A 144,179-nucleotide genomic window follows, 5' to 3' on the forward strand; every position below is an offset into this window, starting at 1 on the left:
AGGCATGGGAATAAGGCTTGTTGTGCGACGAAAATAATATAAAACACATCTTGCGAATTTTAACTCATTCATTTACCACACACACACACACACTAGCAATTAGACACTACGACATCAAACCAGCCCATCAGAACAAAAAAGTAGTCGTTCATACAAGAAAATAAAAAAAGGACGAAATTGTTCCTATGTCTCTCAAAGATAAAAAGTTTACCAGATATTTCTCTGGTGTGTCTCTGGAACAATTTTTCAGCACCTCTGCGATTAAATCACAATATTTTCAGTTCCTTTACAGCCTCCAGATGTACTTCTCATACTACTACAGGTCTCCTGGCATCGATCAAAGCGCTGATAGTTTGAGACATTTCTCCAATGGAGAAAAGTCCACATGGTGCCTGTTGAATTCAATCCCGATGCAATTTTTGTGTTTCATCAGAATTCTGAAGATCCAAAGATTACAGAATGACTCCAGATGTGCTTCGGATACTACTACTGGTCTTTCAGGAATCGATCAAACGTAGAGAGTTTGAGACATTACTGCCATGGAGAAAAGTCTGCATGGTGCGTGTTGTATTCAATCCCGATGCAATTTCTGTATTTCATCAACACTCTGAAGGTCCACAGGTTACAGAATGCCTCAAGATGTGTTCGGATACTACTACTGGTCTTTCAGGAATCGATCAAAGTGTAGACAGTTTGAGACATTACTCCCATGAAGAAAAGTAGGCATGGTGCCTGTTGTATTTAACCCCGATGCAATTTCTGTGTTTCATCAGCAGTCTGAAGGTCCACAGATTACAGAATGCCTCCAGATGTTCTTCGGATACTCCTACTGGTCTCCCAGGAATCGATCAAAGCGTACACAGTTTGAGACATTACTCCCATGGAGAAAGGCGGCATGGTGCGTGTTGTATTCAATCCCGATGCAGTTTCTGTATTTCATCAACACTCTGAAGGTCCACAGTTTACAGAATGCCTCCAGATGTGCTTCGGATACTACTACAGGTCTTCCGGCTTCGATCAAAGAGCAGATAGTTTGAGACATTTCTCCCATGGAGAAAAGTCCGCATGGTGCCTGTCGTATTCAATCCCGATGCAATTTTTGTGTTTCATCAACATTATGAAGGTCCAAAGATTACAGAATGCCTCCTAATGTGATTCGAATACTATTACTGGTCTTTCAGGGATCTATCAAAGCGTAGACAGTTTGAGACATTACTCCCATGGAGGAAAGTCGTCATGGTGCGTCTTGTATTCAATCCCGATGCAATTTCTGTATTTCATCAACACTCTGAAGTTCCACATATTACAGAACACCTCCAGATGTGGTTCAGATACTACTACTGGTCTTTCAGGAATCGATCAAAGCGTAGACAGTTTGAGACATTACTCCCATGAAGAAAAGTCGGCATGGTGCCTGATGTATTCAATCCCGATGCAATTTCTGTATTTCATCAACACTCTGAAGTTCCACAGATTATAGAATGCCTCCAGATGTGCTACGGATACTACTACTGGTCTTTCAGGAATCGATCAAAGCGTAGACAGTTTGAGACATTACTCCCATGGAGAAAAGTCGGCATGGTGAGTGTTGTATTCAATGCCGATGCAATTTCTGTATTTCATCAACACTCTGAGGGTCCACAGATTACAGAATGCCTCCAGATATGCTTCGGATACTACTACTGGTATTTCAGGAATCGATCAAAGCGTTGACAGTTTGAGACATTACTCCCATGGAGAAAAGTCTACATGGTGCGTGTTGTATTGAATCCCGATGCAATTTCTGTATTTCATCAACACTTTGAAGGTCCACAGATTACAGAATGAAGCCAGATGTGCTTCGGATACTACTACAGGCCATCCGGCATCGATCAAAGCGCAGATAGTGTGACACATTTCTCCCATGGAGCAAAGTCCGCATTGTTCCTGCTGTATTCAATCCCGACGCAATTTTTGTGTTTCATCAACATTCTGAAGGTCCAAAGATTACAGAATGTCTCCAGATGTGCTTCGGATACTACTACTGGTCTTTCAGGATTCGCTCAAAGCGTAGACTGTTTGATACATTACTCGCATGGAGAAAAGTCTGCATGATGCGTGTTGTATTCAATCCCGATGCAGTTTCTGTATTTCATCAACACTCTGAAGTTGCACAGATTACAGAACGCCTCCAGATGCGCTTCGGATACTACTACTGGTCTTTCAGGAATCGATCAGAGCGTAGACACTTTGAGACAATACTCCCATTGAGAAAAGTCGGCATGGTGCGTGTTGTATTCAATCCCGATGCAATTTCTGTATTTCATCAACACTATGAAGGTCCACAGATTACAGAATGCCGCCAGATGTGCTTCGGATACTACTACAGGCCTTACGGCATCGAACAAAGCGCAAATAGTGTGACACATTTCTCCCATGGAGAAAAGTCCTCATGGTTCCTGTTGTATTCAATCCCGATGCAATTTTTGTGTTTCATCTACATTCTGAAGGTCCAAAGATTACAGAATGCCTCCAGATGTGCTTCGGATACTACTACTGGTCCTTCAGGGATCGATCAAAGCGTAGTCAGTTTGAGACATTACTCCCATGGAGAAAAGTCGTCATGGTGCATGTTGTATTAAATCCCGATGCAATTTCTGTATTTTATCAACACTCTGATGGTCCACAGATTACAGAATGCCGCCAGATGTGCTTCGGATACTACTACTGGTCTTTCAGTAATCGATCAAAGCGTAGACAGTTTGAGACATTACGCCCATGGAGAAAAGTCGGCTTGGTGCGTGTTGTATTCAATCCCGATGGAATTCCTGTATTTCATCAACACTCTAAAGGTCCACAGATTACAGAATGGCTCCAGATGTGCTTCGGATACTACTACAGGTCTTCCGGCATCGATCAAAGGGTAGATAGTTTGAGACATTTCTCCCATGGGAAAAGTCCGCATTGTGCCTGTTATATTCAATCCCGATGCAATTCTTGTGTTTCATCAATATTCTGAAGGTGCAAAGATTACAAAATGCCTCCAGATGTGCATTGGAAAGTACTACTGGTCTTTCAGGAATCGATCAAAGCGTAGACAGTTTGAGACATTACGCCCATGGAGAAAAGTCGGCTTGGTGCGTGTTGTATTCAATCCCGATGCAATTTTTGTATTTCATCAACACTCTAAAGGTCCACAGATTACAGAATGGCTCCAGATGTGCTTCGGATACTACAACAGGTCTTCCGGCATCGATCAAAGGGCAGATAGTTTCAGACATTTCTCCCATGGCAAAAGTTCGCATGGTGCCTGTTGTATTCAATCCCGATGCAATTTTTGTGTTTCATCAACATTCTGAAGGTCCAAAGGTTACAGAATGCCTCCAGATGTGCTTCGGATACTACTACTGGTCCTTCGGGAATCGATCAAAGCGTAGACAGTTTGAGACATTACTCCCATGGAGAAAAGTTGTCATGGTGCGCGTTGTATTCAATCCCGATGCAATTTCTGTATTTCATCAACACTCTAAAGGTCCACAGATTACAGAATGCCTCCAGATGTGGTTCAGATACTACTACTGGACTCTCAGTAATCGATCAAAGCGTACACAGTTTGAGACATTACTCCCATTGAGAAAAGTCGGCATGGTTCGTGTTGTATTCAATTCCGATGCAATTTCTGTATTTCATCAGCACTCTGAAGGTCCACAGATTACACAATGCCTCCAGATGAGCTTTTGGATACTACTACTGGTCTTTCAGGAATCGATCAAAGCTTGGACAGTTTGAGACAGTACTCCCATGAAGAAAAGTCGGCATGGTGCCTGTTGTATTTAATCCCGATGAAATTTCTGTGTTTCATCAACACTCTGGAGGTCCACAGATTACAGAATGCCTCCCGATGTGCTTCGGATACTACTACTGGTCTCTCAGAAATCGATCAAAACGTACGGAAATTGAGACATTACTCCCGTGGAGAAAAGTCGGCATGGTGCGAGTTGTATTCAATCCCGATGCAATTTCTGTATTTCATCAACAATCTGAAAGCCCACAGATTACAGAATCCCTCCAGATGTGCTTCGGATACTACTACAGGTCTTCCGGCATCGATCAAAGCGCAGATAGTTTGAGACATTTCTCACATGGGTAAAAGTCCGAATGGTGCCTGTTGTATTCACTCCCGATGCAATTCTTGTGTTTCATCAAAATTCTGAAGTTCCAAAGATTACAGAATGCATTCAGATGTGTTTCGGATACTACTACTGGTCTTTCATTAATCGATCAAAGTGTAGACAGTTTGAGACATTACTCCCATGAAGAGAAGTCGGCATGGTGCCTGTTGTATTTATTCCCGACGCAATTTCTGTGTTTCATCAGCAGTCTGAAGGTCCGCAGATTACCGAATGCCTCCAGATGTTCTTCGGATACTCCTACTGGTCTCCCAGGAATCGATCAAAGCGTACACAGTTTGAGACATTACTCCCATGGAGATAGGTGGCATGGTGCGTGTTGTATTCAACCCTGATGCAGTTTCTGTATTTCATCAACACTCTGAAGGTCCACAGTTTACAGAATGCCTCCAGATGTGCTTCGGATACTACTACAGGTCTTCCGGCTTCGATCAAAGAGCAGATAGTTTGAGACATTTCTCCCATGGAGAAAAGTCCGCATGGTGCCTGTTGTATTCAATACCGATGCAATTTTTGTGTTTCATCAACATTATGAAGGTCCAAAGGTTACAGAATGGCTCCTAATGTGCTTCGAATACTATTACTGGTCTATCAGGGATCTATCAAAGCGTAGACAGTTCGAGACATTACTCCCATGTAGGAAAGTCGTCATGGTGCGTCTTGTATTCAATCCCGATGCAATTTCTGTATTTCATCAACACTCTGAAGTTCCACAAATTACAGAATACTTCCAGATGTGGTTCAGATACTACTACTGGTCTTTCAGGAATCGTTCAAACCGTAGACAGTTTCAGACATTACTCCCATGAAGAAAAGTCGGCATGGTGCCTGATGTATTCAATCCCGATGCAATTTCTGTATTTCATCAACCCTCTGAAGTTCCACAGATTATAGAATGCCTGCAGATGTGCTTCGGATACTCCTACTGGTCTTTCAGGAATCGATCAATGCGTAGACAGTTTGAGACATTACTCCCATGGAGAAAAGTCGGCATGGTAAGTGTTGTATTCAATCCCGATGCAATTTCTGTATTTCATCAACACTATGAAGGTCCACAGATTACAGAATGCCTCCAGATGTGCTTCGGTACTACTACAGGCCTTCCGGGATCGATCAAAGCGCAGATAGTGTGACACATTTCTCCCATGGAGAAAAGTCCGCATGGTTCCTGTTGTATTCAATCCCGATGCAATTTTTGTGTTTCATCAACAATCTGAAGGTCCAAAGATTACAGAACGTCTCCAGATGTGCTTCGGATACTACTACTGGTCTTTCAGGATTCGCCCAAAGCGTAGACAGTTTGAGACATTACTCGCAGGGAGAAAAGTCGTCATGGTGCGTCTTGTATTCAATCCCGATGCAATTTCTGTATTTCATCAACACTCTGAAGTTCCACAGATTACAGAATACGTCCAGAAGTGGTTCAGATACTACTACTGCTCTATCAGGAATCGATCAAAGTGTAGACAGTTTGAGACATTACTCCCATGAAGAAAACTCGGCATGGTGCCTGATGTATTCAATCCCGATGCAATTTCTTTATTTCATCAACACTGTGAAGTTGATCAAAGCGTAGACAGTTTGAGACATTACTCCCATGAAGAAAAGTCGGCATGGTGCCTGATATATTCAATTCCGATGCAATTTCTGTATTTCATCAACACTCTGAAGTTCCACAGATTATAGATTGCCTCCAGATGTGCTTCGGATACTACTACTGGTCTTTCAGGAATCGATCAAAGCGTAGATAGTTTGAGACATTACTCCCATGGAGAGAAGTCGGCATGGTGAGTGTTGTATTCAATGCCGATGCAATTTCTGTATTTCATCAACACTCTGAAGGTCCACAGATTACAGAATGCCGCCAGATGTGTTCGGATACTACTACAGGCATTCCGGCATCGAACAAAGCGCAAATAGTGTGACACATTTCTCCCATGGAGAAAAGTCCTCATGGTTCCTGTTGTATTCAATCCCGATGCAATTTTTGTGTTTCATCAACATTCTGAAGGTCCAAAGGTTACAGAATGCCTCCAGATGTGCTTCGGATACTACTACTGGTCCTTCAGGCATCGATCAAAGCGTAGACAGTTTGAGACATTACTCCCATGGAGAAAAGTTGTCATGGTGCGCGTTGTATTCAATCCCGATGCAATTTCTGTATTTCATCAACACTCTAAAGGTCCACAGATTACAGAATACCTCCAGATGTGTTTCAGATACTACTACTAGTCTTTCAGGAATCGATCAAAGCGTACACAGTTTGAGACATTACTCCCATTGAGAAAAGTCGGCATGGTTCGTGTTGTATTCATTTCCAATGCAATTTCTCTATTTCATCAGCACTCTGAAGGTCCACAGATTACACAATGCCTCCAGATGTGCTTTGGATACTACTACTGGTCTTTCAGGTATCGATCAAAGCGTAGGTAGTTTGAGACATTACTCCCATGAAGAAAAGTCGGCATGGTGAACGTTGTATTTCATCCCGATGAAATTTCTGTGTTTCATCAACTATCTGAAGGTCCACAGACTACAGAATGCCTCCCGATGTGCTTCGGATACTACTACTGGTCTTTCAGAAATCGATCTAAGCGTACAGAATTTGAGACATTACTCCCACGGAGAAAACTCGGCATTGTGCGTGTTGTATTCAATCGCGATGCAATTTCTGTATTTCATCAACACTCTGAAGGTCCACAGGTTACAGAATGTCTCCAGATGTGCTTCGGATACTACTACAGGTCTTCCGGCATCGATCAAAGGGCAGATAGTTTGAGACATTTCTCAAATGGAGAAAAGTCCACATGGTGCCTGTTGTTTTCAATCCCGATGCAATTTTTGTGTGTTCATCAACATTCTGAAGCTCCAAAGATTACAGAATGCCTCCAGATGTGCTTCGGATACTACTACTGATCCTTGAGGGATCGATCAAAGCGTAGTCAGTTTGAGACATTACGCCCATGGAGAAAAGTCGGCTTGGTGCGTTTTGTATTCAATACCGATGCAATTTCTGTATTTCATCAACACTCTGAAGGTCCACAGATAACAGAATAACTCAAGATGTGCTTCGGATACTACTACAGGTCATCCGGCATCGATCAAAGAGCAGATTGTTTGAGACATTTCTCCCATGGGAAAAATCTGCATGGTGCATGTTGTATTCAATCCCGATGCAATTTTTGTGTTTTATCAACATTCTGAAGGCCCAAAGATTACACAATGCTTCCAGATGTGCTTCGGATACTGCTACTAGTCCTTCAGGGATCGATCAAAGCGTAGTCAGTTTGAGACATCACTCCCATTGAGAAAAGTCGTCATGGTGCGTGTTGTATTAAATCCCGATGCAATTTCTGTGTTTTATCAACACTCGGAAATCCACAGATACAGAATGCCTCCCGATGTGCTTCGGATACTACTACTGGTCTCTCAGGAATCGATCAAAGCGTACAGAATTTGAGACATTACTCCAATGGAGGAAAGTCGGCATGGTGCGTGTTGTATTCAATCCCGATGCAATTTCTGTATTTCATCAACACACTGAAGATCCACAGATTACAGAATACCGCCAGATTTGCATCGGATACTACTACAGGTCTTCCGGCATCGATCAAAGCGAAGATAATTTGAGACATTTCTCCCATGGAGATAAGTCCGTATGGTGCCTGTTGTATTCAATCCCGATGCAATTTTTGTGTTGCATCAACATTCTGAAGGTCCAAAGATTACAGAATGCCTCCAGATGTGCTTCGGATACTTCTACTGGTCTTTCAGGAGTCGATCAAATCGTAGACCGTTTGACACATTACTTCCATGGAGAAAAGTCGGCATGGTGCGTGTTCTATTCAATCCAAATGCAATTTCTGTATTTCATCAACACTCTAGAGGTCCACAGATTACAGAATGTCTCCAGATGTGTTTCGGATACTACAACTGGTCTTTCAGGAATCGATCAAAGCGTACACAGTTTGAGACATTACTCCCATGGAGAAAGGTCGGCACTGTGCGTGTTGTATTCAATCCCGTTGCAATTTTTGTGTTTCATCAACATTCTGAAGGTGCAAAGATTACAGAATGCCGACAGATGTGCTTCGGATACTACTACAGGTCTTCCGGCATCGATCAAAGGGCAAATAGTTTGAGACAATTCTCCCATGGGAAAAGTCCGCATGGTGCCTTTTGTATTCAATCCCGATGCAATTTTTGTGTTTCATCAACATTCTGAAGGTCCAAAGATTACAGAATGGCACCAGATGTGCTTCGGATACTACCACTAGTCTTTCAGGAATCGATCAAAGCGTACACAGTTTGAGACATAACTCCAATGGAGAAAAGTGGGCATGGTGCGTGTTGTATTCAATCCCGATGCGATTTCTGTATTTCATCAACACTATGAAGGTCCACAGATTACAGAATGCCTCCAGATGTGCTTCGAAAACTACTACAGGTCTTCGGGCAAGGATCAAAGAGCAGATAGTTTGAGACATTTCTCCCATGGAGAAAAGTCCGAATCGTGCCTGTTGTATTCAATCCCGATGCAATTTTTGTGTTTCATCATCATTCTGAAGATCCAAAGATTGCAGAATGCCTCCAGATGTGCTTCGGGTACTACTGCTGGTCCTTCAGGGATCGATCAAAGCGTAGACAGTTTGAGACATTACCCCCATGAAGAAAAGTCGTCATGGTGCGTGTTGTATTCAATCCAGATGCAATTTCTGTATTTCATCAACCCTCTGAAGTTCCACAGATTACATAATGCCTCCAGATGTGCTTCGCATACTACTACTGGTCTTTCAGGAATCGATCAAAGCGTAGAGAGTTTGAGACATTACATCCATTGAGAAAAGTTGGCATGGTGCTTGTTGTATTCAATCTAGTTGCAATTTTTGTGTCTCATCAACACTCTGAAGGTCCAAAGATTACAGAATGCCTCCAATGGTTTCGGGTACTAATACTGGTCTTTCAGGAATCGATCAAAGCGTAGACAGTTTGAGACATTTCTCCCATGGAGAAAAGTCCGCATGGTGCCTGTTGTATTCAATCCCGATGCAATTTTTGTGTTGCATCAACATTCTGAAGTTCCAAAGATTACAGAATGCCTCCAGATGTGCTTCGGATACTACTACTGGTCTTTCAGGAATCGATCAAAGCATAGACAGTTTGACACATTACTTCCATGGAGAGAAGTCGGCATGGTGCGTGTTCTATTCAATCACGATGCAATTTCTGTATTTCATCAACACTCTGAAGGTCCACAGATTACAGAATGCCTCCAGATGTGCTTCGGAAACTACTACTGGTCTTTCAGGATCGATCAAAGCGTAGACAGTTTGAGACATTACTCCCATGAAGGAAAGTCGGCATGGTGCGTGTTGTATTCAATCCCGATGCAATTTCTGTGTTTCATCAACACTCTTAAGGTCCACAGATTACAGAATGCCGCCAGATGTGCTTCGGATACTACTACAGGTCTTCCGGCATCGATCAAAGCGAAGATAGTTTGAGACATTTCTCCAATGGAGAAAAGTCCGCATGGTGCCTGTTGTATTCAATCCCGATGCAATTTTTGTGTTTCATCAACGTTCTGAAGGTCCAAACATTACAGAATGCCTCCAGATGTGATTCGGATACTACTACTGCTCTTTTAGGATTCGATCAAAGTGTAGACAGTTTGAGACATTACTTCCAAGGAGAAAAGTTGGTATGGTGCGTGTTGCATGCAATTCCGATGCAATTTCTGTGTTTCATCAACACTCTGAAGGTCAACAGATTACACAATGCCTCCAGATGTGCTTTGGATACTACAACTGGTCTTTCAGGAATCGATCAAAGCGCAGACAGTTTGAGACATTACTCCCATGAAGAAAAGTCGGCATGGTGGCTGTTGTATTTAATCCCGATGAAATTTCTGGGTTTCATCATCACTCTGAAAGTCCACAGATTGCAGAATGCCTCCCAATGTGCTTCGGATACTACTACTGGTCTCTCAGGATTCGATCAAAGCGTAGACTGTTTGAGACATTACTCCCATGGAGAAAAGTCGGCATTTTGCGTGTTGTATTCAATCCCGATGCAATTTCTGTATTTCATCAACACTCTGAAGGTCCACAGATTACAGAATGCCTCCAGATGTGCTTCGGATACTACTACAGGTCTTTAGGGAAACGATCAAAGCCTAGACAGTTAGATACATTACTCACATGGAGAAAAGTCGGCATGGTGCGTGTTGTATTCTATCGCGATGCAATTCCTGTATTTCAATAACACTCTGAAGGTCCACAGATTACAGAATACCGCCAGATTTGCTTCGGATACTACTACAGGACTTCCGGCATCGATCAAAGCGCAGATAGTTTGAGACATTTCTCCCATGGAGATAAGTCCGCATGGTGCCTGTTGTATTCAATCCCGATGCAATTTTTGTGTTGCATCAACATTCTGAAGGTCCAAAGATTACAGAATGCCTCCAGATGTGCTTCGGATACTACTACTGGTCTTTCAGGAATCGATCAAATCGTAGACAGTTTGACACATTACTTCCATGGAGAAAAGTCGGCATGGTGGCTGTTGTATTTAATCCCGATGCAATTTCTGTGTTTCATCAACACTCTAGAGGTCCACAGATTACAGAATGCCTCCAGATGTGTTTCGGATACTACAACTGGTCTTTCAGGAATCGATCAAAGCGTACACAGTTTGAGACATTACTCCCATGGAGAAAAGTTGGCACTGTGCGTGTTGGGTTCAATCCCGTTGCAATTTTTGTGTTTCATCAACATTCTGAAGGTCCAAAGATTACAGAATGCCGACAGATGTGCTTCGGATACTACTACAGGTCTTCCGGCATCGATCAAAGGGCAAATAGTTTGAGACAATTCTCCCATGGGAAAAGTCGGCATGGTGCCTGTTGTATTCAATCCCGATGCAATTTTTGTGTTTCATCAACATTCTGAAGGTCCAAAGATTACAGAATGCCTCCAGATGTGCTTCGGATACTACTACTGGTCTTTCAGGAATCGATCAAATCGTAGACAGTTTGACACATTACTTCCATGGAGAAAAGTCGGCATGGTGCGTGTTCTATTCAATCCCGATGCAATTTCTGTATTTCATCAACACTCTAGAGGTCCACAGATTACAGAATGTCTCCAGATGTGTTTCGGATACTACAACTGGTCTTTCAGGAATCGATCAAAGCGTACACAGTTTGAGACATTACTCCCATGGAGAAAGGTCGGCACTGTGCGTGTTGTATTCAACCCCGTTGCAATTTTTGTGTTTCATCAACATTCTGAAGGTCCAAAGATTACAGAATGCCGACAGATGTGCTTCGGATACTACTACAGGTCTTCCGGCATCGATCAAAGGGCAAATAGTTTGAGACAATTCTCCCATGGGAAAAGTCGGCATGGTGCCTGTTGTATTCAATCCCGATGCAATTTTTGTGTTTCATCAACATTCGGAAGGTCCAAAGATTACAGAATGCCTCCAGATGTGCTTCGGATACTACTACTAGTCTTTCAGAAATCGATCAAAGCGTACACAGTTTGAGACATTACTCCAATGGAGAAAAGTGGGCATGGTGCGTGTTGTATTCAATCCCGTTGCGATTTCTGTATTTCATCAACCCTCTGAAGTTCCACAGATTACATAATGCCTCCATATGTGCTTCGGATACTACTACTGGTCTTTCAAGCATCGATCAGACCGTGGACAGTTTGAGACATTACTCCCTTGGAGAAAAGTCGGCATGGTGCGTGTTGTATTCAATACCGATGTAATTTCTGTATTTCATCAACACTCTGAATGTCCACAGATTACAGAATGACTCCAGATGGTTTCGGGTACTAATACTGGTCTTTCATGAATCGAGCAAAGCGTAGACAGTTTGAGACATTACTCCCATGAAGAAAAGTCGGCATGGTGCCTGTTCTATTTAATCCCGATGAAATTTCTGGGTTTCATCATCACTCTGAAAGTCCCCAGATTGCAGAATGCCTCCCAATGTGCTTCGGATACTACTACTGGTCTCCTAGGATTCGATCAAAGCGTAGACTGTTTGAGACATTACTCCCATGGAGAAAAGTCGGCATTTTGCGTGTTGTATTCAATCCCGATGCAATTTCTGTATTTCATCAACACTCTCATGATCCACAGATTACAGAATGGCTCCAGATGTGCTTCGGATACTACTACAGGTCTTTAGGGAAACGATCAAAGCCTAGACAGTTTGAGACATTACTCACATGGAGAAAAGTCGGCATGGTGCGTGTTGTATTCTATCGCGATTCAATTTCTGTATTTCATCAACACTCTGAAGGTCCACAGATTACAGAATACCGCCAGATTTGCTTCGGATACTACTACAGGTCTATCGGCATCGATCAAAGCGCAGATAGTTTGAGACATTTCTCCCATGGAGATAAGTCCGCATGGTGCCTGTTGTATTCAATCCCGATGTAATTTTTGTGTTGCATCAACATTCTGAAGGTCCAAAGATTACAGAATGCCTCCAGATGTGCTTCGGATACTACTACTGGTCTTTCAGGAATCGATCAAATCGTAGACAGTTTGACACATTACTTCCATGGAGAAAAGTCGGCATGGTGCGTGTTCTATTCAATCCCGATGCAATTTCTGTATTTCATCAACACTCTAGAGGTCCACAGATTACAGAATGTCTCCAGATGTGTTTCGGATACTACAACTGGTCTTTCAGGAGTCGATCAAAGCGTACACAGTTTGAGACATTACTCCCATGGAGAAAGGTCGACACTGTGCGTGTTGTATTCAATCCCGTTGCAATTTTTGTGTTTCATCAACATTCTGAAGGTCCAAAGATTACAGAATGCCGACAGATGTGCTTCGGATACTACCACAGGTCTTCCGGCATCGATCAATGGGCAAATAGTTTGAGACAATTCTCCCATGGGAAAAGTCCGCATGGTGCCTGTTGTATTCAATCCCGATGCAATTTTTGTGTTTCATCAACATTCTGAAGGTCCAAAGATTACAGAATGCCTCCAGATGTGCTTCGGATACTACTACTAGTCTTTCAGGAATCGATCAAAGCGTACACAGTTTGAGACATTACTCAAATTGAGAAAAGTGGGCATGGTGCGTGTTGTATTCAATCCCGATTCAATTTCTGTATTTCATCAACACTCTAAAGGTCCACAGATTACAGAATGCCACCAGATTTGCTTCGGATACTACTACTTGTCTTCCTGGAATCGATCAAAGCGTACACAGTTTGAGACATTACTCCCATGGAGAAAAGTCGGCATGGGGCGTGTTGTATTCAATCCCGATGCGATTTCTGTATTTCATCAACACTATGAAATTCCACAGATTACAGAATGCCTCCAGATGTGCTTCGAAAACTACTACAGGTCTTCGGGCAAGGATCAAAGAGCAGATAGTTTGAGACATTTCTCCCATGGAGAAAAGTCCGAATCGTGCCTGTTGTATTCAATCCCGATTCAATTTTTGTGTTTCATCATCATTCTGAAGATCCAAAGATTGCAGAATGCCTCCAGATGTGCTTCGGGTACTACTGCTGGTCCTTCAGGGATCGATCAAAGCGTAGGCAGTTTGAGACATTACCCCCATGAAGAAAAGTCGTCATGGTGCGTGTTGTATTCAATCCAGATGCAATTTTTGTATTTCATGAACCCTCTGAAGTTCCACAGATTACATAATGCCTCCATATGTGCTTCGGATACTACTACTGGTCTTTCAAGCATCGATCAGACCGTGGACAGTTTGAGACATTACTCCCATGATGAAAAGTCGGCATGGTGCGTTTTGTATTCAATACCGATGTAATTTCTGTATTTCATCAACACTCTGAACGTCCACAGATTACAGAATGACTCCAGATGAGCTTCGGGTAGTACAACTGGTCTTTCAGGAATCGATCAAAGCGTACACAGTTTTAGACATTACTCCCATGGAGAAAAGTCGGCATTGTGCGTGTTGTATTCAATCCCGATGTAATTTTAGTGCTTCATCAACATTCTGAAGGTCCAAAGATTACAGAATGCCTCCAGATGTGCTTCGCATACTACTACTGGTCTTTCAGGAATCGATCAAAGCGTAGAGAGTTAGAGACATTACATCCATTGAGAAAAGTTGGCATGGTGCTTGTTGTATTCAATCCAGTTGCAATTTTTGTGTTTCATCAACACTCTGAAGGTCCAAAGATTACAGAATGCCTCCAGATGGTTTCGGGTACTAATACTGGTCTTTCAGGTATCGATCAAAGCGTAGACAGTTTGAGACATTACTCCCATGGAGAAAAGTCTGCATGGTGCGTGTTGTATTCAATCCCGATGCAATTTCTGTATTTCATCAACATTCTGAAGGTCCACAGATTACAGAATGCCTCCAGATGTGGTTCGGATACTACTACTGGTCTTTCAGGAATCGATCAAAGCGTACACAGTTTGAGACATTACTCCCATGGAGAGAAGTCGGCATGGTGCGTGTTGTATTCAGTTCCGATGCAATTTCTGTATTTCATCAACACTCTGAAAGTCCACAGATTACACAATGCCTCCAGATGTGCTTTGGATACTAATACTGGTCTTTCAGGAATCGATCAAAGCGTAGACAGTTTGAGACATTTCTCCCATGGAGAAAAGTCCGCATGGTGCCTGTTGTATTCAATCCCGATGCAATTTTTGTGTTGCATCAACATTCTGAAGTTCCAAAGACTACAGAATGCCTCCAGATGTGCTTCGGATACTACTACTGGTCTTTCAGGAATCGATCAAAGCATAGACAGTTTGACACATTACTTCCATGGAGAAAAGTCGGCATGGTGCGTGTTCTATTCAATCCCGATGCAATTTCTGTATTTCATCAACACTCTAGAGGTCCACAGATTACAGAAAGCCTCCAGATGTGTTTCGGATGCTACAACTGGTCTTTCAGGAATCGATCAAAGCGTACACAGTTTTAGACATTACTCCCATGGAGAAAAGTCGGCATTTTGCGTGTTGTATTCAATCCCGATGCAATTTCTGTATTTCATCAACACTCTTAAGGTCCACAGATTACAGAATGCCTCCAGATGTGCTTCAGAAACTACTACTGGTCTTTCAGGAATCGATCAAAGCGTAGACAGTTTGAGACATTACTCCCATGAAGGAAAGTCGGCATGGTGCGTGTTGTATTCAATCCCGATGCAATTTCTGTGTTTCATCAACACTTTTAAGGTCCACAGATTACAGAATGCCGCCAGATGTGCTTCGGATACTACTACAGGTCTTCCGGCATCGATCAAAGCGAAGATAGTTTGAGACATTTCTCCAATGGAGAAAAGTCCGCATGGTGCCTGTTGTATTCAATCCCGATGCAATTTTTGTGTTTCATCATCATTCTGAAGATCCAAAGATTGCAGAATGCCTCCAGATGTGCTTCGGGTACTACTGCTGGTCCTTCAGGGATCGATCAAAGCGTAGACAGTTTGAGACATTACCCCCATGAAGAAAAGTCGTCATGGTGCGTGTTGTATTCAATCCAGATGCAATTTCTGTATTTCATCAACCCTCTGAAGTTCCACAGATTACATAATGCCTCCATATGTGCTTCGGATACTACTACTGGTCTTTCAAGCATCGATCAGACCGTGGACAGTTTGAGACATTACTCCCATGGAGAAAAGTCGGCATGGTGCGATTTGTATTCAATACCGATGTAATTTCTGAATTTATCAACACTCTGAATGTCCACAGATTACAGAATGACTCCAGATGAGCTTCGGGTAGTACAACTGGTCTTTCAGGAATCGATCAAAGCGTACACAGTTTTAGACAACACTCCCATGGAGAAAAGTCGGCATTGTGCGTGTTGTATTCAATCCCGATGTAATTTTAGTGTTTCATCAACATTCTGAAGGTCCAAAGATTACAGAATGCCTCCAGATGTGGTTCGCATACTACTACAGGTCTTTCAGGAATCGATCAAAGCGTAGAGAGTTTGAGACATTACATCCATTGAGAAAAGTTGGCATGGTGCTTGTTGTATTCAATCCAGTTGCAATTTTTGTGTTTCATCATCACTCTGAAGGTCCAAAGATTACAGAATGCCTCCAGATGGTTTCGGGTACTAATACTGGTCTTTCAGGTATCGATCAAAGCGTAGACAGTTTGAGACACTACTCCCATGGAGAAAAGTCTTCATGGTGCGTGTTGTATTCAATCCCGATGCAATTTCTGTATTTCATCAACATTCTGAAGGTCCACAGATTACAGAATGCCTCCAGATGTGGTTCGGATACTACTACTGGTCTTTCAGGAATCGATCAAAGCGTACACAGTTTGAGACATTACTCCCATGGAGAGAAGTCGGCATGGTGCGTGTTGTATTCAATTCCGATGCAATTTCTGTATTTCATCAACACTCTGAAAGTCCACAGATTACACAATGCCTCCAGATGTGCTTTGGATCCTAATACTGCTCTTTCAGGAATCGATCGAAGCGTAGACAGTTTGAGACATTTCTCCCATGGAGAAAAGTGCGCATGGTGCCTGTTGTATTCAATCCCGATGCAATTTTTGTGTTGCATCAACATTCTGAAGTTCCAAAGATTACAGAATGCCTCCAGATGTGCTTCGGATACTACTACTGGTCTTTCAGGAATCGATCAAAGCATAGACAGTTTGACACATTACTTCCATGGAGAAAAGTCGGCATGGTGCGTGTTCTATTCAATCCCGATGCAATTTCTGTATTTCATCAACACTCTGAAGGTCCACAGATTACAGAATGCCTCCAGATGTGCTTCGGAAACTACTACTGGTCTTTCAGGAATCGATCAAAGCGTAGACAGTTTGAGACATTACTCCCATGAAGGAAAGTCGGCATGGTGCGTGTTGTATTCAATCCCGATGCAATTTCTGTGTTTCATCAACACTCTTAAGGTCCACAGATTACAGAATGCCGCCAGATGTGCTTCGGATACTACTAAAGGTCTTCCGGCATCGATTAAAGCGAAGATAGTTGGAGACATTTCTCCAATGGAGAAAAGTCCGCATGGTGCCTGTTGTATTCAATCCCGATGCAATTTTTGTGTTTCATCAACGTTCTGTAGGTCCAAACATTACAGAATGCCTCCAGATGTGATTCGGATACTACTACTGTTCTTTTAGGATTCGATCAAAGTGTTGACAGTTTGAGACATTACTTCCAAGGAGAAAAGTTGGTATGGTGCGTGTTGCATGCAATTCCGATGCAATTTCTGTGTTTCATCAACACTCTGAAGGTCAACAGAATACACAATGCCTCCAGATGTGCTTTGGATACTACTACTGGTCTTTCAGGAATCGATCAAAGCGTAGACAGTTTGAGACATTACTCCCATGAAGAAAAGTCGGCATGGTGGCTGTTGTATTTAATCCCGATGAAATTTCTGGGTTTCATCATCACTCTGAAAGACCACAGATTGCAGAATGCCTCCCAATGTGCTTCGGATACTACTACTGGTCTCTCAGGATTCGATCAAAGCGTAGACTGTTTGAGACATTACTCCCAGGGAGAAAAGTTGGCATTTTGCGTGTTGTATTCAATCCCAATGATATTTCTGTATTTCATCAACACTCTGAAGGTCCACAGATTACAGAATGGCTCCAGATGTGTTTCCGATACTACTACAGGTCTTTAGGGAAACGATCAAAGCCTAGACAGTTTGATACATTACTCACATGGAGAAAAGTCGGCATGGTGCGTGTTGCATTCTATCGCGATGCAATTTCTGTATTTCATCAACACTCTGAAGGTCCACAGATTACAGAATGCCTCCAGATGTGCTTCGAAAACTACTACAGGCCTTCGGGCAAGGATCAAAGAGCAGATAGTTCGAGACATTTCTCCCATGGAGTAAAGTCCTTATCGTGCCTGTTGTATTCAATCCCGATGCAATTTTTGTGTTTCATCATCATTCTGAAGATCCAAAGATTGCAGAATGCCTCCAGATGTGCTTCGGGTACTACTGCTGGTCCTTCAGGGATCGATCAAAGCGTGGACAGTTTGAGACATTACCCCCATGAAGAAAAGTCGTCATGGTGCGTGTTGTATTCAATCCAGATGCAATTTCTGTATTTCATCAACACTCTGAAGTTCCACAGATTACATAATGCCTCCATATGTGCATCGGATACTACTACTGGTCTTTCAAGCATCGATCAAACAGTGGCCAGTTTGAGACATTACTCCCATGGAGAAAAGTCGGCATGGTGCGTTTTGTATTCAATACCGATGTAATTTCTGTATTTCATCAACACTCTGAATGTCCACAGATTACAGAATGACTCCAGATGAGCTTCGGGTAGTACAACTGGTCTTTCAGGATTCGATCAGAGCGTACACAGTTTTAGACATTACTCCCATGGAGAAAAGTCGGCATTGTGCGTGTTGTATTCAATCCCGATGTAATTTTAGTGTTTCATCAACATTCTGAAGGTCCAAAGATTACAGAATGCCTCCAGATGTGCTTCGCATACTACTACTGGTCTTTCAGGAATCGATCAAAGCGTAGAGAGTTTGAGACATTACATCCATTGAGAAAAGTTGGCATGGTGCTTGTTGTATTCAATCCAGTTGCAATTTTTGTGTTTCATCAACACTCTGAAGGTCCAAAGATTACAGAATGCCTCCAGATGGTTTCGGGTACTAATACTGGTCTTTCTGGTATCGATCAAAGCGTAGACAGTTTGAGACATTGCTCCCATGGAGAAAAGTCTGCATGGTGCGTGTTGTATTCAATCCCGATGCAATTTCTATATTTCATCAACATTCTGAAGGTCCACAGATTACAGAATGCCTCCAGATGTGGTTCGGATACTACTACTGGTCTTTCAGGAATCGATCAAAGCGTACACAGTTTGAGACATTACTCCCATGGAGAGAAGTCGGCATGAAGCGTGTTGTATTCAATTCCGATGCAATTCCTGTATTTCTTCAACACTCTGAAAGTCCGCAGAATACACAATGCCTCCAGATGTGCTTTGGATTCTAATACTGGTCTTTCAGGAATCGATCAAAGCGTAGACAGTTTGAGACATTTCTCCCATGGAGAAAAGTCCGAATGGTGCCTGTTCTATTCAATCCCGATGCAATTTTTGTGTTGCATCAACATTCTGAAGTTCCAAAGATTACAGAATGCCTCCAGATGTGCTTCGGATACTACTACTGGTCTTTCAGGAATCGATCAAAGCATAGACACTTTGACACATTACTTCCATGGAGAAAAGTCGGCATGGTGCGTGTTGTATTCAATCCCGATGCAATTTCTGTATTTCATCAACACTCTAGAGGTCCACAGATTACAGAATGCCTCCAGATGTGTTTCGGATACTACAACAGGTCTTTCAGGAATCGATCAAAGCGTACACAGTTTTAGACATTACTCCCATGGAGAAAAGTCGGCATTTTGCGTGTTGTATTCAATCCCGATGCAATTTCTGTATTTCATCAACACTCTGAAGGTCCACAGATTACAGAATGCCTCCAGATGTGCTTCGGAAACTACTACTGGTCTTTCACGAATCGATCAAAGCGTAGACAGTTTGAGACATTATTCCCATGAAGGAAAGTCGGCATGGTGCGTGTTGTATTCAATCCCGATGCAATTTCTGTGTTTCATCAACACTCTTATGGTCCACAGATTACAGAATGCCGCCAGATGTGCTTCGGATACTACTACAGGTCTTCCGGCATCGATCAAAGCGAAGATAGTTTGAGACATTTCTCCAATGGAGAAAAGTCCGCATGGTGCCTGTTGTATTCAATCCCGATGCAATTTTTGTGTTTCATCAACGTTCTGAAGGTCCAAACATTACAGAATGCCTCCAGATGTGATTCTGATACTACTACTGCTCTTTTAGGATTCGATCAAAGTGTAGACAGTTTGAGACATTACTTCCAAGGAGAAAAGTTGGTATGGTGCGTGTTGCATGCAATTCCGATGCAATTTCTGTGTTTCATCAACACTCTGAAGGTCAACAGATTACACAATGCCTCCAGATGTGCTTTGGATACTACTACTGGTCTTTCAGGAATCGATCAAAGCGTAGACAGTTTGAGACATTACTCCCATGAAGAAAAGTCGGCATGGTGCCTGTTGTATTTAATCCCGATGAAATTTCTGGGTTTCATCATCACTCTGAAAGTCCACAGATTGCAGAATGCCTCCCAATGTGCTTCGGATACTACTACTGGTCTCTCAGGATTCGATCAAAGCGTAGACTGCTTGAGACATTACTCCCATGGAGAAAAGTTGGCATTTTGCGTGTTGTATTTAATCCCGATGCAATTTCTGTATTTCATCAACATCCTGAAGGTCCACAGATAACAGAATGCCTCCAGATGTGTTTCGGATACTACTACTGGTCTTTCAGGAATCGATCAAAGCGTACACAGTTTGAGACATTACTCCCATGGAGAGAAGTCGGCATGGTGCGTGTTGTATTCAATTCCGATGCAATTTCTGTATTTCATCAACCCTCTGAAGTTCCACAGATTACATAATGCCTCCATATGTGCTTCGGATACTACTACTGGTCTTTCAAGCATCGATCAGACCGTGGACAGTTTGAGACATTACTCCCTTGGAGAAAAGTCGGCATGGTGCGTGTTGTATTCAATACCGATGTAATTTCTGTATTTCATCAACACTCTGAATGTCCACAGATTACAGAATGACTCCAGATGGTTTCGGGTACTAATACTGGTCTTTCATGAATCGAGCAAAGCGTAGACAGTTTGAGACATTACTCCCATGAAGAAAAGTCGGCATGGTGCCTGTTCTATTTAATCCCGATGAAATTTCGGGGTTTCATCATCACTCTGAAAGTCCCCAGATTGCAGAATGCCTCCCAATGTGCTTCGGATACTACTACTCGTCTCTCAGGATTCGATCAAAGCGTAGACTGTTTGAGACATTACTCCCATGGAGAAAAGTCGGCATTTTGCGTGTTGTATTCAATCCCGATGCAATTTCTGTATTTCATCAACACTCTCATGATCCACAGATTACAGAATGGCTCCAGATGTGCTTCGGATACTACTACAGGTCTTTAGGGAAACGATCAAAGCCTAGACAGTTTGAGACATTACTCACATGGAGAAAAGTCGGCATGGTGCGTGTTGTATTCTATCGCGATTCAATTTCTGTATTTCATCAACACTCTGAAGGTCCACAGATTACAGAATACCGCCAGATTTGCTTCGGATACTACTACAGGTCTATCGGCATCGATCAAAGCGCAGATAGTTTGAGACATTTCTCCCATGGAGATAAGTCCGCATGGTGCCTGTTGTATTCAATCCCGATGTAATTTTTGTGTTGCATCAAAATTCTGAAGGTCCAAAGATTACAGAATGCCTCCAGATGTGCTTCGGATACTACTACTGGTCTTTCAGGAATCGATCAAATCGTAGACAGTTTGACACATTACTTCCATGGAGAAAAGTCGGCATGGTGCGTGTTCTATTCAATCCCGATGCAATTTCTGTATTTCATCAACACTCTAGAGGTCCACAGATTACAGAATGTCTCCAGATGTGTTTCGGATACTACAACTGGTCTTTCAGGAGTCGATCAAAGCGTACACAGTTTGAGACATTACTCCCATGGAGAAAGGTCGACACTGTGCGTGTTGTATTCAATCCCGTTGCAATTTTTGTGTTTCATCAACATTCTGAAGGTCCAAAGATTACAGAATGCCGACAGATGTGCTTCGGATACTACCACAGGTCTTCCGGCATCGATCAATGGGCAAATAGTTTGAGACAATTCTCCCATGGGAAAAGTCCGCATGGTGCCTGTTGTATTCAATCCCGATGCAATTTTTGTGTTTCATCAACATTCTGAAGGTCCAAAGATTACAGAATGCCTCCAGATGTGCTTCGGATACTACTACTAGTCTTTCAGGAATCGATCAAAGCGTACACAGTTTGAGACATTACTCAAATTGAGAAAAGTGGGCATGGTGCGTGTTGTATTCAATCCCGATTCAATTTCTGTATTTCATCAACACTCTAAAGGTCCACAGATTACAGAATGCCACCAGATTTGCTTCGGATACTACTACTTGTCTTCCTGGAATCGATCAAAGCGTACACAGTTTGAGACATTACTCCCATGGAGAAAAGTCGGCATGGGGCGTGTTGTATTCAATCCCGATGCGATTTCTGTATTTCATCAACACTATGAAATTCCACAGATTACAGAATGCCTCCAGATGTGCTTCGAAAACTACTACAGGTCTTCGGGCAAGGATCAAAGAGCAGATAGTTTGAGACATTTCTCCCATGGAGAAAAGTCCGCATGGTGCCTGTTGTATTCAATCCCGATGCAATTTTTGTGTTTCATCATCATTCTGAAGATCCAAAGATTGCAGAATGCCTCCAGATGTGCTTCGGGTACTACTGCTGGTCCTTCAGGGATCGATCAAAGCGTAGGCAGTTTGAGACATTACCCCCATGAAGAAAAGTCGTCATGGTGCGTGTTGTATTCAATCCAGATGCAATTTTTGTATTTCATGAACCCTCTGAAGTTCCACAGATTACATAATGCCTCCATATGTGCTTCGGATACTACTACTGGTCTTTCAAGCATCGATCAGACCGTGGACAGTTTGAGACATTACTCCCATGAAGAAAAGTCGGCATGGTGCGTTTTGTATTCAATACCGATGTAATTTCTGTATTTCATCAACACTCTGAACGTCCACAGATTACAGAATGACTCCAGATGAGCTTCGGGTAGTACAACTGGTCTTTCAGGAATCGATCAAAGCGTACACAGTTTTAGACATTACTCCCATGGAGAAAAGTCGGCATTGTGCGTGTTGTATTCAATCCCGATGTAATTTTAGTGCTTCATCAACATTCTGAAGGTCCAAAGATTACAGAATGCCTCCAGATGTGCTTCGCATACTACTACTGGTCTTTCAGGAATCGATCAAAGCGTAGGGAGTTAGAGACATTACATCCATTGAGAAAAGTTGGCATGGTGCTTGTTGTATTCAATCCAGTTGCAATTTTTGTGTTTCATCAACACTCTGAAGGTCCAAAGATTACAGAATGCCTCCAGATGGTTTCGGGTACTAATACTGGTCTTTCAGGTATCGATCAAAGCGTAGACAGTTTGAGACATTACTCCCATGGAGAAAAGTCTGCATGGTGCGTGTTGTATTCAATCCCGATGCAATTTCTGTATTTCATCAACATTCTGAAGGTCCACAGATTACAGAATGCCTCCAGATGTGGTTCGGATACTACTACTGGTCTTTCAGGAATCGATCAAAGCGTACACAGTTTGAGACATTACTCCCATGGAGAGAAGTCGGCATGGTGCGTGTTGTATTCAGTTCCGATGCAATTTCTGTATTTCATCAACACTCTGAAAGTCCACAGATTACACAATGCCTCCAGATGTGCTTTGGATACTAATACTGGTCTTTCAGGAATCGATCAAAGCGTAGACAGTTTGAGACATTTCTCCCATGGAGAAAAGTCCGCATGGTGCCTGTTGTATTCAATCCAGATGCAATTTTTGTGTTGCATCAACATTCTGAAGTTCCAAAGACTACAGAATGCCTCCAGATGTGCTTCGGATACTACTACTGGTCTTTCAGGAATCGATCAAAGCATAGACAGTTTGACACATTACTTCCATGGAGAAAAGTCGGCATGGTGCGTGTTCTATTCAATCCCGATGCAATTTCTGTAATTCATCAACACTCTAGAGGTCCACAGATTACAGAAAGCCTCCAGATGTGTTTCGGATACTACAACTGGTCTTTCAGGAATCGATCAAAGCGTACACAGTTTTAGACATTACTCCCATGGAGAAAAGTCGGCATTTTGCGTGTTGTATTCAATCCCGATGCAATTTCTGTATTTCATCAACACTCTTAAGGTCCACAGATTACAGAATGCCTCCAGATGTGCTTCAGAAACTACTACTGGTCTTTCAGTAATCGATCAAAGCGTAGACAGTTTGAGACATTACTCCCATGAAGGAAAGTCGGCATGGTGCGTGTTGTATTCAATCCCGATGCAATTTCTGTGTTTCATCAACACTTTTAAGGTCCACAGATTACAGAATGCCGCCAGATGTGCTTCGGATACTACTACAGGTCTTCCGGCATCGATCAAAGCGAAGATAGTTTGAGACATTTCTCCAATGGAGAAAAGTCCGCATGGTGCCTGTTGTATTCAATCCCGATGCAATTTTTGTGTTTCATCATCATTCTGAAGATCCAAAGATTGCAGAATGCCTCCAGATGTGCTTCGGGTACTACTGCTGGTCCTTCAGGGATCGATCAAAGCGTAGACAGTTTGAGACATTACCCCCATGAAGAAAAGTCGTCATGGTGCGTGTTGTATTCAATCCAGATGCAATTTCTGTATTTCATCAACCCTCTGAAGTTCCACAGATTACATAATGCCTCCATATGTGCTTCGGATACTACTACTGGTCTTTCAAGCATCGATCAGACCGTGGACAGTTTGAGACATTACTCCCATGGAGAAAAGTCGGCATGGTGCGATTTGTATTCAATACCGATGTAATTTCTGTATTTCATCAACACTCTGAATGTCCACAGATTACAGAATGACTCCAGATGAGCTTCGGGTAGTACAACTGGTCTTTCAGGAATCGATCAAAGCGTACACAGTTTTAGACAACACTCCCATGGAGAAAAGTCGGCATTGTGCGTGTTGTATTCAATCCCGATGTAATTTTAGTGTTTCATCAACATTCTGAAGGTCCAAAGATTACAGAATGCCTCCAGATGTGGTTCGCATACTACTACTGGTCTTTCAGGAATCGATCAAAGCGTAGAGAGTTTGAGACATTACATCCATTGAGAAAAGTTGGCATGGTGCTTGTTGTATTCAATCCAGTTGCAATTTTTGTGTTTCATCATCACTCTGAAGGTCCAAAGATTACAGAATGCCTCCAGATGGTTTCGGGTACTAATACTGGTCTTTCAGGTATCGATCAAAGCGTAGACAGTTTGAGACACTACTCCCATGGAGAAAAGTCTTCATGGTGCGTGTTGTATTCAATCCCGATGCAATTTCTGTATTTCATCAACATTCTGAAGGTCCACAGATTACAGAATGCCTCCAGATGTGGTTCGGATACTACTACTGGTCTTTCAGGAATCGATCAAAGCGTACACAGTTTGAGACATTACTCCCATGGAGAGAAGTCGGCATGGTGCGTGTTGTATTCAATTCCGATGCAATTTCTGTATTTCATCAACACTCTGAAAGTCCACAGATTACACAATGCCTCCAGATGTGCTTTGGATCCTAATACTGCTCTTTCAGGAATCGATCAAAGCGTAGACAGTTTGAGACATTTCTCCCATGGAGAAAAGTCCGCATGGTGCCTGTTGTATTCAATCCAGATGCAATTTTTGTGTTGCATCAACATTCTGAAGTTCCAAAGATTACAGAATGCCTCCAGATGTGCTTCGGATACTACTACTGGTCTTTCAGGAATCGATCAAAGCATAGACAGTTTGACACATTACTTCCATGGAGAAAAGTCGGCATGGTGCGTGTTCTATTCAATCCCGATGCAATTTCTGTATTTCATCAACACTCTGAAGGTCCACAGATTACAGAATGCCTCCAGATGTGCTTCGGAAACTACTACTGGTCTTTCAGGAATCGATCAAAGCGTAGACAGTTTGAGACATTACTCCCATGAAGGAAAGTCGGCATGGTGCGTGTTGTATTCAATCCCGATGCAATTTCTGTGTTTCATCAACACTCTTAAGGTCCACAGATTACAGAATGCCGCCAGATGTGCTTCGGATACTACTAAAGGTCTTCCGGCATCGATTAAAGCGAAGATAGTTGGAGACATTTTTCCAATGGAGAAAAGTCCGCATGGTGCCTGTTGTATTCAATCCCGATGCAATTTTTGTGTTTCATCAACGTTCTGTAGGTCCAAACATTACAGAATGCCTCCAGATGTGATTCGGATACTACTACTGTTCTTTTAGGATTCGATCAAAGTGTTGACAGTTTGAGACATTACTTCCAAGGAGAAAAGTTGGTATGGTGCGTGTTGCATGCAATTCCGATGCAATTTCTGTGTTTCATCAACACTCTGAAGGTCAACAGAATACACAATGCCTCCAGATGTGCTTTGGATACTACTACTGGTCTTTCAGGAATCGATCAAAGCGTAGACAGTTTGAGACATTACTCCCATGAAGAAAAGTCGGCATGGTGGCTGTTGTATTTAATCCCGATGAAATTTCTGGGTTTCATCATCACTCTGAAAGTCCACAGATTGCAGAATGCCTCCCAATGTGCTTCGGATACTACTACTGGTCTCTCAGGATTCGATCAAAGCGTAGACTGTTTGAGACATTACTCCCAGGGAGAAAAGTTGGCATTTTGCGTGTTGTATTCAATCCCAATGATATTTCTGTATTTCATCAACACTCTGAAGGTCCACAGATTACAGAATGGCTCCAGATGTGCTTCCGATACTACTACAGGTCTTTAGGGAAACGATCAAAGCCTAGACACTTTGATACATTACTCACATGGAGAAAAGTCGGCATGGTGCGTGTTGCATTCTATCGCGATGCAATTTCTGTATTTCATCAACACTCTGAAGGTCCACAGATTACAGAATGCCTCCAGATGTGCTTCGAAAACTACTACAGGCCTTCGGGCAAGGATCAAAGAGCAGATAGTTTGAGACATTTCTCCCATGGAGTAAAGTCCTTATCGTGCCTGTTGTATTCAATCCCGATGCAATTTTTGTGTTTCATCATCATTCTGAAGATCCAAAGATTGCAGAATGCCTCCAGATGTGCTTCGGGTACTACTGCTGGTCCTTCAGGGATCGATCAAAGCGTGGACAGTTTGAGACATTACCCCCATGAAGAAAAGTCGTCATGGTGCGTGTTGTATTCAATCCAGATGCAATTTCTGTATTTCATCAACACTCTGAAGTTCCACAGATTACATAATGCCTCCATATGTGCATCGGATACTACTACTGGTCTTTCAAGCATCGACCAAACAGTGGCCAGTTTGAGACATTACTCCCATGGAGAAAAGTCGGCATGGTGCGTTTTGTATTCAATACCGATGTAATTTCTGTATTTCATCAACACTCTGAATGTCCACAGATTACAGAATGACTCCAGATGAGCTTCGGGTAGTACAACTGGTCTTTCAGGAATCGATCAAAGCGTACACAGTTTTAGACATTACTCCCATGCAGAAAAGTCGGCATTGTGCGTGTTGTATTCAATTCCGATGCAATTTCTGTATTTCATCAACACTCTAGAGGTCCACAGATTACAGAATGCCTCCAGATGTGTTTCGGATACTACAACTGGTCTTTCAGGAATCGATCAAAGCGTACACAGTTTGAGACATTACTCCCATGGAGAAAAGTCGGCACTGTGCGTGTTGTATTCAATCCCGTTGCAATTTTTGTGTTTCATCAACATTCTGAAGGTCCAAAGATTACAGAATGCCTCCAGATGTGCTTCGGATACTATTACTAGTCTTTCAGGAATCGATCAAAGCGTACACAGTTTGAGACATTACGCAAATGGAGAAAAGTCGGCATGGTGCGTGTTGTATTCAATCCCGATGCAATTTCTGTATTTCATCAACACTCTAAAGGTCCACAGATTACAGAATGCCACCAGATTTGCTTCGGATACTACTACTTGTCTTTCAGCAATCTATCAAAGCGTACACAGTTTGAGACATTACTCCCATGGAGAAAAGTCGGCATGGGGCGTGTTGTATTCAATCCCGATGCGATTTCTGTATTTCATCAACACTATGAAGGTCCACAGATTACAGAATGCCTCCAGATGTGCTTCGAAAACTACTACAGGTCTTCGGGCAAGGATCAAAGAGCAGATAGTATGAGACATTTCTCCCATGGAGTAAAGTCCGAATCGTGCCTGTTGTATTCAATCCCGATGCAATTTTTGTGTTTCATCATCATTCTGAAGATCCAAAGATTGCAGAATGCCTCCAGATGTGCTTCGGGTACTACTGCTGGTCCTTCAGGGATCGATCAAAGCGTAGACAGTTTGAGACATTACCCCCATGAAGAGAAGTCGTCATGGTGCGTGTTGTATTCAATCCAGATGCAATTTCTGTATTTCATCAACACTCTGAAGTTCCACAGATTACATAATGCCTCCATATGTGCATACGATACTACTACTGGTCTTTCAAGCATCGATCAAACAGTGGCCAGTTTGAGACATTACTCCCATGGAGAAAAGTCGGCATGGTGCGTTTTGTATTCAATACCGATGTAATTTCTGTATTTCATCAACACTCTGAATGTCCACAGATTACAGAATGACTCCAGATGAGCTTCGGGTAGTACAACTGGTCTTTCAGGAATCGATCAAAGCGTACACAGTTTTAGACATTACTCCCATGCAGAAAAGTCGGCATTGTGCGTGTTGTATTCAATTCCGATGCAATTTCTGTATTTCATCAACACTCTAGAGGTCCACAGATTACAGAATGCCTCCAGATGTGTTTCGGATACTACAACTGGTCTTTCAGGAATCGATCAAAGCGTACACAGTTTGAGACATTACTCCCATGGAGAAAAGTCGGCACTGTGCGTGTTGTATTCAATCCCGTTGCAATTTTTGTGTTTCATCAACATTCTGAAGGTCCAAAGATTACAGAATGCCTCCAGATGTGCTTCGGATACTATTACTAGTCTTTCAGGAATCGATCAAAGCGTACACAGTTTGAGACATTACGCAAATGGAGAAAAGTCGGCATGGTGCGTGTTGTATTCAATCCCGATGCAATTTCTGTATTTCATCAACACTCTAAAGGTCCACAGATTACAGAATGCCACCAGATTTGCTTCGGATACTACTACTTGTCTTTCAGCAATCTATCAAAGCGTACACAGTTTGAGACATTACTCCCATGGAGAAAAGTCGGCATGGGGCGTGTTGTATTCAATCCCGATGCGATTTCTGTATTTCATCAACACTATGAAGGTCCACAGATTACAGAATGCCTCCAGATGTGCTTCGAAAACTACTACAGGTCTTCGGGCAAGGATCAAAGCGCAGATAGTTTGAGACATTTCTCCCATGGAGTAAAGTCCGAATCGTGCCTGTTGTATTCAATCCCGATGCAATTTTTGTGTTTCATCATCATTCTGAAGATCCAAAGATTGCAGAATGCCTCCATATGTGCATCGGATACTACTACTGGTCTTTCAAGCATCGACCAAACAGTGGCCAGTTTGAGACATTACTCCCATGGAGAAAAGTCGGCATGGTGCGTTTTGTATTCAATACCGATGTAATTTCTGTATTTCATCAACACTCTGAATGTCCACAGATTACAGAATGACTCCAGATGAGCTTCGGGTAGTACAACTGGTCTTTCAGGAATCGATCAAAGCGTACACAGTTTTAGACATTACTCCCATGCAGAAAAGTCGGCATTGTGCGTGTTGTATTCAATTCCGATGCAATTTCTGTATTTCATCAACACTCTAGAGGTCCACAGATTACAGAATGCCTCCAGATGTGTTTCGGATACTACAACTGGTCTTTCAGGAATCGATCAAAGCGTACACAGTTTGAGACATTACTCCCATGGAGAAAAGTCGGCACTGTGCGTGTTGTATTCAATCCCGTTGCAATTTTTGTGTTTCATCAACATTCTGAAGGTCCAAAGATTACAGAATGCCTCCAGATGTGCTTCGGATACTATTACTAGTCTTTCAGGAATCGATCAAAGCGTACACAGTTTGAGACATTACGCAAATGGAGAAAAGTCGGCATGGTGCGTGTTGTATTCAATCCCGATGCAATTTCTGTATTTCATCAACACTCTAAAGGTCCACAGATTACAGAATGCCACCAGATTTGCTTCGGATACTACTACTTGTCTTTCAGCAATCTATCAAAGCGTACACAGTTTGAGACATTACTCCCATGGAGAAAAGTCGGCATGGGGCGTGTTGTATTCAATCCCGATGCGATTTCTGTATTTCATCAACACTATGAAGGTCCACAGATTACAGAATGCCTCCAGATGTGCTTCGAAAACTACTACAGGTCTTCGGGCAAGGATCAAAGAGCAGATAGTTTGAGACATTTCTCCCATGGAGTAAAGTCCGAATCGTGCCTGTTGTATTCAATCCCGATGCAATTTTTGTGTTTCATCATCATTCTGAAGATCCAAAGATTGCAGAATGCCTCCAGATGTGCTTCGGGTACTACTGCTGGTCCTTCAGGGATCGATCAAAGCGTAGACAGTTTGAGACATTACCCCCATGAAGAGAAGTCGTCATGGTGCGTGTTGTATTCAATCCAGATGCAATTTCTGTATTTCATCAACACTCTGAAGTTCCACAGATTACATAATGCCTCCATATGTGCATACGATACTACTACTGGTCTTTCAAGCATCGATCAAACAGTGGCCAGTTTGAGACATTACTCCCATGGAGAAAAGTCGGCATGGTGCGTTTTGTATTCAATACCGATGTAATTTCTGTATTTCATCAACACTCTGAATGTCCACAGATTACAGAATGACTCCAGATGAGCTTCGGGTAGTACAACTGGTCTTTCAGGATTCGATCAGAGCGTACACAGTTTTAGACATTACTCCCATGGAGAAAAGTCGGCATTGTGCGTGTTGTATTCAATCCCGATGTAATTTTAGTGTTTCATCAACATTCTGAAGGTCCAAAGATTACAGAATGCCTCCAGATGTGCTTCGCATACTACTACTGGTCTTTCAGGAATCGATCAAAGCGTAGAGAGTTTGAGACATTACATCCATTGAGAAAAGTTGGCATGGTGCTTGTTGTATTCAATCCAGTCGCAATTTTTGTGTTTCATCAACACTCTGAAGGTCCAAAGATTACAGAATGCCTCCAGATGGTTTCGGGTACTAATACTGGTCTTTCTGGTATCGATCAAAGCGTAGACAGTTTGAGACATTGCTCCCATGGAGAAAAGTCTTCATGGTGCGTGTTGTATTCAATCCCGATGCAATTTCTATATTTCATCAACATTCTGAAGGTCCACAGATTACAGAATGCCTCCAGATGTGGTTCGGATACTACTACTGGTCTTTCAGGAATCGATCAAAGCGTACACAGTTTGAGACATTACTCCCATGGAGAGAAGTCGGCATGAAGCGTGTTGTATTCAATTCCGATGCAATTCCTGTATTTCTTCAACACTCTGAAAGTCCACAGAATACACAATGCCTCCAGATGTGCTTTGGATTCTAATACTGGTCTTTCAGGAATCGATCAAAGCGTAGACAGTTTGAGACATTTCTCCCATGGAGAAAAGTCCGCATGGTGCCTGTTCTATTCAATCCCGATGCAATTTTTGTGTTGCATCAACATTCTGAAGTTCCAAAGATTACAGAATGCCTCCAGATGTGCTTCGGATACTACTACTGGTCTTTCAGGAATCGATCAAAGCATAAACAGTTTGACACATTACTTCCATGGAGAAAAGTCGGCATGGTGCGTGTTGTATTCAATCCCGATGCAATTTCTGTATTTCATCAACACTCTAGAGGTCCACAGATTACAGAATGCCTCCAGATGTGTTTCGGATACTACAACTGGTCTTTCAGGAATCGATCAAAGCGTACACAGTTTTAGACATTACTCCCATGGAGAAAAGTCGGCATTTTGCGTGTTGTATTCAATCCCGATGCAATTTCTGTATTTCATCAACACTCTGAAGGTCCACAGATTACAGAATGCCTCCAGATGTGCTTCGGAAACTACTACTGGTCTTTCACGAATCGATCAAAGCGTAGACAGTTTGAGACATTACTCCCATGAAGGAAAGTCGGCATGGTGCGTGTTGTATTCAATCCCGATGCAATTTCTGTGTTTCATCAACACTCTTATGGTCCACAGATTACAGAATGCCGCCAGATGTGCTTCGGATACTACTACAGGTCTTCCGGCATCGATCAAAGCGAAGATAGTTTGAGACATTTCTCCAATGGAGAAAAGTCCGCATGGTGCCTGTTGTATTCAATCCCGATGCAATTTTTGTGTTTCATCAACGTTCTGAAGGTCCAAACATTACAGAATGCCTCCAGATGTGATTCGGATACTACTACTGCTCTTTAAGGATTCGATCAAAGTGTAGACAGTTTGAGACATTACTTCCAAGGAGAAAAGTTGGTATGGTGCGTGTTGCATGCAATTCCGATGCAATTTCTGTGTTTCATCAACACTCTGAAGGTCAACAGATTACACAATGCCTCCAGATGTGCTTTGGATACTACTACTGGTCTTTCAGGAATCGATCAAAGCGTAGACAGTTTGAGACATTACTCCCATGAAGAAAAGTCGGCATGGTGCCTGTTGTATTTAATCCCGATGAAATTTCTGGGTTTCATCATCACTCTGAAAGTCCACAGATTGCAGAATGCCTCCCAATGTGCTTCGGATACTACTACTGGTCTCTCAGGATTCGATCAAAGCGTAGACTGCTTGAGACATTACTCCCATGGAGAAAAGTTGGCATTTTGCGTGTTGTATTTAATCCCGATGCAATTTCTGTATTTCATCAACATTCTGAAGGTCCACAGATAACAGAATGCCTCCAGATGTGTTTCGGATACTACTACTGGTCTTTCAGGAATCGATCAAAGCGTACACAGTTTGAGACATTACTCCCATGGAGAGAAGTCGGCATGGTGCGTGTTGTATTCAATTCCGATGCAATTTCTGTATTTCATCAACACTCTGAAAGTCCACAGATTACACAATGCCTCCAGATGTGCTTTGGATACTAATACTGGTCTTTCAGAAATCGATCAAAGCGTAGATAGTTTGAGACATTTCTCCCATGGAGAAAAGTCCGCATGGTTCCTGTTGTATTCAATCCCGATGCAATTTTTGTGTTGCATCAACATTCTGAAGTTCCAAAGATTACAGAATGCCTCCAGATGTGCTTCGGATACTACTACTGGTCTTTCAGGAATCGATCAAAGCATAGACAGTTTGAAACATTACTTCCATGGAGAAAAGTCGGCATGGTGCGTGTTCTATTCAATCCCGATGCAATTTCTGTATTTCATCAACACTCTAGAGGTCCACAGACTACAGAATGCCTCCAGATGTGTTTCGGATACTACAACTGGTCTTTCAGGAATCGATCAAAGCGTACACAGTTTGAGACATTACTCCCATGGAGAAAAGTTGGCACTGTGCGTGTTGTATTCAATCCCGTTGCAATTTTTGTGTTTCATCAACATTCTGAAGGACCAAAGATTACAGAATGCCGACAGATGTGCTTCGGATACTACCACAGGTCTTCCGGCATCGATCAAAGTGCAAATAGTTTGAGACAATCCTCCCATGGGAAAAGTCGGCATGGTGCCTGTTGTATTCAATCCCGATGCAATTTTTGTGTTTCATCAACATTCTGAAGGTCCAAAGATTACAGAATGCCTCCAGATGTGCTTCGGATACTACTACTAGTCTTTCAGGAATCGATCAAAGCGTACACAGTTTGAGACATTACTCCAATGGAGAAAAGTCGGCATGGTGCGTGTTGTATTCAATCCCGATGCAATTTCTGTATTTCATCAACACTCAAAAGGTCCACAGATTACAGAATGCAACCAGATTTGCTTCGGATACTACTACTTGTCTTTCAGCAATCGATCAAAGCGTATACAGTTTGAGACATTACTCCCATGGAGAAAAGTCGGCATGGGGCGTGTTGTATTCAATCCCGATGCGATTTCTGTATTTCATCAACACTATGAAGGTCCACAGATTACAGAATGCCTCCAGATGTGCTTCGAAAACTACTACAGGTCTTCGGGCAAGGATCAAAGAGCAGATAGTTTGAGACATTTCTCCCATGGAGTAAAGTCCGAATCGTGCCTGTTGTATTCAATCCCGATGCAATTTTTGTGTTTCATCATCATTCTGAAGATCCAAAGATTGCAGAATGCCTCCAGATGTGCTTCGGGTACTACTGCTGGTCCTTCAGGGATCGATCAAAGCGTAGACAGTTTGAGACATTACCCCCATGAAGAAAAGTCGTCATGGTGCGTGTTGTATTCAATCCAGATGCAATTTCTGTATTTCATCAACACTCTGAAGTTCCACAGATTACATAATGCCTCCATATGTGCTTCGGATACTACTACTGGTCTTTCAAGCATCGATCAAACAGTGGCCAGTTTGAGACATTACTCCCATGGAGAAAAGTCGGCATGGTGCGTTTTGTATTCAATACCGATGTAATTTCTGTATTTCATCAACACTCTGAATGTCCACAGATTACAGAATGCCTCCAGATGAGCTTCCGGTACTACAACTGGTCTTTCAGGAATCGATCAAAGCGTACACAGTTTTAGACATTACTCCCATGGAGAAAAGTCGGCATTGTTCGTGTTGTATTCAATCCCGATGTAATTTTAGTGTTTCATCAACATTCTGAAGGTCCAAAGATTACAGAATGCCTCCAGATGTGCTTCGCATACTACTACTGGTCTTTCAGGAATCGATCAAAGCGTAGAGAGTTTGAGACATCACATCCATTGAGAAAAGTTGGCATGGTGCTTGTTGTATTCAATCCAGATGCAATTTTTGTGTTTCATCAACACTCTGAAGGTCCAAAGATTACAGAATGCCTCCAGATGTTTTCGGGTACTAATACTGGTCTTTCAGGAATCGATCAAAGCGTAGAGAGTTTGAGACATTACATCCATTGAGAAAAGTTGGCATGGTGCTTGTTGTATTCAATCCAGATGCAATTTTTGTGTTTCATCAACACTCTGAAGGTCCAAAGATTACAGAATGCCTCCAGATGGTTTCGGGTACTAATACTGGTCTTTCAGGAATCGATCAAAGCGTAGACAGTTTGAGACATTACTCCCATGGAGAAAAGTCTGCATGGTGCGTGTTGTATTCAATCCCGACGCAATTTCTGTCTTTCATCAACACTCTTAAGGTCCACAGATTACAGAATGCCGCCAGATGTGCTTCGGATACTACTACAGGTCTTCCGGCATCGATCAAAGCGTACACAGTTTGAGACATTACTCCCATGGAGAAAAGTCTGCATGGTGCGTGTTGTATTCAATCCCGATGCGATTTCTGTATTTCATCAACACTATGAAGGTCCACAGATTACAGAATGCCTCCAGATGTGCTTCGGATACTACTACTGGTCTTTCAGGAATCGATCAAATCGTAGACAGTTTGACACATTACTTCCATGAAGAAAAGTCGGCATGGTGCATGTTCTATTCAATCCCGATGCAATTTCTGTATTTCATCAACACTCTAGAGGTCCACAGATTACAGAATGCCTCCAGATGTGTTTCGGATACTACAACTGGTCTTTCAGGAATCGATCAAAGCGTACACAGTTTTTGACATTACTCCCATGGAGAAAAGTCTGCATGGTGCGTGTTGTATTCAATCCCGATGCAATTTCTGTATTTCATCAACATTCTGAAGGTCCACAGATTACAGAATGCCTCCAGATGTGGTTCGGATACTACTACTGGTCTTTCAGGAATCGATCAAAGCGTACACAGTTTGAGACATTACTCCAATGGAGAAAAGTCGGCATGGTGCGTGTTGTATTCAATCCCAATGCAATTTCTGTATTTCATCAACACTCTAAAGGTCCACAGATTACAGAATGCAACCAGATTTGCTTCGGATACTACTACTTGTCTTTCAGCAATCGATCAAAGCGTACACAGTTTGAGACATTACTCCCATGGAGAAAAGTCGGCATGGGGCGTGTTGTATTCAATCCCGATGCGATTTCTGTATTTCATCAACACTATGAAGGTCCACAGATTACAGAATGCCTCCAGATGTGCTTCGAAAATTACTACAGGTCTTCGGGCAAGGATCAAAGAGCAGATAGTTTGAGACATTTCTCCCATGGAGTAAAGTCCGAATCGTGCCTGTTGTATTCAATCCCGATGCAATTTTTGTGTTTCATCATCATTCTGAAGATCAAAAGATTGCAGAATGCCTCCAGATGTGCTTCGGGTACTACTGCTGGTCCTTCAGGGATCGATCAAAGCGTAGACAGTTTGAGACATTACCCCCATGAAGAAAAGTCGTCATGGTGCGTGTTGTATTCAATCCAGATGCAATTTCTGTATTTCATCAACACTCTGAAGTTCCACAGATTACATAATGCCTCCATATGTGCTTCGGATACTACTACTGGTCTTTCAAGCATCGATCAAACAGTGGCCACTTTGAGACATTACTCCCATGGAGAAAAGTCGGCATGGTGCGTTTTGTATTCAATACCGATGTAATTTCTGTATTTCATCAACACTCTGAATGTCCACAGATTACAGAATGCCTCCAGATGAGCTTCGGGTACTACAACTGGTCTTTCAGGAATCGATCAAAGCGTACACAGTTTTAGACATTACTCCCATGGAGAAAAGTCGGCATTGTTCGTGTTGTATTCAATCCCGATGTAATTTTAGTGTTTCATCAACATTCTGAAGGTCCAAAGATTACAGAATGCCTCCAGATGTGCTTCGCATACTACTACTGGTCTTTCAGGAATCGATCAAAGCGTAGAGAGTTTGAGACATCACATCCATTGAGAAAAGTTGGCATGGTGCTTGTTGTATTCAATCCAGATGCAATTTTTGTGTTTCATCAACACTCTGAAGGTCCAAAGATTACAGAATGCCTCCACATGGTTTCGGGTACTAATACTGGTCTTTCAGGAATCGATCAAAGCGTAGAGAGTTTGAGACATTACATCCATTGAGAAAAGTTGGCATGGTGCTTGTTGTATTCAATCCAGATGCAATTTTTGTGTTTCATCAACACTCTGAAGGTCCAAAGATTACAGAATGCCTCCAGATGGTTTCGGGTACTAATACTGGTCTTTCAGGAATCGATCAAAGCGTACACAGTTTGAGACATTACTCCCATGGAGAAAAGTCTGCATGGTGCGTGTTGTATTCAATCCCGATGCAATTTCTGTCTTTCATCAACACTCTTAAGGTCCACAGATTACAGAATGCCGCCAGATGTGCTTCGGATACTACTACAGGTCTTCCGGCATCGATCAAAGCGTACACAGTTTGAGACATTACTCCCATGGAGAAAAGTCTGCATGGTGCGTGTTGTATTCAATCCCGATGCGATTTCTGTATTTCATCAACACTATGAAGGTCCACAGATTACAGAATGCCTCCAGATGTGCTTCGGATACTACTACTGGTCTTTCAGGAATCGATCAAATCGTAGACAGTTTGACACATTACTTCCATGAAGAAAAGTCGGCATGGTGCATGTTCTATTCAATCCCGATGCAATTTCTGTATTTCATCAACACTCCACAGATTACAGAATGCCTCCAGATGTGTTTCGGATACCACAACTGGTCTTTCAGGAATCGATCAAAGCGTACACAGTTTGAGACATTACTCCAATGGAGAAAAGTCGGCATGGTGCGTGTTGTATTCAATCCCGATGCAATTTCTGTATTTCATCAACACTCTAAAGGTCCACAGATTACAGAATGCAACCAGATTTGCTTCGGATACTACTACTTGTCTTTCAGCAATCGATCAAAGCGTACACAGTTTGAGACATTACTCCCATGGAGAAAAGTCGGCATGGGGCGTGTTGTATTCAATCCCGATGCGATTTCTGTATTTCATCAACACTATGAAGGTCCACAGATTACAGAATGCCTCCAGATGTGCTTCGAAAACTACTACAGGTCTTCGGGCAAGGATCAAAGAGCAGATAGTTTGAGACATTTCTCCCATGGAGTAAAGTCCGAATCGTGCCTGTTGTATTCAATCCCGATGCAATTTTTGTGTTTCATCATCATTCTGAAGATCAAAAGATTGCAGAATGCCTCCAGATGTGCTTCGGGTACTACTGCTGGTCCTTCAGGGATCGATCAAAGCGTAGACAGTTTGAGACATTACCCCCATGAAGAAAAGTCGTCATGGTGCGTGTTGTATTCAATCCAGATGCAATTTCTGTATTTCATCAACACTCTGAAGTTCCACAGATTACATAATGCCTCCATATGTGCTTCGGATACTACTACTGGTCTTTCAAGCATCGATCAAACAGTGGCCACTTTGAGACATTACTCCCATGGAGAAAAGTCGGCATGGTGCGTTTTGTATTCAATACCGATGTAATTTCTGTATTTCATCAACACTCTGAATGTCCACAGATTACAGAATGCCTCCAGATGAGCTTCGGGTACTACAACTGGTCTTTCAGGAATCGATCAAAGCGTACACAGTTTTAGACATTACTCCCATGGAGAAAAGTCGGCATTGTTCGTGTTGTATTCAATCCCGATGTAATTTTAGTGTTTCATCAACATTCTGAAGGTCCAAAGATTACAGAATGCCTCCAGATGTGCTTCGCATACTACTACTGGTCTTTCAGGAATCGATCAAAGCGTAGAGAGTTTGAGACATCACATCCATTGAGAAAAGTTGGCATGGTGCTTGTTGTATTCAATCCAGATGCAATTTTTGTGTTTCATCAACACTCTGAAGGTCCAAAGATTACAGAATGCCTCCACATGGTTTCGGGTACTAATACTGGTCTTTCAGGAATCGATCAAAGCGTAGAGAGTTTGAGACATTACATCCATTGAGAAAAGTTGGCATGGTGCTTGTTGTATTCAATCCAGATGCAATTTTTGTGTTTCATCAACACTCTGAAGGTCCAAAGATTACAGAATGCCTCCAGATGGTTTCGGGTACTAATACTGGTCTTTCAGGAATCGATCAAAGCGTACACAGTTTGAGACATTACTCCCATGGAGAAAAGTCTGCATGGTGCGTGTTGTATTCAATCCCGATGCAATTTCTGTCTTTCATCAACACTCTTAAGGTCCACAGATTACAGAATGCCGCCAGATGTGCTTCGGATACTACTACAGGTCTTCCGGCATCGATCAAAGCGTACACAGTTTGAGACATTACTCCCATGGAGAAAAGTCTGCATGGTGCGTGTTGTATTCAATCCCGATGCGATTTCTGTATTTCATCAACACTATGAAGGTCCACAGATTACAGAATGCCTCCAGATGTGCTTCGGATACTACTACTGGTCTTTCAGGAATCGATCAAATCGTAGACAGTTTGACACATTACTTCCATGAAGAAAAGTCGGCATGGTGCATGTTCTATTCAATCCCGATGCAATTTCTGTATTTCATCAACACTCTAGAGGTCCACAGATTACAGAATGCCTCCAGATGTGTTTCGGATACTACAACTGGTCTTTCAGGAATCGATCAAAGCGTACACAGTTTTTGACATTACTCCCATGGAGAAAAGTCTGCATGGTGCGTGTTGTATTCAATCCCGATGCAATTTCTGTATTTCATCAACATTCTGAAGGTCCACAGATTACAGAATGCCTCCAGATGTGGTTCGGATACTACTACTGGTCTTTCAGGAATCGATCAAAGCGTACACAGTTTGAGACATTACTCCCATGGAGAGAAGTCGGCATGGTGCGTGTTGTATTCAATTCCGATGCAATTTCTGTATTTCATCAACACTCTGAAAGTCCACAGATTACACAATGCCTCCAGATGTGCTTTGGATACTAATACTGGTCTTTCAGGAATCGATCAAAGCGTAGATAGTTTGAGACATTTCTCCCATGGAGAAAAGTCCGCATGGTTCCTGTTGTATTCAATCCCGATGCAATTTTTGTGTTGCATCAACATTCTGAAGTTCCAAAGATTACAGAATGCCTCCAGATGTGCTTCGGATACTACTACTGGTCTTTCAGGAATCGATCAAAGCATAGACAATTTGACACATTACTTCCATGGAGAAAAGTCGGCATGGTGCGTGTTCTGTTCAATCCCGATGCAATTTCTGTATTTCATCAACACTCTAGAGGTCCACAGATTACAGAATGCCTCCAGATGTGTTTCAGATACTACAACTGGTCTTTAAGGAATCGATCAAAGCGTACACAGTTTTAGACATTACTCCCATGGAGAAAAGTCGGCATTTTGCATGTTGTATTCAATCCCGATGCAATTTCTGTATTTCATCAACACTCTGAATGTCCACAGATTACAGAATGCCTCCAGATGTGCTTCGGAAACTACTACTGGTCTTTCAGTAATCGATCAAAGCGTAGACAGTTTGAGACATTACTCCCATGAAGGAAAGTCGGCATGGTGCGTGTTGTATTCAATCCCGATGCAATTTCTGTGTTTCATCAACACTCTTAAGGTCCACAGATTACAGAATGCCGCCAGATGTGCTTCGGATACTACTACAGGTCTTCCGGCATCGATCAAAGCGAAGATAGTTTGAGACATTTCTCCAATGGAGAAAAGTCCGCATGGTGCCTGTTGTATTCAATCCCAATGCAATTTTTGTGTTTCATCAACGTTCTGAAGGTCCAAACATTACAGAATGCCTCCAGATGTGATTCGGATACTACTACTGCTCTTTTAGGATTCGATCAAAGTGTAGACAGTATGAGACATTACTTCCAAGGAGAAAAGTTGGTATGGTGCGTGTTGCATGCAATTCCGATGCAATTTCTGTGTTTCATCAACACTCTGAAGGTCAACAGATTAAACAATGCCTCCAGATGTGCTTTGGATACTACTACTGGTCTCTCAGGATTCGATCAAAGCGTAGACTGTTTGACCCATTACTCACATGGAGAAAAGTCGGCATGGTGCGTGTTGTATTCAATCCCGTTGCAATTTTTGTGTTTCATCAACATTTTGAAGGTCCAACGATTACAGAATGCCGACAGATGTGCTTCGGATACTACTACAGGTCTTCCGGCATCGATCAAAGGTCAAATAGTTTGAGACAATTCTCCCATGGGAAAAGTCGGCATGGTGCCTGTTGTATTCAATCCCGATGCAATTTTTGTGTTTCATCAACATTCTGAAGGTCCAAAGATTACAGAATGCCTCCAGATGTGCTTCGGATACTACTACTAGTCTTTCAGGAATCGATCAAAGCGTACACAGTTTGAGACATTACTCCAATGGAGAAAAGTCGGCATGGTGCGTGTTGTATTCAATCCCGATGCAATTTCTTTATTTCATCAACACTCTAAAGGTCCACAGATTACAGAATGCCACCAGATTTGCTTCGGATACTACTACTTGTCTTTCAGCAATCGATCAAAGCGTACACAGTTTGAGACATTACTCCCATGGAGAAAAGTCGGCATGGGGCGTGTTGTATTCAATCCCGGTGCGATTTCTGTATTTCATCAACACTATGAAGGTCCACACATTACAGAATGCCTCCAGATGTGCTTCGAAAACTACTACAGGTCTTCGGGCAAGGATCAAAGAGAAGATAGTTTGAGACATTTCTCCCATGGAGTAAAGTCCGAATCGTGCCTGTTGTATTCAATCCCGACGCAATTTTTGTGTTTCATCATCATTCTGAAGATCCAAAGATTGCAGAATGCCTCCAGATGTGCTTCGGGTACTACTGCTGGTCCTTCAGGGATCGATCAAAGCGTAGACAGTTTGAGACATTACCCCCATGAAGAAAAGTCGTCATGGTGCGTGTTGTATTCAATCCAGATGCAATTTCTGTATTTCATCAACACTCTGAATGTCCACAGATTACAGAATGCCTCCAGATGAGCTTCGGGTACTACGACTGGTCTTTCAGGAATCGATCAAAGCGTACACAGTTTTAGACATTACTCCCATGGAGAAAAGACGGCATTGTGCGTGTTGTATTCAATCCCGATGTAATTTTAGTGTTTCATCAACATTCTGAAAGTCCAAAGATTACAGAATGCCTCCAGATGTGCTTCGCATACTACTACTGGTCTTTCAGGAATCGATCAAAGCGTAGAGAGTTTGAGACATCACATCCATTGAGAAAAGTTGGCATGGTGTTTGTTGTATTCAATCCAGATGCAATTTTTGTGTTTCATCAACACTCTGAAGGTCCAAAGATTACAGAATGCCTCCAGATGGTTCGGGTACTAATACTGGTCTTTCAGGAATCGATCAAAGCGTAGACAGTTTGAGACATTACATCCATTGAGAAAAGTTGGCATGGTGCTTGTTGTATTCAATCCAGATGCAATTTTTGTCTTTCATCAACACTCTGAAGGTCCAAAGATTACAGAATGCCTCCAGATGTTTTCGGGTACTAATACTGGTCTTTAAGAAATCGATCAAAGCGTAGACAGTTTGAGACATTACTCCCATGGAGAAAAGTCTGCATGGTGCGTGCTGTATGCAATCCCGATGCAATTTCTGTGTTTCATCAACACTCTTAAGGTCCACAGGTTACAGAATGCCGCCAGATGTGCTTCGGATACTACTACAGGTCTTCCAGCATCGATCAAAGCGTACACAGTTTGAGACATTACTCTAATGGAGAAAAGTCTGCATGGTGCGTGTTGTATTCAATCCCGATGCAATTTCTGTATTTCATCAACACTCTAAAGGTCCACAGATTACAGAATGCCACCAGATTTGCTTCGGATACTACTACTTGTCATTCAGGAATGGATCAAAGCGTACACTGTTTGAGACATTACTCCCATGGAGAAAAGTCGGCATGGGACGTGTTGTATTCAATCCCGATGCGATTTCTGTATTTCATCAACACTATGAAGGTCCACAGATTACAGAATCCTCCATATGTGCTTCGGATACTACTACTGGTCTTTCAAGCATCGATCAGACCGTGGCCAGTTTGAGACATTACTCCCATGGAGAAAAGTCGGCATGGTGCGTGTTGTATTCAATACCGATGTAATTTGTGTATTTCATCAACACTCTGAATGTCCACAGATTACAGAATGACTCCAGATGAGCTTCGGGTACTACAACTGGTCTTTCAGGAATCGATCAAAGCGTACACAGTTTTAGACATTACTCCCATGGAGAGAAGTCGGCATTGTGCGTGTTGCATTCAATCCCGATGTAATTTTAGTGTTTCATCAACATTCTGAAGGTCCAAAGATTACAGAATGGTTCCAGATGTGCTTTGCATACTACTACTGGTCTTTTAGGAATCGATCAAAGCGTAGAGAGTTTGAGACATTACATCCATTGAGAAAAGTTGGCATGGTGCTTGTTGTATTCAATCCAGATGCACTTTTTGTGTTTCATCAACACTCTAAAGGTCCAAAGATTACAGAATGCCTCCAGATGGTTTCGGGTACTAATACTGGTCTTTCAGGAATCGATCAAAGCGTAGACAGTTTGAGACATTACATCCATTGAGAAAAGTTGGCATGGTGCTTGTTGTATTCAATCCAGATGCAATTTTTATGTTTCATCAACACTCTGAAGGTCCAAAGATTACAGAATGCCTCCAGATGGTTTCGGGTACTAATACTGGTCTTTCAGGAATCGATCAAAGCGTAGACAGTTTGAGACAATACTCCCATGGAGAAAAGTCTGCATGGTGCGTGTTGTATTCAATCCCGATGCAATTTCTGTGTTTCATCAACACTCTTAAGGTCCACAGATTACAGAATGCCGCCAGATGTGCTTCGGATACTACTACAGGTCTTCCGACATCGATCAAAGCGTACACAGTTTGAGACATTACTCTAATGGAGAAAAGTCGGCATGGTGCGAGTTCTATTCAATCCCGATGCAATTTCTGTATTTCATCAACACTCTAGAGGTCCACAGATTACAGAATGCCTCCAGATGTGTTTCGGATACTACAACTGGTCTTTCAGAAATCAATCAAAGCGTACACAGTTTTAGACATTACTCCCATGGAGAAAAGTCGGCATTGTGCGTGTTGTATTCAATCCCGATGCAATTTTTGTGTTTCATCAACATTCTGAAGGTCCAAAGATTACAGAATGCCTCCAGATGTGCTTCGCATACTACTACTGGTCTTTCAGGAATCGATCAAAGCGTAGACAGTTTGAGACATTACTCCCATGGAGAAAAGTCTGCATGGTGCGTGTTGTATTCAATCCCGATGCAATTTCTGTATTTCATCAACACTCTGAAGGTCCAAAGATTACAGAATGCCTCCAGATGGTTTCGGGTACTAATACTGGTCTTTCAGGAATCGATCAAAGCGTAGACAGTTTGTGACATTACTCCCATGGAGAAAAGTCTGCATGGTGCGTGTTGTATTCAATCCCGATGCAATTTCTGTATTTCATCAACACTCTGAAGGTCCACAGATTACACAATGCCTCCAGATGTGCTTTGGATACTACTACTGGTCTTTCAGGAATCGATCAAAGCGTAGACAGTTTGAGACATTTCTCCCATGGAGAAAAGTCCGCATGGTGCCTGTTGTATTCAATCCCGATGCAATTTTTGTGTTTCATCCACATTCTGAAGGTCCAAAGATTACAGAATGCCTCCAGATGTGCTTCGGATACTACTACTGGTCTTTCAGGAATCGATCAAATCGTAGACACTTTGACACATTACTTCCATGATGAAAAGTCGGCATGGTGCATGTTCTATTCAATCCCGATGCAATTTCTGTATTTCATCAACACTCTAGAGGTCCACAGATTACAGAATGCCTCCAGATGTGTTTCGGATACTACAACTGGCCTTTCAGGAATCGATCAAAGCGTACACAGTTTTAGACATTACTCCCACGGAGAGAAGTCGGCATGGTGCGAGTTGTATTCAATTCTGATGCAATTTCTGTATTTCATCAACACTCTGAAGGTCCACAGATTACACAATGCCTCCAGATGTGCTTTCTATACTACTACTGGTCTTTCAGGAATCGATCAAAGCGTACACAGTTTGAGACATTACTCCCATGGAGAAAAGTCTGCATGGGGCGAGTTGAATTCAATCCCGATGCGATTTCTGTATTTCATCAACACTCTGAAGGTCCACAGATTACAGAATACCTCCAGATGTGGTTCGGATACTACTACAGGATATCCGGCATCGATCAAAGCGCAGATAGTGTGAGACATTTCTCCCATGGAGAAAATTCGGGATGGTGCGTGTTGTATTCTATCCCGATGCAATTTCTGTATTTCATCAACACTCTGAAGTTCCACAGATTACAGAACGCCTCCAGATGTGCTTCGGATACTACTACTGGTCTTTCAGGAATCGATACGAGCGTAGACACTTTGAGACATTACTCCCATGGAGAAAAGTCGGCATGGTGCGTTTTGTATTCAATCCCGATGCAATTTTTGTATTTCATCAACACTATGAAGGTCCACAGATTACAGAATGCCGCCAGATGTGCTTCGGATACTACTACAGGCCTTCCGGCATCGAACAAAGCGCAGATAGTGTGTTATATTTCGCCAATGGAGAAAAGTCCTCATGGTTCCTGTTGTATTCAATCCCGATGCAATTTTTGTGTTTCATCAACATTCTGAAGATCCAAAGATTACAGAATGCCTCCAGTTGTGCTTCGGATACTACTACTGGTCTTTCAGGAATCGATCAAATCGTAGACAGTTTGACACATTACTTCCATGAAGAAAAGTCGGCATGGTGCGTGTCGTATTCAATCCCGCTGCAATTTTTGTGTTTCATCACCATTCTGAAGGTCCAAAGATTACAGAATGCCAGCAGATGTGCTTCGGGTACTACTGCTGGTCCTTTAGGGATCGATCAAAGCGTAGACAGTTTGAGACATTACTTCCATGGAGAAAAGTTGGCATTTTGCGTGTTGTATTCAATCCCGATGCAATTTTTGTATTTCATCAACACTCTGAAGTTCCACACATTACATAATGCCTCCATATGTGCTTCGGATACTACTACTGGTCTTTCAAGAATCTATCAGACCGTGGCCAGTTTGAGACATTACTCCCATGGAGAAAAGTCGGCATGGTGCGTGTAGTATTCAATAACGATGCAATTTCTGTATTTCATCAACACTCTGAATGTCCACAGATTACAGAGTGCCGCCAGATGTGTTCGGATACTACTACAGGTCTCTCAGGAATCGATCAAAGCGTAGAGAGTTTGAGACATTACTTCCATTGAGAAAAGTCGGCATGGTGCGTGGTGTATTCAATCCCGAAGCAATTTTTGTCGTTTCATCAACATTCTGAAGGTCCAGTGATTACAGAATGCCTCCAGATTAGCTTCGGGTACTACTACTGGTCTTTCAGGAATCAATCAAAGAGTAGACAGTTTGAGACACTACTCCCATGGAGAGAGTTCTGCATGATACGTGTTGTATTCCATCCCGATGAGATTTCTGTATTTCATCAACACTCTGAAGGTCCACAGATTTCAGAATGGCTCCAGATGTGCTTTATATACTACTACTAGTATTTCAGGAATCGATCAAAGCGTAGACAGTTTGAGACATTACTCCCATGAAGAAAAGTCGGCATGGTGCCTATTGTATTTAATCCCCATGAAATTTCTGTGTTTCATCAACACTCTGAAGGTCCACAGATTACAGAATGCCTCCCGATGTGCTTCGGATACTACTACTGGTCTCTCAGGAACCGATCAAAGCGTAAACAGTTTGAGACATTACCCCCATGAAGAAAAGTCGTCATGGTGCGTGTTGTATTCAATCCAGTTGCAATTTCTGTATTTCATCAACACTCTGAAGTTCCACAGATTACATAATGCCTCCAGATGAGCTTCGGGTACTACAACTGGTCTTCCAGGAATCGATCAAAGCGTACACAGTTTTAGACATTACTCCCATGGAGAAATGTGGCATTGTGCGTGTTGTATTCAATCCCGATGCAATTTTAGTGTTTCATCAACATTCTGAAGGTCCAAAGATTACAGAATGATTCCAGATGTGCTTCGCATACTACTACTGGTCTTTCAGGAATGGATCAAAGCGTAAAGAGTTTGAGACATTACATCCATTGAGAAAAGTCGGCATGGTGCGTGTTCTATTCAATCGCGATGCAATTTCTGTATTTCATCAACACTCTAAAGGTCCACAGATTGCAGAATGCCTCCAGATGTGTTTCGGATACTACAACTGTTCTTTCAGGATCGATCAAAGCGTACACAGTTTGAGACATTACTCCCATGGAGAAAAGTCGGCATGGTGCGTGTTGTATTCAATCCCGCTGCAATTTTTGTGTTTCATCACAATTCTGAAGGTCCAAAGATTACAGAATGCCAGCAGATGTGCTTCGGGTACTACTGCTGGTCCTTCAGGGATCGATCAAAGCGTAGACAGTTTGAGACATTACCCCAATGGAGAAAAGATGTCATGGTGCGTGTTGTATTCTATCCCGATGCAATTTCTGTATTTCGTCAACATTCTGAAGGTCCACAGATTACAGAATGCCTCCAGATGTGGTTCGGATACTACTACTGGTCTTTCAGGAATCTATCAAAGCGTACACAGTTTGAGACATTACTCCCATGGAGAGAAGTCGGCATGGTGCGTGTTGTATTCAATTCCGATGCAATTTCTGCATTTCATCAACACTCTGAAGGTCCACAGATTACACAATGCCTCCAGATGTCCTTTGGATACTACTACTGGTCGTTCAGGAATCGATCAAAGCGTAGACAGTTTGACACATTACTTCCATGGAGAAAAGTCAGCATGGTGCGTGTTCTATTCAATCGCGATACAATTTCTGTGTTTCATCAACACTCTAAAGGTCCACAAATTGCAGAATGCCTCCAGATGTGTTTCGGATACTACAACTGGTCTTTCAGGATCGATCAAAGCGTACACAGTTTGAGACATTACTCCCATGGAGAAAAGTCGGCATGGTGCGTGTTGTATTCAATCCCGCTGCAATTTTTGTGTTTCATCACCATTCTGAAGGTCCAAAGATTACAGAATGCCAGCAGATGTGCTTCGGATACTACTACAGGTCTTTCAGGAATCGATCAAAGCGTAGAGAATTTGAGACATTACTACCATTGAGAAAAGTCGGCATGGTGCGTGGTGTATTCGATCGCGAAGCAATTTTTGTCGTTTCATCAACATTCTGAAGGTCCAAAGATTACAGAATGCCTCCAGATGAGCTTCGGGTACTACTACTGGACTTTCATTAATCGATCAAAGAGTAGACAGTTTGAGACATTACTCCCATGGAGAGAATTCTGCATGATACGTGTTGTATTCAATCCCGACTAGATTTCTGTATTTCATCAACCCTCTGAAGGTCCACAGATTTCAGAATGCCTCCAGATGTGGTTCGGATACTACTACTGGTCTTTCAGGAATCGTTCAAAGCGTAGACAGTTTGAGACATTACTCCCATGGAGAAAAGTCGGCATGGTGCGTGTTGTATTCAATTCTGATGCAATTTCTGTATTTCATCAACACTCTGAAGGTCCACAGATTACAGAAAGCCTCCAGATGTGTTTCGGATGCTACTACTGGTCTTTCAGGAATCGATCAAAGCGTACACAGTTTGAGACATAACTCCCATGGAGAAAAGTCGGCATGGTGCGTGTTGTATTCAATCCCGATGCAATTTCTGTATTTCATCAATACTCTAAAGGTCCACAGATTACATAATGCCTCCAGATGTGGTTCAGATACTACTACTGGTTTTTCAGGTATCGATCAAAGCGTACACAGTTTGAGACATTACTCCCATGATGAAAAGTCGGCATTTTGCGTGTTGTATTCAATCCCGATGCAATTACTGTATTTCATCAACACTCTGAAGGTCCACAGATTACAGAATGCCTCCAGATGTGATTCTGGTACTACTACTGGTCTTTCAGGAATCGATCAAAGCGTAAACAGTTTGAGACATTACTCATATGGAGAAAAGTCTGCATGGTGCGTGTTGTATTCAATTCTGATGCAATTTTTGTGTTCCATCAACATTCTGAAGGTCCAAAGATTACAGAATGCCTCCAGATGTGCTTCGGATACTACTACTGGTCTTTCAGGAATCGATCAAAGCGTAGACATTTTGAGACATCACTCCCATGGAGAAAAGTCTGCATGGTGCGTGTTGTATTCAATCCCGATGCAATTTCTGTATTTCATCAACACTCTGAATGTGCACGGATTACAGAATGCTTCCAGATGTGGTTCGGGTACTACTAGTGTTCCTTCAGATATCGATCAAAGCGTAGACAGTTTGAGACATTACTCCCATGGAGAAAAGTCGGCATGGTGCGTGTTGTATTCAATCCCGATGCAATTTATGTGTTTCATCAACATTCTGAAGGTCCAAAGATTACAGAATGCCTCCAGATGTGCTTCGGATACTACCACTGGTCTTTCAGGAATCGATCACAGCGTAGACAGTTTGAGACATTTCTCCCATGGAAAAAAGTCGGCATGGTGCGTGTTGTATTCAATCCCGATGCAATTCCTGTATTTCATTAACACTCTGAAGGTCCACAGATTACAGAATTCCGCCAGATTTACTCCGGATACTACTACAGGTCTTCCGGTATCGATCAAAGCGCACAGAGTTAGATACATTTCTCCCATGGAGAAAAGTCCGCATGGTGCCTGTTGTATTCAATCCCGATGCAATTTTTGTGTTTCATCATCATTCTGAAGATCCAAAGATTACAGAATGCCTCCAGATGTGCTTCGGGTACTACTGCTGGTCCTTCAGGGATCGATCAAAGCGTAGACAGTTTGAGACATTACCCCCATGGAGAAAAGTCGTCATGGTGCGTGTTGTATTCAATCCCGATGCAATTTCTGTATTTCATCAACACTTTGAAGTTCCACAGATTACATAATGCCTCCATATGTGCTTCGGATACTACTACTGGTCTTTCAAGAATCGATCTGACCGTGGCCAGTTTGAGACATTACTCCCATGGAGAAAAGTCGGCATGGTGCGTGTAGTATTCAATAACGATGCAATTTCTGTATTTCATCAACACTCTGAATGTCCACAGATTACAGAGTGCCGCCAGATGTGTTCGGATACTACTACTGGTCTTTCAGGAATCGATCAAAGCGTAGACAGTTTGAGACATTACTCACATGGAGAAAAGTCGGCATGGTGCGTGTTGTATTCAATCCCGATGCAATTTTTGTGTTTCATCAACATTCTGAGGGTCCACAGATTACACAATGCCTCCAGATGTGCTTTAGATACTACTACTGGCCTTTCAGGAATCGATAAAACCGTAGACAGTTTGAGAAATTTCTCCCATGGAGAGAAGTCAGCATGGTGCGTGTAGTATTCAATAACGATGCAATTTCTGTATTTCATCAACACTCTGAATATCCACAGATTACATAGTGCCGCCAGATGTGTTCGGATACTACTACTGGTCTTTCATGAATCGATCAAAGCGTAGACAGTTTGAGACATTACTCACATTTAGAAAAGTCGGCATGGTGCGTGTTGTATTCAACCCCGATGCAATTTCTGTATTTCATCAACACTCTGAAGTTCCACAGATTCCAGAATGCCTCCAGATGTGCTTCGGATACTACTACTGGTCCTTCTGGAATCGGTCAAAGCGTAGACAGTTTGAGACATTACTCCCACGGAGAAAAGTCTACATGGTGCGTGTTGTATTCAATCCCAATGAAATTTCCGTATTTCATCAACAGTCTGAAGGTTCACAAGTTACAGAATGCCTCCAGATGTGATTAGGATACTTCTACTGGTCTTTCAGGAATCGATCAAAGCGTAGACAGTTTGAGACATTACCCCCATGGAGAAAAGATGTCATGGTGCGTGTTGTATTCAATCCCGATGCAATTTCTGTATTTCATTAACACTCTGAAGGTCCACAGATTACATAATGCCTCCATATGTGCTTCGGATACTACTACTGGACTTTCAAGAATCGATCAGACCGTGGCCAGTTTGAGACATTACTCCCATGGAGAAAAGTCGGCATGGTGCGTGTAGTATTCAATAACGATGCAATTTCTGTATTTCATCAACACTCTGAATGTCCACAGATTGCAGAGTGCCTTCAGATGTGCTTTGGATACTACTACAGGTCTTCCGGCTTCGATCAAAGGGCACATAGTTTGAGACATTTCTCCCATGGAGAAAAGTCCGCATGGTGTGTGTTGTATTCAATCCCGAAGCCATTTTTGTGTTTCATCAACATTCTGAATGTCCAAAGATTACAGAATGGTTCCAGATGTGCTTCGGATACTACCACTGGTCTTTCAGGAATCGATCAAAGCGTACACAGTTTGAGACATTACTCCCATTGAAAAAAGTCTGCATGGTGCGTGTTGTATTCAATCCCGATGCAATTTCTGTATTTCATTAACACTCTGAAGGTCCACAGACTACAGAATGCCTCCAGATGTGGTTCAGATACTACTACTGGTTTTTCAGGTATCGATCAAAGCGTACACAGTTTGAGACATTACTCCCATGATGAAAAGTCGCCATTTTGCGTGTTGTACTCAATCCCGATGCAATTTCTGTATTTCATCAACACTCTGAAGGTCCACAGATTACAGAATGAAGCCAGATTTGCTTCGGATACTACTACAGGTCTTCTGGCATCGATCAAAGCAAAGATAGTTTGAGACATTTCTCCCATGGAGAAAAGTCCGCATGGTGCCTGTTGTATTCAATCCCGATGCAATTTTTGTGTTGCATCAACATTCTGAAGGTCCAAAGATTACAGAATGCCTCCAGATGTGCTTCGGATACTACTACTGGTCTTTCAGGAATCGATCAAAGCGTAGACAGATTGACACATTACTTCCATGGAGAAAAGTCGGCATGGTGCGTGTTCTATTCAATCCCGATGCAATTTCTGTATTTCATCAACACGCTGAAGTTCACAGATTACAGAATGCCTCCAGATGTGCTTCGGATACTACCACTGGTCTTCCAGGAATCGATCAAAGCGTACACAGTTTGAGACATTACTCCCATTGAAAAAAGTCTGCGTGGTGCGTGTTGTATTCAATCCCGATGAAATTTCTGTGTTTCATCAACACTCTGAAGTTCCACAGATTACAGAATGCCTCCCGATGTGCTTCGGATACTACTACTGGTCTCTCAGGAATCGATCAAAGCATAAACAGTTTGAAACATTACTCCCATGGAGAAAAGTCGGCATTTTGCGTGTTGTATTTAATCCCGATGCAATTTCTGTATTTCATCAACACTCTGAAGGTCCACAGATTACAGAATGCCTCCAGATGTGCTTCGCATACTACTACTGGTCTTTCAGGAATCGATCAAAGCGTACACAGTTTGAGACATTACTCCCATGGAGAAAAGTCGGCATGGTGCGTGTTGTATTCAATTCCGATGCAATTTCTGTATTTCATCAAAACTCTGAAGTTCCACAGATTACAGAATGCGTCCAGTCGTCCTTTAGATACTACTACTGGTCTTTCAGGAATCGATCAGAGCTTTGACAGTTTGAAACATTACTCCCATGGATAAAAGTCGGCATGGTGCGTGTTGTATTCAATCCCGATGCAATTTTTGTGTTTCATCAACACTCTGAAGGTCCACAGATTACAGAATGCCTCCAGATGTGCTTCGCATACTACTACTGGTCTTTCAGGAATCGATCAAAGCGTACACAGTTTGAGACATTACTCCCATGGAGAAAAGTCGGCATGGTGCGTGTTGTATTAAATCCCGATGCAATTTTTGTGTTTCATCAACACTCTGAAGGTCCACAGATTACAGAATGCCTCCAGATGTGCTTCGCATACTACTACTGGTCTTTCAGGAATCGATCAAAGCGTAGACAGTTTGACACATTACTTCCATGGAGAAAAGTCGGCATGGCGCGTGTTCTATTCAATCCCGACGCTATTTCTGTATTTCATTAACACTCTAGAGGTCCACGTATTACAGAATGCCTGCAGATGTGTTTCGGATACTACATCTGGTCTTTCAGGAATCGAGCAAAGCGTAGACAGTTTGAGACATTACTTCCATGGAGAAATGAACGCATGGTGCGTGTTGAATTCAATCCCGAAGCAATTTCTGTATTTCATCAACACTCTAAAGGTCCACAAGTTACAGAATGCCTCCATATGTGCTTCGGATAATACTACTGGTCTTTCAGGAATCGATCAAAGCGTACACAGTTTGAGACATTACTCCCATGGAGAAAAGTCGGCATGGTGCCTGTTGTATTCAATCCCGATGTAATTTTTGTGTTTCATCAACATTCTGAAGATCCACAGATTACAGAACGCGTAAAAATGTCCTTTAGATACTACTACTGGTGTTTCAGGAATCGATCAAATCGTTGACAGTTTGAGACATTACTCATATGGAGAAAAGTCGGCATGGTGCGTGTTGTATTCAATCCCGACGCAATTTTTGTGTTTCAACAACATTCTGAAGGTCCAAAGTTTACAGAATGCCTCCAGATGAGCTGCGGGTATTACTACTGGTCTTTCAGGAATCGATCAAAGCGTAGACAGTTTGAGACATTACTCCCATGGAGAAAAGTCTACATGGTACGTGTTGTATTCAATCCCAATGAAATTTCCGTATTTCATCAACAGTCTGAAGGTTCTCAGATTACAGAATGACTCCAGATGTTATTAGGATACTACTACTGGTCTTTCAGGAATCGCTCAAAGCGTACACAGTTTGAGACATTACCCCCATGCAGAAAAGTCGGCATGTTGCGTGTTGTATTCAATCCCGATGCAATTTCTGAATTTCATCAACACTCTGAAGGTCCACAGGTTACAGAATGCCTCCAGATGTTCTTCGGATACTACTACAGGTCTTCCCCCATCGATCAAAGCGCAGATAGTTCGAGACATTTCTCACACGGAGAAAAGTCCGCATGCTGCCTGTTATATTCAATCCCGATGCAATTTTTTTTTCATCAACATTCTGAAGGTCCAAGGATTACAGAGTGCCTCCCATGTGCTTCGGATACTACTACTGGTTTTCAGGAATCGATCAAAGCGTAGACAGTTTGAGACATTACTCCCATTGAAAAAAGTCTGCATGGTGCGTGTTGTATTCAATCCCGATGCAATTTCTGTATTTCATTAACACTCTAAAGGTCCACAGATTACAGAATGCCTCCAGATGTGGTTCAGATACTACTACTGGTTTTTCAGGTATCGATCAAAGCGTACACACTTTGAGACATTACTCCCATGATGAAAAGTCGCCATTTTGCGTGTTGTATTCAATCCCGATGCAATTTCTGTATTTCATCAACACTCTGAAGGTCCACAGATTACAGAATGCCTCCAGATGTGCTTCGCATACTACTACTGGTCTTTCAGGAATCGATCAAAGCGTACACAGTTTGAGACATTACTCCCATGGAGAAAAGTCGGCATGGTGCGTGTTGTATTCAATTCCGATGCAATTTCTGTATTTCATCAAAACTCTGAAGTTCCACAGATTACAGAATGCGTCCAGTCGTCCTTTAGATACTACTACTGGTCTTTCAGGAATCGATCAAAGCTTTGACAGTTTGAAACATTACTCCCATGGAGAAAAGTCGGAATGGTGCGTGTTGTATTCAATCCCGATGCAATTTTTGTGTTTCATCAACACTCTGAAGGTCCACAGATTACAGAATGCCTCCAGATGTGCTTCGCATACTACTACTGGTCTTTCAGGAATCGATCAAAGAGTAGACAGTTTGAGACATTACTCCCATGGAGAAAACTCGGCATGGTGCGTGTTGTATTCAATCCCGATGCAATTTCTGTATTTTATTAACACTCTGAAGGTCCACAGATTACAGAATGCCTCCAGATTTTCTTCGGATACTACTACAGGTCTTTCCGGCATCGATCAAAGCGCAGATAGTTTGAGACATTTCTCCCATGGAGAAAAGTCCGCATGGTGCCTGTTGTATTCAATCCCGATGCAATTTTTCTGTTGCATCAACATTCTGAAGGTCCAAATCTTACAGAATGCCTCCAGATGTGCTTCGGATACTACTACTGGTCTTTCAGGAATCGATCAAAGCGTAGACAGTTTGACACATTACTTCCATGGAGAAAAGTCGGCATGGCGCGTGTTCTATTCAATCCCGATGCTATTTCTGTATTTCATTAACACTCTAGAGGTCCACATATTACAGAATGCCTCCAGATGTGTTTCGGATACTACATCTGGTCTTTCAGGAATCGAGCAAGGCGTAGACAGTTTGAGACATTACTTCCATGGAGAAATGAACGCATGGTGCGTGTTGAATTCAATCCCGAAGCAATATCTGTATTTCATCAACACTCTAAAGGTCCACAAGTTACAGAATGCCTCCATATGTGCTTCGGATAATACTACTGGTCTTTCAGGAATCGATCAAAGCGTACACAGTTTGAGACATTACTCCCATGGAGAAAAGTCGGCATGGTGCGTGTTGTATTCAATCCCGACGCAATTTTTGTGTTTCAACAACATTCTGAAGGTCCAAAGTATACAGAATGCCTCCAGATGAGCTGCGGGTATTACTACTGGTCTTTCAGGAATCGATCAAAGCGTAGACAGTTTGAGACATTACTCCCATGGAGAAAAGTCTACATGGTGCGTGTTGTATTCAATCCCAATGAAATTTCCGTATTTCATCAACAGTCTGAAGGTTCACAGATTACAGAATGACTCCAGATGTGATTAGGATACTACTACTGGTCTTTCAGGAATCGCTCAAAGCGTACACAGTTTGAGACATTACCGCCATGCAGAAAAGTCGGCATGATGCGTGTTGTATTCAATCCCGATGCAATTTCTGAATTTCATCAACACTCTGAAGGTCCACAGGTTACAGAATGCCTCCAGATGTTCTTCGGATTCTACTACAGGTCTTCCCCCATCGATCAAAGCGCAGATAGTTCGAGACATTTCTCACACGGAGAAAAGTCCGCATGCTGCCTGTTATATTCAATCCCGATGCAATTTTTCTTTTCATCAACATTCTGAAGGTCCAAGGATTACAGAGTGCCTCCCATGTGCTTCGGATACTACTACTGGTTTTCAGGAATCGATCAAAGCGTAGACAGTTTGAGACATTCCTCCCATGGAGAGAAGTCGGCATGGTGCGTGTTGTATTCAATCCCTATGCAATTTTTGTGTTTCATCACCATTCTGAAGGTCCAAAGATTACAGAATGCCAGCAGATGTGCTTCGGGTACTACTGCTGGTCCTTCAGGGATCGATCAAAGCGTAGACAGTTTGAGACATTACCCCCATGGAGAAAAGTCGGCATGGTACGTGTTGTATTCAATCCCGATGCAATTTCTGTATTGCATCAACACTCTGAAGGTCCACAGATTACAGAATGCCTTCAGATGTGCTTTGGATACTACTACAGGTCTTCCGGCATCGATCAAAGGGCACATAGTTTGAGACATTTCTCCCATGGAGAAAAGTTCGCATGGTGTGTGTTGTATTTCATCCCGAAGCCATTTTTGTGTTTCATCAACATTCTGAATGTCCAAAGATTACAGAATGGTTCCAGATGTGCTTCGGATACTACCACTGGTCTTTCAGGAATCGATCAAAGCGTACACTGTTTGAGACATTACTCCCATTGAAAAAAGTCTGCATGGTGCGTGTTGTATTCAATCCCGATGCAATTTCTGTATTTCATTAACACTCTAAAGGTCCACAGATTACAGAATGCCTCCAGATGTGGTTCAGATACTACTACTGGTTTTTCAGGTATCGATCAAAGCGTACACACTTTGAGACATTACTCCCATGATGAAAAGTCGCCATTTTGCGTGTTGTATTCAATCCCGATGCAATTTCTGTATTTCATCAACACTCTGAAGGTCCACAGATTACAGAATGCCTCCAGATGTGCTTCGCATACTACTACTGGTCTTTCAGGAATCGCTCAAAGCGTACACAGTTTGAGACATTACTCCCATGGAGAAAAGTCGGCATGGTGCGTGTTGTATTCAATTCCGATGCAATTTCTGTATTTCATCAAAACTCTGAAGTTCCACAGATTACAGAATGCGTCCAGTCGTCCTTTAGATACTACTACTGGTCTTTCAGGAATCGATCAAAGCTTTGACAGTTTGAAACATTACTCCCATGGAGAAAAGTCGGAATGGTGCGTGTTGTATTCAATCCCGATGCAATTTTTGTGTTTCATCAACACTCTGAAGGTCCACAGATTACAGAATGCCTCCAGATGTGCTTCGCATACTACTACTGGTCTTTCAGGAATCGATCAAAGAGTAGACAGTTTGAGACATTACTCCCATGGAGAAAACTCGGCATGGTGCGTGTTGTATTCAATCCCGATGCAATTTCTGTATTTTATTAACAGTCTGAAGGTCCACAGATTACAGAATGCCTCCAGATTTTCTTCGGATACTACTACAGGTCTTTCCGGCATCGATCAAAGCGCAGATAGTTTGAGACATTTCTCCCATGGAGAAAAGTCCGCATGGTGCCTGTTGTATTCAATCCCGATGCAATTTTTCTGTTGCATCAACATTCTGAAGGTCCAAATCTTACAGAATGCCTCCAGATGTGCTTCGGATACTACTACTGGTCTTTCAGGAATCGATCAAAGCTTAGACAGTTTGACACATTACTTCCATGGAGAAAAGTCGGCATGGCGCGTGTTCTATTCAATCCCGATGCTATTTCTGTATTTCATTAACACTCTAGAGGTCCACATATTACAGAATGCCTCCAGATGTGTTTCGGATACTACTTCTGGTCTTTCAGGAATCGAGCAAGGCGTAGACAGTTTGAGACATTACTTCCATGGAGAAATGAACGCATCGTGCGTGTTGAATTCAATCCCGAAGCAATTTCTGTATTTCATCAACACTCTAAAGGTCCACAAGTTACAGAATGCCTCCATATGTGCTTCGGATAATACTACTGGTCTTTCAGGAATCGATCAAAGCGTACACAGTTTGAGACATTACTCCCATGGAGAAAAGTCGGCATGGTGCGTGTTGTATTCAATCCCGACGCAATTTTTGTGTTTCAACAACATTCTGAAGGTCCAAAGTATACAGAATGCCTCCAGATGAGCTGCGGGTATTACTACTGGTCTTTCAGGAATCGATCAAAGCGTAGACAGTTTGAGACATTACTCCCATGGAGAAAAGTCTACATGGTGCGTGTTGTATTCAATCCCAATGAAATTTCCGTATTTCATCAACAGTCTGAAGGTTCACAGATTACAGAATGACTCCAGATGTGATTAGGATACTACTACTGGTCTTTCAGGAATCGCTCAAAGCGTACACAGTTTGAGACATTACCGCCATGCAGAAAAGTCGGCATGATGCGTGTTGTATTCAATCCCGATGCAATTTCTGTATTTCATTAACACTCTGAAGGTCCACAGATTACATAATGCCTCCATATGTGCTTCGGATACTACTACTGGACTTTCAAGAAACGATCAGACCGTGGCCAGTTTGAGACATTACTCCCATGGAGAAAAGTCGGCATGGTGCGTGTAGTATTCAATAACGATGCAATTTCTGTATTTCATCAACACTCTGAATGTCCACAGATTGCAGAGTGCCTTCAGATGTGCTTTGGATACTACTACAGGTCTTCCGGCTTCGATCAAAGGGCACATAGTTTGAGACATTTCTCCCATGGAGAAAAGTCCGCATGGTGTGTGTTGTATTCAATCCCGAAGCCATTTTTGTGTTTCATCAACATTCTGAATGTCCAAAGATTACAGAATGGTTCCAGATGTGCTTCGGATACTACCACTGGTCTTTCAGGAATCGATCAAAGCGTACACAGTTTGAGACATTACTCCCATTGAAAAAAGTCTGCATGGTGCGTGTTGTATTCAATCCCGATGCAATTTCTGTATTTCATTAACACTCTGAAGGTCCACAGACTACAGAATGCCTCCAGATGTGGTTCAGATACTACTACTGGTTTTTCAGGTATCGATCAAAGCGTACACAGTTTGAGACATTACTCCCATGATGAAAAGTCGCCATTTTGCGTGTTGTACTCAATCCCGATGCAATTTCTGTATTTCATCAACACTCTGAAGGTCCACAGATTACAGAATGAAGCCAGATTTGCTTCGGATACTACTACAGGTCTTCTGGCATCGATCAAAGCAAAGATAGTTTGAGACATTTCTCCCATGGAGAAAAGTCCGCATGGTGCCTGTTGTATTCAATCCCGATGCAATTTTTGTGTTGCATCAACATTCTGAAGGTCCAAAGATTACAGAATGCCTCCAGATGTGCTTCGGATACTACTACTGGTCTTTCAGGAATCGATCAAAGCGTAGACAGATTGACACATTACTTCCATGGAGAAAAGTCGGCATGGTGCGTGTTCTATTCAATCCCGATGCAATTTCTGTATTTCATCAACACGCTGAAGTTCACAGATTACAGAATGCCTCCAGATGTGCTTCGGATACTACCACTGGTCTTCCAGGAATCGATCAAAGCGTACACAGTTTGAGACATTACTCCCATTGAAAAAAGTCTGCGTGGTGCGTGTTGTATTCAATCCCGATGAAATTTCTGTGTTTCATCAACACTCTGAAGTTCCACAGATTACAGAATGCCTCCCGATGTGCTTCGGATACTACTACTGGTCTCTCAGGAATCGATCAAAGCATAAACAGTTTGAAACATTACTCCCATGGAGAAAAGTCGGCATTTTGCGTGTTGAATTTAATCCCGATGCAATTTCTGTATTTCATCAACACTCTGAAGGTCCACAGATTACAGAATGCCTCCAGATGTGCTTCGCATACTACTACTGGTCTTTCAGGAATCGATCAAAGCGTACACAGTTTGAGACATTACTCCCATGGAGAAAAGTCGGCATGGTGCGTGTTGTATTCAATTCCGATGCAATTTCTGTATTTCATCAAAACTCTGAAGTTCCACAGATTACAGAATGCGTCCAGTCGTCCTTTAGATACTACTACTGGTCTTTCAGGAATCGATCAGAGCTTTGACAGTTTGAAACATTACTCCCATGGATAAAAGTCGGCATGGTGCGTGTTGTATTCAATCCCGATGCAATTTTTGTGTTTCATCAACACTCTGAAGGTCCACAGATTACAGAATGCCTCCAGATGTGCTTCGCATACTACTACTGGTCTTTCAGGAATCGATCAAAGCGTACACAGTTTGAGACATTACTCCCATGGAGAAAAGTCGGCATGGTGCGTGTTGTATTAAATCCCGATGCAATTTTTGTGTTTCATCAACACTCTGAAGGTCCACAGATTACAGAATGCCTCCAGATGTGCTTCGCATACTACTACTGGTCTTTCAGGAATCGATCAAAGCGTAGACAGTTTGACACATTACTTCCATGGAGAAAAGTCGGCATGGCGCGTGTTCTATTCAATCCCGACGCTATTTCTGTATTTCATTAACACTCTAGAGGTCCACGTATTACAGAATGCCTGCAGATGTGTTTCGGATACTACATCTGGTCTTTCAGGAATCGAGCAAAGCGTAGACAGTTTGAGACATTACTTCCATGGAGAAATGAACGCATGGTGCGTGTTGAATTCAATCCCGAAGCAATTTCTGTATTTCATCAACACTCTAAAGGTCCACAAGTTACAGAATGCCTCCATATGTGCTTCGGATAATACTACTGGTCTTTCAGGAATCGATCAAAGCGTACACAGTTTGAGACATTACTCCCATGGAGAAAAGTCGGCATGGTGCCTGTTGTATTCAATCCCGATGTAATTTTTGTGTTTCATCAACATTCTGAAGATCCACAGATTACAGAACGCGTAAAAATGTCCTTTAGATACTACTACTGGTGTTTCAGGAATCGATCAAATCGTTGACAGTTTGAGACATTACTCATATGGAGAAAAGTCGGCATGGTGCGTGTTGTATTCAATCCCGACGCAATTTTTGTGTTTCAACAACATTCTGAAGGTCCAAAGTTTACAGAATGCCTCCAGATGAGCTGCGGGTATTACTACTGGTCTTTCAGGAATCGATCAAAGCGTAGACAGTTTGAGACATTACTCCCATGGAGAAAAGTCTACATGGTACGTGTTGTATTCAATCCCAATGAAATTTCCGTATTTCATCAACAGTCTGAAGGTTCTCAGATTACAGAATGACTCCAGATGTTATTAGGATACTACTACTGGTCTTTCAGGAATCGCTCAAAGCGTACACAGTTTGAGACATTACCCCCATGCAGAAAAGTCGGCATGTTGCGTGTTGTATTCAATCCCGATGCAATTTCTGAATTTCATCAACACTCTGAAGGTCCACAGGTTACAGAATGCCTCCAGATGTTCTTCGGATACTACTACAGGTCTTCCCCCATCGATCAAAGCGCAGATAGTTCGAGACATTTCTCACACGGAGAAAAGTCCGCATGCTGCCTGTTATATTCAATCCCGATGCAATTTTTTTTTCATCAACATTCTGAAGGTCCAAGGATTACAGAGTGCCTCCCATGTGCTTCGGATACTACTACTGGTTTTCAGGAATCGATCAAAGCGTAGACAGTTTGAGACATTACTCCCATTGAAAAAAGTCTGCATGGTGCGTGTTGTATTCAATCCCGATGCAATTTCTGTATTTCATTAACACTCTAAAGGTCCACAGATTACAGAATGCCTCCAGATGTGGTTCAGATACTACTACTGGTTTTTCAGGTATCGATCAAAGCGTACACACTTTGAGACATTACTCCCATGATGAAAAGTCGCCATTTTGCGTGTTGTATTCAATCCCGATGCAATTTCTGTATTTCATCAACACTCTGAAGGTCCACAGATTACAGAATGCCTCCAGATGTGCTTCGCATACTACTACTGGTCTTTCAGGAATCGATCAAAGCGTACACAGTTTGAGACATTACTCCCATGGAGAAAAGTCGGCATGGTGCGTGTTGTATTCAATTCCGATGCAATTTCTGTATTTCATCAAAACTCTGAAGTTCCACAGATTACAGAATGCGTCCAGTCGTCCTTTAGATACTACTACTGGTCTTTCAGGAATCGATCAAAGCTTTGACAGTTTGAAACATTACTCCCATGGAGAAAAGTCGGAATGGTGCGTGTTGTATTCAATCCCGATGCAATTTTTGTGTTTCATCAACACTCTGAAGGTCCACAGATTACAGAATGCCTCCAGATGTGCTTCGCATACTACTACTGGTCTTTCAGGAATCGATCAAAGAGTAGACAGTTTGAGACATTACTCCCATGGAGAAAACTCGGCATGGTGCGTGTTGTATTCAATCCCGATGCAATTTCTGTATTTTATTAACACTCTGAAGGTCCACAGATTACAGAATGCCTCCAGATTTTCTTCGGATACTACTACAGGTCTTTCCGGCATCGATCAAAGCGCAGATAGTTTGAGACATTTCTCCCATGGAGAAAAGTCCGCATGGTGCCTGTTGTATTCAATCCCGATGCAATTTTTCTGTTGCATCAACATTCTGAAGGTCCAAATCTTACAGAATGCCTCCAGATGTGCTTCGGATACTACTACTGGTCTTTCAGGAATCGATCAAAGCGTAGACAGTTTGACACATTACTTCCATGGAGAAAAGTCGGCATGGCGCGTGTTCTATTCAATCCCGATGCTATTTCTGTATTTCATTAACACTCTAGAGGTCCACATATTACAGAATGCCTCCAGATGTGTTTCGGATACTACATCTGGTCTTTCAGGAATCGAGCAAGGCGTAGACAGTTTGAGACATTACTTCCATGGAGAAATGAACGCATGGTGCGTGTTGAATTCAATCCCGAAGCAATATCTGTATTTCATCAACACTCTAAAGGTCCACAAGTTACAGAATGCCTCCATATGTGCTTCGGATAATACTACTGGTCTTTCAGGAATCGATCAAAGCGTACACAGTTTGAGACATTACTCCCATGGAGAAAAGTCGGCATGGTGCGTGTTGTATTCAATCCCGACGCAATTTTTGTGTTTCAACAACATTCTGAAGGTCCAAAGTATACAGAATGCCTCCAGATGAGCTGCGGGTATTACTACTGGTCTTTCAGGAATCGATCAAAGCGTAGACAGTTTGAGACATTACTCCCATGGAGAAAAGTCTACATGGTGCGTGTTGTATTCAATCCCAATGAAATTTCCGTATTTCATCAACAGTCTGAAGGTTCACAGATTACAGAATGACTCCAGATGTGATTAGGATACTACTACTGGTCTTTCAGGAATCGCTCAAAGCGTACACAGTTTGAGACATTACCGCCATGCAGAAAAGTCGGCATGATGCGTGTTGTATTCAATCCCGATGCAATTTCTGAATTTCATCAACACTCTGAAGGTCCACAGGTTACAGAATGCCTCCAGATGTTCTTCGGATTCTACTACAGGTCTTCCCCCATCGATCAAAGCGCAGATAGTTCGAGACATTTCTCACACGGAGAAAAGTCCGCATGCTGCCTGTTATATTCAATCCCGATGCAATTTTTCTTTTCATCAACATTCTGAAGGTCCAAGGATTACAGAGTGCCTCCCATGTGCTTCGGATACTACTACTGGTTTTCAGGAATCGATCAAAGCGTAGACAGTTTGAGACATTCCTCCCATGGAGAGAAGTCGGCATGGTGCGTGTTGTATTCAATCCCTATGCAATTTTTGTGTTTCATCACCATTCTGAAGGTCCAAAGATTACAGAATGCCAGCAGATGTGCTTCGGGTACTACTGCTGGTCCTTCAGGGATCGATCAAAGCGTAGACAGTTTGAGACATTACCCCCATGGAGAAAAGTCGGCATGGTACGTGTTGTATTCAATCCCGATGCAATTTCTGTATTGCATCAACACTCTGAAGGTCCACAGATTACAGAATGCCTTCAGATGTGCTTTGGATACTACTACAGGTCTTCCGGCATCGATCAAAGGGCACATAGTTTGAGACATTTCTCCCATGGAGAAAAGTTCGCATGGTGTGTGTTGTATTTCATCCCGAAGCCATTTTTGTGTTTCATCAACATTCTGAATGTCCAAAGATTACAGAATGGTTCCAGATGTGCTTCGGATACTACCACTGGTCTTTCAGGAATCGATCAAAGCGTACACTGTTTGAGACATTACTCCCATTGAAAAAAGTCTGCATGGTGCGTGTTGTATTCAATCCCGATGCAATTTCTGTATTTCATTAACACTCTAAAGGTCCACAGATTACAGAATGCCTCCAGATGTGGTTCAGATACTACTACTGGTTTTTCAGGTATCGATCAAAGCGTACACACTTTGAGACATTACTCCCATGATGAAAAGTCGCCATTTTGCGTGTTGTATTCAATCCCGATGCAATTTCTGTATTTCATCAACACTCTGAAGGTCCACAGATTACAGAATGCCTCCAGATGTGCTTCGCATACTACTACTGGTCTTTCAGGAATCGCTCAAAGCGTACACAGTTTGAGACATTACTCCCATGGAGAAAAGTCGGCATGGTGCGTGTTGTATTCAATTCCGATGCAATTTCTGTATTTCATCAAAACTCTGAAGTTCCACAGATTACAGAATGCGTCCAGTCGTCCTTTAGATACTACTACTGGTCTTTCAGGAATCGATCAAAGCTTTGACAGTTTGAAACATTACTCCCATGGAGAAAAGTCGGAATGGTGCGTGTTGTATTCAATCCCGATGCAATTTTTGTGTTTCATCAACACTCTGAAGGTCCACAGATTACAGAATGCCTCCAGATGTGCTTCGCATACTACTACTGGTCTTTCAGGAATCGATCAAAGAGTAGACAGTTTGAGACATTACTCCCATGGAGAAAACTCGGCATGGTGCGTGTTGTATTCAATCCCGATGCAATTTCTGTATTTTATTAACAGTCTGAAGGTCCACAGATTACAGAATGCCTCCAGATTTTCTTCGGATACTACTACAGGTCTTTCCGGCATCGATCAAAGCGCAGATAGTTTGAGACATTTCTCCCATGGAGAAAAGTCCGCATGGTGCCTGTTGTATTCAATCCCGATGCAATTTTTCTGTTGCATCAACATTCTGAAGGTCCAAATCTTACAGAATGCCTCCAGATGTGCTTCGGATACTACTACTGGTCTTTCAGGAATCGATCAAAGCTTAGACAGTTTGACACATTACTTCCATGGAGAAAAGTCGGCATGGCGCGTGTTCTATTCAATCCCGATGCTATTTCTGTATTTCATTAACACTCTAGAGGTCCACATATTACAGAATGCCTCCAGATGTGTTTCGGATACTACTTCTGGTCTTTCAGGAATCGAGCAAGGCGTAGACAGTTTGAGACATTACTTCCATGGAGAAATGAACGCATCGTGCGTGTTGAATTCAATCCCGAAGCAATTTCTGTATTTCATCAACACTCTAAAGGTCCACAAGTTACAGAATGCCTCCATATGTGCTTCGGATAATACTACTGGTCTTTCAGGAATCGATCAAAGCGTACACAGTTTGAGACATTACTCCCATGGAGAAAAGTCGGCATGGTGCGTGTTGTATTCAATCCCGACGCAATTTTTGTGTTTCAACAACATTCTGAAGGTCCAAAGTATACAGAATGCCTCCAGATGAGCTGCGGGTATTACTACTGGTCTTTCAGGAATCGATCAAAGCGTAGACAGTTTGAGACATTACTCCCATGGAGAAAAGTCTACATGGTGCGTGTTGTATTCAATCCCAATGAAATTTCCGTATTTCATCAACAGTCTGAAGGTTCACAGATTACAGAATGACTCCAGATGTGATTAGGATACTACTACTGGTCTTTCAGGAATCGCTCAAAGCGTACACAGTTTGAGACATTACCGCCATGCAGAAAAGTCGGCATGATGCGTGTTGTATTCAATCCCGATGCAATTTCTGAATTTCATCACACTCTGAAGGTCCACAGGTTACAGAATGCCTCCAGATGTTCTTCGGATACTACTACAGGTCTTCCCCCATCGATCAAAGCGCAGATAGTTCGAGACATTTCTCACACGGAGAAAACTCCGCATGCTGCCTGTTATATTCAATCCCGATGCAATTTTTGTGTTTCATCAACATTCTGAATGTCCAAAGATTACAGAATGGTTCCAGATGTATTTCAGATACTACTACTGGTTTTTCAGGTATCGATCAGAGCGTACACAGTTTGAGACATTACTCCCATGATGAAAAGTCGCCATTTTGCGTGTTGTATTCAATCCCGATGCAATTTCTGTATTTCATCAACACTCTGAAGGTCCACAGATTACAGAATGAAGCCAGATTTGCTTCGGATACTACTACAGGTCTTCTGGCATCGATCAAAGCGCAGATAGTTTGAGACATTTCTCCCATGGAGAAAAGTCCGCATGGTGCCTGTTGTATTCAATCCCGATGCAATTTTTGTGTTGCATCAACATTCTGAAGGTCCAAAGATTACAGAATGCCTCCAGATGTGCTTCGGATACTACTACTGGTCTTTCAGGAATCGATCAAAGCGTAAACAGATTGACACATTACTTCCATGGAGAAAAGTCGGCATGGTGCGTGTTCTATTCAATCCCGATGCAATTTCTGTATTTCATCAACACGCTGAAGATCACAGATTACAGAATGCCTCCAGATGTGCTTCGGATACTACCACTGGTCTTTCAGGAATCGATCAAAGCGTACACAGTTTGCGACATTACTCCCATTGAAAAAAGTCTGCATGTTGCGTGTTGTATTCAATCCCGATGAAATTTCTGTGTTTCATCAACACTCTGAAGGTCCACAGATTACAGAATGCCTCCCGATGTGCTTCGGATACTACTACTGGTCTCTCAGGAATCGATCAAAGCATAAACAGTTTGAAACATTACTCCCATGGAGAAAAGTCGGCTTTTTGCGTGTTGTATTCTATCCCGATGCAATTTCTGTATTTCATCAACACTCTGAAGGTCCACAGATTACAGAATGCCTCCAGATGTGCTTCGCATACTACTACTTGTCTTTCAGGAATCGATCAAAGCGTACACAGTTTGAGACATTACTCCCATGGGGAAAAGTCGGCATGGTGCGTGTTGTATTCAATTCCGATGCAATTTCTGTATTTCATCAAAACTCTGAAGTTCCACAGATTACAGAATGCGTCCAGTCGTCCTTTAGATACTACTACTGGTCCTTCAGGAATCGATCAAAACTTTGACAGTTTGAGACATTACTCCCATGGAGAGAAGTCGGCATGGTGCGTGTTGTATTCAATTCCGATGCAATTTCTGTATTTCATCAACACTCTGAAAGTCCACAGATTACACAATGCCTCCAGATGTGCTTTGGATACTAATACTGGTCTTTCAGGAATCGATCAAAGCGTAGATAGTTTGAGACATTTCTCCCATGGAGAAAAGTCCGCATGGTTCCTGTTGTATTCAATCCCGATGCAATTTTTGTGTTTCATCAACACTCTGAAGGTCCACAGATTACAGAATGCCTCCAGATGTGCTTCGCATACTACTACTGGTCTTTCAGGAATCGATCAAAGGGTAGACAGTTTGAGACATTACTCCTATGGAGAAAACTCGGCATGGTGCGTGTTGTATTCAATCCCGATGCAATTTCTGTATTTTATTAACACTCTGAAGGTCCACAGATTACAGAATGCCTCCAGATTTTCTTCGGATACTACTACAGGTCTCCCGGCATCGATAGAAGCGCAGATAGTTTGAGACATTTCTCCCATGGAGAAAAGTCCGCATGGTGCCTGTTGTATTCAATCCCGATGCAATTTTTGTGTTGCATCAACATTCTGAAGGTTCAAATCTTACAGAGTGCCTCCAGATGTGCTTCGGATACTACTACTGGTCTTTCAGGAATCGATCAAAGCGTAGACAGTTTGACACATTACTTCCATGGAGAAAAGTCGGCATGGCGCGTGTTCTATTCAATCCCGATGCTATTTCTGTATTTCATTAACACTCTAGAGGTCCACATATTATAGAATGCCTCCAGATGTGTTTCGGATACTACATCTGGTCTTTCAGGAATCGAGCAAAGCGTAGACAGTTTGAGACATTACTTCCATGGAGAAATGAAGGCATGGTGCGTGTTGAATTCAATCCCGAAGCAATTTCTGTATTTCATCAACACTCTAAAGGTCCACAAGTTACAGAATGCCTCCATATGTGCTTCGGATAATACTACTGGTCTTTCAGGAATCGATCAAAGCGTACACAGTTTGAGACATTACACCCATGGAGAAAAGTCTACATGGTGCGTGTTGTATTCAATCCCAATGAAATTTCCGTATTTCATCAACAGTCTGAAGGTTCACAGATTTCAGAATGCCTCCAGATGTGATTAGGATACTACTACTGGTCTTTCAGGAATCGATCAAAGCGTACACAGTTTGAGACATTACCCCCATGCAAAAAATCGGCATGATGCGTGTTGTATTCAATCCCGATGCAATTTCTGAATTTCATCAACACTCTGAAGGTCCACAGGTTAATGAATGCCTCCAAATGTGCTTCGGATACTACAACAGGTCTTCCCCCATCGATCAAAGCGCAGATAGTTCGAGACATTTCTCACACGGAGAAAAGTCCGCATGCTGCCTGTTATATTCAATCCCGATGCAATTTTTGTTTTTCATCAACATTCTGAAGGTCCAAGGATTACAGAATGCCTCCGATGTGCTTCGGATACTACTACTGGTCTTTCAGGAATCGATCAAAGCGTAGACAGTTTGAGACATCACTCCCATGGAGAAAAGTCTGCATGGTGCGTGTTGTATTCAATCCCGATGCAATTTCTGTATTTCATCAACACTCTGAATGTCCACGGATTACCGAATGCTTCCAGATGTGGCTCGGGTACTACTACTGTTCCTTCAGATATCGATCAAAGCGTAGACAGTTTGAGACATTACTCCCATGGAGAAAAGTCGGCATGGTGCGTGTTGTATTCAATCCCGATGCAATTTTTGTGTTTCATCAACATTCTGAAGGTCCAAAGATTACAGAATGCCTCCAGATGTGCTTCGGATACTACTACTGGTCTTTCAGGAATCGATCAAAGCGTAGACAGTTTGAGACATTACCCCCATGGAGAAAAGTCGTCATGGTGCGTGTTGTATTCAATCCCGATGCAATTTCTGTATTTCATCAACACTCTGAAGTTCCACAGATTACATAATGCCTCCATATGTGCTTCGGATACTACTACTGGTCTTTCGAGAATCGATCAGACCGTGGCCAGTTTGAGACATTACTCCCATGGAGAAAAGTCGGCATGGTGCGTGTAGTATTCAATAACGATGCAATTTCTGTATTTCATCAACACTCTGAGTGTCGACAGATTACAGAGTGCCGCCAGATGTGTTCGGATACTACTACTGGTCTTTCAGGAATCGATCAAAGCGTAGACAGTTAGAGACATTACTCACATGGAGAAATGTCGGCATGGTGCGTGTTGTATTCAATCCCGATGCAATTTCTGTATTTCATCAACACTCTGAAGTTCCACAGATTACAGAATGCCACCAGATGTGTTTCGCATACTACTACTGGTCTTTCAGGAACGATCAAAGCGTAGAGAGTTTGAGACATTACTTCCATTGAGACAAGTCGACATGGTGCTTGTTGTAGTCAATCCCGATGCAATTTTTGTGTTTCATCAACATTCTGAAGGTCCACAGATTACACAATGCCTCCAGATGTGCTTTGGATACTACTACTGGTCTTTCAGGATTCGATCAAATCGTAGACAGTTTGAGACATTACTTCCATTGATACAAGTCGGCATGGTGCTTGTTGTATTCAATCCCGATGCAATTTTTGTGTTTCATCAACATTCTGAGGGTCCACAGATTACAGAATTCCGCCAGATATACTCCGGATACTACTACAGGTCTTCCGGTATCGATCAAAGCGCACAGAGTTAGAGACATTTCTCCCATGGAGAAAAGTCCGCATGGTGGCTGTTGTATTCAATCCCGATGCAATTTTTGTGTTTCATCATCATTCTGAAGATCCAAAGATTACAGAATGCCTCCAGATGTGCTTCGGGTACTACTGCTGGTCCTTCAGGGATCGATCAAAGCGTAGACAGTTTGAGACATTACCCCCATGGAGAAAAGTCGTCATGGTGCGTGTTGTATTCAATCCCGATGCAATTTCTGTATTTCATCAACACTCTGAAGTTCCACAGATTACATAATGCCTCCATATGTGCTTCGGATACTACTACTGGTCTTTCAAGAATCGATCAGACCGTGGCCAGTTTGAGACATTACTCCCATGGAGAAAAGTCGGCATGGTGCGTGTAGTATTCAATAACGATGCAATTTCTGGATTTCATCAACACTCTGAATGTCCACAGATTACAGAGTGCCGCCAGATGTGTTCGGATACTACTACTGGTCTTTCAGGAATCGATCAAAGCGTAGACAGTTTGAGACATTACTCACATGGAGGAATGTCGGCATGGTGCGTGTTGTATTCAATCCCGATGCAATTTCTGTATTTCATCAACACTCTGAAGTTCCACAGATTACAGAATGCCACCAGATGTGTTTCGCATACTACTACTGGTCTTTCAGGAATCGATCAAAGCGTAGAGAGTTTGAGACATTACTTCCATTGAGACAAGTCGACATGGTGCTTGTTGTATTCAATCCCGATGCAATTTTTGTGTTTCATCAACATTCTGAAGGTCCACAGATTACACAATGCCTCCAGATGTGCTTTGGATACTACTACTGGTCTTTCAGGATTCGATCAAATCGTAGACAGTTTGAGACATTACTTCCATTGATACAAGTCGGCATGGTGCTTGTTGTATTCAATCCCGATGCAATTTTTGTGTTTCATCAACATTCTGAGGGTCCACAGATTACACAATGCCTCCAGATGTGCTTTAGATACTACTACTGGTCTTTCAGGAATCGATCAAATTGTAGACAGTTTGAGAAATTTCTCCCATGGAGAAAAGTCGGCATGGTGCGTGTAGTATTCAATAAAGATGCAATTTCTGTATTTCATCAACACTCTGAATGTCCACAGATTACAGAGTGCCGCCAGATGTGTTCGGATACTACTACTGGTCTTTCAGGAATCGATCAAAGCGTAGACAGTTTGAGACATTACTCAGATGGAGAAAAGTCGGCATGGCGCGTGTTGTATTCAATCCCGATGCAATTTCTGTATTTCATCAACACTCTGAAGTTCCACAGATTACAGAATGCCTCCAGATGTGCTTCGGATACTACTACTGATCCTTCTGGAATCGGTCAAAGCGTAGACAGTTTAAGACATTACTACCATGCAGAAAAGTCGGCATGGAGCGTGTTGTATTCAATCGCGATGCAATTTCTGTATTTCATCAACACTCTGAAGGTCCACAGATTACAGAATGCCTCCAGATGTGGTTCTGGTACTACTACTGGTCTTTCAGGAATCGATCAAAGCGTAGACAGTTTGAGACATTACTCATATGGAGAAAAGTCGGCATGGTGCGTGTTGTATTCAATTCTGATGCAATTTTTGTGTGTCATCAACATTCTGAAAGTCCAAAGATTACAGAATGCATCCAGATGTGCTTCGGATACTACTACTGGTCTTTCAGGAATCGATTAAAGCGTAGACAGTTTGAGACATTACTCCCATGGAGAAAAGTCTACATTGTGCGTGTTGTATTCAATCCCGATGCAATTTCTGAATTTCATCAACACTCTGAAGGTCGACAGGTTACAGAATGCCTCCAGATGTTCTTCGGATACTACGACAGGTCTTCCCCCATCGATCAAAGCGCAGATAGTTTGAGACATTTCTCACACGGAGAAAAGTCCGCATGCTGCCTGTTATATTCAATCCCGATGCAATTTTTTTTTTCATCAACATTCTGAAGGTCCAAGGATTACAGAATGCCTCCGATGTGCTTAGGATACTACTACTGGTATTCAGGAATCGATCAAAGCGTAGACAGTTTGAGACATTACTCCCATGGAGAAAAGTCGGCATGGTGCGTGTTGTATTCAATCCCGATGCAATTTCTGTATTTCATCAACACCCTGAATGTCCACAGATTACAGAGTGCCGCCAGATGTGTTCGGTTACTACTACTGGTCTTTCAGGAATCGATCAAAGCGTAGACAGTTTGAGTCATTACTCACATGGAGAAAAGTCCGCATGGTACCTGTTATATTCAATCCCGATGCAATTTTTGTTTTTCATCAACATTCTGAAGGTCCAAAAATTACAAAATGCCTCCGATGTACTTCGGATACTACTACTGGCCTTTCAGGAATCGATCAAAGCGTAGACAGTTTGAGACATCACTCCTATGGAGAAAAGTCTGCATGGTGCGTGTTGTATTCAATCCCGATGCAATTTCTGTATTTCATCAACACTCTGAATGGCCACAGATTACAGAATGCTCCTAGATGTCGTTCGGATACTACTACTGGTCCTTCAGGAATCGATCAAAGCGTAGACAGTTTGAGACATTACTCCCATGGAGAAAAGTCGGCATGGTGCGTGTTGTATTCAATCCCTATGCAATTTTTGTGTTTCATCAACATTCTGGAGGTCCAAAGATTACAGAATGCCTCCAGATGTGCTTCGGATACTACTACTGGTCTTTCAGGAATCGATCAAAGCGTAGACAGTTTGAGACATTACTCCCATGGAGAAAAGTCGGCATGGAGCGTGTTGTATTCAATCCCAATGCAATTTCTGTATTTCATCAACACTCTGAATGTCCACAGTTTACAGAGTGCTGCCAGATGTGTTCCGATACTACTACTAGTCTTTCAGGAATCGATCAAAGCGTAGACAGTTTGAGACATTACTCACATGGAGAAAAGTCCGCATGGTACCTGTTGTATTCAATCCCGATGCAATTTTTGTTTTTCATCAACATTCTGGAGGTCCAAAGATTACAGAATGCCTCCAGATGTGCTTCGGATACTACTACTGGTCTTTCAGGAATCGATCAAAGCGTAGACAGTTTGAGACATTACTCCCATGGAGAAAAGTCGGCATGGTGCATGTTGTATTCAATCCCGATGCAATTTTTGTGTTTCATCAACATTCTGGAGGTCCAAAGATTACAGAATGCCTCCAGTAGTGCTTCGGATACTACTACTGGTCTTTCAGGAATCGATCAAACCGTAGACAGTTTGAGACATTACTCCCATGGAGAAAAGTCGGCATGGTGCGTGTTGTATTCAATCCCGATGCAATTCCTGTATTTCATTAACACTCTGAAGGTCCACAGGTTACAGAATTTCGCCAGATGTACTCCGGATACTACTACAGGTCTTCCGGTATCGATCAAAGCGCACAGAGTTTGAGACATTTCTCCCATGGAGAGAAGTCCGCATGGTGCCTGTTGTATTCAATCCCGATGCAATTTTTGTGTTTCATCATCATTCTGAAGATCCAAAAATTACAGAATGCTTCCAGATGTCGTTCGGATACTACTACTGGTCCTTCAGGAATCGATCAAAGCGTAGACAGTTTGAGACATTACTCCCATTTAGAAAAGTCGGCATGGTGCGTGTTGTATTCAATCCCGATGCAAGTTTTGTGTTTCATCAACATTCTGGAGGTCCAAAGATTACAGAATGCCTCCAGATGTGCTTCGGATACTACTACTTATCTTTCAGGAATCGATCAAAGCGTAGACAGTTTGAGACATTACTCCCATGGAGAAAAGTCGGCATGGTGGGTGTAGTATTCAGTAACGATGCAATTTCTGTATTTCATCAACACTCTGAATGTCCACAGATTACAGAGTGCCGCCAGATGTGTTCGGATACTACTACAGGTCTTTCAGGAATCAATCAAAACGTAGAGAGTTTGAGACATTACTTCCATTCAGAAAAGTCGGCATGGTGCGTGGTGTATTCAATCCCGAAGCAATTTTTGTGTTTCATCAACATACTGAAGGTCCAAAGATTACAGAATGCCTCCAGATGTGCTTCGGGTACTACTGCTGGTCCTTCAGGGATCGATCAAAGCGTAGACAGTTTGAGACATTACTCCCATGGAGAAAAGTCGGCATGGTGCGTGTTGTATTCAATCCCGATGCAATTTCTGTATTTCATCAACACTCTGAGGTTCCACAGATTACAGAATGCCTCCAGATGTGCTTCGGATACTACTACTGGTCCTTCTGGAATCGGTCAAAGCGTAGACAGTTTGAGACATTACTGCCATGCAGAAAAGTCGGCATGAAGCGTGTTGTATTCAATCGCGATGCAATTTCTGTATTTCATCAACACTCTGAAGGTCCACAGATTACAGAATGCCTCCAGATCTGGTTCTGGTACTACTACTGGTCTTTGAGGAATCGATCAAAGCGTAGACAGTTTGAGACATTACTCATATGGAGAAAAGTCTGCATGGTGCGTGTTTTATTCAATTCTGATGCAATTTTTGTGTTTCATCAACATTCTGAAGGTCCAAACATTAGAGAATGCCTCCAGATGTGCTTCGGATACTACTACTGGTCTTTCAGGAATCGATCAAAGCGTAGAGAGTTTGAGACATTACTTCCATATAGAAAAGTCGGCATGGTGCGTTTTGTATTCAATCCAGACGCAATTTTTGTGTTTCAACAACATTCTGAAGGTCCAAAGTTTACAGAATGCCTCCAGATGAGCTTCGGGTACTACTACTGGTCTTTCAGGAATCGATCAAAGCGTAGACAGTTTGAGACATTACTCCCATGGAGAAATGTCTACATGGTGCGTGTTGTATTCAGTCCCAATGAAATTTCCGTATTTCATCAACAGTCTGAAGGTTCACAGATTACAGAATGCCTCAAGATGTGATTAGAATACTACTACTGGTCTTTCAGGAATCGATCAAAGCGTACACAGTTTGAGACATTACCCCCATGCAGAAAAGTCGGCATGGTGCGTGTTTTAGTCAATCCCGATGCAATTTCTGAATTTCATCAACACTCTGAAGGTCCACAGGTTACAGAATGCCTCCAGATGTGCTTCGGATACTACTACAGGTCTTCCCCCATCGATCTAAGCGCAGATAGTTCGAGACATTTCTCCCAATGAGAAAAGTCCGCATGCTGCCTGTTATATTCAATCCCGATGCAATTTTTGTTTTTCATCAACATCCTGAAGGTCCAAAGATTACAGAATGCCTCCGATGTACTTCGGATACTACTACTGGTCTTTCAGGAATCGATCAAAGCGTAGACAGTTTGAGACATCACTCCCATGGAAAAAAGTCTGCATGATGCGTGTTGTATTCAATCCCGATGCAATTTCTGTATTTCATCAACACTCTGAATGTCCACAGATTACACAATGCTTCCAGATGTCGTTCGGATACTACTACTGGTCCTTCAGGAATCGATCAAAACGTAGACAGTTTGAGACATTACTATCATGGAGAAAAGTCTGCATGGTGCGTGTTGTATTCAATCCCGAAGCAATTTTTGTGTTTCATCAACATTCTGAAGGTCCAAAGATTACAGAATGCCTCCAGATGTGCTTCGGGTACTACTGCTGGTCCTTCAGGGATCGATCAAAGCGTAGACAGTTTGAGACATTACTCCCATGGAGAAAAGTCGGCATGGTGCGTGTTGTATTCAATCGCGATGCAATTTCTGTATTTCATCAACACTCTGAAGGTCCACAGATTACAGAATGCCTCCAGATCTGGTTCTGGTACTACTACTGGTCGTTGAGGAATCGATCAAAGCGTACACAGTTTGAGACATTACTCCCATGGAGAAAAGTCGGCATTGTGCGTGTTTTATTCAATTCCGATGCAATTTCTGTGTTTCATCAACACTCTGAAGGTCAACAGATTACACAATGCCTCCAGATGTGCTTTGGATACTACTACTGGTATTTCAGGAATCGATCAAAGCGAAGACAGTTTGAGACATTACTCCCATGAAGAAAAGTCGGCATGGTGCCTGTTGTATTTAATCCCGATGAAATTTCTGTGTTTCATCAACACTCAGAAAGTCCATAGATTACAGAATGCCTCCCGATGAGCTTCGGATACTACTACTGGTCTCTCAGGAATCGATCAAAGCGTAAACAGTTTGAGACATTACTCCCATGGAAAAAAGTTGGCATTTTGCGTGTTGTATTCAATCCCGATGCAATTTATGTATTTCATCAACACTCTGAAGGACCACAGATTACAGAATGCTGCCAGATTTGCTTCGGATGGTGCCTGTTGTATTCAATCCCGATGCAATTTTTGTGTTGCATCAACATTCTGAAGGTCCAAAGATTACAGAATGCCTCCAGATGTGCTTCGGATACTGCTACTGGTCTTTCAGGAATCGATCAAAGCGTAGACAGTTTGACACATTACTTCCATGGAGATAAGTCGGCATGGTGCGTGTTCTATTCAATCCCGATGAAAAATCTGTATTTCATCAACACTCTAGAGGTCCACAGATTACAGAATGCCTCCAGATGTGTTTCGGATACTACAACTGGTCTCTCAGGAATCGATCAAAGCGTACACAGTTTTAGACATTACTCCCATGGAGGAAAGTCGGCATTGTGCGTGTTGTATTCAATCCCGATGCAATTTTTGTGTTTCATCAACATTCTGAAGGTCCAAAGATTACAGAATGCCTCCGGATGTGCTTCGCATACTTCTACTGGTGTTTCAGGAATCGATCAAATCGTAGATAGTTTGAGACATTACATCCATTGCGAAAAGACGGCATGGTGCTTGTTGTATTCAATCCCTATGCAAGTTTTGTGTTTCATCAACACTCTGAAGGTCCAAAGATTACAGAATGCCTCCAGATGGTTTCGGGTACTAATACTGGTCTTACAGGAATCGATCAAAGCGTAGACAGTTTGAGACATTACTATCATGGAGAAAAGTCTGCATGGTGCGTGTTGTATTCAATCCCGATGCAATTTCTGTATTTCATCAACATTCTGAAGGTCCACAGATTACAGAATGCCTCCAGATGTGGTTCGGATACTACAACTGGTCTTTAGGAATCGATCAAAGCGTACACAGTTTGATACATTACTCCCATGGAGAAAAGTCTGCATGGTGCGTGTTGTATTCAATCCCGATGCAATTTCTGTATTTCATCAACACCCTAAAAGTCCACAGATTACAGAATGCCTCCAGATGTAGTTCAGATACTACTACTGGTCTTTCAGGAATCGATCAAAGCGTAGACAGTTTGAGACATTACTATCATGGAGAAAAGTCTGCATGGTGCGTGTTGTATTCAATCCCGATGCAATTTTTGTTTTTCATCAACATTCTGGAGGTCCAAAGATTACAGAATGCCTCCAGATGTGCTTCGGATACTACTACTGGTCTTTCAGGAATCGATCAAAGCGTAGACAGTTTGAGACATTACTCCCATGGAGAAAAGTCGGCATGGTGCATGTTGTATTCAATCCCGATGCAATTTTTGTGTTTCATCAACATTCTGGAGGTCCAAAGATTACAGAATGCCTCCAGTAGTGCTTCGGATACTACTACTGGTCTTTCAGGAATCGATCAAACCGTAGACAGTTTGAGACATTACTCCCATGGAGAAAAGTCGGCATGGTGCGTGTTGTATTCAATCCCGATGCAATTCCTGTATTTCATTAACACTCTGAAGGTCCACAGGTTACAGAATTTCGCCAGATGTACTCCGGATACTACTACAGGTCTTCCGGTATCGATCAAAGCGCACAGAGTTTGAGACATTTCTCCCATGGAGAGAAGTCCGCATGGTGCCTGTTGTATTCAATCCCGATGCAATTTTTGTGTTTCATCATCATTCTGAAGATCCAAAAATTACAGAATGCTTCCAGATGTCGTTCGGATACTACTACTGGTCCTTCAGGAATCGATCAAAGCGTAGACAGTTTGAGACATTACTCCCATTTAGAAAAGTCGGCATGGTGCGTGTTGTATTCAATCCCGATGCAAGTTTTGTGTTTCATCAACATTCTGGAGGTCCAAAGATTACAGAATGCCTCCAGATGTGCTTCGGATACTACTACTTATCTTTCAGGAATCGATCAAAGCGTAGACAGTTTGAGACATTACTCCCATGGAGAAAAGTCGGCATGGTGGGTGTAGTATTCAGTAACGATGCAATTTCTGTATTTCATCAACACTCTGAATGTCCACAGATTACAGAGTGCCGCCAGATGTGTTCGGATACTACTACAGGTCTTTCAGGAATCAATCAAAGCGTAGAGAGTTTGAGACATTACTTCCATTCAGAAAAGTCGGCATGGTGCGTGGTGTATTCAATCCCGAAGCAATTTTTGTGTTTCATCAACATACTGAAGGTCCAAAGATTACAGAATGCCTCCAGATGTGCTTCGGGTACTACTGCTGGTCCTTCAGGGATCGATCAAAGCGTAGACAGTTTGAGACATTACTCCCATGGAGAAAAGTCGGCATGGTGCGTGTTGTATTCAATCCCGATGCAATTTCTGTATTTCATCAACACTCTGAGGTTCCACAGATTACAGAATGCCTCCAGATGTGCTTCGGATACTACTACTGGTCCTTCTGGAATCGGTCAAAGCGTAGACAGTTTGAGACATTACTGCCATGCAGAAAAGTCGGCATGAAGCGTGTTGTATTCAATCGCGATGCAATTTCTGTATTTCATCAACACTCTGAAGGTCCACAGATTACAGAATGCCTCCAGATCTGGTTCTGGTACTACTACTGGTCTTTGAGGAATCGATCAAAGCGTAGACAGTTTGAGACATTACTCATATGGAGAAAAGTCTGCATGGTGCGTGTTTTATTCAATTCTGATGCAATTTTTGTGTTTCATCAACATTCTGAAGGTCCAAACATTAGAGAATGCCTCCAGATGTGCTTCGGATACTACTACTGGTCTTTCAGGAATCGATCAAAGCGTAGAGAGTTTGAGACATTACTTCCATATAGAAAAGTCGGCATGGTGCGTTTTGTATTCAATCCAGACGCAATTTTTGTGTTTCAACAACATTCTGAAGGTCCAAAGTTTACAGAATGCCTCCAGATGAGCTTCGGGTACTACTACTGGTCTTTCAGGAATCGATCAAAGCGTAGACAGTTTGAGACATTACTCCCATGGAAAAAAGTTGGCATTTTGCGTGTTGTATTCAATCCCGATGCAATTTATGTATTTCATCAACACTCTGAAGGACCACAGATTACAGAATGCTGCCAGATTTGCTTCGGATGGTGCCTGTTGTATTCAATCCCGATGCAATTTTGTGTTGCATCAACATTCTGAAGGTCCAAAGATTACAGAATGCCTCCAGATGTGCTTCGGATACTGCTACTGGTCTTTCAGGAATCGATCAAAGCGTAGACAGTTTGACACATTACTTCCATGGAGATAAGTCGGCATGGTGCGTGTTCTATTCAATCCCGATGAAAAATCTGTATTTCATCAACACTCTAGAGGTCCACAGATTACAGAATGCCTCCAGATGTGTTTCGGATACTACAACTGGTCTCTCAGGAATCGATCAAAGCGTACACAGTTTTAGACATTACTCCCATGGAGGAAAGTCGGCATTGTGCGTGTTGTATTCAATCCCGATGCAATTTTTGTGTTTCATCAACATTCTGAAGGTCCAAAGATTACAGAATGCCTCCGGATGTGCTTCGCATACTTCTACTGGTGTTTCAGGAATCGATCAAATCGTAGATAGTTTGAGACATTACATCCATTGCGAAAAGACGGCATGGTGCTTGTTGTATTCAATCCCTATGCAAGTTTTGTGTTTCATCAACACTCTGAAGGTCCAAAGATTACAGAATGCCTCCAGATGGTTTCGGGTACTAATACTGGTCTTACAGGAATCGATCAAAGCGTAGACAGTTTGAGACATTACTATCATGGAGAAAAGTCTGCATGGTGCGTGTTGTATTCAATCCCGATGCAATTTCTGTATTTCATCAACATTCTGAAGGTCCACAGATTACAGAATGCCTCCAGATGTGGTTCGGATACTACAACTGGTCTTTAGGAATCGATCAAAGCGTACACAGTTTGATACATTACTCCCATGGAGAAAAGTCGGCATGGTGCGTGTTGTATTCAATCCCGATGCAATTTCTGTATTTCATCAACACCCTAAAAGTCCACAGATTACAGAATGCCTCCAGATGTAGTTCAGATACTACTACTGGTCTTTCAGGAATCGATCAAAGCGTACACAGTTTGAGACATTACTCCCATGGAGAAAATTCGGCATGATGCGTGTTTTATTCAATTCCGATGCAATTTCTGTGTTTCATCAACACTCTGAAGGTCAACAGATTAAACAATGCCTCCAGATGTGCTTTGGATACTACTACTGGTATATCAGGAATCGATCAAAGCGTAGACAGTTTGAGACATTAGTCCCATGGAGAAAAGTCGGCATTTTGCGTGTTGTATTCAATCCCGATGCAATTTCTGTATTTCATCAACACTCTGAAGGTCCACAGATTACAGAATGCTGCCAGATTTGCTTCGGATGGTGCCTGTTGTATTCAATCCCGATGCAATTTTTGTGTTCCATCAACATTCTGAAGGTCCAAAGATTACAGAATGCCTCCAGATGTGCTTCGGATACTGCTACTGGTCTTTCAGGAATCGATCAAAGCGTAGACAGTTTGACACATTACTTCCATTGAGAAAAGTCGGCATGGTGCGTGTTCTATTCAATCCCGATGCAATTTCTGTATTTCATCAACACTCTAGAGGTCCACAGATTACAGAATGCCTCCAGATGTGTTTCGGATACTACAACTGGTCTTTCAGGAATCGATCAAAGCGTACACAGTTTTAGACATTACTCCCATGGAGAAAAGTCGGCATTGTGCGTGTTGTATTCAATCCCGATGCAATTTTTGTGTTTCATCAACATTCTGAAGGTCCAAAGATTACAGAATGCCTCCGGATGTGCTTCGCATACTTCTACTGGTCTTTCAGGAATCGATCAAATCGTAGATAGTTTGAGACATTACATCCATTGCGAAACGTCGGCATGGTGCTTGTTGTATTCAATCCCTATGCAATTTTTGTGTTTCATCAACACTCTGAAGGTCCAAAGATTACAGAATACCTCCAGATGGTTTCGGGTACTAATACTGGTCTTACAGGAATCGATCAAAGCGTAGACAGTTTGAGACATTACCATCATGGAGAAAAGTCTGCATGGTGCGTGTTGTATTGAATCCCGATGCAATTTTTGTGTTTCATCAACACTCTGAAGGTCCAAAGATTACAGAATGCCTCCAGATGTGTTTCGCATACTACTACTGGTCTTTCAGGAATCGATCAAATCGTAGTGAGTTTGAGACATTACTTCCATTGAGACAAGTCAGCATGGTGCTTGTTGTATTCAATCCCGATGCAATTTTTGTGTTTTATCAACATTCTGAAGGTCCACAGATTACACAATGCCTCCAGATGTGCTTTGGATACTACTACTGGTCTTTCAGGAATCGATCAAAGCGTAGAGAGTTTGAGACATTTCTCCCATGGAGAAAAGTCCGCATGGTGCGTGTTGTATTCAATCCCAATGAAATTTCCGTATTTCATCAACAGTCTGAAGGTTCACAGATTACAGAATGCCTCCAGATGTGATGAGAATACTACTACTGGTCTTTCAGGAATCGATCAAAGCGTAGAGAGTTTGAGACATTTCTCCCATGCAGAAAAGTCGGCATGGTGCGTGTTGTATTCAATCCCGATGCAATTTCTGAATTTCATCAACACTCTGAAGGTCCACAGGTTACAGAATACCTCCAGATGTGCTTCGGATACTACTACCGGTCTTCCCCCATCGATCAAAGCGCAGATAGTTCGAGACATTTCTCCCACGGAGAAAAGTCCGCATGCTGCCTGTTATATTCAATCCCGATGCAATTTTTGTTTTTCATCAACATTCTGAAGGTTCAAAGATTACAGAATGCCTCCGATGTGCTTCGGAATCTACTACTGGTCTTTCAGGAATCGATCAAAGCGTAGACAGTTTGAGACATCACTCCCATGGAGAAAAGTCTGCATGGTGCGTGTTGTATTCAATCCCGATGCAATTTTTTTTATTTCATCAACACTCTGAATGTCCACAGATTACAGAATGCTTCCAATTGTCGTTCGGATACAACTACTGGTCCTTCAGGAATTGATCAAAGCGTAGACAGTTTGAGACATTACTCCCATGGAGAAAAGTTGGCATGGTGCGTGTTGTATTCAATCTCGATGCAATTCATGTATTTCATTAACACTCTAAAGGTCCACAGATTACAGAATTCCGCCAGATGTACTCCGGATACTACTACAGGTCTTCCGGAATCGATCAAAGCGCACAGAGTTTGAGATATTTCTCCCATGGAGAAAAGTCCGCATGGTGCCTGTTGTATTCAATCCCGATGCAATTTTTGTGTTTCATCATCATTCTGAAGATCCAAATATTACAGAATGCCTCCAGATGTGCTTCGGGTACTACTGCTCGTCCTTCAGGGATCGATCAAAGCGTAGACAGTTTGAGACATTACCCCCATGGAGAAAAGTCGTCAAGGTGCGTGTTGTATTCAATCCCGATGCAATTTCTGTATTTCATCAACACACTGAAGTTCCACAGATTACATAATGCCTCCATATGTTCTTCGGATACTACTACTGGTCTTTCAAGAATCGAACAGACCGTGGCCAGATTGAGACATTACTCCCATGGAGAAAAGTCGGCATGGTGGGTGTAGTATTCAATAACGACGCAATTTCTGTATTTCATCAACACTCTGATTGTCCACAGGTTACAGAGTGCCTCCTGATGTAGTTCAGATACTACTACTGGTCTTTCAGGAATCGATCAAAGCGTACACAAATTGAGACATTACTCCCATGGAGAAAATTCGGCATGATGCGTGTTTTATTCAATTCCGATGCAATTTCTGTATTTCATCAACACTCTGAAGGTCCACAGATTACTGAATGCCTCCAGATGTGCTTTGGATACTACTACAGGTCTTTCGGCTTCGATCAAAGGGCACATAGTTTGAGACATTTCTCCCATGGAGAAAAGTCCGCATGGTGTGTGTTGTATTCAATCCCGATGCCATTTTTGTGTTTCATCAACATTCTGAATGTCCAAAGATTACAAAATGGTTCCAGATGTGCTTCGGATACTACCACTGGTCTTTCAGGAATCGATCAAAGCGTACTCAGTTTGAGACATTACTCCCATGGAAAAAAGTCTGCATGGTGCGTGTTGTATTTAATCCCGATGCAATTTCTGTATTTCATCAACACCCTAAAGGTCCACAGAACAGAATGCCTCCAGATGTGCGTCGGATACTACCACTGGCCTTTCAGGAACCGATCAAAGCGTACACAGTTTGAGACATTACTCCCATTTAGAAAGGTCGGCATGGTGCGTGTTTTATTCAATTCTTATGCAATTTCTGTGTTTCATCAACACTCTGAAGGTCAACAGATTAAACAATGCCTATAGCTGTGCTTTGGATACTACTACTGGTATTTCAGGAATCGATCAAAGCGTAGACAGTTTGAGACATTACTCCCATGAATAAAAGTCGGCATGGTGCCTGTTGTATTTAATCCCGATGAAATTACTGTGTTTCATCAACACTCAGAAAGTCCAAAGATTACAGAATGCCTCCCGGTGTGCTTCCGATACTACTACTGGTCTCTCAGGAATCGATCAAAGCGTAAACAGTTTGAGACATTACTCCCATGGAGAAAAGTCTGCATTTTGCGTGTTGTTTTCAATCCCGATGCAATTTCTGTATTTCATCAACACTCTGAAGGTCCACTGATTACAGAATGCTGCCAGATTTGCTTCGGATGGTGAACTTTGTATTCAATCCCGATGCAATTTTTGTGTTTCATCAACACTCTGAAGGTCCAAAGATTACAGAATGCCTCCAGATGTGGTTCGGATACTACAACTGGTCTTTCAGGAATCGATCAAAGCTTACACAGTTTGAGACATTGCTCCCATGGAGAAAAGTCGGCATGGTGCGTATTGTATTCAATTCCGATGCAATTTTGGTATTTCATCAAAACTCTGAAGTTCCACAGATTACAGAATGCGTCCAGATGTCCTTTAGATACTACTACTGGTCTTTCAGGAATCGATCAAAGCGTTGACAGTTTGAGACATTACTCCCATGGAGAAAAGTCGGGATGGTGGGTGTTGTATTCAATCCCGATGCAATTTTTGTGTTTCATCAACACTCTGAATGTCCACAGATTACAGAATGCCTCCAGATGTGCTTCGGATACTACTACTGGTCTTTCAGGAATCGATCAAAGCGTAGAGAGTTTGAGACATTACTTCCATATAGAAAAGTCGGCATGGTGCGTGTTGTATTCCATCCCGACGCAATTTTTGTGTTTCAACAACATTCTGAAGGTCCAAAGTTTACAGAATGCCTCCAGATGAGCTTCGGGTACTACTACTGGTCATTGAGGAATCGATCAAAGCGTAGACAGTTTGAGACATTACTCTCATGGAGAAAAGTCGGCATTTTGCGTGTTGTATTCAATCCCGATGCAATTTCTATATTTCATCAACACTCTGAAGTTCCACAGATTACAGAATGCCTCCAGATGTGCTTCGGATACTACTACTGGTGTTTCAGGAATCGATCAAAGCGTACACAATTTGAGACATTACTCCCATGGAGAAAAGTCGGCATGGTGCGTGTTGTATTCAATCCCGATGCAATTTCTGTATTTCATCAAAACTCTGAAGTTCCACAGATTACAGAACGCGTCCAAATATCCTGTAGATACTACTACTGGTGTTTCAGGAATCGATCAAGGCGTTGACAGTTTGAGACATTACTCATATGGAGAAAAGTCGGCATGGTGCGTGTTGTATTTAATCCCGATGCAATTTTTGTGTTTCATCAACATTCTGAAGGTCCACAGATTACACAATGCCTCCAGATGTGCTTTGGATACTACTACTGGTCTTTCAGGAATCGATCAAAATCGTAGAGAGTTTGAGACATTTCTCCCATGGAGAAAAGTCCGCTTGGTGCGTGTTGTATTCAATCGCGATGCAATTTTTGTGTTTCATCAACATTCTGAAGATCCACTGATTACAGAACGCGTAAAAAAGTCCTTTAGATACTTCTACTTGTGTTTCAGGAATCGATCAAATCGTTGACAGTTTGAGACATTACTCATATAGAGAAAAGTCGGCATGGTGCGTGTTGTATTCAATCCCGATGCAATTTCTGTATTTCATCAACACTATGAGGTTCCACAGATTGCAGAATGCCTCCAGATGTGATTCGGATACTACTACTGGTCTTTCAGGAGTCTATCAAAGCGAAGACTGTTTGAGACATTACTCCCATGGAGAAAAGTCGGCATGGTGCATGTTGTATTCAATCCCGATGCAATTTCTGTATTTCATCAACACTCTTAAGGTAAACAGATTACAGAATGCCTCCAGATGTGCTTCGGATACCACTGCTGGACTTTCAGGAATCGATCAAAGCGAAGACTGTTTGAGACATTTCTCCCAAGGAGAAAAGTCGTCATGGTGCGTGTTGTTTTCAATCCCGATGCAATTTCTCTATTTCATCAACGCTCTGAAAGACCACAGATTACAGACTGCCTACAGTTGTGCTTCGGATACTACTACTGGTCTTTCAGGAAACGATCAAAGTGTAGACAGTGTCAGACATTAATCCCATGAAGAAAAGTCGGCGTGGTGCGTGTTGTATTTAATCCCGATGCAATTTCTGTATTTCATCAACACTCTGAAGGTCCACAGGTAACAGAATGCCTACAGTTGTGCTTCGGATATTACTACTGGTCTTTCAGGAAACGATCAAAGCGTAGACAGTTTGAGACATTACTCCCATGGAGGAAAGTACGCATGGTGCCTGTTGTATTAAATCCCGATGCAATTTCTGTGTTTTCTTCAACACTCTGAAAGTCCACAGATTACACAATGCCTCCAGATGTGCTTCGGATACTACTACTGGTTTTTCAGGAATCGATCAAAGCGTAGACAGTTTGAGACATTACTCCCATGAAGAAAAGTCGGCGTGGTGCGTGTTGTATTTAATCCCGATGCAATTTCTGTATTTCATCAACACTCTGAAGGTCCACAGATTACAGAATGCCTACAGTTGTGCTTCGGGTATTACTACTGGTCTTTCAGGAAACGATCAAAGCGTAGACAGTTTGAGACATTACTCCCATGGAGGAAAGTACGCATGGTGCCTGTTGTATTAAATCCCGATGCAATTTCTGTGTTTTCTTCAACACTCTGAAGGTCCACAGATTACAGAATGCCTCCAGATGTGCTTCGGATACTACTACTGGTTTTTCAGGAATCGATCAAAGCGTAGACAGTTTGAGACATTACTCCCATGGCGAAAAGTCGGCATGGTGCGTGTTGTATTCAATCCAGATCTAATTTTGTATTTCATCAACACTATGAAGGTATACACATTTCAGAATGCCTCCAGATGTGCTTCGGATACTACTACTAGTCTTTCAGGAATCGACTGAAGTGTAGACAGTTTGAGACATTACTCCCATGAGGAAAAGTCGGCATGGTGCTTGTTGTATTGAATCCCGATGAAATTTCTGTGTATCATCAATACTCTGAAGGTCCACAGATTACTGAATGCCTCCAGATGTGCTTCGGATACTACTACTAGTCTTTCAGGAGTCTATCAAAGCGAAGACTGTTTGAGACATTACTCCCATGGAGAAAAGTCGGCATGGTGCATGTTGTATTCAATCCCGATGCAATTTCTGTATTTCATCAACACTCTGAAGGTAAACAGATTACAGAATGCCTCCAGATGTGCTTCGGATACCACTGCTGGACTTTCAAGAATCGATCAAAGCGAAGACTGTTTGAGACATTACTCCCAAGGAGAAAAGTCGTCATGGTGCGTGTTGTTTTCAATCCCGATGCAATTTCTCTATTTCATCAACGCTCTGAAAGACCACAGATTACAGACTGCCTACAGTTGTGCTTCGGATACTACTACTGGTCTTTCAGGAAACGATCAAAGTGTAGACAGTGTCAGACATTAATCCCATGAAGAAAAGTCGGCGTGGTGCGTGTTGTATTTAATCCCGATGCAATTTCTGTATTTCATCAACACTCTGAAGGTCCACAGGTAACAGAATGCCTACAGTTGTGCTTCGGATATTACTACTGGTCTTTCAGGAAACGATCAAAGCGTAGACAGTTTGAGACATTACTCCCATGGAGGAAAGTACGCATGGTGCCTGTTGTATTAAATCCCGATGCAATTTCTGTGTTTTCTTCAACACTCTGAAGGTCCACAGATTACAGAATGCCTCCAGATGTGCTTCGGATACTACTACTGGTTTTTCAGGAATCGATCAAAGCGTAGACAGTTTGAGACATTACTCCCATGGCGAAAAGTCGGCATGGTGCGTGTTGTATTCAATCCAGATCTAATTTCTGTATTTCATCAACACTATGAAGGTCCACACATTTCAGAATGCCTCCAGATGTGCTTCGGATACTACTACTAGTCTTTCAGGAATCGACTGAAGTGTAGACAGTTTGAGACATTACTCCCATGAGGAAAGGTCGGCATGGTGCTTGTTGTATTGAATCCCGATGAAATTTCTGTGTATCATCAATACTCTGAAGGTCCACAGATTACTGAATGCCTCCAGATGTGCTTCGGATACTACTACTAGTCTTTCAGGAGTCTATCAAAGCGAAGACTGTTTGAGACATTACTCCCATGGAGAAAGGTCGGCATAGTGCGTGGTGTATTCAATCCCGACCTAATTTATGTATTTGATCAACACTAAGAATGTCCACACATTGCAGAATGCCTCCAGATGTGCTTCGGATACTACTACTAGTCTTTCAGGAATCGACTGAAGTGTAGACAGTTTGAGACATTACTCCCATGGAGAAAAGTCGGCATGGTGCGTGTTGTATTCAATCCCGATGCAATTTCTGTATTTCATCAACACTCTGAAGGTCCACAGATTACAGAATGCCTACAGATGTGCTTCGGATATTACTACTGGTCTTTCAGGAAACGATCAAAGTGTAGACAGTTTCAGACATTACTCCCATGAAGAAAAGTCGGCGTGGTGCGTGTTGTATTTAATCCCGATGCAATTTCTGTATTTCATCAACACTCTGAAGGTCCACAGATTACAGAATGCCTACAGTTGTGCTTCGGATATTACTACTGGTCTTTCAGGAAACGATCAAAGCGTAGACAGTTTGAGACATTACTCCCATGGAGGAAAGTACGCATGGTGCCTGTTGTATTCAATCCCGATGCAATTTCTGTATTTCATCAACGCTCTGAAGGTCCACTGATTACAGAATGCTGCCAGATTTGCTTCGGATGGTGAACTTTGTATTCAATCCCGATGCAATTTTTGTGTTTCATCAACACTCTGAAGGTCCAAAGATTACAGAATGCCTCCAGATGTGGTTCGGATACTACAACTGGTCTTTCAGGAATCGATCAAAGCGTACACAGTTTGAGACATTGCTCCCATGGAGAAAAGTCGGCATGGTGCGTGTTGTATTCAATTCCGATGCAATTTTGGTATTTCATCAAAACTCTGAAGTTCCACAGATTACAGAATGCGTCCAGATGTCCTTTAGATACTACTACTGGTCTTTCAGGAATCGATCAAAGCGTTGACAGTTTGAGACATTACTCCCATGGAGAAAAGTCGGGATGGTGGGTGTTGTATTCAATCCCGATGCAATTTTTGTGTTTCATCAACACTCTGAATGTCCACAGATTACAGAATGCCTCCAGATGTGCTTCGGATACTACTACTGGTCTTTCAGGAATCGATCAAAGCGTAGAGAGTTTGAGACATTACTTCCATATAGAAAAGTCGGCATGGTGCGTGTTGTATTCCATCCCGACGCAATTTTTGTGTTTCAACAACATTCTGAAGGTCCAAAGTTTACAGAATGCCTCCAGATGAGCTTCGGGTACTACTACTGGTCATTGAGGAATCGACCAAAGCGTAGACAGTTTGAGACATTACTCTCATGGAGAAAAGTCGGCATTTTGCGTGTTGTATTCAATCCCGATGCAATTTCTATATTTCATCAACACTCTGAAGTTCCACAGATTACAGAATGCCTCCAGATGTGCTTCGGATACTACAACTGGTGTTTCAGGAATCGATCAAAGCGTACACAATTTGAGACATTACTCCCATGGAGAAAAGTCGGCATGGTGCGTGTTGTATTCAATCCCGATGCAATTTCTGTATTTCATCAAAACTCTGAAGTTCCACAGATTACAGAACGCGTCCAAATATCCTGTAGATACTACTACTGGTGTTTCAGGAATCGATCAAAGCGTTGACAGTTTGAGACATTACTCATATGGAGAAAAGTCGGCATGGTGCTTGTGTATTTAATCCCGATGCAATTTTTGTGTTTCATCAACATTCTGAAGGTCCACAGATTACACAATGCCTCCAGATGTGCTTTGGATACTACTACTGGTCTTTCAGGAATCGATCAAAATCGTAGAGAGTTTGAGACATTTCTCCCATGGAGAAAAGTCCGCATGGTGCGTGTTGTATTCAATCGCGATGCAATTTTTGTGTTTCATCAACATTCTGAAGATCCACTGATTACAGAACGCGTAAAAATGTCCTTTAGATACTTCTACTTGTGTTTCAGGAATCGATCAAATCGTTGACAGTTTGAGACATTACTCATATAGAGAAAAGTCGGCATGGTGCGTGTTGTATTCAATCCCGATGCAATTTCTGTATTTCATCAACACTATGAGGTTCCACAGATTGAAGAATGCCTCCAGATGTGCTTCGGATTCTACTACTGGTCTTTCAGGAGTCTATCAAAGCGAAGACTGTTTGAGACATTACTCCCATGGAGAAAAGTCGGCATGGTGCATGTTGTATTCAATCCCGATGCAATTTCTGTATTTCATCAACACTCTGAAGGTAAACAGATTACAGAATGCCTCCAGATGTGCTTCGGATACCACTACTGGACTTTCAGGAATCGATCAAAGCGAAGACTGTTTGAGACATTACTTCCAAGGAGAAAAGCCGTCATGGTGCGTGTTGTTTTCAATCCCGATGCAATTTCTCTATTTCATCAACGCTCTGAAAGACCACAGATTACAGACTGCCTACAGTTGTGCTTCGGATACTACTACTGGTCTTTCAGGAAACGATCAAAGTGTAGACAGTGTCAGACATTAATCCCATGAAGAAAAGTCGGCGTGGTGCTTGTTGTATTTAATCCCGATGCAATTTCTGTATTTCATCAACACTCTGAAGGTCCACAGGTAACAGAATGCCTACAGTTGTGCTTCGGATATTACTACTGGTCTTTCAGGAAACGAACAAAGCGTAGACAGTTTGAGACATTACTCCCATGGAGGAAAGTACGCATGGTGCCTGTTGTATTAAATCCCGATGCAATTTCTGTGTTTTCTTCAACACTCTGAAAGTCCACAGATTACAGAATGCCTCCAGATGTGCTTCGGATACTACTACTGGTTTTTCAGGAATCGATCAAAGCGTAGACAGTTTGAGACATTACTCCCATGAAGAAAAGTCGGCGTGATGCGTGTTGTATTTAATCCCGATGCAATTTCAGTATTTCATCAACACTCTGAAGGTCCACAGATTACAGAATGCCTACAGTTGTGCTTCGGGTATTACTACTGGTCTTTCAGGAAACGATCAAATCGTAGACAGTTTGAGACATTACTCCCATGGAGGAAAGTACGCATGGTGCCTGTTGTATTAAATCCCGATGCAATTTCTGTGTTTTCTTCAACACTCTGAAGGTCCACAGATTACAGAATGCCTCCAGATGTGCTTCGGATACTACTACTGGTTTTTCAGGAATCGATCAAAGCGTAGACAGTTTGAGACATTACTCCCATGGCGAAAAGTCGGCATGGTGCGTGTTGTATTCAATCCAGATCTAATTTCTGTATTTCATCAACACTATGAAGGTCCACACATTTCAGAATGCCTCCAGATGTGCTTCGGATACTACTACTAGTCTTTCAGGAATCGACTGAAGTGTAGACAGTTTGAGACATTACTCCCATGAGGAAAGGTCGGCATGGTGCTTGTTGTATTGAATCCCGATGAAATTTCTGTGTATCATCAATACTCTGAAGGTCCACAGATTACTGAATGCCTCCAGATGTGCTTCGGATACTACTACTAGTCTTTCAGGAGTCTATCAAAGCGAAGACAGTTTGAGACATTACTCCCATGGAGAAAAGTCGGCATGGTGCGTGTTGTATTCAATCCCGATGCAATTTCTGTATTTCATCAACACTCTGAAGGTCCACAGATTACAGAATGCCTACAGATGTGCTTCGGATATTACTACTGGTCTTTCAGGAAACGATCAAAGTGTAGACAGTTTCAGACATTACTCCCATGAAGAAAAGTCGGCGTGGTGCGTGTTGTATTTAATCCCGATGCAATTTCTGTATTTCATCAACACTCTGAAGGTCCACAGATTACAGAATGCCTACAGTTGTGCTTCGGATATTACTACTGGTCTTTCAGGAAACGATCAAAGCGTAGACAGTTTGAGACATTACTCCCATGGAGGAAAGTACGCATGGTGCCTGTTGTATTCAATCCCGATGCAATTTCTGTATTTCATCAACACTCTGAAGGTCCACTGATTACAGAATGCTGCCAGATTTGCTTCGGATGGTGAACTTTGTATTCAATCCCGATGCAATTTTTGTGTTTCATCAACACTCTGAAGGTCCAAAGATTACAGAATGCCTCCAGATGTGGTTCGGATACTACAACTGGTCTTTCAGGAATCGATCAAAGCGTACACAGTTTGAGACATTGCTCCCATGGAGAAAAGTCGGCATGGTGCGTGTTGTATTCAATTCCGATGCAATTTTGGTATTTCATCAAAACTCTGAAGTTCCACAGATTACAGAATGCGTCCAGATGTCCTTTAGATACTACTACTGGTCTTTCAGGAATCGATCAAAGCGTTGACAGTTTGAGACATTACTCCCATGGAGAAAAGTCGGGATGGTGGGTGTTGTATTCAATCCCGATGCAATTTTTGTGTTTCATCAACACTCTGAATGTCCACAGATTACAGAATGCCTCCAGATGTGCTTCGGATACTACTACTGGTCTTTCAGGAATCGATCAAAGCGTAGAGAGTTTGAGACATTACTTCCATATAGAAAAGTCGGCATGGTGCGTGTTGTATTCCATCCCGACGCAATTTTTGTGTTTCAACAACATTCTGAAGGTCCAAAGTTTACAGAATGCCTCCAGATGAGCTTCGGGTACTACTACTGGTCATTGAGGAATCGACCAAAGCGTAGACAGTTTGAGACATTACTCTCATGGAGAAAAGTCGGCATTTTGCGTGTTGTATTCAATCCCGATGCAATTTCTATATTTCATCAACACTCTGAAGTTCCACAGATTACAGAATGCCTCCAGATGTGCTTCGGATACTACAACTGGTGTTTCAGGAATCGATCAACGCGTACACAATTTGAGACATTACTCCCATGGAGAAAAGTCGGCATGGTGCGTGTTGTATTCAATCCCGATGCAATTTCTGTATTTCATCAAAACTCTGAAGTTCCACAGATTACAGAACGCGTCCAAATATCCTGTAGATACTACTACTGGTGTTTCAGGAATCGATCAAAGCGTTGACAGTTTGAGACATTACTCATATGGAGAAAAGTCGGCATGGTGCGTGTTGTATTTAATCCCGATGCAATTTTTGTGTTTCATCAACATTCTGAAGGTCCACAGATTACACAATGCCTCCAGATGTGCTTTGGATACTACTACTGGTCTTTCAGGAATCGATCAAAATCGTAGAGAGTTTGAGACATTTCTCCCATGGAGAAAAGTCCGCATGGTGCGTGTTGTATTCAATCGCGATGCAATTTTTGTGTTTCATCAACATTCTGAAGATCCACTGATTACAGAACGCGTAAAAAAGTCCTTTAGATACTTCTACTTGTGTTTCAGGAATCGATCAAATCGTTGACAGTTTGAGACATTACTCATATAGAGAAAAGTCGGCATGGTGCGTGTTGTATTCAATCCCGATGCAATTTCTGTATTTCATCAACACTATGAGGTTCCACAGATTGCAGAATGCCTCCAGATGTGCTTCGGATACTACTACTGGTCTTTCAGGAGTCTATCAAAGCGAAGACTGTTTGAGACATTACTCCCATGGAGAAAAGTCGGCATGGTGCATGTTGTATTCAATCCCGATGCAATTTCTGTATTTCATCAACACTCTGAAGGTAAACAGATTACAGAATGCCTCCAGATGTGCTTCGGATACCACTGCTGGTCTTTCAGGAAACGATCAAAGTGTAGACAGTGTCAGACATTAATCCCATGAAGAAAAGTCGGCGTGGTGCGTGCTGTATTTAATCCCGATGCAATTTCTGTATTTCATCAACACTCTGAAGGTCCACAGGTAACAGAATGCCTACAGTTGTGCTTCGGATATTACTACTGGTCTTTCAGGAAACGATCAAAGCGTAGACAGTTTGAGACATTACTCCCATGGAGGAAAGTACGCATGGTGCCTGTTGTATTAAATCCCGATGCAATTTCTGTGTTTTCTTCAACACTCTGAAAGTCCACAGATTACAGAATGCCTCCAGATGTGCTTCGGATACTACTACTGGTTTTTCAGGAATCGATCAAAGCGTAGACAGTTTGAGACATTACTCCCATGAAGAAAAGTCGGCGTGGTGCGTGTTGTATTTAATCCCGATGCAATTTCTGTATTTCATCAACACTCTGAAGGTCCACAGATTACAGAATGCCTACAGTTGTGCTTCGGGTATTACTACTGGTCTTTCAGGAAACGATCAAAGCGTAGACAGTTTGAGACATTACTCCCATGGAGGAAAGTACGCATGGTGCCTGTTGTATTAAATCCCGATGCAATTTCTGTGTTTTCTTCAACACTCTGAAGGTCCACAGATTACAGAATGCCTCCAGATGTGCTTCGGATACTACTACTGGTTTTTCAGGAATCGATCAAAGCGTAGACAGTTTGAGACATTACTCCCATGGCGAAAAGTCGGCATGGTGCGTGTTGTATTCAATCCAGATCTAATTTTGTATTTCATCAACACTATTAAGGTCCACACATTTCAGAATGCCTCCAGATGTGCTTCGGATACTACTACTAGTCTTTCAGGAATCGACTGAAGTGTAGACAGTTTGAGACATTACTCCCATGAGGAAAAGTCGGCATGGTGCTTGTTGTATTGAATCCCGATGAAATTTCTGTGTATCATCAATACTCTGAAGGTCCACAGATTACTGAATGCCTCCAGATGTGCTTCGGATACTACTACTAGTCTTTCAGGAGTCTATCAAAGCGAAGACTGTTTGAGACATTACTCCCATGGAGAAAAGTCGGCATGGTGCATGTTGTATTCAATCCCGATGCAATTTCTGTATTTCATCAACACTCTGAAGGTAAACAGATTACAGAATGCCTCCAGATGTGCTTCGTATACCACTGCTGGACTTTCAGGAATCGATCAAAGCGAAGACTGTTTGAGACATTACTCCCAAGGAGAAAAGTCGTCATGGTGCGTGTTGTTTTCAATCCCGATGCAATTTCTCTATTTCATCAACGCTCTGAAAGACCACAGATTACAGACTGCCTACAGTTGTGCTTCGGATACTACTACTGGTCTTTCAGGAAACGATCAAAGTGTAGACAGTGTCAGACATTAATCCCATGAAGAAAAGTCGGCGTGGTGCGTGTTGTATTTAATCCCGATGCAATTTCTGTATTTCATCAACACTCTGAAGGTCCACAGGTAACAGAATGCCTACAGTTGTGCTTCGGATATTACTACTGGTCTTTCAGGAAACGATCAAAGCGTAGATAGTTTGAGACATTACTCCCATGGAGGAAAGTACGCATGGTGCCTGTTGTATTAAATCCCGATGCAATTTCTGTGTTTTCTTCAACACTCTGAAAGTCCACAGATTACAGAATGCCTCCAGATGTGCTTCGGATACTACTACTGGTTTTTCAGGAATCGATCAAAGCGTAGACAGTTTGAGACATTACTCCCATGAAGAAAAGTCGGCGTGGTGCGTGTTGTATTTAATCCCGATGCAATTTCTGTATTTCATCAACACTCTGAAGGTCCACAGATTACAGAATGCCTACAGTTGTGCTTCGGGTATTACTACTGGTCTTTCAGGAAACGATCAAAGCGTAGACAGTTTGAGACATTACTCCCATGGAGGAAAGTACGCATGGTGCCTGTTGTATTAAATCCCGATGCAATTTCTGTGTTTTCTTCAACACTCTGAAGGTCCACAGATTACAGAATGCCTCCAGATGTGCTTCGGATACTACTACTGGTTTTTCAGGAATCGATCAAAGCGTAGACAGTTTGAGACATTACTCCCATGGCGAAAAGTCGGCATGGTGCGTGTTGTATTCAATCCAGATCTAATTTTGTATTTCATCAACACTATGAAGGTCCACACATTTCAGAATGCCTCCAGATGTGCTTCGGATACTACTACTAGTCTTTCAGGAATCGACTGAAGTGTAGACAGTTTGAGACATTACTCCCATGAGGAAAAGTCGGCATGGTGCTTGTTGTATTGAATCCCGATGAAATTTCTGTGTATCATCAATACTCTGAAGGTCCACAGATTACTGAATGCCTCCAGATGTGCTTCGGATACTACTACTAGTCTTTCAGGAGTCTATCAAAGCGAAGACTGTTTGAGACATTACTCCCATGGAGAAAAGTCGGCATGGTGCATGTTGTATTCAATCCCGATGCAATTTCTGTATTTCATCAACACTCTGAAGGTAAACAGATTACAGAATGCCTCCAGATGTGCTTCGGATACCACTGCTGGACTTTCAGGAATCGATCAAAGCGAAGACTGTTTGAGACATTACTCCCAAGGAGAAAAGTCGTCATGGTGCGTGTTGTTTTCAGTCCCGATGCAATTTCTCTATTTCATCAACGCTCTGAAAGACCACAGATTACAGACTGCCTACAGTTGTGCTTCGGATACTACTACTGGTCTTTCAGGAAACGATCAAAGTGTAGACAGTGTCAGACATTAATCCCATGAAGAAAAGTCGGCGTGGTGCGTGTTGTATTTAATCCCGATGCAATTTCTGTATTTCATCAACACTCTGAAGGTCCACAGGTAACAGAATGCCCACAGTTGTGCTTCGGATATTACTACTGGTCTTTCAGGAAACGATCAAAGCGTAGACAGTTTGAGACATTACTCCCATGGAGGAAAGTACGCATGGTGCCTGTTGTATTAAATCCCGATGCAATTTCTGTGTTTTCTTCAACACTCTGAAAGTCCACAGATTACAGAATGCCTCCAGATGTGCTTCGGATACTACTACTGGTTTTTCAGGAATCGATCAAAGCGTAGACAGTTTGAGACATTACTCCCATGAAGAAAAGTCGGCGTGGTGCGTGTTGTATTTAATCCCGATGCAATTTCTGTATTTCATCAACACTCTGAAGGTCCACAGATTACAGAATGCCTACAGTTGTGCTTCGGCTATTACTACTGGTCTTTCAGGAAACGATCAAATCGTAGACAGTTTGAGACATTACTCCCATGGAGGAAAGTACGCATGGTGCCTGTTGTATTAAATCCCGATGCAATTTCTGTGTTTTCTTCAACACTCTGAAGGTCCACAGATTACAGAATGCCTCCAGATGTGCTTCGGATACTACTACTGGTTTTTCAGGAATCGATCAAAGCGTAGACAGTTTGAGACATTACTCCCATGGCGAAAAGTCGGCATGGTGCGTGTTGTATTCAATCCAGATCTAATTTCTGTATTTCATCAACACTATGAAGGTCCACACATTTCAGAATGCCTCCAGATGTGCTTCGGATACTACTACTAGTCTTTCAGGAATCGACTGAAGTGTAGACAGTTTGAGACATTACTCCCATGAGGAAAGGTCGGCATGGTGCTTGTTGTATTGAATCCCGATGAAATTTCTGTGTATCATCAATACTCTGAAGGTCCACAGATTACTGAATGCCTCCAGATGTGCTTCGGATACTACTACTAGTCTTTCAGGAGTCTATCAAAGCGAAGACTGTTTGAGACATTACTCCCTTGGAGAAAAGTCGGCATAGTGCGTGTTGTATTCAATCCCGACCTAATTTCTGTATTTGATCAACACTAAGAATGTCCACACATTACAGAATGCCTCCAGATGTGCTTCGGATACTACTACTAGTCTTTCAGGAATCGACTGAAGTGTAGACAGTTTGAGACATTACTCCCATGGAGAAAAGTCGGCATGGTGCGTGTTGTATTCAATCCCGATGCAATTTCTGTATTTCATCAACACTCTGAAGGTCCACAGATTACAGAATGCCTACAGATGTGCTTCGGATATTACTACTGGTCTTTCAGGAAACGATCAAAGTGTAGACAGTTTCAGACATTACTCCCATGAAGAAAAGTCGGCGTGGTGCGTGTTGTATTTAATCCCGATGCAATTTCTGTATTTCATCAACACTCTGAAGGTATACAGATAACAGAATGCCTACAGTTGTGCTTCGGATATTACTACTGGTCTTTCAGGAAACGATCAAAGCGTAGACAGTTTGAGACATTACTCCCATGGAGGAAAGTACGCATGGTGCCTGTTGTATTAAATCCCGATGCAATTTCTGTGTTTTCTTCAACACTCTGAAGGTCCACAGATTACAGAATACCTCCAGATGTGCTTCGGATACTACTACTGCTTTTTCAGGAATCGATCAAAGCGTAGACAGTTTGAGACATTACTCCCATGGCGAAAAGTCGGCATGGTGCGTGTTGTATTCAATCCCGATCTAATTTCTGTATTTCATCAACACTATGAAGGTCCACACATTTCAGAATGCCTCCAGATGAGCTTCGGATACTACTACTAGTCTTTCAGGAATCGACTGAAGTGTAGACAGTTTGAGACATTACTCCCATGGAGAAAAGTCGGCATGGTGTGTGTTGTATTCAATCCCGATGCTATCTCTGTATTTCATCAACACTCTGACGGTCCACAGATTACAGAATGCCTACAGATGTGCTTCGGATGCTACTACTGGTCTTTAGGGAAACGATCAAAGCGTAGACAGTTTGAGACATTACTCCCATGAAGAAAAGTCGGCTTGTTGCGTGTTGTATTCAATCCCTATGCAATTTCTGTATTTCATCAACACTCTGAAGGTCCACACATTACAGAATGCCTCCAGATGTGCTTCGTATACCACTGCTGGACTTTCAGGAATCGATCAAAGCGAAGACTGTTTGAGACATTACTCCCAAGGAGAAAAGTCGTCATGGTGCATGTTGTTTTCAATCCCGATGCAATTTCTCTATTTCATCAACGCTCTGAAAGACCACAGATTACAGACTGCCTACAGTTGTGCTTTGGATACTACTACTGGTCTTTCAGGAAACGATCAAAGTGTAGACAGTGTCAGACATTAATCCCATAAAGAAAAGTCGGCGTGGTGCGTGTTGTATTTAATCACGATGCAATTTCTGTATTTCATCAACACTCTGAAGGTCCACAAGTAACAGAATGCCTACAGTTGTGCTTCGGATATTACTACTGGTCTTTCAGGAAACGATCAAAGCGTAGACTGTTTGAGACATTACTCCCATGGAGGAAAGTACGCATGGTGCCTGTTGTATTAAATCCCGATGCAATTTCTGTGTTTTCTTCAACACTCTGAAAGTCCACAGATTACAGAATGCCTCCAGATGTGCTTCGGATACTACTACTGGTTTTTCAGGAATCGATCAAAGCGTAGACAGTTTGAGACATTACTCCCATGAAGAAAAGTCGGCGTGGTGCGTGTTGTATTTAATCCCGATGCAATTTCTGTATTTCATCAACACTCTGAAGGTCCACAGATTACAGAATGCCTACAGTTGTGCTTCGGGTATTACTACTGGTCTTTCAGGAAACGATCAAATCGTAGACAGTTTGAGACATTACTCCCATGGAGGAAAGTACGCATGGTGCCTGTTGTATTAAATCCCGATGCAATTTCTGTGTTTTCTTCAACACTCTGAAGGTCCACAGATTACAGAATGCCTCCAGATGTGCTTCGGATTCTACTACTGGTCTTTCAGGAATCGATCAAAGCGTAGACAGTTTGAGACATTACTCCCATGGCGAAAAGTCGGCATGGTGCGTGTTGTATTCAATCCAGATCTAATTTCTGTATTTCATCAACACTATGAAGGTCCACACATTTCAGAATGCCTCCAGATGTGCTTCGGATACTACTACTAGTCTTTCAGGAATCGACTGAAGTGTAGACAGTTTGAGACATTACTCCCATGAGGAAAAGTCGGCATGGTGCTTGTTGTATTGAATCCCGATGAAATTTCTGTGTATCATCAATACTCTGAAGGTCCACAGATTACTGAATGCCTCCAGATGTGCTTCGGATACTACTACTAGTCTTTCAGGAGTCTATCAAAGCGAAGACTGTTTGAGACATTACTCCCATGGAGAAAGATCGGCATAGTGCGTGTTGTACTCAATCCCGACCTAATTTCTGTATTTGATCAACACTAAGAATGTCCACACATTACAGAATGCCTCCAGATGTGCTTCGGATACTACTACTAGTCTTTCAGGAATCGACTGAAGTGTAGACAGTTTGAGACATTACTCCCATGGAGAAAAGTCGGCATGGTGCGTGTTGTATTCAATCCCGATGCAATTTCTGTATTTCATCAACACTCTGAAGGTCCACAGATTACAGAATGCCTACAGATGTGCTTCGGATATTACTACTGGTCTTTCAGGAAACGATCAAAGTGTAGACAGTTTCAGACATTACTCCCATGAAGAAAAGTCGGCGTGGTGTGTGTTGTATTTAATCCCGATGCAATTTCTGTATTTCATCAACACTCTGAAGGTCCACAGATTACAGAATGCCTACAGTTGTGCTTCGGATATTACTACTGGTCTTTCAGGAAACGATCAAAGCGTAGACAGTTTGAGACATTACTCCCATGGAGGAAAGTACGCATGGTGCCTGTTGTATTAAATCCCGATGCAATTTCTGTGTTTTCTTCAACACTCTGAAGGTCCACAGATTACAGAATGCCTCCAGATGTGCTTCGGATACTACTACTGCTTTTTCAGGAATCGATCAAAGCGTAGACAGTTTGAGACATTACTCCCATGGCGAAAAGTCGGCATGGTGCGTGTTGTATTCAATCCCGATCTAATTTCTGTATTTCATCAACACTATGAAGGTCCACACATTTCAGAATGCCTCCAGATGAGCTTCGGATACTACTACTAGTCTTTCAGGAATCGACTGAAGTGTAGACAGTTTGAGACATTACTCCCATGGAGAAAAGTCGGCATGGTGTGTGTTGTATTCAATCCCGATGCAATCTCTGTATTTCATCAACACTCTGACGGTCCACAGATTACAGAATGCCTACAGATGTGCTTCGGATGCTACTACTGGTCTTTAGGGAAACGATCAAAGCGTCGACAGTTTGAGACATTACTCCCATGAAGAAAAGTCGGCTTGGTGCGTGTTGTATTCAATCCCTATGCAATTTCTGTATTTCATCAACACTCTGAAGGTCCACACATTACAGAATGCCTCCAGATGTGCTTCGTATACCACTGCTGGTCTTTCAGGAATCGATCAAAGCGAAGACAGTTTGTGACATTACTCCCATGGAGAAAAGTCGGCATGGTGCGTGATGTATTCAATCACGATGCAATTTCTGTATTTTATCAACACTCTGAAGGTACACAGATTTCAGACTGCCTACAGATGTGCTTCGCATACTGCTACTGGTCTTTCAGGAAACGATCAAAGCGTAGACAGTTTGAGACATTACTCCCATGAAGAAAAGTCGGCATGGAACGTGTTGTATTCAATCCCGATGCAATTTCTGTATTTCATCAACACTCTGAAGGTCCGCACATTACAGAATTCCTCCAGATGTGCTTCGGATACTACCACTTGTGTTTCAGGAATCGATCGAATTGTAGACAGTTTGAGACATTACTCCCATGGAGAAAAGTCATTTCTGTATTTCATCAACACACAGAAGTTCCACAGATTACAGAATGCCTCCAGATGTGATTCGGATACTACTACTGGTTTTTCAGGAATCGATCAAAGCGTAGACAGTTTGAGACATTACTCCCATGGAGAAAAGTCGGCATGGTGCATGTTGTACTCAATCCCGATGCAATTTCTGTATTTCATCAACACTCAGAAGGTAAACAGATTACAGAATGCCTCCAGATGTGCTTCGGATACCACTGCTGGACTTTCAGGAATCGATCAAAGCGAAGACTGTTTGAGACATTACTCCCAAGGAGAAAAGTCGTCATGGTGCGTGTTGTTTTCAATCCCGATGCAATTTCTCTATTTCATCAACGCTCTGAAAGACCACAGATTACAGACTGCCTACAGTTGTGCTTTGGATACTACTACTGGTCTTTCAGGAAACGATCAAAGTGTAGACAGTGTCAGACATTAATCCCATGAAGAAAAGTCGGCGTGGTGCGTGTTGTATTTAATCCCGATGCAATTTCTGTATTTCATCAACACTCTGAAGGTCCACAGGTAACAGAATGCTTACAGTTGTGCTTCGGATATTACTACTGGTCTTTCAGGAAACGATCAAAGCGTAGACAGTTTGAGACATTACTCCCATGGAGGAAAGTACGCATGGTGCCTGTTGTATTAAATCCCGATGCAATTTCTGTGTTTTCTTCAACACTCTGAAAGTCCACAGATTACAGAATGCCTCCAGATGTGCTTCGGATACTACTACTGGTTTTTCAGGAATCGATCAAAGCGTAGACTGTTTGAGACATTACTCCCATGAAGAAAAGTCGGCGTGGTGCGTGTTGTATTTAATCCCGATGCAATTTCTGTATTTCATCAACACTCTGAAGGTCCACAGATTACAGAATGCCTACAGTTGTGCTTCGGGTATTACTACTGGTCTTTCAGGAAACGATCAAATCGTAGACAGTTTGAGACATTACTCCCATGGAGGAAAGTACGCATGGTGCCTGTTGTATTAAGTCCCGATGCAATTTCTGTGTTTTCTTCAACACTCTGAAGGTCCACAGATTACAGAATGCCTCCAGATGTGCTTCGGATACTACTGCTGGTTTTTCAGGAATCGATCAATGCGTAGACAGTTTGAGACATTACTCCCATGGCGAAAAGTCGGCATGGTGCGTGTTGTATTCAATCCAGATCTAATTTCTGTATTTCATCAACACTATGAAGGTCCACACATTTCAGAATGCCTCCAGATGTGCTTCGGATACTACTACTAGTCTTTCAGGAATCGACTGAAGTGTAGACAGTTTGAGACATTACTCCCATGAGGAAAAGTCGGCATGGTGCTTGTTGTATTGAATCCCGATGAAATTTCTGTGTATCATCAATACTCTGAAGGTCCACAGATTACTGAATGCCTCCAGATGTGCTTCGGATACTACTACTAGTCTTTCAGGAGTCTATCAAAGCGAAGACTGTTTGAGACATTACTCCCATGGAGAAAAGTCGGCATGGTGCATGTTGTATTCAATCCCGATGCAATTTCTGTATTTCATCAACACTCTGAAGGTAAACAGATTACAGAATGCCTCCAGATGTGCTTCGGATACCACTGCTGGACTTTCAGGAATCGATCAAAGCGAAGACTGTTTGAGACATTACTCCCAAGGAGAAAAGTCGTCATGGTGCGTGTTGTTTTCAATCCCGATGCAATTTCTCTATTTCATCAACGCTCTGAAAGACCACAGATTACAGACTGCCTACAGTTGTGCTTCGGATACTACTACTGGTCTTTCAGGAAACGATCAAAGTGTAGACAGTGTCAGACATTAATCCCATGAAGAAAAGTCGGCGTGGTGCGTGTTGTATTTAATCCCGATGCAATTTCTGTATTTCATCAACACTCTGAAGGTCCACAGGTAACAGAATGCCCACAGTTGTGCTTCGGATATTACTACTGGTCTTTCAGGAAACGATCAAAGCGTAGACAGTTTGAGACATTACTCCCATGGAGGAAAGTACGCATGGTGCCTGTTGTATTAAATCCCGATGCAATTTCTGTGTTTTCTTCAACACTCTGAAAGTCCACAGATTACAGAATGCCTCCAGATGTGCTTCGGATACTACTACTGGTTTTTCAGGAATCGATCAATGCGTAGACAGTTTGAGACATTACTCCCATGAAGAAAAGTCGGCGTGGTGCGTGTTGTATTTAATCCCGATGCAATTTCTGTATTTCATCAACACTCTGAAGGTCCACAGATTACAGAATGCCTACAGTTGTGCTTCGGGTATTACTACTGGTCTTTCAGGAAACGATCAAATCGTAGACAGTTTGAGACATTACTCCCATGGAGGAAAGTACGCATGGTGCCTGTTGTATTAAATCCCGATGCAATTTCTGTGTTTTCTTCAACACTCTGAAGGTCCACAGATTACAGAATGCCTCCAGATGTGCTTCGGATACTACTACTGGTTTTTCAGGAATCGATCAAAGCGTAGACAGTTTGAGACATTACTCCCATGGCGAAAAGTCGGCATGGTGCGTGTTGTATTCAATCCAGATCTAATTTCTGTATTTCATCAACACTATGAAGGTCCACACATTTCAGAATGCCTCCAGATGTGCTTCGGATACTACTACTAGTCTTTCAGGAATCGACTGAAGTGTAGACAGTTTGAGACATTACTCCCATGAGGAAAGGTCGGCATGGTGCTTGTTGTATTGAATCCCGATGAAATTTCTGTGTATCATCAATACTCTGAAGGTCCACAGATTACTGAATGCCTCCAGATGTGCTTCGGATACTACTACTAGTCTTTCAGGAGTCTATCAAAGCGAAGACTGTTTGAGACATTACTCCCATGGAGAAAGGTCGGCATAGTGCGTGTTGTATTCAATCCCGACCTAATTTCTGTATTTGATCAACACTAAGAATGTCCACACATTACAGAATGCCTCCAGATGTGCTTCGGATACTACTACTAGTCTTTCAGGAATCGACTGAAGTGTAGACAGTTTGAGACATTACTCCCATGGAGAAAAGTCGGCATGGTGCGTGTTGTATTCAATCCCGATGCAATTTCTGTATTTCATCAACACTCTGAAGGTCCACAGATTACGGAATGCCTACAGATGTGCTTCGGATATTACTACTGGTCTTTCAGGAAACGATCAAAGTGTAGACAGTTTCAGACATTACTCCCATGAAGAAAAGTCGGCGTGGTGCGTGTTGTATTTAATCCCGATGCAATTTCTGTATTTCATCAACACTCTGAAGGTATACAGATAACAGAATGCCTACAGTTGTGCTTCGGATATTACTACTGGTCTTTCAGGAAACGATCAAAGCGTAGACAGTTTGAGACATTACTCCCATGGAGGAAAGTACGCATGGTGCCTGTTGTATTAAATCCCGATGCAATTTCTGTGTTTTCTTCAACACTCTGAAGGTCCACAGATTACAGAATACCTCCAGATGTGCTTCGGATACTACTACTGCTTTTTCAGGAATCGATCAAAGCGTAGACAGTTTGAGACATTACTCCCATGGCGAAAAGTCGGCATGGTGCGTGTTGTATTCAATCCCGATCTAATTTCTGTATTTCATCAACACTATGAAGGTCCACACATTTCAGAATGCCTCCAGATGAGCTTCGGATACTACTACTAGTCTTTCAGGAATCGACTGAAGTGTAGACAGTTTGAGACATTACTCCCATGGAGAAAAGTCGGCATGGTGTGTGTTGTATTCAATCCCGATGCTATCTCTGTATTTCATCAACACTCTGACGGTCCACAGATTACAGAATGCCTACAGATGTGCTTCGGATGCTACTACTGGTCTTTAGGGAAACGATCAAAGCGTAGACAGTTTGAGACATTACTCCCATGAAGAAAAGTCGGCTTGGTGCGTGTTGTATTCAATCCCTATGCAATTTCTGTATTTCATCAACACTCTGAAGGTCCACACATTACACAATGCCTCCAGATGTGCTTCGTATACCACTGCTGGACTTTCAGGAATCGATCAAAGCGAAGACTGTTTGAGACATTACTCCCAAGGAGAAAAGTCGTCATGGTGCATGTTGTTTTCAATCCCGATGCAATTTCTCTATTTCATCAACGCTCTGAAAGACCACAGATTACAGACTGCCTACAGTTGTGCTTTGGATACTACTACTGGTCTTTCAGGAAACGATCAAAGTGTAGACAGTGTCAGACATTAATCCCATGAAGAAAAGTCGGCGTGGTGCGTGTTGTATTTAATCACGATGCAATTTCTGTATTTCATCAACACTCTGAAGGTCCACAAGTAACAGAATGCCTACAGTTGTGCTTCGGATATTACTACTGGTCTTTCAGGAAACGATCAAAGCGTAGACAGTTTGAGACATTACTCCCATGAAGAAAAGTCGGCGTGGTGCGTGTTGTATTTAATCCCGATGCAATTTCTGTATTTCATCAACACTCTGAAGGTCCACAGATTACAGAATGCCTACAGTTGTGCTTCGGGTATTACTACTGGTCTTTCAGGAAACGATCAAATCGTAGACAGTTTGAGACATTACTCCCATGGAGGAAAGTACGCATGGTGCCTGTTGTATTAAATCCCGATGCAATTTCTGTGTTTTCTTCAACACTCTGAAGGTCCACAGATTACAGAATGCCTCCAGATGTGCTTCGGATACTACTACTGGTTTTTCAGGAATCGATCAAAGCGTAGACAGTTTGAGACATTACTCCCATGGCGAAAAGTCGGCATGGTGCGTGTTGTATTCAATCCAGATCTAATTTCTGTATTTCATCAACACTATGAAGGTCCACACATTTCAGAATGCCTCCAGATGTGCTTCGGATACTACTACTAGTCTTTCAGGAATCGACTGAAGTGTAGACAGTTTGAGACATTACTCCCATGAGGAAAAGTCGGCATGGTGCTTGTTGTATTGAATCCCGATGAAATTTCTGTGTATCATCAATACTCTGAAGGTCCACAGATTACTGAATGCCTCCAGATGTGCTTCGGATACTACTACTAGTCTTTCAGGAGTCTATCAAAGCGAAGACTGTTTGAGACATTACTCCCATGGAGAAAGATCGGCATAGTGCGTGTTGTACTCAATCCCGACCTAATTTCTGTATTTGATCAACACTAAGAATGTCCACACATTACAGAATGCCTCCAGATGTGCTTCGGATACTACTACTAGTCTTTCAGGAATCGACTGAAGTGTAGACAGTTTGAGACATTACTCCCATGGAGAAAAGTCGGCATGGTGCGTGTTGTATTCAATCCCGATGCAATTTCTGTATTTCATCAACACTCTGAAGGTCCACAGATTACAGAATGCCTACAGATGTGCTTCGGATATTACTACTGGTCTTTCAGGAAACGATCAAAGTGTAGACAGTTTCAGACATTACTCCCATGAAGAAAAGTCGGCGTGGTGTGTGTTGTATTTAATCCCGATGCAATTTCTGTATTTCATCAACACTCTGAAGGTCCACAGATTACAGAATGCCTACAGTTGTGCTTCGGATATTACTACTGGTCTTTCAGGAAACGATCAAAGCGTAGACAGTTTGAGACATTACTCCCATGGAGGAAAGTACGCATGGTGCCTGTTGTATTAAATCCCGATGCAATTTCTGTGTTTTCTTCAACACTCTGAAGGTCCACAGATTACAGAATGCCTCCAGATGTGCTTCGGATACTACTACTGCTTTTTCAGGAATCGATCAAAGCGTAGACAGTTTGAGACATTACTCCCATGGCGAAAAGTCGGCATGGTGCGTGTTGTATTCAATCCCGATCTAATTTCTGTATTTCATCAACACTATGAAGGTCCACACATTTCAGAATGCCTCCAGATGAGCTTCGGATACTACTACTAGTCTTTCAGGAATCGACTGAAGTGTAGACAGTTTGAGACATTACTCCCATGGAGAAAAGTCGGCATGGTGTGTGTTGTATTCAATCCCGATGCAATCTCTGTATTTCATCAACACTCTGACGGTCCACAGATTACAGAATGCCTACAGATGTGCTTCGGATGCTACTACTGGTCTTTAGGGAAACGATCAAAGCGTCGACAGTTTGAGACATTACTCCCATGAAGAAAAGTCGGCTTGGTGCGTGTTGTATTCAATCCCTATGCAATTTCTGTATTTCATCAACACTCTGAAGGTCCACACATTACAGAATGCCTCCAGATGTGCTTCGTATACCACTGCTGGTCTTTCAGGAATCGATCAAAGCGAAGACAGTTTGTGACATTACTCCCATGGAGAAAAGTCGGCATGGTGCGTGATGTATTCAATCACGATGCAATTTCTGTATTTTATCAACACTCTGAAGGTACACAGATTTCAGACTGCCTACAGATGTGCTTCGCATACTGCTACTGGTCTTTCAGGAAACGATCAAAGCGTAGACAGTTTGAGACATTACTCCCATGAAGAAAAGTCGGCATGGAACGTGTTGTATTCAATCCCGATGCAATTTCTGTATTTCATCAACACTCTGAAGGTCCGCACATTACAGAATTCCTCCAGATGTGCTTCGGATACTACCACTTGTGTTTCAGGAATCGATCGAATTGTAGACAGTTTGAGACATTACTCCCATGGAGAAAAGTCATTTCTGTATTTCATCAACACACAGAAGTTCCACAGATTACAGAATGCCTCCAGATGTGATTCGGATACTACTACTGGTTTTTCAGGAATCGATCAAAGCGTAGACAGTTTGAGACATTACTCCCATGGAGAAAAGTCGGCATGGTGCATGTTGTACTCAATCCCGATGCAATTTCTGTATTTCATCAACACTCAGAAGGTAAACAGATTACAGAATGCCTCCAGATGTGCTTCGGATACCACTGCTGGACTTTCAGGAATCGATCAAAGCGAAGACTGTTTGAGACATTACTCCCAAGGAGAAAAGTCGTCATGGTGCGTGTTGTTTTCAATCCCGATGCAATTTCTCTATTTCATCAACGCTCTGAAAGACCACAGATTACAGACTGCCTACAGTTGTGCTTTGGATACTACTACTGGTCTTTCAGGAAACGATCAAAGTGTAGACAGTGTCAGACATTAATCCCATGAAGAAAAGTCGGCGTGGTGCGTGTTGTATTTAATCCCGATGCAATTTCTGTATTTCATCAACACTCTGAAGGTCCACAGGTAACAGAATGCTTACAGTTGTGCTTCGGATATTACTACTGGTCTTTCAGGAAACGATCAAAGCGTAGACAGTTTGAGACATTACTCCCATGGAGGAAAGTACGCATGGTGCCTGTTGTATTAAATCCCGATGCAATTTCTGTGTTTTCTTCAACACTCTGAAAGTCCACAGATTACAGAATGCCTCCAGATGTGCTTCGGATACTACTACTGGTTTTTCAGGAATCGATCAAAGCGTAGACAGTTTGAGACATTACTCCCATGAAGAAAAGTCGGCGTGGTGCGTGTTGTATTTAATCCCGATGCAATTTCTGTATTTCATCAACACTCTGAAGGTCCACAGATTGCAGAATGCCTACAGTTGTGCTTCGGGTATTACTACTGGTCTTTCAGGAAACGATCAAATCGTAGACAGTTTGAGACATTACTCCCATGGAGGAAAGTACGCATGGTGCCTGTTGTATTAAGTCCCGATGCAATTTCTGTGTTTTCTTCAACACTCTGAAGGTCCACAGATTACAGAATGCCTCCAGATGTGCTTCGGATACTACTACTGGTTTTTCAGGAATCGATCAATGCGTAGACAGTTTGAGACATTACTCCCATGGCGAAAAGTCGGCATGGTGCGTGTTGTATTCAATCCAGATCTAATTTCTGTATTTCATCAACACTATGAAGGTCCACACATTTCAGAATGCCTCCAGATGTGCTTCGGATACTACTACTAGTCTTTCAGGAATCGACTGAAGTGTAGACAGTTTGAGACATTACTCCCATGAGGAAAAGTCGGCATGGTGCTTGTTGTATTAAATCCCGATGAAATTTCTGTGTATCATCAATACTCTGAAGGTCCACAGATTACTGAATGCCTCCAGATGTGCTTCGGATACTACTACTAGTCTTTCAGGAGTCTATCAAAGCGAAGACTGTTTGAGACATTACTCCCATGGAGAAAGGTCGGCATAGTGCGTGTTGTATTCAATCCCGACCTAATTTCTGTATTTGATCAACACTAAGAATGTCCACACATTACAGAATGCCTCCAGATGTGCTTCGGATACTACTACTAGTCTTTCAGGAATCGACTAAAGTGTAGACAGTTTGAGACATTACTCCCATGGAGAAAAGTCGGCATGGTGCGTGTTGTATTCAATCCCGATGCAATTTCTGTATTTCCTCAACACTCTGAAGGTCCACAGATTACAGAATGCCTACAGATGTGCTTCGGAAATTACTACTGGTCTTTCAGGAAACGATCAAAGTGTAGACAGTTTCAGACATTACTCCCATGAAGAAAAGTCGGCGTGGTGCGTGTTGTATTGAATCCCGATGCAATTTCTGTATTTCATCAACACTCTGAAGTTCCACAGAAAACAGAATGCCTCCAGATGTGCTTCGGATACTACTACTGGTCTTTCAGGAATCGATCGAACGGTAGACAGTTTGAGACATTACTCCCATGGAGAAAAGTCGGCATGGTGCGTGTTGTATTCAATTCCGATGCAATTTCTGTATTTCATCAACACTCTGAAGGTCCACAGATTACAGAATGCCTACAGATGTGCTTCGGATATTACTACTGGTCTTTCAGGAAACGATCAAAGTGTAGACAGTTTCAGACATTACTCCCATGAAGAAAAGTCGGCGTGGTGCGTGTTGTATTTAATCCCGATGCAATTTCTGTATTTCATCAACACTCTGAAGGTCCACAGATTACAGAATGCCTACAGATGTGCTTCGGATATTACTACTGGTCTTTCAGGAAACCTTCAAAGCGTAGACCGATTGAAACATTACTCCCATGGAGGAAAGTACGCATGGTGCCTGTTGTATTAAATCCCGATGCAATTTCTGTGTTTTCTTCAACACTCTGAAAGTCCACAGATTACAGAATGCCTCCAGATTTGCTTCGGATACTACTACTGCTTTTTCAGGAATCGATCAAAGCGTAGACAGTTTGAGACATTACTCCCATGGCGAAAAGTCGGCATGGTGCGTGTTGTATTCAATCCCGATCTAATTTCTGTATTTCATCAACACTATGAAGGTCCACACATTTCAGAATGCCTTCAGATGAGCTTCGGATACTACTACTAGTCTTTCAGGAATCGACTGAAGTGTAGACAGTTTGAGACATTACTCCCTTGGAGAAAAGTCGGCATGGTGACTGTTGCATACAATCCCGATGCAATTTCTGTATTTCATCAACACTCTGAAGTTCCACAGAAAACAGAATGCCTCCAGATGTGCTTCGGATACTACTACTGGTCTTTCAGGAATCGATCGAACGGTAGACAGTTTGAGACATTACTCCCACGGAGAAAAGTCGGCATGGTGCGTGTTGTATTCAATCCCGATGCAATTTCTGTATTTCATCAACACTCTGAAGGTCCACAGATTACAGAATGCCTCCAGTTGTGCTTTGGATACTTCTACTGGTCTTTCAGGAATCGATCAAAGCGTAGACAGTTTGTGACATTACTCCCTAGGAGAGAAGTCGGCATGGTGACTGTTGTATTCAATCCCGATGCAATTTCTGTGTTTCATCATCACTCTGAAGGTCCACGGATTACGGAATGCCTCCAGATGTGCTTCGGATACCACTACTAGTCTTTCAGGAATCGATCAAAGCGAAGACAGTTTGAGACATTACTCCCATGGAGAAAATTCGGCATAGTGCGTGTTGTATTCAATCCCGATCTAATTTCTGTATTTCATCAACACTATGAAGGTCCACACATTACAGAATGCCTCCAGATGTGCTTCGGATACTACTACTAGTCTTTCAGGAATCGACTGAAGTGTAGACAGTTTGAGACATTACTCCCATGGAGAAAAGTCGGCATTGTGCGTGTTGTATTCAATCCCGATGCAATTTCTGTATTTCATCAACACTCTGAAGGTCCACAGATTAAAGAATGCCTACAGATGTGCTTCGAATATTACTACTGGTCTTTCAGGAAACGATCAAAGTGTAGACAGTTTCAGACATTACTCCCATGAAGAAAAGTCGGCGTGGTGCGTGTTGTATTTAATCCCGATGCAATTTCTGTATTTCATCAACACTCTGAAGGTCCACAGATTACAGAATGCCTACAGTTGTGCTTCGGATATTACTACTGGTCTTTCAGGAAACGATCAAAGCGTAGACAGTTTGAGACATTACTCCCATGGAGGAAAGTACGCATGGTGCCTGTTGTATTAAATCCCGATGCAATTTCTGTGTTTTCTTCAACACTCTGAAGGTCCACAGATTACAGAATGCCTCCAGATGTGCTTCGGATACTACTACTGGTTTTTCAGGAATCGATCAAAGCGTAGACAGTTTGAGACATTACTCCCATGGCGAAAAGTCGGCATGGTGCGTGTTGTATTCAATCCCGACCTAATTTCTGTATTTCATCAACACTATGAATGTCCACACATTACAGAATGCCTCCAGATGTGCTTCGGATACTACTACTAGTCTTTCAGGAATCGACTGAAGTGTAGACAGTTTGAGACATTACTCCCATGGAGAAAAGTCGGCATGGTGCGTGTTGTATTCAATCCCGATGCAATTTCTGTGTTTCATCAACACTCTGAAGGTCCACAGATTACAGAATGCCTACAGATGTGCTTCGGATATTACTACTGGTCTTTCAGGAAACGATCAAAGTGTAGACAGTTTCAGACATTACTCCCATGAAGAAAAGTCGGCGTGGTGCGTGTTGTATTTAATCCCGATGCAATTTCTGTATTTCATCAACACTCTGAAGGTCCACAGATTACAGAATGCTTACAGTTGTGCTTCGGATATTACTACTGGTCTTTCAGGAAACGATCAAAGCGTAGACAGTTTGAGACATTACTCCCATGGAGGAAAGTACGCATGGTGCCTGTTGTATTAAATCCCGATGCAATTTCTGTGTTTTCTTCAACACTCTGAAGTTCCACAGATTACAGAATGCCTCCAGATGTGCTTCGGATACTACTACTGGTTTTTCAGGAATCGATCAAAGCGTAGACAGTTTGAGACATCACTCCCATGGTGAAAAGTCGGCATGGTGCGTGTTGTATTCAATCCTGATCTAATTTCTGTATTTCATCAACACTATGAAGGTCCACACATTTCAGAATGCCTCCAGATGTGCTTCGCATACTGCTACTGGTCTTTCAGGAAACGATCAAAGCGTAGACAGTTTGAGACATTACTCCCATGAAGAAAAGTCGGCATGGTGCGTGTTGTATTCAATCCCGATGCAATTTCTGTATTTCATCAACACTCTGAAGGTCCGCACATTACAGAATTCCTCCAGATGTGCTTCGGATACTACCACTTGTGTTTCAGGAATCGATCGAAGTGTAGACAGTTTGAGACATTACTCCCATGGAGAAAAGTCATTTCTGTATTTCATCAACACACAGAAGTTCCACAGATTACAGAATGCCTCCAGATGTGATTCGGATACTACTACTGGTTTTTCAGGAATCGATCAAAGCGTAGACAGTTTGAGACATTACTCCCATGGAGAAAAGTTGGCATGGTGCATGTTGTATTCAATCCCGATGCAATTTCTGTATTTCATCAACACTCTGAAGGTAAACAGATTACAGAATGCCTCCAGATGTGCTTCGGATACCACTGCTGGACTTTCAGGAATCGATCAAAGCGAAGACTGTTTGAGACATTACTCCCATGGAGAAAAGTCGGCATGGTGCGTGTTGTATTCAATCCCGATGCAATTTCTGTATTTCCTCAACACTCTGAAGGTCCACAGATTACAGAATGCCTACAGATGTGCTTCGGAAATTACTACTGGTCTTTCAGGAAACGATCAAAGTGTAGACAGTTTCAGACATTACTCCCATGAAGAAAAGTCGGCGTGGTGCGTGTTGTATTGAATCCCGATGCAATTTCTGTATTTCATCAACACTCTGAAGTTCCACAGAAAACAGAATGCCTCCAGATGTGCTTCGGATACTACTACTGGTCTTTCAGGAATCGATCGAACGGTAGACAGTTTGAGACATTACTCCCATGGAGAAAAGTCGGCATGGTGCGTGTTGTATTCAATTCCGATGCAATTTCTGTATTTCATCAACACACTGAAGGTCCACAGATTACAGAATGCCTACAGATGTGCTTCGGATATTACTACTGGTCTTTCAGGAAACGATCAAAGTGTAGACAGTTTCAGACATTACTCCCATGAAGAAAAGTCGGCGTGGTGCGTGTTGTATTTAATCCCGATGCAATTTCTGTATTTCATCAACACTCTGAAGGTCCACAGATTACAGAATGCCTACAGATGTGCTTCGGATATTACTACTGGTCTTTCAGGAAACCTTCAAAGCGTAGACCGATTGAAACATTACTCCCATGGAGGAAAGTACGCATGGTGCCTGTTGTATTAAATCCCGATGCAATTTCTGTGTTTTCTTCAACACTCTGAAAGTCCACAGATTACAGAATGCCTCCAGATTTGCTTCGGATACTACTACTGCTTTTTCAGGAATCGATCAAAGCGTAGACAGTTTGAGACATTACTCCCATGGCGAAAAGTCGGCATGGTGCGTGTTGTATTCAATCCCGATCTAATTTCTGTATTTCATCAACACTATGAAGGTCCACACATTTCAGAATGCCTTCAGATGAGCTTCGGATACTACTACTAGTCTTTCAGGAATCGACTGAAGTGTAGACAGTTTGAGACATTACTCCCTTGGAGAAAAGTCGGCATGGTGACTGTTGCATACAATCCCGATGCAATTTCTGTATTTCATCAACACTCTGAAGTTCCACAGAAAACAGAATGCCTCCAGATGTGCTTCGGATACTACTACTGGTCTTTCAGGAATCGATCGAACGGTAGACAGTTTGAGACATTACTCCCACGGAGAAAAGTCGGCATGGTGCGTGTTGTATTCAATCCCGATGCAATTTCTGTATTTCATCAACACTCTGAAGGTCCACAGATTACAGAATGCCTCCAGTTGTGCTTTGGATACTTCTACTGGTCTTTCAGGAATCGATCAAAGCGTAGACAGTTTGTGACATTACTCCCTAGGAGAGAAGTCGGCATGGTGACTGTTGTATTCAATCCCGATGCAATTTCTGTGTTTCATCATCACTCTGAAGGTCCACGGATTACGGAATGCCTCCAGATGTGCTTCGGATACCACTACTAGTCTTTCAGGAATCGATCAAAGCGAAGACAGTTTGAGACATTACTCCCATGGAGAAAATTCGGCATAGTGCGTGTTGTATTCAATCCCGATCTAATTTCTGTATTTCATCAACACTATGAAGGTCCACACATTACAGAATGCCTCCAGATGTGCTTCGGATACTACTACTAGTCTTTCAGGAATCGACTGAAGTGTAGACAGTTTGAGACATTACTCCCATGGAGAAAAGTCGGCATTGTGCGTGTTGTATTCAATCCCGATGCAATTTCTGTATTTCATCAACACTCTGAAGGTCCACAGATTAAAGAATGCCTACAGATGTGCTTCGAATATTACTACTGGTCTTTCAGGAAACGATCAAAGTGTAGACAGTTTCAGACATTACTCCCATGAAGAAAAGTCGGCGTGGTGCGTGTTGTATTTAATCCCGATGCAATTTCTGTATTTCATCAACACTCTGAAGGTCCACAGATTACAGAATGCCTACAGTTGTGCTTCGGATATTACTACTGGTCTTTCAGGAAACGATCAAAGCGTAGACAGTTTGAGACATTACTCCCATGGAGGAAAGTACGCATGGTGCCTGTTGTATTAAATCCCGATGCAATTTCTGTGTTTTCTTCAACACTCTGAAGGTCCACAGATTACAGAATGCCTCCAGATGTGCTTCGGATACTACTACTGGTTTTTCAGGAATCGATCAAAGCGTAGACAGTTTGAGACATTACTCCCATGGCGAAAAGTCGGCATGGTGCGTGTTGTATTCAATCCCGACCTAATTTCTGTATTTCATCAACACTATGAATGTCCACACATTACAGAATGCCTCCAGATGTGCTTCGGATACTACTACTAGTCATTCAGGAATCGACTGAAGTGTAGACAGTTTGAGACATTACTCCCATGGAGAAAAGTCGGCATGGTGCGTGTTGTATTCAATCCCGATGCAATTTCTGTGTTTCATCAACACTCTGAAGGTCCACAGATTACAGAATGCCTACAGATGTGCTTCGGATATTACTACTGGTCTTTCAGGAAACGATCAAAGTGTAGACAGTTTCAGACATTACTCCCATGAAGAAAAGTCGGCGTGGTGCGTGTTGTATTTAATCCCGATGCAATTTCTGTATTTCATCAACACTCTGAAGGTCCACAGATTACAGAATGCTTACAGTTGTGCTTCGGATATTACTACTGGTCTTTCAGGAAACGATCAAAGCGTAGACAGTTTGAGACATTACTCCCATGGAGGAAAGTACGCATGGTGCCTGTTGTATTAAATCCCGATGCAATTTCTGTGTTTTCTTCAACACTCTGAAAGTCCACAGATTACAGAATGCCTCCAGATGTGCTTCGGATACTACTACTGGTTTTTCAGGAATCGATCAATGCGTAGACAGTTTGAGACATTACTCCCATGAAGAAAAGTCGGCGTGGTGCGTGTTGTATTTAATCCCGATGCAATTTCTGTATTTCATCAACACTCTGAAGGTCCACAGATTACAGAATGCCTACAGTTGTGCTTCGGGTATTACTACTGGTCTTTCAGGAAACGATCAAAGCGTAGACAGTTTGAGACATTACTCCCATGGAGGAAAGTACGCATGGTGCCTGTTGTATTAAATCCCGATGCAATTTCTGTGTTTTCTTCAACACTCTGAAGGTCCACAGATTACAGAATGCCTCCAGATGTGCTTCGGATACTACTACTAGTTTTTCAGGAATCGATCAAAGCGTAGACAGTTTGAGACATTACTCCCATGGCGAAAAGTCGGCATGGTGCGTGTTGTATTCAATCCAGATCTAATTTTGTATTTCATCAACACTATGAAGGTCCACACGTTTCAGAATGCCTCCAGATGTGCTTCGGATACTACTACTAGTCTTTCAGGAATCGACTGAAGTGTAGACAGTTTGAGACATTACTCCCATGAGGAAAAGTCGGCATGGTGCTTGTTGTATTGAATCCCGATGAAATTTCTGTGTATCATCAATACTCTGAAGGTCCACAGATTACTGAATGCCTCCAGATGTGCTTCGGATACTACTACTAGTCTTTCAGGAGTCTATCAAAGCGAAGACTGTTTGAGACATTACTCCCATGGAGAAAAGTCGGCATGGTGCATGTTGTATTCAATCCCGATGCAATTTCTGTATTTCATCAACACTCTGAAGGTAAACAGATTACAGAATGCCTCCAGATGTGCTTCGGATACCACTGCTGGACTTTCAGGAATCGATCAAAGCGAAGACTGTTTGAGACTTTACTCCCAAGGAGAAAAGTCGTCATGGTGCGTGTTGTTTTCAATCCCGATTCAATTTCTCTATTTCATCAACGCTCTGAAAGACCACAGATTACAGACTGCCTACAGTTGTGCTTCGGATACTACTACTGGTCTTTCAGGAAACGATCAAAGTGTAGACAGTGTCAGACATTAATCCCATGAAGAAAAGTCGGCGTGGTACGTGTTGTATTTAATCCCGATGCAATTTCTGTATTCCATCAACACTCTGAAGGTCCACAGGTAACAGAATGCCCACAGTTGTGCTTCGGATATTACTACTGGTCTTTCAGGAAACGATCAAAGCGTAGACAGTTTGAGACATTACTCCCATGGAGGAAAGTACGCATGGTGCCTGTTGTATTAAATCCCGATGCAATTTCTGTGTTTTCTTCAACACTCTGAAAGTCCACAGATTACAGAATGCCTCCAGATGTGCTTCGGATACTACTACTGGTTTTTCAGGAATCGATCAATGCGTAGACAGTTTGAGACATTACTCCCATGAAGAAAAGTCGGCGTGGTGCGTGTTGTATTTAATCCCGATGCAATTTCTGTATTTCATCAACACTCTGAAGGTCCACAGATTACAGAATGCCTACAGTTGTGCTTCGCGTATTACTACTGGTCTTTCAGGAAACGATCAAAGCGTAGACAGTTTGAGACATTACTCCCATGGAGGAAAGTACGCATGGTGCCTGTTGTATTAAATCCCGATGCAATTTCTGTGTTTTCTTCAACACTCTGAAGGTCCACAGATTACAGAATGCCTCCAGATGTGCTTCGGATACTACTACTGGTTTTTCAGGAATCGATCAAAGCGTAGACAGTTTGAGACATTACTCCCATGGCGAAAAGTCGGCATGGTGCGTGTTGTATTCAATCCAGATCTAATTTTGTATTTCATCAACACTATGAAGGTCCACACATTTCAGAATGCCTCCAGATGTTCTTCGGATACTACTACTAGTCTTTCAGGAATCGACTGAAGTGTAGACAGTTTGAGACATTACTCCCATGAGGAAAAGTCGGCATGGTGCTTGTTGTATTGAATCCCGATGAAATTTCTGTGTATCATCAATACTCTGAAGGTCCACAGATTACTGAATGCCTCCAGATGTGCTTCGGATACTACTACTAGTCTTTCAGGAGTCTATCAAAGCGAAGACTGTTTGAGACATTACTCCCATGGAGAAAAGTCGGCATGGTGCATGTTGTATTCAATCCCGATGCAATTTCTGTATTTCATCAACACTCTGAAGGTAAACAGATTACAGAATGCCTCCAGATGTGCTTCGGATACCACTGCTGGACTTTCAGGAATCGATCAAAGCGAAGACTGTTTGAGACATTACTCCCAAGGAGAAAAGTCGTCATGGTGCGTGTTGTTTTCAATCCCGATGCAATTTCTCTATTTCATCAACGCTCTGAAAGACCACAGATTACAGACTGCCTACAGTTGTGCTTCGGATACTACTACTGGTCTTTCAGGAAACGATCAAAGTGTAGACCGTGTCAGACATTAATCCCATGAAGAAAAGTCGGCGTGGTGCGTGTTGTATTTAATCCCGATGCAATTTCTGTATTTCATCAACACTCTGAAGGTCCACAGGTAACAGAATGCCTACAGTTGTGCTTCGGATATTACTACTGGTCTTTCAGGAAACGATCAAAGCGTAGACAGTTTGAGACATTACTCCCATGGAGGAAAGTACGAATGGTGCCTGTTGTATTAAATCCCGATGCAATTTCTGTGTTTTCTTCAACACTCTGAAAGTCCACAGATTACAGAATGCCTCCAGATGTGCTTCGGATACTACTACTGGTTTTTCAGGAATCGATCAAAGCGTAGACAGTTTGAGACATTACTCCCATGAAGAAAAGTCGGCGTGGTGCGTGTTGTATTTAATCCCGATGCAATTTCTGTATTTCATCAACACTCTGAAGGTCCACAGATTACAGAATGCCTACAGTTGTGCTTCGGGTATTACTACTGGTCTTTCAGGAAACGATCAAATCGTAGACAGTTTGAGACATTACTCCCATGGAGGAAAGTACGAATGGTGCCTGTTGTATTAAATCCCGATGCAATTTCTGTGTTTTCTTCAACACTCTGAAGGTCCACAGATTACAGAATGCCTCCAGATGTGCTTCGGATACTACTACTGGTTTTTCAGGAATCGATCAAAGCGTAGACAGTTTGAGACATTACTCCCATGGCGAAAAGTCGGCATGGTGCGTGTTTTATTCAATCCAGATCTAATTTCTGTATTTCATCAACACTATGAAGGTCCACACATTTCAGAATGCCTCCAGATGTGCTTCGGATACTACTACTAGTCTTTCAGGAATCGACTGAAGTGTAGACAGTTTGAGACATTACTCCCATGAGGAAAGGTCGGCATGGTGCTTGTTGTATTGAATCCGGATGAAATTTCTGTGTATCATCAATACTCTGAAGGTCCACAGATTACTGAATGCCTCCAGATGTGCTTCGGATACTACTACTAGTCTTTCAGGAGTCTATCAAAGCGAAGACTGTTTGAGACATTACTCCCATGGAGAAAGGTCGGCATAGTGCGTGTTGTATTCAATCCCGACCTAATTTCTGTATTTGATCAACACTAAGAATGTCCACACATTACAGAATGCCTCCAGATGTGCTTCGGATACTGCTACTAGTCTTTCAGGAATCGACTGAAGTGTAGACAGTTTGAGACATTACTCCCATGGAGAAAAGTCGGCATGATGCGTGTTGTATTCAATCCCGATGCAATTTCTGTATTTCATCAACACTCTGAAGGTCCACAGATTACAGAATGCCTACAGATGTGCTTCGGATATTACTACTGGTCTTTCAGGAAACGATCAAAGTGTAGACAGTTTCAGACATTACTCCCATGAAGAAAAGTCGGCGTGGTGCGTGTTGTATTTAATCCCGATGCAATTTCTGTATTTCATCAACACTCTGAAGGTCCACAGATTACAGAATGCCTACAGTTATGCTTCGGATATTACTACTGGTCTTTCAGGAAACGATCAAAGCGTAGACAGTTTGAGACATTACTCCCCTGGAGGAAAGTACGCATGGTGCCTGTTGTATTAAATCCCGATGCAATTTCTGTGTTTTCTTCAACACTCTGAAGGTCCACAGATTACAGAATGCCTCCAGATGTGATTCGGATACTACTACTGCTTTTTCAGGAATCGATCAAAGCGTAGACAGTTTGAGACATTACTCCCATGGCGAAAAGTCGGCATGGTGCGTGTTGTATTCAATCCCGATCTAATTTCTGTATTTCATCAACACTATGAAGGTCCACACATTTCAGAATGCCTCCAGATGAGCTTCGGATACTACTACTAGTCTTTCAGGAATCGACTGAAGTGTAGACAGTTTGAGACATTACTCCCATGGAGAAAAGTCAGCATGGTGTGTGTTGTATTCAATCCCGATGCAATCTCTGTATTTCATCAACACTCTGACGGTCCACAGATTACAGAATGCCTACAGATGTGCTTCGGATGCTACTACTGGTCTTTAGGGAAACGATCAAAGCGTAGACAGTTTGAGACATTACTCCCATGAAGAAAAGTCGGCTTGGTGCGTGTTGTATTCAATCCCTATGCAATTTCTGTATTTCATCAACACTCTGAAGGTCTACACATTACAGAAAGCCTCCAGATGTGCTTCGTATACCACTGCTGGTCTTTCAGGAATCGATCAAAGCGAAGACAGTTTGAGACATTACTCCCATGGAGAAAAGTCGGCATGGTGCGTGATGTATTCAATCACGATGCAATTTCTGTATTTTATCAACACTCTGAAGGTCCACAGATTTCAGACTGCCTACAGATGTGCTTCGCATACTGCTACTGGTCTTTCAGGAAACGATCAAAGCGTAGACAGTTTGAGACATTACTCCCATGAAGAAAAGTCGGCATGGAGCGTGTTGTATTCAATCCCGATGCAATTTCTGTATTTCATCAACACTCTGAAGGTCCGCACATTACAGAATTCCTCCAGATGTGCTTCGGATACTACCACTTGTGTTTCAGGAATCGATCGAATTGTAGACAGTTTGAGACATTACTCCCATGGAGAAAAGTCATTTCTGTATTTCATCAACACACAGAAGTTCCACAGATTACAGAATGCCTCCAGATGTGATTCGGATACTACTACTGGTTTTTCAGGAATCGATCAAAGCGTAGACAGTTTGAGACATTACTCCCATGGAGAAAAGTCGGCATGGTGCATGTTGTACTCAATCCCGATGCAATTCCTGTATTTCATCAACACTCAGAAGGTAAACAGATTACAGAATGCCTCCAGATGTGCTTCGGATACCACTGCTGGACTTTCAGGAATCGATCAAAGCGAAGACTGTTTGAGACATTACTCCCAAGGAGAAAAGTCGTCATGGTGCGTGTTGTTTTCAATCCCGATGCAATTTCTCTATTTCATCAACGCTCTGAAAGACCACAGATTACAGACTGCCTACAGTTGTGCTTTGGATACTACTACTGGTCTTTCAGGAAACGATCAAAGTGTAGACAGTGTCAGACATTAATCCCATGAAGAAAAGTCGGCGTGGTGCGTGTTGTATTTAATCCCGATGCAATTTCTGTATTTCATCAACACTCTGACGGTCCACAGGTATCAGAATGCCTACAGTCGTGCTTCGGATATTACTACTGGTCTTTCAGGAAACGATCAAAGCGTAGACAGTTTGAGACATTACTCCCATGGAGGAAAGTACGCATGGTGCCTGTTGTATTAAATCCCGATGCAATTTCTGTGTTTTCTTCAACACTCTGAAAGTCCACAGATTACAGAATGCCTCCAGATGTGCTTCGGATACTACTACTGGTTTTTCAGGAATCGATCAAAGCGTAGACAGTTTGAGACATTACTCCCATGAAGAAAAGTCGGCGTGGTGCGTGTTGTATTTAATCCCGATGCAATTTCTGTATTTCATCAACACTCTGAAGGTCCACAGATTACAGAATGCCTACAGTTGTGCTTCGGGTATTACTACTGGTCTTTCAGGAAACGATCAAATCGTAGACAGTTTGAGACATTACTCCCATGGAGGAAAGTACGCATGGTGCCTGTTGTATTAAATCCCGATGCAATTTCTGTGTTTTCTTCAACACTCTGAAGGTCCACAGATTACAGAATGCCTCCAGATGTGCTTCGGATACTACTACTGGTTTTTCAGGAATCGATCAAAGCGTAGACAGTTTGAGACATTACTCCCATGGCGAAAAGTCGGCATGGTGCGTGTTGTATTCAATCCAGATCTAATTTCTGTATTTCATCAACACTATGAAGGTCCACACATTTCAGAATGCCTCCAGATGTGCTTCGGATACTACTACTAGTCTTTCAGGAATCGACTGAAGTGTAGACAGTTTGAGACATTACTCCCATGAGGAAAAGTCGGCATGGTGCTTGTTGTATTGAATCCCGATGAAATTTCTGTGTATCATCAATACTCTGAAGGTCCACAGATTACTGAATGCCTCCAGATGTGCTTCGGATACTACTACTAGTCTTTCAGGAGTCTATCAAAGCGAAGACTGTTTGAGACATTACTCCCATGGAGAAAGGTCGGCATAGTGCGTGTTGTATTCAATCCCGACCTAATTTCTGTATTTGATCAACACTAAGAATGTCCACACATTACAGAATGCCTCCAGATGTGCTTCGGATACTATTACTAGTCTTTCAGGAATCGACTGAAGTGTAGACAGTTTGAGACATTACTCCCATGGAGAAAAGTCGGCATGGTGCGTGTTGTATTCAATCCCGATGCAATTTCTGTATTTCATCAACACTCTGAAGGTCCACAGATTACAGAATGCCTACAGATGTGCTTCGGATATTACTACTGGTCTTTCAGGAAACGATCAAAGTGTAGACAGTTTCAGACATTACTCCCATGAAGAAAAGTCGGCGTGGTGCGTGTTGTATTTAATCCCGATGCAATTTCTGTATTTCATCAACACTCTGAAGGTCCACAGTTTACAGAATGCCTACAGTTGTGCTTCGGATATTACTACTGGTCTTTCAGGAAACGATCAAAGCGTAGACAGTTTGAGACATTACTCCCATGGAGGAAAGTACGCATGGTGCCTGTTGTATTAAATCCCGATGCAATTTCTGTGTTTTCTTCAACACTCTGAAGGTCCACAGATTACAGAATGCCTCCAGATGTGCTTCGGATACTACTACTGCTTTTTCAGGAATCGATCAAAGCGTAGACCTTTTGAGACATTACTCCCATGGCGAAAAGTCGGCATGGTGCGTGTTGTATTCAATCCCGATCTAATTTCTGTATTTCATCAACACTATGAAGGTCCACACATTTCAGAATGCCTTCAGATGAGCTTCGGATACTACTACTAGTCTTTCAGGAATCGACTGAAGTGTAGACAGTTTGAGACATTACTCCCATGAGAAAAGTCGGCATGGTGTGTGTTGTATTAAATCCCGATGCAATCTCTGTATTTCATCAACACTCTGACGGTCCGCACATTACAGAATTCCTCCAGATGTGCTTCGGATACTACCACTTGTGTTTCAGGAATCGATCGAATTGTAGACAGTTTGAGACATTACTCCCATGGAGAAAAGTCATTTCTGTATTTCATCAACACACAGAAGTTCCACAGATTACAGAATGCCTCCAGATGTGATTCGGATACTACTACTGGTTTTTCAGGAATCGATCAAAGCGTAGACAGTGTGAGACATTACTCCCATGGAGAAAAGTCGGCATGGTGCATGTTGTACTCAATCCCGATGCAATTTCTGTATTTCATCAACACTCAGAAGGTAAACAGATTACAGAATGCCTCCAGATGTGCTTCGGATACCACTGCTGGACTTTCAGGAATCGATCAAAGCGAAGACTGTTTGAGACATTACTCCCAAGGAGAAAAGTCGTCATGGTGCGTGTTGTTTTCAATCCCGATGCAATTTCTCTATTTCATCAACGCTCTGAAAGACCACAGATTACAGACTGCCTACAGTTGTGCTTTGGATACTACTACTGGTCTTTCAGGAAACGATCAAAGTGTAGACAGTGTCAGACATTACTCCCACGAAGAAAAGTCGGCATGGTGCGTGTTGTATTCAATCCCGATGCAATTTCTGTATTTCATCAACACTCTGACGGTCCACACATTACAGAATGCATCCAGATGTGCTTCGTATACTACTACTGGTCTTTCAGGAAACGATCAAAACGTAGACAGATTGAGACCTTACTCCCATGTAGAAACGTCGGCATGGTGCGTGTTATATTGAATTCCGATGCAATTTCTGTATTTCATCAACACTCTGAAGGTCCACACATTATAGAATGCCTCCAAATGTGCTTCGGATATTACTACTAGTCTTTCAGGAACCGATCGAAATGTAGACAGTTTGAGACATTACTCCCATGGAGAAAAGTCATTTCTGTATTTCATCAACACACTGAAGTTCCACAGATTACATAATGGCTCCGGATGTGATTCGGATACTACTACTGGTTTTTCAGGAATCGATCAAAGCGTAGACAGTTTGAGACATTACTCCCATGAAGAAAAGTCGGCATAGTGCGTGTTGTATTCAAACCTGTTGCAATTTCTGCATTTCATCAACACTCTGAAGGTCCACACATTACAGACTGCCTACAGTTGTGCTTCGGATACTACTACTGGTCTTTCAGGAAACGATCAAAGTGTAGACAATTTGAGACATTACTCCCATGAAGAATAGTCGGCATGGTGCTTGTTGTATTCAATCCCGATGCATTTTCTGTATTTCATCAACACTCTGAATGTCTACACATTACAGAATGCCTCCAGATGTGCTTCCGATACTACTACTGGTCTTTCAGGAAACGATCAAATCGTAGACAGTTTGAGACATTACTCCCATGAAGAAAAGTCGGCATGGTGCGTGTTGTATTCAATCCCGATGCAATTTCTGTATTTCATCAACACTCTGAAGGTACACAGAAAAGAGAATGCCTCCACATGTGCTTCGGATACTACTACTGGTCTTTCAGGAATCGCTCAAAGCGTACACAGTTTGAGACATTACTGCCATGGAGAAAAGTCGGCATGGTGCGTGTTGCATTCATTCCCGATGCAATTTCTGTATTTCATCAACACTCTGAAGGTCCACAGATTGCAGAATGCCTCCAGATGTGCTTCAGATACTACTACAGGTCTTCTGGCATCGATCAAAGCGCAGATAGCTTGAGACATTTCTCCCATGGAGAAAAGTCCGCATGGTGCCTGTTGTATTCAATCCCGATATAATTTCTGTATTTCAGCCACACTCTGAAAGTCCACAAATTACAGACTGCCTACATGTGCGCTTCGGATACTACTACTGGTCTTTCAGGAAACGATCAAAGTGTAGACAGTTTGAGACATTACTCCCATGAGGAAAAGTCGGCATGGTGAGTGTTGTATTCAATCCCGATGCAATTTCTGTATTTCATCAACACTCTGAAGGTCCACACATTACTGAATGCCTCCAGATGTGCTTCGGATACTACTACTGGTCTTTCAGGAATCGATCGAAGTGTAGACAGTTTGAGACATTACTCCCATTTAGAAAAGTCTGCATTGTGCGTGTTGTATTCAATCCCGATGCAATTTCTGTATTTCATCAACACTCTGAAGGTACACAGAAAAGAGAATGCCTCCACATGTGCTTCGGATACTACTACTCTTTCAGGAATCGCTCAAAGCGTACACAGTTTGAGACATTACTGCCATGGAGAAAAGTCGGCATGGTGCGTCTTGCATTCATTCCCGATGCAATTTCTGTATTTCATCAACACTCTGAAGGTCCACAGATTGCAGAATACCTCCAGATGTGCTTCAGATACTACTACAGATCTTCTGGCATCGATCAAAGCGCAGATAGTTTGAGACATTTCTCCCATGGAGAAAAGTCCGCATGGTGCCAGTTGTATTCAATCCCGATGCAATTTCTATATTTCATCAACACTCTGAAGTTCCACAGATTACAGAATGCCTCCAGATATGCCTCGGATACTACTACTGGCCTTTCAGGAATCGATCAAAACGTAGACAGTTTGAGACATTACTCCCATGGAGAAAAGTCGGCATGGTGCCTGTTGTATTCAATCCCGATGCAATTTCTGTGTTTCATCATCACTCTAAAGTTCCACAGATTACAGAATGCCTACAGATGTGCTTCGGATACTACTACTGGTTTTTCAGGAATCGATCAAATCGTAGACAGTTTGAGATATTACTCCCATGGAGGAAAGTCGCCATGGTGCCTGTTGTATTTAATCCCGATGCAATTTTTGTGTTTAATCAACACTCTGAAGGTCCAGAGTTTACAGGATGCCTCCAGATGTGATTCGGATACTACTAGTGGTCTTTGAGGAATCGATCAAATCGTAGACAGTTTGAGACATTACTCCGATGGAGAAAAGTCGGCATGGTGACTGTTGTATTCAATCCCGATGCAAATTCTGTATTTCATCAACAGTCTGAATGTCCACAGATTGCAGAATACCTCCAGATGTGCTTCAGATACTACTACAGGTCTTCTGGCATCGATCAAAGCGCAGATAGTTTGAGACATTTCTCCCATGGAGAAAAGTCCGCATGGTGCCTGTTGTATTCAATCCCGATGCAATATCTATATTTCATCAACACTCTGAAGTTCCACAGATTACAGAATGCCTCCAGATGTGCTTCGGATACTACTACTGGCCTTTCAGGAATCGTTAAAATCGTAGACAGTTTGAGACATTACTCCCATGGATAAAAGTCGGCATGGTGTGTGTTGTATTCAATCCTGATGCAAATTCTGTATTTCATCAATACTCTGAAGTTCCACATATTACAGAATGACTCCAGATGAGCTTCGGATACTACTAGTGGTCTTTCATAAATCGATCAAAGCGTAGACAGCTTGAGACTTTACTCTCATGGAGAGAAGTCGGCATAGTGCGTGTTGTATTCAATCCCGATGCAGTTTTGGTACTTTATCAACACTCTGAAGGTTCACAGGTTACAGAATGCCACCTGATGCTCTTCAGAAACTACTACAGGTCTTCTGGCATCGATTAAAGCGCAGATAGTTTGTGACAATACTCCCTTGGAGAAAAGTCGGCATGGTGACTGTTGTATTCAATCCCGATGCAATTTCTGTGTTTCATCATCACTCTGAAGGTCCACGGATTACGGAATGCCTCCAGATATGCATCGGATACTACTACTTGTCTACCAGGAATCGATCAAAGCTTAGACAGTTTGAGACTTTTCTCCCATGGAGATAAGTCCTCATGGATCCTGTTGTATTCAATCGCGATGCAATTTTTGTGTTTCATCAACATTTTAAAGATAGAAAGATTACAGAATGCCTCCAGATGTGCTTCGGATAGTACTTCTGGTCTTTCGGGAATCGATCAAAGCGTAGACAGTTTGAGACATTACTCCCATGAGGAAAAGTCCGCATGGTGCGTGTTGTATTCAATCCCAATGCAATTTCTGTATTTCAGCAACACTTTGAAGGTTCACAAATTACAGACTGCCTCCAGATATGCTTCGGATACTACTACTGGTCTTTCTGGAATCGATCGAAGTGTAGACAGTTTGAGACATTACTCCCATGGAGAAAAGTCGGCATGGTGCGTGTTGTATTCAATCCCGATGCAATTTCTGTATTTCATCAACACTCTTAAGTTCCACAGATTACAGAATGCCTCCAGATGTTCTTCGGTAACTACTAGTGGTCTTTCAGGAATATATCAAAGCGTAGAAATTTTGAGACATTAATCCCATGAAGAAAAGTCGGCATGGTGCCTGTTGTATTAAATCCCGATGCAATTTCTGTATCTCATCAACACTCTGAAGGTACACAGATTGCAGAATACCTCTAGATGTGTTTCAGATACTACTACTGGTTTTTCAGGAATCGATCAAATCGTAGACAGTTTGAGACACTACTCCCATTTAGGAAAGTCGGCATGTTGACTGTTGTATTTAATCCCGATGCAATGTCTGTGTTTCGTCATCACTGTAAAGGTCCATAGATTACAGAATGCCTCCAGATGTGCTTCGGATACTACTACTGGTCTTTCAGGAATCGCTCTAAACGTACACAGTTTGAGACATTACTGCCATGGAGAAAAGTCGGCATGGTGCGTGTTGTATTTAATCCCGATGCAATTTCTGTGTTTAATCAACACTCTGATAGTCCACAGATTACAGAATGCTTCCAAATGTGCTTCGGATACTACTACTGGTCTTTCAGGAATCGCTCAAAACGTACACAGTTTGAGACATTACTTCCATGGAGAAAAGTCGTCATGGTGCGTGTTGTATTCAATCCCGATGCAATTTCTGTATTTCATCAACACTCTGAAGGTACACAGATTGCAGAATACCTCCAGATGTGCTTCGGATACTACTACTGGTTTTTCAGGAATCGATCAAATCGTAGACAGTTTGAGACATTACTCCCATGGATAAAAGTCGGCATGGTGTGTGTTGTATTCAATCCTGATGCAAATTCTGTATTTCATCAATACTCTGAAGTTCCACAGATTACAGAATGACTCCAGATGAGCTTCGGATACTACTAGTGGTCTTTCATAAATCGATCAAAGCGTAGACAGCTTGAGACTTTACTCTCATGGAGAGAAGTCGGCATAGTGCGTGTTGTATTCAATCCCGATGCAGTTTTGGTACTTTATCAACACTCTGAAGGTTCACAGGTTACAGAATGCCACCTGATGCTCTTCAGAAACTACTACAGGTCTTCTGGCATCGATTAAAGCGCAGATAGTTTGTGACAATACTCCCTTGGAGAAAAGTCGGCATGGTGACTGTTGTATTCAATCCCGATGCAATTTCTGTGTTTCATCATCACTCTGAAGGTCCACGGATTACGGAATGCCTCCAGATATGCATCGGATACTACTACTTGTCTACCAGGAATCGATCAAAGCTTAGACAGTTTGAGACTTTTCTCCCATGGAGATAAGTCCTCATGGATCCAGTTGTATTCAATCGCGATGCAATTTTTGTGTTTCATCAACATTTTAAAGATAGAAAGATTACAGAATGCCTCCAGATGTGCTTCGGATAGTACTTCTGGTCTTTCGGGAATCGATCAAAGCGTAGACAGTTTGAGACATTACTCCCATGAGGAAAAGTCCGCATGGTGCGTGTTGTATTCAATCCCAATGCAATTTCTGTATTTCAGCAACACTTTGAAGGTTCACAAATTACAGACTGCCTCCAGATATGCTTCGGATACTACTACTGGTCTTTCTGGAATCGATCGAAGTGTAGACAGTTTGAGATATTACTCCCATGGAGAAAAGTCGGCATGGTGCGTGTTGTATTCAATCCCGATGCAATTTCTGTATTTCATCAACACTCTTAAGTTCCACAGATTACAGAATGCCTCCAGATGTTCTTCGGTAACTACTAGTGGTCTTTCAGGAATATATCAAAGCGTAGAAATTTTGAGACATTAATCCCATGAAGAAAAGTCGGCATGGTGCCTGTTGTATTAAATCCCGATGCAATTTCTGTATCTCATCAACACTCTGAAGGTACACAGATTGCAGAATACCTCTAGATGTGTTTCAGATACTACTACTGGTTTTTCAGGAATCGATCAAATCGTAGACAGTTTGAGACACTACTCCCATTTAGGAAAGTCGGCATGTTGACTGTTGTATTTAATCCCGATGCAATTTCTGTGTTTCGTCATCACTGTAAAGGTCCATAGATTACAGAATGCCTCCAGATGTGCTTCGGATACTACTACTGGTCTTTCAGGAATCGCTCTAAACGTACACAGTTTGAGACATTACTGCCATGGAGAAAAGTCGGCATGGTGCGTGTTGTATTCAATCCCGATGCAATTTCTGTGTTTCATCATCACTCTGAGGGTCCACGGATTACGGAATGCCTCCAGATATGCTTCGGATACTACTACTGGTCTTTCAGGAATCGATCAAAGCGTACACAGTTTGAGACATTACTGCCATGGAGAAAAGTCGGAGTGGTGCGTGTTGTATTCAATCTCGATGCAATTTCTGTATTTCATCAACACTCTGAAGGTCCACAGATTACAGAATGCCTCCAGATGTGCTTTGCATACTTCTACTGGTCTTTCAGGAATCGATCAAAGCGTAGACCGTTTGTGACATTACTCCCTTGGAGAAAAGTCGGCATGGTGACTGTTGTATTCAATCCCGATGCAATTTCTGTGTTTCATCATCACTCTGAAGGTCCACGGATTACAGAATGCCTACAGTTGTGCTTCGGATATTACTACTGGTCTTTCAGGAAACGATCAAAGCGTAGACAGTTTGAGACATTACTCCCATGGACAAAAGTCGGTATGGTGCCTCTTGTATTCAAACCCGATTTAATATTTGTGATTCATAAACACTCTGAAGGTCCACAGATAACAGAATGCCTCCAGATGTGCTTCGGATACTACTACTGGTCTTCCAGGAATCAATCATATCGTAGACAGTTTGAGACTTTTCTCCCATTGAGATAAGTCCTCATGGATCCTGTTGTATTCAATCGCGATGCAATTCTTGTGTTTCATCAACATTTTAAAGATAGAAAGATTACAGAATGCCTCCAGATGTGCTTCGGATACTACTTCTGGTCTATCGGGAATCGATCAAAGCGTAGACAGTTTGGGCCATTACTCCCATGGAGAAAAGTCGGCATGGTGCGTGTTGTATTCAATCACGATGCAATTTCTGTATTTCATCAACACTCTGAAGTTCCACAGATTACAGAATGCCTCCAGATTTGCTTCGGATACTACTACTGGCCTTTCAGGAATCGATCAAAACGTAGACAGTTTGAGACATTACTCCCATGGAGGGAAGTCGGCATGTTGACAGTTGTATTGAATCCCGATGCAATTTCTGTGTTTCATCATCACTGTGAAGGTCCACAGATTGCAGAATGCCTCCAGAAGTGCTTCGGTTACTACTGCTGGTCTTTCAGGAATATATCAAAGCGTAGACAGTTTGAGACATTAATCCCATGAAGAAAAGTCGGCATGGTGCCTGTTGTATTTAATCCCGATGCAATTTCTGTGTTTAATCAACACTCTGATAGTCCACAGATTACAGAATGCTTCCAAATGTGCTTCGGATACTACTACTGGTCTTTCAGGAATCGCTCAAAACGTACACAGTTTGAGACATTACTTCCATGGAGAAAAGTCGTCATGGTGCGTGTTGTATTCAATCCCGATGCAATTTCTGTATTTCATCAACACTCTGAAGGTACACAGATTGCAGAATACCTCCAGATGTGCTTCGGATACTACTACTGGTTTTTCAGGAATCGATCAAATCGTAGACAGTTTGAGACATTACTCCCATGGAGGAAAGACGGTATGGAGCCTGTTGTATTTAATCCCGATACAATTTTTGTGTTTAATCAAAACTCTGATCGTCCACAGATTACAGAAAGCCTCCAGATGTGCTTCGGATACTACTACTGGTCTTTCAGGAATCGATCGAATTGTAGACACTTTGAGACATTACTCCCATGGAGAAAAGTCGGAATGGTGCGTGTTGTATTCAATCCCGATGCAATTTCTGTATTTCATCAACACTCTGAAGGTCCACAGGTTGCAGAACACCTCCAGATGTGCTTCAGATACTACTACTGGTCTTCCAGGAGTCGATCAAAGCGCAGATAGTTTGAGACATTTCTCCCATGGAGATAAGTCCGCATCGTGCCTGTTGTGTTCTATCACGACGCAATTTTTGTGTTTCGTCAACATTCTGAAGGTCCAAAGATTACAGTATGCCTCCAGATGTGCTTCGGATACTACTACTGGTCTTTCAGGAATCGATCGAACGGCAGACAGTTTGAGACATTACTCCCATGGAGAAAAGTCGGCATTGTGCGTGTTGTATTCAATCCCGGTGCAATTTCTGTATTTCATCAACACTCTGAAGGTCCACAGATAACAGAATGCCTCCAGATGTGCTTTGGATACTTCTACCGGTCTTTCAGGAATCGATCAAAGCGTAGACAGTTTGTGACATTACTCCCTTGGAGAAAAGTCGGCATGGTGACTGTTGTATTCAATCCCGATGCAATTTCTGTGTTTCATCATCACTCTGAAGCTCCACGGATTACGGAATGCCTCCAGATATGCTTCGGATACTACTACTTCTCTACTAGGAATCGATCAAAGTTTAGACAGTTTGAGACATTACTCCCATGGACAAAAGTCGGTATGGTGCCTCTTGTATTCAAACCCGATTTAATATTTGTGATTCATAAACACTCTGAAGGTCCACAGACGACAGAATGCCTCCAGATGTGCTTCGGATACTACTTCTGGTCTTCCAGAAATCGATCAAATCGTAGACAGTTTGAGCCTTTTCCCCCATGGAGAAAAGTCTTCATGGATCCTGCTGTATTCAATCCCGATGCATCGGGATCATCATGTTTCATCAACATTTTGAAGATCCAAAGATTACAGATTGCCTTCAGATGAGCTTCGGATACTACTAATGGTCTCCCAGGAATCGATCAAATCATAGACAGTTTAAGACATTACTAACATGGAGAGAAATCGGCATGGTGCGTGTTGTATTCAATCCCGATGCAATTTCTGTATTTTATCAATACTCTGAAGGTCCACAGTTTACACAGTTTACAGAATGCTTACAGATTTGCTTCGGATACTACTACTGGTCTTTCATTAAACGATCAAAGTGTAGACAGTTTGAGACATTACTCCCATGAAGAAAAGTCGGCATGGTGCGTGTTGTATTTAATCCCGATGCAATTTCTGTGTTTAATCAACACTCTGAAGGTAAACAGATTACAGAATGATTCCAGATGTGCTTCGGATACTACTACTAGTCTTTCAGGAATCGATCAAAGCGAAGACAGTTTGTGACATAACTCACATGGAGAAAAGTCGGCATGGTGCGTGTTGTATTCAATCCCGATGCAATTTCTGTATTTCATCAACACTCTGAAGGTCCACAGACTACAGAATGCCTACAGATGTGCTTCGGATATTACTACTGGTCTCTCAGGAAACGATCAAAGTGTAGACAGTTTCAGACATTACTCCCATTACGAAAAGTCGGCGTGGTGCGTGTTTTATTTAATCCCGATGCAATTTCTGTATTTCATGAACACTCTGAAGGTCCACAGATTACAGAATGCCTACAGTTGTGCTTCGGATATTACTACTGGACTTTCAGGAAGCGATCAAAGCGTAAACAGTTTGAGACATTACTCCCATGGAGGAAAGTACGCATGGTGCCTGTGTATTAAATCCCGATGCAATTTCTGTGTTTTCTTCAACACTCTGAAGGTCCACAGATTACAGAATGCCTCCGGAAGTGCTTCGGATACTACTACTACTAGTCTTTCAGGAATCGATCAAATCGAAGACTGTTTGAGACATTACTCCCATGGAGAAACGTCGGCATGGTGCGTGTTGTATTCAATCCCGCTGCAATTTCTGTATTTCATCAACACTCTGAAGGTCCACACATTACAGAATGCCTCAAGATGTGCTTCGTATACCACTGCTGGTCTTTCAGGAATCGATCAAAGCGAAGACAGTTTGAGACATTACTCCCATGGAGAAAATTCGGCAAAGTGCGTGTTGTATTCAATCCCGATCTAATTTCTGTATTTCATCAAAACTATGAAGGTCCACACATTACAGAATGCCTCCAGATGTGCTTCGGATACTACTACTAGTCTTTCAGGAATCGACTGAAGTGTAGACAGTTTGAGACATTACTCCCATGGAGAAAAGTCGGCATGGTGCGTGTTGTATTCAATCCCGATGCAATTTCTGTATTTCATCAACACTCTGAAGGTCCACAGATTACAGAATGCCTACAGATGTGCTTCGGATATTACTACTGGTCTTTCAGGTAACGATCAAAGTGTAGACAGTTTCAGACATTACTCCCATGAAGAAAAGTCGGCGTGGTGCGTGTTGTATTTAATCCCGATGCAATTTCTGCATTTCATCAACACTCTGAAGGTCCACAGATTACAGAATGCCTACAGTTGTGCTTCGGATATTACTACTGGTCTTTCAGGAAACGATCAAAGCGTAGACAGTTTGAGACATTACTCCCATGGAGAAAAGTCGGCATGGTGTGTGTTGTATTCAATCCCGATGCAATCTCTGTATTTCATCAACACTCTGACGGTCCACAGATTACAGAATTCCTACAGATGTGCTTCGGATGCTACTACTGGTCTTTAGGGAAACGATCAAAGCATAGACAGTTTGAGACATTACTCCCATGAAGAAAAGTCGGCTTGGTGCGTGTTGTATTCAATCCCGATGCAATTTCTGTATTTCATCAACACTCTGAAGGTCCACACATTACAGAATACCTCCAGATGTGCTTCGTATACCACTGCTGGTCTTTCAGGAATCGATCAAAGCGTAGACACTTTGAGACCTTACTTCCATGTAGAAACGTCGGCATGGTGCGTGTTGTATTCAATTCCGATGCAATTTCTGTATTTCATCAACACTCTGAAGGTCCACACATTATAGAATGCCTCCAGATGTGCTTCGGATATTACTAATAGTCTTTCAAGAACCGATCGAAATGTAGACAGTATGAGACATTACTCCCATGGAGAAAAGTCATATCTGTATTTCATCAACACACTGAAGTTCCACAGATTACATAATGGCTCCAGATGTGATTCGGATACTACTACTGGTTTTTCAGGAATCGATCAAAGCGTAGACAGTTTGAGACATTACTCCCATGAAGAAAAGTCGGCATGGTGCGTGTTGTATTCAAACCTGATGCAATTTCTGCATTTCATCAACACTCTGAAGGTCCACACATTACAGAATGCCTCCAGATGTGCTTCGGATACTACTACTGGTCTTTCAGGAAACGATCAAAGTGTAGACAGTTTGAGGCATTACTCCCATGAAGAATAGTCGGCATGGTGCTTGTTGTATTCAATCCCGATGCATTTTCTGTATTTCATCAACACTCTGAATGTCTACACATTACAGAATGCCTCCAGATGTGCTACCCCTACTACTACTGGTCTTTCAGGAAACGATCAAAGAGTAGACAGTTTTAGACATTACTCCCATGAAGAAAAGTCGGAATGGTGCGAGTTGTATTCAAACCCGATGCAATTTCTGTATTTCATCAACACTCTGAAGGTAAACAGATTACAGAATGCCTCCAGATGTGCTTCGGATACCACTGCTGGACTTTCAGGATTCGTTCAAAGCGAAGACTGTTTGAGACAATACTCCCAAGGAGAAAAGTCGTCATGGTGCGTGTTGTATTCAAACCTGATGCAATTTCTGCATTTCATCAACACTCTGAAGGTCCACACACTACAGAATGCCTCAAGATGTGCTTCGTATACCACTGCTGGTCTTTCAGGAATCGATCAAAGCGAAGACAGTTTGAGACATTACTCCCATGGAGAAAATTCGGCATAGTGCGTGTTGTATTCAATCCCGATCTAATTTCTGTATTTGATCAACATTATGAAGGTCCACACATTACAGAATGCCTCCAGATGTGCTTCGGATACTACTACTAGTCTTTCAGGAATCGACTGAAGTGTAGACAGTTTGAGACATTACTCCCATGGAGAAAAGTCGGCATGGTGCGTGTTGTATTCAATCCCGATGCAATTTCTGTATTTCATCAACACTCTGAAGGTCCACAGATTACAGAATGCCTACAGATGTGCTTCGGATATTACTACTGGTCTTTCAGGAAACGATCAAAGTGTAGACAGTTTCAGACATTACTCCCGTGAAGAAAAGTCGGCGTGGTGCGTGTTGTATTTAATCCCGATGCAATTTCTGTATTTCATCAACACTCTGAAGGTCCACAGATTACAGAATGCCTACAGTTGTGCTTCGGATATTACTACTGGTCTTTCAGGAAACGATCAAAGCGTAGACAGTTTGAGACATTACTCCCATTGCGAAAAGTCGGCATGGTGCGTGTTGTAATCAATCCCGATCTAATTTCTGTATTTCATCAACACTATGAAGGTCCACACATTTCAGAATGCCTCCAGATGTGCTTCGGATACTACTACTAGTCTTTCAGGAATCGACTGAAGTGTAGACAGTTTGAGACATTACTCCCATGGAGAAAAGTCGGCATGGTGTGTGTTGTATTCAATCCCGATGCAATCTCTGTATTTCATCAACACTCTGACGGTCCACAGATTACAGAATTCCTACAGATGTGCTTCGGATGCTACTACTGGTCTTTAGGGAAACGATCAAAGCGTAGACAGTTTGAGACATTACTCCCATGAAGAAAAGTCGGCTTGGTGCGTGTTGTATTCAATCCCGATGCAATTTCTGTATTTCATCAACACTCTGAAGGTCCACACATTACAGAATGCCTCCAGATGTGCTTCGTATACCACTGCTGGTCTTTCAGGAATCGACTGAAGTGTAGACAGTTTGAGACATTACTCCCATGGAGAAAAGTCGGCATGGTGCGTGTTGTATTCAATCCCGATGCAATTTCTGTATTTCATCAACACTCTGAAGGTCCACAGATTACAGAATGCCTACAGATGTGCTTCGGATATTACTACTGGTCTTTCAGGAAACGATCAAAGTGTAGACAGTTTCAGACATTACTCCCGTGAAGAAAAGTCGGCGTGGTGCGTGTTGTATTTAATCCCGATGCAATTTCTGTATTTCATCAACACTCTGAAGGTCCACAGATTACAGAATGCCTACAGTTGTGCTTCGGATATTACTACTGGTCTTTCAGGATACGATCAAAGCGTAGACAGTTTGAGACATTACTCCCATTGCGAAAAGTCGGCATGGTGCGTGTTGTAATCAATCCCGATCTAATTTCTGTATTTCATCAACACTCTGAAGGTCCACACATTACAGAATGACTCCAGATGTGCTTCGGATACTACTACTGGTCTTTCAGGAAACTATCAAAGTGTAGACAGCTTGAGACATTACTCCCATGAAGAAAAGTCGGCATGGTGCATGTTGTATTCAATCCCGATGCAATTTCTGTATTTCATCAACACCCTGAAGATCCACACATTACAGAATGCCTCCAGATGTGCTTCGGATATTACTACTAGCCTTTCAGGAACCGATCGAAATGTAGACAGTTTGAGACATTACTCCCATGGAGAAAAGTCATTTCTGTGTTTCATCAACACAATGAAGTTCCACAGAATACATAATGGCTCCAGATGTGATTCGGATACTACTACTAGTTTTTCAGGAATCGATCAAAGCGTAGACAGATTGAGACATTACTCCCATGGAGGAAAGACCTCATGGTGCCTGTTGTATTTAATCCCGATGCAATTTCTGTGTATCATCAATACTCTGAAGGTTCACAGATTACAGAATGCCTCCAGATGTGCTTCGGATACTACTACTAGTCTTTCAGGAGTCTATCAAAGCGAAGACTATTTGAGACATTACTCCCATGGAGAAAAGTCGGCATGGTGTGTGTTGCATTCAATCCCGATGCAATTTCTGTATTTCATCAACACTCTGAAGGTCCACACATTACAGAATGCCTCCAGGTGTGCTTCGTATACCACTGCTGGTCTTTCAGGAATCGATCAAAGCGAAGACAGTTTGAGACATTACTCCCATGGAGAAAATTCGGCAAAGTGCGTGTTGTATTCAATCCCGATCTAATTTCTGTATTTCATCAACACTATGAAGGTCCACACATTACAGAATGCCTCCAGATGTGCTTCGGATACTACTACTAGTCTTTCAGGAATCGACTGAAGTGTAGACAGTTTGAGACATTACTCCCATGGAGAAAAGTCGGCATGGTGCGTGTTGTATTCAATCCCGATGCAATTTCTGTATTTCATCAACACTCTGAAGGTCCACAGATTACAGAATGCCTACAGATGTGCTTCGGATATTTCTACTGGTCTTTCAGGTAACGATCAAAGTGTAGACAGTTTCAGACATTACTCCCATGAAGAAAAGTCGGCGTGGTGCGTGTTGTATTTAATCCCGATGCAATTTCTGCATTTCATCAACACTCTGAAGGTCCACAGATTACAGAATGCCTACAGTTGTGCTTCGGATATTACTACTGGTCTTTCAGGAAACGATCAAAGCGTAGACAGTTTGAGACATTACTCCCATGGAGAAAAGTCGGCATGGTGTGTGTTGTATTCAATCCCGATGCAATCTCTGTATTTCATCAACACTCTGACGGTCCACAGATTACAGAATTCCTACAGATGTGCTTCGGATGCTACTACTGGTCTTTAGGGAAACGATCAAAGCATAGACAGTTTGAGACATTACTCCCATGAAGAAAAGTCGGCTTGGTGCGTGTTGTATTCAATCCCGATGCAATTTCTGTATTTCATCAACACTCTGAAGGTCCACACATTACAGAATACCTCCAGATGTGCTTCGTATACCACTGCTGGTCTTTCAGGAATCGATCAAAGCGTAGACACTTTGAGACCTTACTTCCATGTAGAAACGTCGGCATGGTGCGTGTTGTATTCAATTCCGATGCAATTTCTGTATTTCATCAACACTCTGAAGGTCCACACATTATAGAATGCCTCCAGATGTGCTTCGGATATTACTAATAGTCTTTCAAGAACCGATCGAAATGTAGACAGTATGAGACATTACTCCCATGGAGAAAAGTCATATCTGTATTTCATCAACACACTGAAGTTCCACAGATTACATAATGGCTCCAGATGTGATTCGGATACTACTACTGGTTTTTCAGGAATCGATCAAAGCGTAGACAGTTTGAGACATTACTCCCATGAAGAAAAGTCGGCATGGTGCGTGTTGTATTCAAACCTGATGCAATTTCTGCATTTCATCAACACTCTGAAGGTCCACACATTACAGAATGCCTCCAGATGTGCTTCGGATACTACTACTGGTCTTTCAGGAAACGATCAAAGTGTAGACAGTTTGAGGCATTACTCCCATGAAGAATAGTCGGCATGGTGCTTGTTGTATTCAATCCCGATGCATTTTCTGTATTTCATCAACACTCTGAATGTCTACACATTACAGAATGCCTCCAGATGTGCTACCCCTACTACTACTGGTCTTTCAGGAAACGATCAAAGAGTAGACAGTTTTAGACATTACTCCCATGAAGAAAAGTCGGAATGGTGCGAGTTGTATTCAAACCCGATGCAATTTCTGTATTTCATCAACACTCTGAAGGTAAACAGATTACAGAATGCCTCCAGATGTGCTTCGGATACCACTGCTGGACTTTCAGGATTCGTTCAAAGCGAAGACTGTTTGAGACAATACTCCCAAGGAGAAAAGTCGTCATGGTGCGTGTTGTATTCAAACCTGATGCAATTTCTGCATTTCATCAACACTCTGAAGGTCCACACACTACAGAATGCCTCAAGATGTGCTTCGTATACCACTGCTGGTCTTTCAGGAATCGATCAAAGCGAAGACAGTTTGAGACATTACTCCCATGGAGAAAATTCGGCATAATGCGTGTTGTATTCAATCCCGATCTAATTTCTGTATGTGATCAACACTATGAAGGTCCACACATTACAGAATGCCTCCAGATGTGCTTCGGATTCTACTACTAGTCTTTCAGGAATCGACTGAAGTGTAGACAGTTTGAGACATTACTCCCATGGAGAAAAGTCGGCATGGTGCGTGTTGTATTCAATCCCGATGCAATTTCTGTATTTCATCAACACTCTGAAGGTCCACAGATTACAGAATGCCTACAGATGTGCTTCGGATATTACTACTGGTCTTTCAGGAAACGATCAAAGTGTAGACAGTTTCAGACATTACTCCCGTGAAGAAAAGTCGGCGTGGTGCGTGTTGTATTTAATCCCGATGCAATTTCTGTATTTCATCAACACTCTGAAGGTCCACAGATTACAGAATGCCTACAGTTGTGCTTCGGATATTACTACTGGTCTTTCAGGAAACGATCAAAGCGTAGACAGTTTGAGACATTACTCCCATTGCGAAAAGTCGGCATGGTGCGTGTTGTAATCAATCCCGATCTAATTTCTGTATTTCATCAACACTATGAAGGTCCACACATTTCAGAATGCCTCCAGATGTGCTTCGGATACTACTACTAGTCTTTCAGGAATCGACTGAAGTGTTGACAGTTTGAGACATTACTCCCATGGAGAAAAGTCGGCATGGTGTGTGTTGTATTCAATCCCGATGCAATCTCTGTATTTCATCAACACTCTGACGGTCCACAGATTACAGAATTCCTACAGATGTGCTTCGGATGCTACTACTGGTCTTTAGGGAAACGATCAAAGCGTAGACAGTTTGAGACATTACTCCCATGAAGAAAAGTCGGCTTGGTGCGTGTTGTATTCAATCCCGATGCAATTTCTGTATTTCATCAACACTCTGAAGGTCCACACATTACAGAATGCCTCCAGATGTGCTTCGTATACCACTGCTGGTCTTTCAGGAATCGACTGAAGTGTAGACAGTTTGAGACATTACTCCCATGGAGAAAAGTCGGCATGGTGCGTGTTGTATTCAATCCCGATGCAATTTCTGTATTTCATCAACACTCTGAAGGTCCACAGATTACAGAATGCCTACAGATGTGCTTCGGATATTACTACTGGTCTTTCAGGAAACGATCAAAGTGTAGACAGTTTCAGACATTACTCCCGTGAAGAAAAGTCGGCGTGGTGCGTGTTGTATTTAATCCCGATGCAATTTCTGTATTTCATCAACACTCTGAAGGTCCACAGATTACAGAATGCCTACAGTTGTGCTTCGGATATTACTACTGGTCTTTCAGGAAACGATCAAAGCGTAGACAGTTTGAGACATTACTCCCATTGCGAAAAGTCGGCATGGTGCGTGTTGTAATCAATCCCGATCTAATTTCTGTATTTCATCAACACTCTGAAGGTCCACACATTACAGAATGACTCCAGATGTGCTTCGGATACTACTACTGGTCTTTCAGGAAACTATCAAAGTGTAGACAGCTTGAGACATTACTCCCATGAAGAAAAGTCGGCATGGTGCATGTTGTATTCAATCCCGATGCAATTTCTGTATTTCATCAACACCCTGAAGATCCACACATTACAGAATGCCTCCAGATGTGCTTCGGATATTACTACTAGCCTTTCAGGAACCGATCGAAATGTAGACAGTTTGAGACATTACTCCCATGGAGAAAAGTCATTTCTGTGTTTCATCAACACAATGAAGTTCCACAGAATACATAATGGCTCCAGATGTGATTCGGATACTACTACTAGTTTTTCAGGAATCGATCAAAGCGTAGACAGATTGAGACATTACTCCCATGGAGGAAAGACCTCATGGTGCCTGTTGTATTTAATCCCGATGCAATTTCTGTGTATCATCAATACTCTGAAGGTCCACAGATTACAGAATGCCTCCAGATGTGCTTCGGATACTACTACTAGTCTTTCAGGAGTCTATCAAAGCGAAGACTATTTGAGACATTACTCCCATGGAGAAAAGTCGGCATGGTGTGTGTTGCATTCAATCCCGATGCAATTTCTGTATTTCATCAACACTCTGAAGGTCCACACATTACAGAATGCCTCCAGGTGTGCTTCGTATACCACTGCTGGTCTTTCAGGAATCGATCAAAGCGAAGACAGTTTCAGACATTACTCCCATGGAGAAAAGTCGGCATGGTGCGTGATGTATTCAATCACGATGCAATTTCTGAATTTCATCAACACTCTAAAGGTCCACAGATTTCAAACTGCCTACAGATGTGTTTCGCATACTACTACTGGTCTTTCAGGAAACGATCAAAGCGTAGACACTTTGAGACCTTGCTCCCATGAAGAAAAGTCGGCATGGTGCGTGTTGTATTCAATCCCGATGCAATTTTTGTATTTCATCAACACTCTGAAGGTCCGCACATTACAGAATTCCTCCAGATGTGCTTCGGACACTACCACTGGTGTTTCAGGAATCGATCGAAGTGTAGACAGTTTGAGACATTACTCCCATGGAGAAAAGTCATTTCTGTATTTCATCAACACACAGAAGTTCCACAAATTAAAGAATGCCTCCAGATGTGATTCGGATACTACTACTGGTTTTTCGGGAATCGATCAAAGCGTAGACAGTTTGAGACATTATTCCCATGGAGAAAAGTCATTTCTGAATTTCATCAACACACAGAAGTTCCACAAATTAAAGAATGCCTCCAGATGTTATTCGGATACTACTACTGGCTTCTCAGGAATCGATAAAAGCGAAGACTGTTTGAGACATTACTCCCAAGGAGAAAAGTCGTCATGGTGCGTGTTGTTTTCAATCCCGATGCAATTTCTCTATTTCATCAACGTTCTCAAAGACCACAGATTACAGACTGCCTACAGTTGTGCTTCGGATACTACTAGTGGTCTTTCAGGAAACGATCAAAGTGTAGACAGTGTCAGACATTACTCCCATGAAGAAAAGTCGGCATGGTGCGTGTTGTATTCAATCCCGATGCAATTTCTGTATTTCATCAACACTCTGACGGTCCACACATTACAGAATGCATCCAGATGTGCTTCGTATACTACTACTGGTCTTTCAGGAAACGATGAAAGCGTAGACAGTTTGAGACCTTACTCCCATGTAGAAACGTCGGCATTGTGCGTGTTGTATTCAATTCCGATGCAATTTCTGTATTTCATCAACACTCTGAAGGTCCACACACTACAGAATGCCTCCAGATGTGCTTCGGATATTACTACTAGTCTCTCAGGAACCGATCGAAATGTAGACAGTTTGAGACATAACTCCCATGGACAAAAGTCATTTCTGTATTTCATCAACACACTGAAGTTCCACAAATTACATAATGGCTCCAGATGTGATTCGGATACTACTACTGGTCTTTTAGGAATCGATCAAAGCGTAGACAGTTTGAGACATTACTCCCATGAAGAAAAGTCGGCATGGTGCGTGTTGTATTCAATCCCGATCTAATTTCTGTATTTCATCAACACTCTGAAGGTCCACAGATTACAGAATATCTCCAGATGTGCTTCGGATACTGCTACTGGTCTTTTAGGAATCGATCGAAGTGTAGACGCTTTGAGACATTACTCCCATGGAGAAAAGTCGGCATGGTGCGTGTTGTATTCAATCCTGACGCAATTTCTGCATTTCCTCAAAACTCTGAAGGTCCACACATTACAGAATGCCTCCAGATGAGCTTCAGATACTCCTACTGGTCTTTCAGTAAACGATCAAAGCGTAGACAGTTTGAGACCTTGCTCCCATGTAGAAAAGTCGGCATTGTTCGTGTTGTATTCAATTTCGATGCAATTTCTGTATTTCATCAACACTCTGAAGGTCCACACATTACAGAATGCCACCAGATGTGCTTCGGATATTACTACTAGTCTTTCAGGAATCGATCGAATTCTAGACAGTTTGATACATTACTCCCATGGAGAAAGGTCGGCAAGGGGCGTGTTGTATTCAATACCGATGCAATTTCTGTATTTCTTCAACACATTGAAGTTCCACAGATTACAGAATGCCTCCAGATGTGATTCCGATACAACTACTGGTTTTTCAGGAATCGATCAAAGCGTAGTCAGTTTGAGACATTACTCCCATGAAGAAAAGTCGGAATGGTGCGTGTTGTATTCAATCCCGATCTAATTTCTGTATTTCATCAACACTCTGAAGGTCCACACATTACAGAATGCCTCCAGATGTGCTTCGTATACCACTGCTGGTCTTTCAGGAATCGATCAAAGCGAAGACAATTTGAGACATTACTCCCATGGAGAAAAGTCGGCATGGTGCGTGTTGTATTCAAACCTGATGCAATTTTTGCATTTCATCAACACTCTGAAGGTCCACACATTACAGAATGACTCCAGATGTGCTTCGGATACTACTACTGGTCTTTCAGGAAACTATCAAAGTGTAGACAGCTTGAGACATTACTCCCATGAAGAAAAGTCGGCATGGTGCGTGTTGTATTCAATCCCGATGCAATTTCTGTATTTCATCAACACCCTGAAGATCCACACATTACAGAATGCCTCCAGATGTGCTTCGGATATTACTACTAGCCTTTCAGGAAACGATCGAAATGTAGACAGTTTGAGACATTACTCCCATGGAGAAAAGTCATTTCTGTGTTTCATCAACACACTGAAGTTCCACAGAATACATAATGGCTCCAGATGTGATTCGGATACTACTACTAGTTTTTCAGGAATCGATCAAAGCGTAGACAGATTGAGACATTACTCCCATGGAGGAAAGTCCTCATGGTGCCTGTTGTATTTAATCCCGATGCAATTTCTGTGTATCATCAATACTCTGAAG

The sequence above is a fragment of the Schistocerca gregaria genome, chromosome 4 (assembly GCF_023897955.1).
Source record: "Schistocerca gregaria isolate iqSchGreg1 chromosome 4, iqSchGreg1.2, whole genome shotgun sequence".
Lineage (NCBI taxonomy): Eukaryota > Metazoa > Arthropoda > Insecta > Orthoptera > Acrididae > Schistocerca > Schistocerca gregaria.